Source organism: Thamnophis elegans, chromosome 5 (genome assembly GCF_009769535.1).
Source record: "Thamnophis elegans isolate rThaEle1 chromosome 5, rThaEle1.pri, whole genome shotgun sequence".
Taxonomy (NCBI): Eukaryota; Metazoa; Chordata; class Lepidosauria; order Squamata; family Colubridae; genus Thamnophis; species Thamnophis elegans.
The window spans coordinates 71116108-71260286 of NC_045545.1; positions in this window are offsets into that span (position 1 = coordinate 71116108).

The window sequence follows — 144179 nt, forward strand, 5'->3', positions numbered from 1 at the left end:
CCTTTGCCTAAAGAAGAATTTATTTTTTCCTGTCAGGATTCCAAACAGATTTGCATCCCATCTGTTAGCTTGGTTTTGGGTGCCCAGAGTATATGAATTCAGTTCTCCAGCAAAGTTGTCTAGAACAGAACATGTAATGCAAACCCACCCTTGTATTCTAATAGATGAGTATCAGAAACACATAGAAAAGGTTTTCAAAGTTATATAGCATATTGCTAAGGAATGTGCTTTCATTGCCATTATCTGAAGGCATATGCTGAGGTGTAATAGCCTTTTTGTGCATTTCACTCTGAATATGTGCCAGAAGATACAATTTTCAGATTTGTAAATTGCAAACTTTTGTTTAGTTGTTGAAGAAGACTCAGTAAAAATTCATTCTAGCTTTACTTATGAAATATATACAAATGTACTTCTGTTACTTATTTCAGATATTGTCAAGAAAAAGCAAGAGCTGTTATGGGATAAAGTGAGCTTACTACAATAACGTTGAGATTATCTGTTATTAAATAAATTATTTATTCAAAGTTAGTGTCACTTTGCTAAACTACTGGGATAATACTTCAAAGTGGTTACATTATGTATGTTTACTTGTTCAAAAACAAATTGTGCTGTGGAACACTATTCAAATAAAAGCACTGAGGTGTTTTTTTTTAACTTTTTCTAAAAGCTTTCTTTTTCCATAATCCTTAATTACCAGACAGGTTTATTCTCAAGCCTTTTCTTCTTTGCCTCCTGAGGATAGGCAGATTGCAACAGGTGAAATTACTTTCATTGTAGAGGCACCTGATTTATATAAATCTGCTTCTAGAGTAGTATGCTTAGTCCAAATCTTTATATCTCAAAATACTCTTATTTTCCAAAGCAAGTGGTCTCTCTTCAGTTACAACTGATTCTTTGAGGCTGGGTTATAATGATTGGGTTATCACTTATTTTTTAAAAAAAAACATGTTCAAAGTCACTGGATTCAAAACTAAAAATGAAGTTTTCTGCAAGGAATGTGAGTAGGTGCTAAAAACTATATAGTTTTCCATAAACCATTATATTTGCATTTCTTGTTTTCTTTCTTTGTTTCTTTGATGTTATACTGCATCAATCAGAATGACTTATGTAGTTTATAGTCAACAACAGACATGGTAACAGATAGTACAGTAACAATTAAACAATATGTTACAACGACTTCAACCAACAACAGCATTCATGATACTAAATCTCACACATACATATCTAACATCAAAATTACCCCAATTTTTAAAAGCTTCTGAACATTATGAGGGAAGGAGCCAAGTTATTCCCTCAGAATATGACAGGGAATGCCTGTTGTGCACTCTCTCGTGCTAAACATCCAAATTTTCAAAAGGATAAGCATCTTCAATTTAGAGTTTTGTTGTTAAGTCACACAGTGGTCCTCGACTTATTGCCATCATTATAGTTGTAAAACATGACATCATGTGGCTGCACTGGTTAGTGATGAAAAATCTCAGCAGTTCTAGCTGCTACCCAAGAGCTGAAGAAGCTTCTTGGATGGGAAGCAAAACATCTTCAAATAAAAACCAGGAAGTCAGTTGCCTCTTTAAAAAGCACCTTGGGAATACCATTACCTGGATGACTGAGAATCTCCATAGACCCAAAAAACACACAAGTTGTTTAAGTGGGACGCAATGGTAGGTTGCAGGTGGTATGCCCCAGTAAGGGCATATGGTATGGCCTGCCCAAAGCACTGGGTACCATTTCCGGTATGGTGCTCCGGAGGGCCACCTGCCCGCCCATGCTCCTTAACTGTCTTTAAACTCTCCGGCACTTATGCGCATAGTGCATACAGTGCCTGTGTGACGCTCCAGCAAACAGCTGGAGCCTCATGGAGGCTTGCAGAGGCGTTGCTGGAGTGTAAGATGCATGCACACGGTACATATTTGTGCACATGCACTGCGTGTGTTCATTTGGAGGACGCCGGGCCCCATTGCAACCGTACCAGTTGCAATGGGATCCAGAACCCACCACTGGTGGGAAGCATCTGGGATCCTAAGTAAGGAGCACAGAGTAGACCCTGGATGGGTTGGCAAGGCCACATGCAATATGTGGAGACGGAGAGTTGAAGAAAGGAGTGTTGCAACATAGGGCAAATACCGGAAAGCCAGGAGATAGCTGGTATGGAAGGGCACATGGACAAGAGGGCAAGGGGAGTTAACAGAACAAGCTTCCCTGTCAGCTTACCCTCTGAGTTTGCTTTTGGGAAGGCAACAGGAAAGGTCAGAAATAACAATTATGTAAGTATGAGATGCTGCAACTGTTATAAATTCAAACTGATCGCCAAGCACCGGAATTTCAAGTAGTAGTCATAGGCATTATTTGTTTAACACCACCACAACTTCAAACATTCACTGAGTGGTCCAATAGAATTATAGATGAATGGATCTGTGTTGAAGGAACACGTTTGCAATGATAATAAAAGGTTTATAGCAGTGTTTCTCAACCTTGGCAACTTGAAGATGACTGGACTTCAATTCCCAGAATTCCCCAGCCAGCGATGACTGGACTTCAACTCCCAGAAACCCCCAGCCAGTGAATGCTGACTGGGGAATTCTGGGAGTTGAAGTCCAGACATCTTCAAGTTACCAAGGTTGAGAAACACTGGTTTATAGGTTCTCATTTCCTGCTCAGTTGCTTATTTCTTTCTTCTTTTCAAGTTGCAAGAGAAAATCAAAGGGAATTCTGTGATAGAATATCAGGATGAGCATAACCACGAACAGATAAAGTGGACAGGGGCTAGTCTCACCTGCCTTTTTAATTTTTGCTTTCTCTCCCTCTCTCTCTTTCAAATACATAAATATTGTGTGATGACAGAAAGGAAATGAATTTTTTATTCTCCTCATTTTATTTTTAAACTTGTATGCATACAAATTTTCTCATATGCACAATACAAGAAAGTTAAAGGTTTCTAAGCAGCAATATACATTGAATGAAATAAATTAAATGCGACTTGGGAGAAAACATCTAAGAGAATAAAAGCATTTGGGAAAATAAAAATATCTTTACATGGCACTGAAAAGGCAATAAATTTAGAAGCAGACAAATCTCATCAGAAACAGCTTGTTAGAAGCAGGAATTGCCATTTAAAAAACCCTATTCTTTCCATTTTGCTAACCGTTAACTAACTCCTGAAGCAAAAAATAATCTTACAAAACGAGTAGCAACATAATAGGAAGGAGTATTCCTTGGATAAGATGGTCCCAAATAGTTTTGTAAACTAATGCAAGCACCCTGAGCTGGGAATCTTGAAATGATCTAAGAATCAGTGAAGATGAAAATACTTTCACTGTACCTACGGCTTATGCGAAAAAGTCCTGCACGCTTTCCAGTTTTAAAGCTGTATTTACATGTTTAATCACTTTTTCACTCATAGAAGCCACACAAAATTAGTACTTTGATGAAAATTTCTGTAGTCCGATTGACGATGCATAATTTTTATTAATATAGCCAAAGTCTTTAAAGGTTTTGAGTGAATTTATGTGCTAAAACAAAAACAACTTGAATTTTCGAGAATGTTAGGATTGAAAACTAGCCAATCAGCAGCAAGCTTTGGCTGACCAATCAAAACGCACAGAGGCTAAATCTATGAGCCAATCAATGTTGTCATACTCTCTGACTATAAATAAGCATGAAAAACATTGAGAAATCTAATTTAGCTCTGGCTGCGGGCAAGGATGAAGGCCTTTGCTTTCACCAGTACTGAGCAGCAGCATCACATCATTATGCCTTCATGGAGAGGGTTACAAATAGCCAAGAGAGTGAAATGCCATCGCACCACAGTGGCCAGAGTGGTTGAAAAATACCAAATAACTGGTTCAGTTGATGACAGGCTCCGCTCTGGAAGACAAAGAAAGTTGACAAAATGGCAAGATCAGGCTCTGCAACACATTTTGATGGCTGACAGGAAGCTCACCTCACCTCAGATTAAAAGAATTTGGAGTGAAACATGTGTGTAAAAGTGTGCACAACCACAGTGCATCGCAGACTGCTTGCCAGGGGGCTCAAAGTAAACCTTTGTTCACAGACGCTCTTACCACTCTCATCGATGTATTTGGGCCAAATCTGTCCAGCAGTGGATGAAGAAGCATGGTGTTTGACTCCTGGATTGATCAGCTCAGAGCCCGGATTTGAACCCAATTGAGAACTTGTGGTCCAAGATTGGTTACAAAATAAACAAGAAGCATCCCAAAGACCAAATAGGAGCTGATTGAATCCATTATTGCAGCCTGGGCACCACATTGTCACCAAAGATCACGTTCAAAGGCTTATAAAGCCTATGCCGAAGTGATGCTGACTGTTGATAATCAATAAGGACTGGCCAATTTCATATTAGTAACCATGTTTGGTTACCTAAACAGTCTTTTTTCAGGGCCACAAACAATAAAAATGTTAACAAAACACTAGCATCGGCCTTAGTAATTGCAACACATATACCACTGGGTATGCATCAGTTAATCTGTCTTCACAGTCATGTAAGCATGCATTGTAAGCATGCAAGAAAATTCACAATCCCCATCCAAATAGCACCAAATTGCAAAATGTGTATGCTTTTCACTTAAAAATCACCAGTATTTATTTAAATATAACAATATTTGCATAGCAGTTAGCATAAAATATCATAAAATAAATGGCCTATCCAAAAAAATGTCCTAAACCATAAACCGTAAAGCGTGCAGGACTTTTTCACACATCTGTAGCTGTGATCATTACTTTTCTATAATATTTTGCAATATTTTAAGTTCCAGTGGTGTATTTATGCCAATCACAAATATAAGAAACACTCTCAACAAGCATATGGACTGCCACAGATATGGAATGCCCAGAGAAGCATGTTTTTGCAGTCTCTATATAATTTTGAGCTTGATCTTAGGAAAGATTAGAAAACCTTGCCATCCATTCCCATGAGATGGCTGACTGGGAAAGTTAATTTAATTCTATGTATGACCAATTGAATTTAGGACTAATCTAACCCCAATCCCCTCCACTTATCAGGTGTATGTGTCAATGAATGGCACCAGAGTGAGAACAACTTGATCTGTTAATCACTCTGTCATACACCATTTCCTTAACTCTTCACCATGCAGTCCTTACAATATGGAGAGCTGAAGGAAAACATAATTAAGTCAGCCAACTATGGTTAGCTTCAAAGAATCTCACTTCACCAAAGACATGTCATAAATCTGTTCAAATCAATCTGATTCCCTTTATGATTTTTGATAATCTAAGCTCATCATTATTTTTTCCTATATAAATCCAGAAGGAAAGAAGAGGCTACAACACACAATTGAAAACTGCAGATATGAAAACAACATAAGAAAAGACTTGTTTAATTTTATTATTCATGGATTGATTTTTTTCTATATTACCTATCTCCCGTATAAGGTGAATCTGGGTGGTTTACAGATTATGAAAAGACAAATAGAAAGATAATTAAAATATTAAATTAAAATTGTAAACTATACAAAAAGCAAGATTAACAGATGGGCAGCATGTCTTCTTACCCTGCCAATGGCTTCCAATGGTTAGCCCTGCCCCCCCCCTCCCAAGTAGATCTCATCTCCAATGATAAAGTATTCCACAGGTATGGAGCCACAGCAGAAAGGCTATTGCCACTAGAAATTCTTTAGCAGTCAGGATCTGTGGCACGATTCCAAGGAAAACCAAAAAAGCCTATAAAGATGATGCAATTTACAGTCCTTAAAATAAAATAATCTAGGCACAAGCTTCTACAATACACATAGAAGTCAATGCTTTCGATTCGAAAGTCAAAAGCTTCGAACTGAATAATATATATAAGGTAAAGGTTCCCCTAGCACATATATGCTAGTTCTTCCCAACTCTAAGGGAGGGTGCTCATCTCTGTTTCAAAGCTGAAGAGCCAGCGCTGTCTGAAGACATCTCTGTGGTCATGTGGCCAGCATGACTAAATGCCGAAGGTGCACGGAACACTGTTACCCTTCCCACCAAAGGTGGCACCAATTTTCTACTTGCATTTTTACATGCTTTCGAACTGCTAGATTGGCAGAAGCTGGGACAAGTATGGAAGCTCATTCCATTACATGGCACTAGGCATTCGAACCACCGAACTGCCAACCTTTCTGCTCAACAAGCTTAGCATCCTAGCCACTGAGCCACCATGTCCCAGGTATGTATGTATATATGCATGTATGTATGTATGCAATGTATGTATTGTTTTTCGTAGATTTCGTGGATGTATGTATGTAGATACACACACACTACACACACACACACACACCCTGGGCACAAATAATTATGCAAGAACAGTCAAGCCTAAGCTTAGAGACACACAATGAAATCCAATCAAATTCAATCCTTTATTTGCTTACACCTAATAAACAGTATCTTGCCAACACAGCTATGATTTTCTAACCATCTAAATATATTCTCTTCCCCTTCCCTATTCAGTTTGGTATTGTGCAGTATCTTAATCCAAGTCTCTCGCTGGTAAAATTAGTATTGCCTAAATTTCCCCACTGCTCTTCCTGGTGAGCATTTTGTCGCATCAATACACATATCCTTAATTGCAAAGGCTGACTATAAATGTGCATTGCCATGCAGATATAGAAAATAACATTTCCATGTCCTGCTGTGCTGCCTCATCATGTTGGTGGGAGATCATATGAGGGATGATCAAAGAGCATTGGGAATGTATGTCAAAAACATATATTCCCAAAGGGTTGCCTAGCTTGCCAATTAAAGGGAAGCAAGCACCTACACTTTAGTGGCAAGGGCAAAGGCATCAAATTGATACTGTGTGGAAAAAACAATGGTAAACCATTCCTGTATTTGTACTAAGAAAACCACATAGATAGAAAATATAAAATGACTACTGATACAGAATTGGATGATGTCCCTCAAATTTGATAGATGATGAAGAGCTGAGGATCTTTCAGATGGTGTTTATGATGAAGCTAAATTAAAGCATTTTGGATATCTAGTTGCTGATAGTGCAACTAGATAATGGGGGGGGGGGAGAAATATCCAACATTGAAAATATAAGATTACTGTAAGACAGGAGTCCCCAAGCCCCAAGCCTGTGACCCAGTGCCAGTCTACAGCCCATTTGGAACTGGGCCGTTGAAGTGGTGGGTGAACACATGTGAAGGTGCATTTGTAAAAGTGGCATATGAAAGACCATCCCCTCCCCCCCCGCCACCTCTGCTGGTCCACCCAGTTGGAAAGAATGGAGACCACTGCTGTAAGAATTAAATGAAACTAATACTAATTTACATCTCAGGCATCAATGAATTGAGATGGATTGGAATTGGACACTTTCAGATAGAAGATCACAATGTTTATTACTCAGGACATGGGAAACAATGAAGAAATAGCACTGCTTTTATATGATTACAATGCAATGAATGATCAAATAATATCAATTAGACTTTATGGACCATCCTTTAATGTGATAGACATTCAGGTTTATGCTCCAATCACTGATGCAGAAGAAGATCAGATTGATTATTTTTATGATCAAATTTAATTTGCAATCAACAGAACATGCAAGCAATATGTGCTACCTATGAGTGGAGACTGGAATGCCAATGTTAAAAACATAAAAGAGGAAAATGTAGTTGGATCGTATGATTTAAAAAGCCAACATGAATTAGGAGAGTGACTTACCACTTTCTATCACATCAATACATTCTTCATAGTTAACATTATTTTCAAATAACCAAGGCAAAGTCTTTAAGCATGGATACCACCAGATGGAGAACATAGAAATCAAATTTACCACATTATTGTTAAAAGGGTTAGAGGAGCTATCAAATACATAGCCAGGTGTTGTCTCTGAAACAGATCATGAACTGTTCAAGTGCAAATTCCCAATTAAGATAAAGCATAAAAAGAAGCCAGTCAGTTTCTGCAATATTCAAGATCTTGAATATTTACCCACAGTTTTCAGAAGAATATCAGGAATTGTTTTGAAACCTCATTGATTAAAGAACCCAGATGAATTAGGGAATGAGCTTAAAGAAGCCATTAGTAAAAGGGTTAAGGCACACAGTGAAAACACAGGACTAAAATTAAATCTAAAGAAGACCAAACAAATGTCAACAGATAGAAGAAGTCTTAAAATTTTGAAGATATCAGAGTGATAGGTATCTTCTCTCTTTTAGGATTAACCATCAACAATAAAAGAATTAGCATGCATGAAATACGCTGTAGGCTACTACTTGGTAGGCTTAAACAATTCTAATCTTTATAGGTATTGTTTTCAAAGCTACAAATGCTGTGATGTGTCTATGCCTACACAGATCAGTGTTGTGCAAGTCATGGTATTGCCTGGTAAGAATATATGGAAGCAGAAGTTGGACTTTAAAAAAACAGGTTAAGAAAGATATTGATGACTAAGAAAACTGAGTATATCATCATCATCATCATCATCATCATCATCATCATCATCATCATATCATCATAATCATCATACTTTTATTCATTAAACCTGAAACTCAGTCAACTGAACATTTAAAGATGTGTCACAACTACCACTGACTGGCGCTAATGGTTGTTACGGGTTGCTGCCAGTGTCCTAGGTATCAATCAGGTATCTTCTTAAAATATACAATGTTCTGAGTAGCGAAGTTTTTTGTAGTTCCACTGATGTTATTGCAGGAAGCTGCAATTTCTTGATGTGTTTTGCAAAATTCTTGTACTGGTACTAAGTGCCCTGATGACAATGGGTATCACTGTTACATGTTTTCATCCATAGCCATGTAGTTTCCATGGCCAGGTCATGATATTTCATGATTGTCTTTCCAGTTTGACTGTGAGCAGCCAATAAAAACAAACAAAATGGAACTTTGAACAAACTCAACTCAGATTTCTCACTTGAAGACAAATAGTAGATTCAAATTACCCTACTTTGGACATATTATATGACAACATAGCTCTGTGGGAAGGGTCAAAGGGAAAGATGAAAGGGAAGAGGAGAAGAGGACAGCCAATGCCTGGTGGATGGACTCAGGTACAATGACAATTAGTTTACTGTTGGAATACTAGAAAGACTTGGTTAGGGACAGATCATCAGGAAAAAATCTATTTATGTGATCACTAAGAGTAGAAAACAACTTAATGGAACATAATCAATAAAACCAAATATAAACAAAAGTTCATAAAAGAGCAAATGAAGACTAGCATTTCAAAAAGTCAGGATTGTTTGCAGGATAATGGAATGGAAAGGTATAATGTTAGCATTTTACATCAAGGAAGCATTGTTGGACACAAAAATATTTTATCACTACAGAAATACCAACATACAAACAGATATATATGACTATTGTTCCTTTTCTTTTGGTAGACTTGTTATATTTCCTGCCAAGAAGAATACTTTATTGTTGATGAAATATGTGAGAAATTTGAGGGAATTCAAGAGGTGGTTTTTTTGAACACCACAAGCATTTTTTTTCTTTGTAGATTGGTATAAAGAGCTAAGTGCTACTAATAATAAAATAACGCATTACCTTATAAGAGATAATAGAATCCAAGCATCCTTAGAACTGAAGGCAGCTCATTCTCTAAACAGGTTGCCATTAGGGGACAAAAGAAGCCACACTGCACTGCCAGATTCCTGCCATTCCTTATTTAAAATCATTTGTGTGACTTTGTTCTTGAGATCCTATTTTTAAGAAAAGAGAACCTTGACAATCTGACATCTGAATGGCAACAGAATTGCACCAGCTGCAGAGGCAGGATAGCTTAAACTCCCCAAGGGGCTATATTTGAGAAGAAACTGCTGTTAGAGGAAGCACCCGAGCACCATCAAACACAAGCTTATCCAGCTTGGCAGTGGCACTAAATAGGTATTAATGTACATGCTCACTCATGGGGAATTTTATTTCGGAGACACAATAGGAAGACAGCCCCTTTTCCAAATTGGAGAAAGTAAAACTGTTTGGTATATTATGTGAGGAGGATGTCCTCCAAAAGCTTGAAAAGCCCATGCACAACCAAAGGCAACAGCTGTGAAATGATAAGCTTGGTGGCATTAGCAAATGAAATGACAAGCATGCACTGAATGACTGGGAGGGAAAAGGAGACGGGAAATGCATTACTGTCATAAACCACTGTCATGGTAAAGATCACAACACCACTACAATATACCTAATTCCAATTATACAGCGGTGGAAAAGTCCTCTCTGTTCTAAATTAGATTCATTTTCCCTGCTTGCTCTTCATTTTAAAACCCAAGCTATCAAAACGGGGGGAAAGGGATTAAAGCGGGGGGAGAGGGGGAACTATAGGTCTTCTAGCTATTGCAAATTTGATGCCACCCAACAGACTCTCGGAAGCTCATAGAATAAAGAACAACATATGCAATAAGTAAATAGGAAATATAATAAAGAACAACTTCAACAAAAAATAATTATTATTACAAGATATCCATGTAACAATTGCAAGTTACTATAATTACAATTTAGGTTAAGCGGCATCTAGAGAACCACACAAATTTCATCCCAAGGTTAGAACAACACATATAATTTAATTGTGCAGTTCCTTTATTTCTATGATGTACAAAAACACAATTTTTCCTTTCAAGAAAATTCTTAAACTGAAAACAAAATAGGACATTTTGAAGGAATTCTCCAATATGTTTTTAAGTATTTATTTTAGTAATTAAATTTTTATGGTATGTCTTTCATTTCTGAATATAATGAAGTTCATATAAGGAAACAGGACTACCTTGAAGCAGTGCTTAGAAAAGAACCACATCCTAGATTTATATACAGTAGATGGAAAGCAGCATTGCATGTGCAAAAAATTGAAAATTCCATCAATTCAGTTGTTCATCATCTTAAAATACCTCTGCTCTGGATAGAAAGAATATTCTGCGTTTTCAAACCAACTCCTTTGAAAAATATATTTTGTGCATTAAAATAAATACACAAGTATGTTATCCTGGGCATCTTTGGAGGTCTGCAACCACCTAGTCATGTGGAGCCTCACAGAGCAGTGCTATTGTTGGAGGCATGGCATGCTACCAGACTGTCAGAAAGGTACGGGGGCTAAAAGCAGTTCAATTGTTCTGGTGGCCATACCTGATGGTTGGAATTTGGTGGAATGATTGGGCATGGTCTCTTACTACTGGTGAGGCTGGAAGACTATTCACAATGGACTCCTTGAGCTTGTTCCATCTAACACTGTCTCCCCACCATTTGAGAGGAGACCAGTTGGCTATAGTGCTTTTACCCAGTGAAGAAACATGTTGAGAGCTGTCCTGAAAAAGACATAGAATTTAGACTGGAGATGGCATGTTTACCATCAGAATTTGGTGTCATCCTCACAGAATCTTGTAGAGTCCATCCTCCAAGCTGTTTCTGGATATCATCTCATTGACTCACTTTTTTTAAAATTCAGGATCAAGCTCCTTGGCTCTCATACCAGTTTTATCCCATTTTTGTTGTACTGAATGCCAGATCAGCCTATAATAAAATTGTCCTCATCCTCAATATGATAGTGAAGAAGCAAATGAACTGGCTTTAAGATCTGAATGGACCAAACGGAGGGAGTATCCCACTTAGAGATGGGACCTGGGATCTGGGTCTAACACCAGTCACCACTCTGAGAAAGGGGAGGTGGGACAGCTTTATTCCCATAATTGGGGCATACCAGGGTTGTGACACTAAATGCCCTAGTGTGTATACACACACACACACACACACACATGTACATATACATATACACACACACACATACACACACAGACATTATTTTTAACTACATTTTACTTAATTTTTTTATTATAAGCTTTCATACATAACAGAATTTCTAAACTTCCTTTCATATATATTGGTTTGATAAAAGGAAATTGGATATATATTGGAAACACTGATTAAGAAAGGAGGTCTAGAAACTTTGTTATTAAATATAATCATTTTTATTTAGAACATGTCATAAAGATGTCATGTTACCGGATGATAATGGAAACAGTTAACGGAATGCCATTATGTGGTGTTTTTTTTTAAAAAAAAAAATGGAATATTTGATATAAAGGGACATAAAAACAATTATAGGCAAATGAAGGTTGAAGTATGATGATAGTAATAGATATATAAATATATTTTATTTCAAATATATAAGTTGATATGAATTGTAGGTGATAACTATGGAAGGGATGCACAAAAGTTTTTTGTAACTAATTGATACACTTTCTACAATTTGTAATGGAAGATGGTTTTGTGGTGTTTTTTGTGTTTGGTTTGTCTGTGTTTATTCAAAAATAAAAAATTCTTTAAAAAATATTGGAAACTACTGTTGGTGCAGACTGGTGTGGTGTTTACTGTTCTGGGAGTTATTAGGGTTTGCTTTGGGGTCCAAGTCAAGGTGTTGCTTACTACCAATGTGGCATGGGTCCAAGATATATGAGAAGCCATCTCACCCCAACACTTGGTTTTGCCCATTGACTTGGGATATCAAAGGGGACTTGCCCCTGGTTGATGGGATAAGATGTCATCCCCATGCAGCCCAACTCTTGGTCCTGTTTTACTGTATAGTTTTACATTTTTAATTTGCATAGTTTTAATATTTAAATTAATTTTCTATTTATGTTTTTATCACCTGTAAGCTGCCCAGTGGTGATGAGGATGCTATCCATTCAGTTGTGTCTGACTCTTGGTGATTCTATGGGCCAGGTCTCTCCACATCTTCCAATCTTGCACCAGCCAGAGTGTAATTTTTCTACCTTATGGCTTGTGTCAGCATTAATGGTGTCCAGCCATCATGGATTTTTTTATTGGCCTGGTTTCCTATTATCACTAAATCTTACAAATATAATTGATTTCTCCAGTGAATTCCATGCATGGCATGGCCAAAGTAAGTGCAGTTTTGTGATTTTTACCTTTCAGAGATATGTCTGATGTTATACGCTCCAGTATGAGCTCTCCAGAATTACCTTATAGGGGAAATGGATTTGGTTATAAGCCACCTAGAGTTATTTTGGTATTGGACATCCTATAGATTAAATTTGCAAGTCTATGATTCTATGCAACAGTTCCGACTACATCTCTGATACAAAAAAAAAAAAATGTCTTATCTACAGTCCAAAAGGTGCTTTTTTCAAAAAGCAACTGGACTCTGTTTTTCCTTGAAGATACTTCTCTTCTCTTTCAAGAATCTTATCTACAGAAATAAACATATTAGAAAATGTGGACTGTACTGATATAGCCTCTGTTGGGTTTCTCAACATACAGTGACTAAAACCTCATATATAATTAGCAACCCAGAAACATGACTCTCAGTTGTTCACATTCTTGATTCCCCGCACATAATTATGAATGGCACTGTTATAGTCAAACAGATGATTTGACCTTGTGAATTAAGATCCTCCAAGTCAAAATGCTAAAATATTCAGTGATAGGATGTCACAAGGGTAATTTCCTTTTTGTCAAGGAACTAAGAACACTTTCTCAAGCTCAAGTTCTCAAGCAACAAATAGAATTTCAATTATGGTGTCATATTAAATATTTTTACTTTGTCAGCTTTTATACTCTTCTACAGCTTATTGAAGTGCAACAGGGGAAAGGGTGGGAAGGAAGTCAGAAAAATGAAAAGTGAATACTTATTTAATCCAAAGCCCAGTTTTTGAGAAAAACATTCCAGCTTCAGTATCCAAAGGAGGCTTGAGGGAACAGAAACATATATAATTATTCCTTATGTTAATTGGGACCAGAATTGCTGTTGCTAAACAAGGTACTTGTTAAGTGAGTCGTGTTCAATTTTATGACCATTTTGCCATGGATGTTAAACAAATCACTGCACTTATTAAACAAATCACACAGTCATTAATCTAATTCCTCCATTGACATTGCTTGTTGGAAGATAGCTGGGAAGATTATAAATGGTGATCAAATGAATACACAATATTGCAACTGTCATAAATACATACTGGTTGTCAAGTGCCCACATTTGATCATGAGGATTATAAATGCAAAGACAGGTCATAGGCTACTTATTTCAGTCCCACTATAGCTTCAAACAGCCACTAAACTAATATAATTCAAGGAGTCCCTGTAGCAGACGTGGTATTCAGATGGTTCTCTCCATTTTGGGCAAGGTTGCGGTGGTTGTGGAAGGTTCTGCCCACCCACCCCAGTGTAATGTACAAGCACTGCACATGCACAGAAGATGGTGCGCATGCACAGATGAGGCACATGCAGGTGACATGAGTGTGCACATGCACACACTCACATTTGTGAACCAGTAGGGAAGTAAGTGAATCTGACCTCTGCCCTGTAGCATCTATCTACATTTAAAAGCAACTGAGCAATCCCATGAAAAGATCCAATTGCTTCTATTAATGATACAAATAAATGTATATTAACAAACAGAAACTTAAATTTAAACACTGATCAATATAAATATAACATCAATAGTAATGTAAATAGATGTCAAAATACAGATTTCCACTTGTTAAGACAGATTTTACAAACAGTTCTCAATTTTGAAATGAAACAACTAAGAACTCTTCTGAAACACGTACCTTTTGCAGCACCTTAAGAACTAACAAATTGTTTAGCAAATGCCACGAAAAGGAAATTTAAAATCTTCAGAAATATTAATTCTGTAGGTTTTGTTGTATTAAAATACGGCCATTGGGTTTCTAAAAAAGAAAGAACAATAGATACTATGTATGTATGTATGTATGTATGTATGTATGTATGTATGTATGTATGTATGTAGAATTTATTATCTGCCCAATGAGCTCTGAAATCAAGAAATATGGACACTGCTTGCTTAATAAAAATGGATATATTGCTAGAGCATACTGAAGGAGACCATTTAGAAAAGGGATGTCAAACTGGCGGCCCAAGGGCCATATGCATCACACACAGGCCAAGCCCACCCATTCCATAATGGGAAAAAGTCACAAAACATCACGTGACAGCAATGTGACACCACGAGTTTGACACTGTGATTTAGCACATTATCCATCAGCTAAAAAAAAAACTATTAAAAACAAAAGCAACTAAATACCAATATATTTATTCCAGAAGTGTTCATGGGATGGAGACAATGGGACCATGACTGAAACAGTGTGATGTTGTCATGATGCAAGCTCTTCCTTTGCGTGTTTTGATTTCGGCACATATGTCCATAGAGGCAGATCTTGTGGACAATAGTGTGATATTGCTTTTTTCCTTGTTTCTGAAAACACACCCACAATTCATCCAGACAGTGTCATCTGAAAGGATGCTTCTTAGAATTTACTTGCATTTGATTTTTTTTCCTCTTGAATTCTTGCTACAGGAACCAATATTTAAACATAGCTTTAATATGGTCTGATTAAAAAGTACAAAGAAAGTACTAAAGGGCAATCATAAACGTTCTCCTAATAACTATTTAGGCATTGATGTATCACAAGAAAATAACTTAGATGTTTTACTTCAGAAGGTAAGTTCACTCTGAAATTTGGTGGGAATGAATTCAGACAGCAGAGTAAAACCAAGAAATAAGAAAGAGAATAGGAAAGCTCTATTTATTCTTAACCATCCAAATTGTCCCAGGAGAATTTAAGATATTCTATGTAGGAGTATCTCTAAAGCTTTGGAACATTTTTTTTCCATACAGCTATCATTATCATCTTTCTCATCTTTTCATCTTTCCTACTATTTCCTCCTATTGGTATCTTACGATTCATTGCTTGTATTTATCTTATGATTTATGATCTACGATTTATCACTTTGTGGTTTGTATATACATTGAGAGCTATGCACCAGAGACAAATTCCAATCATATTTAGCCAATAATGAATATTTCAATTCCAATTTGATTTAATCTATGTCAAGCTACATAGAACAATCTGATATTTCCACTTCTCTTGTTTACAGTTAGGGTTGAATACAATTATATTTTTAACTCTTTCATTAAATGCTTTCAATAGTTTACTACATTTTATTTGGATATCACTTCATTATTTGACAAATGCTAATTTTAAATCTGTATAATAGATTCTTCTGAAACTGCCAGCATTACATCCATACACTCGTATAAATTGATGGGTAAATAATGTTCTAGGTATAAATGCACTCTTGTACCAAACAGAATCAAATCGTATATGTACATACAGTTCCTTCAAGCAGCTATTGTAATTGTTTATGGTACTGCTTATATTGCTCTTATAACTTCTTGTTTCACCTCGCATACTGTTGAGGGGAATGAAAGTCACACAGTATCCTTGATTGGAGAGGCAATGGAGAGATTGAAAAGTGTAATAAATACTTAACAACTTATCTCCCCCATTTAGCTAGGTATTTAACAATATGTATATTCTTCTATATTGATTTGAGTACCTTTCCTTTCATTAAGGCAAGCTCTTGACTCTAAAGGACTGTCTCGCGATTCATACCCTATTTATTCCTTCTTTCCTAATATAGATTGAATGTATAAGCCAAAAGAAAAATAATGTCTTATCTTTGATAGATTCACTTGATAACATGGAAAACTCTTGAAACGTAAACGCCCAGGGAGTTGAGAAAAGCTAATGCAAGCCTCTCTAGATATAATCCTTATCTTTCAAGATATAAGATTAACTGTCTCCATAGATAAAATGATGATAAATCCCAGTCTAATTTCAAGACTGTGATAAATTCTATGGCATCTTTCTTACTTACAAGTGAATTTGGCTTATTAAAAAAGTAATGAGCTATTAATTAACTGCACTCATACAAAGCTGTTTAATTCCCAACCCAATTAACAGCAATCTGCTGAAAGAGTCTAATGATTATTTTAAATTTGCTAAGAGAAACATATCTGTGTCTTTTTTAATAAGCTATTTATATAATGGCTAATGATTCAACATGCCTGAATTTAATTTGGCCACATACATATTGCAAAAACACTTATGCTCTTCTGGCATCATCTCAATCAGATAAACATTCTGATTTACAGTTGTGCATACAGTATTGCTTGCTAGCAAACCATTTCCTTTTTTAGTTTGATCTCTGTGTGATGCCATCATTTAGAAAATACTTCCCATTTAACAGAAGTATATTCTTGAAGGGTCAGTCACTTTTTCTCAGTGAAGCTCACCACACAGGCTTGCTGTTGTGAAGGAAATAGGCGAAGGGAACATGGTGTTGTACTAAATAAAAGCAGGATTGCAAATCAAATAAATAAGTTACAGAAGTTTGCCATTGCAACCAAGGTAAAGGTAAAGGTTATATGTGCTATATGTCCCTATCGCTAGGGGGTGGTGCTCATCTCCGTTTCAAAGCCGAAAAGCCAGCACTGTCTGAAGATGGATCTGTGGTCATGTGGCTGGCATGACTAAATGTCAAAGGCACATGGAACGCTATTACCTTCCCACCAAAGGTGGTCCCTATTTTTCTACTTGCTAGGTTGGCAGAAGTTGGGACAAGTAACAGGAGCTCACTCTGTTATGTAGCACTAGGGATTCGAACCACCAAACTGCCAACCTTTCTGATCGACCAGCTCAGCACCTTAGCCACTGAGCTACCCTGTCCCACTGCAAGTAGCATTACTTCATTTTGAGAGTAGATGAAGGAATGTGGTTTGCTGTTATATCAATAATCTAAAGCCTTGCACAGCTGTTCAGATTTTAAGAGGTCCATTTTCATAGGCTCACACTCCAATAGATAAAAAACATAAGAAAAATGAGCAATTTGGCACATTTGACCACTTTCCTAAGAACTAATTATTGACAGTTAGTGAACTAAATCCAAGAACCTTTCAGGGTATTTGTGCTGCCATCAACTCCTATTTACCAGAACCTTCTAGTTAGACTGAGTCAAACTTTATGTTTTGCCCTCTTAAAAACAAGTTAGCAAGATGTACTGTATGTGAAGGTGTGCAGGCATTATGGTGGAGGTATGTAAAATAATAATAGGGTCATACAAATATGTAATTAGGGTGCATTTATTAATGGGTAAAGGAGCAAGTCTCCAACAGCATATTGAACAAGTTTGGGTACCAAGCATTGTCCTTGAAATCCAATTATTTTAAATTATATTTATGCTTTGCTTAGAACTAAGGGTGATGACATTATAAAATATAATATTTCGGAATTGAGAACCTTTCTTCTTAAGAAGAGAAAGGGAAACAGGTTACTTCAGGTGCCACACAATTATGCAACCAGAAAGGAAATAGCTATTATTACTAGCCAGGGGACAATTTTGATATGAGTTCCTTTCCTATAACATTTGATTACTATAATTTCTCCCTATAAGACTGTCTTTAAATACCATACTATACAACTGGTACAAAATCAACACTTAACAGTGGCAAGACCGTTGAATTATATTTTTTCTGTACCAGGAACACTAGCAAACATTCATTTCCAGGTTCGATTTAAACTGCTGTTATTAACCTTTAAGGCCTTCAACAAGATTAGTTCTGCACAAGTTTTAATATCAGAATTTGTAGCCTTACTTTTGATCATCCAGCAGAAACTGTGAAACTGACACACCAGGCCCAGTATTTTGAAGATTTATTTTGGTCTAGTCTACCTTCACTTAGTTTTATAACCATGTAATTTAAATCAATGGTTTATATGCTGCTATTAATTATATATCTCTGTTACTTCAATTATTTATGCACTAAATATTAGGTTAAGGGTTGGATTCTATGTTTTGCATTTTTAATTTGATTGTGATGCTATTCTAACCTGAAAAGAAGGCTATTAATCTATTTTATATGCAAACAAATATTATCATATAAAAAGAAATAGAGAGAGTTGGGAATCCCCCCTCTAATTAGGAGAGGCAGTTTAATCTTCCCTATCCACAACTGTTTTGATTAACATTTAATGTGCATGCAGTAGTTAACGTAGCACCAATTAATATAGCTAAAAACCAGTGGGACTAATATAGCCATGTGAAACAGTGATAAAATTTCAACAGGACATGGACAGATTAAATCTTTCCTCCATATACTGCGGATATAAAATCAAACTTGGACCAGAGGTGGGTTGCTCCCGGTTCGGCATGATTCGCCGAACCGGTAGTGATGGCAGTGGGAGGCTCCGCCCACCTTCTCGGATGCTTCTATGCCAAAAGCATTGCACATTTGTGCGTGCACAAGCACGAATGAATCGGTAGTAAACCAGTTAGTATCCTACCACTGACTTGGACCATCAGTGTTAAAGGAAAAGATACAGTTTCAGCCTTTAAAGTAGCACACTGTTAGATATTATTACACCTCCAATCTGTGCCTACATAAAGTAACACTTCTAAATTCTTTTGCTTCTTAATTCTAACAAATAGTCATTTGTTTATAATGTGACTTACTAAAAAGGAAACATCACTATAATATACAACACAATGGCTTGTCTGTGCTAAGTTGTACTATTCACTGAAAAACAGCAATAATGGGTGACATTCTACCAAAATGTCAGACCTGATGTATGAACTTTGATGTCTACATTTCTATTCTTCTTTGAAATCCCACAATAAATACATTCTCAACTAGATAATATGCATCACCAACTTCAAATAGATGGTTCACAAAATTCATATTTCAGTAATCAAATCAAATGGTTTTTTCACAGATACCATTATTAAATTTGAGCAGGGATAATGATTCTAATGTTTGCTTTGAAATAGACAACAATCAGATGTTCTGACACAGATGAAGAAATTGTTTAATGACCAATGATGTTTCCTATATTAGGAAGTAAAAGAAACTCATCCCTGAATTGAAATTGTAGATACTTTCTCAACAAAAGGGATGAGAAACAATTTACTAGCTACATTTTCTTTCAAGGGCTCTTGTGAAAAAAGTTCCTTTTATGTCTCTGAAACTTGCACTGAATATATTCCCACTGTGTTACATCTATATCAAAACAAGAATACATACCAGGCTGCATTGAGAGAGAGGTCACCTCTAAGATAGATTTTCTAGTTTGTCACAGTAGACTTGCAAAACCGCTTAATGTTTAGAGAGCCTAGTTAACAGCAGAGTCTGAATGTGACATCCAACCTGGAAAGAAGGAAATGCTATTCATCCTATTATTTCAAGCTCTTACCAAAATATAGTCAAAAAGATAATCATATTTGGACTGATGAGCATTCTGAGTTTAAACAGCTTCTTTGTCGTCTGTGCATTTTGTCCAGGTCCAATTCCAATTTTTATGCTTTAGAATTTCCTTTCCTCAGAGCATGCATAAATTTTCTTTTTTCCCTGACTGAATGTTTCTCTGAGAACATGTAGGACTTATCGCATTATTTTATTATCTGGAACATGTATACTGAATATTATTTTTGCTGCTATACTGGTTATGCAGTTGCTTGGATTATAGATGAAATTTACCATTACTAAACTGCTCATATTGTTGTTCTACATAGTCTCTGATTCATCAAACTTTCTTTTGTAAACAGTGCTTGGATAATTATATTAATTCTCTATGCTTGGCCATTTCTGCTTTAAGGGATGCAACCTCTATGTTCTGGAGAGGAAATTGGCTTTAATATAGTTTCTACCCTACAGACCGTTTCTGCAAAAACTACATGCAAAATTGTATTTTCAGTTACTATAATAAATTCATTTAAGTGATAATTAATAAAATCTACTCAAGGGTGATGAGTTTATTGTATGACTTGTTAATTTAATCAATCAATCAATCAATCAATCAGAATATAGCTGGGAGGATATTGAAGGTCTTCTAGTCCAACACCCTGGTCAAGAAGGAAATCCAGTACAATTTCAGACAAGTGTTTGATCAGTCTCTTCTTAAAAACCTTCAGTGATGAAGCATCTACGACTTCTGAAGGCAAACTATTCCGCTACTTAATTACCCTCACTGTTAGGAAGTTTTTTCTTAATTCCAGGTTGCTCCTCTTTGATTAATTTCCAGCCATTGTTTCTTGTCTTGCCTTCCAGTGCTTTGGAAAATAAGTTGACTCCTTCATCTTTGTGGCAGCCTCTCAAATACTGGAATATTGCTTTCATGTCACCCCTAGTCCTTCATTTCTTTAGACTAGACACTCAAATCTTGCAACCCTTCTTCATATGCTTTAGTCTCCCAAGTCCTTAATTGTCTTAGTTGCTCTTCTCTACACTTCTTCCAAAGGCTCAACATCTTTTTTGTGACCAAAATTGGATGCAGTATTCCAAGTGTTGTCTTACTAAAATTTATATAATTGCCATTGCTGAAATATATGTCACATAAACATAGTTATACTTTACAACTAGCATATACTTTATACTTTTCTTAACAAGAACTGTAAGCATGCCAGTTTTATACAAATACACTCATTTCAGTCTAACCTAATTCATTTTGGAACTAAATGAACTGATACATCATGGAATAGGAGTACGCAAAAATTTAACTATTTATCTAATCTGAAAACTAACTATCTCTATGCAGTCCTCCTAGGTATTTTAGGCCAGGCTATCTCTAATACAAAAAACTTTAGAGAAATAGAAGACAATCTGAAAGATGGCTAACAAAAGACCAGATAACTAGAATTGACAACAGAAACACAAGAATAGAAGAACTCAAAGTAGTTAGCAAAAAGATGTTCAAGTCACAAGGATTTCAAAACAAGTAAGTGACTCAATAACAAGCAACAATAAAATGAAAAAGAAAAGAAACTTCCTTTGTACTGATCTGGACTATAGACTATACAAAGTATTTTACCTCTGTGAATAAGCAATACATGCAATGTTTCAAGAAGAGACAAAAGAATGATTCATGCACAAATGAGGAAATGAGGAAATGGGAATAACTAATGAGAGGTCCAAGTTTCTAGCAGGCCTTTCGGGAAAACCAGATCAAGAAACAAATACCACAAAGAAGAGTAGTATTAAATTAATATGCTGTAGTTTGTAATAACTAAGGCCTGAGAAAGCTTCTCCTGTTTCCTAATATCCAAGAGGAGACCAATTCTGAACCATACTTTTGACATTTCAGATATATTTCAGGTATAAACAAATATAAGCAAACACATTCCTCAGTCGAAAGTGTAATAATTCACAAACATGCCAAAAGACTATTCCTGTACAGAGTGTACTATTCTTCAAACCTTCAAACAATCAGGGACGAGGTTTTCTCTCTCTGCATGTCTTTTTTTTAAAAAAAAAAAAAAAACTTCCAATCTGTTCAATACCTAATGTTTCTCTTAATCTTCATTGTTTTCTTGTCTTCCCTTATCTCCATTCATTAAGTGTCAATAGTAGTACTATACTTTTTATTTTGTCGTACAAAATAAATACAACGAAATTGGTTTATATAGAAACCAATAGAAAAACAAAATTGAATAAAAGTGCTAGGTTGTGTGTGTGTGTGTGTGTGTGTGTGTGTTTTATTTGTGCTGATAAATAAATAAAGGGAGACTAGTATAGATCTATTTCAAGCTATTTAGCTCTCATCAGCTAGCCATACCCTTACTGGGATTCGAACCTGTGCTATATTGCATCTTAGGCAAACATCTTAGCCATTATGCCACAGGTCTCCTCCTTATCAGCTGAAGCCAGGGAAGAAGGTATATATTTAGTGTCACAACCCCTGGTAAGCCCCAATTATGGGAGGAAGCTAACTGCTTCCATCATCTGTCAATCGGCTCGTCACAAGAGTCAATCGGCTCTCTTGTATATATTCTTATTCTTACATATTCTTATGTTATATATATATAACATAAGAATCTTATTTGTAGGTCTTGTTTTAAAAATCACAACTTAAAATAATGAGTTGTGTATGTATTCTTATGTTCATACAATATTTAGATAAATTTGTTGGGTTTCATCAGAAGATCACTGAATTCCTAATCATTCTAGACTAACCAATTTAATAAGTAAAGTTATATGAGTCTAATGAAAAGCTATACATGGTTAAAATTGTTTGATCCATTCTAATTTTTATATTCATGGAACATCAAAAAGATAATGAAATCTTAGATGATTTTCTATCCAATGAATCCATTTTTAAAGCCACTGCCTCCTTGTATTGATTTGAATGCTTGGGGAAATTTTTTTTGGCTCATTTCACCAAGTTACCTTGAGAGGAGAGGGACCAGAATTAATATGATAGTATTTATTAATAGCAAGGCAATTTAACTGTAAGAATAAGGTGTAAGTGGAAGACACTTAGGAAGCTGAACCCCAATGTATGGTCTAGCAAAATGGATTATTATAGCTGCTTTGAGGATTTTCAGTTATGAAACTTTCAATGTCATCAAAATGAAAATGCAAAAAACTGAGCCAAAACAAAAAGAGGGACATCAAATGATATTCAGACAAAATACATACTACAATATGTTCAGGGACAATTTATGCCATTTGACTTTTCTGAACAGAACCTGTATATCATTCCTATATTTAGCACTTATTTTATATTACCTTCCTCATGGCTGAGGTAAAGTGCTAGCCAAAAGAAAACAAAAGAAAACTAAGCATAAATATACTGTATGTTATCAACAGGGGAAGTTAAGGACAAAGATTGAGAAATTCTCCCTATTTTGCTTCCATTAAGCATTACTAGGTAGCAGGAATCATTCTCATTAATGCAGGATTGATCTGGAAGGGAGGTGAGCTTGCGCAGCTAACTAAAGTTATGAGCTGGTCATCTATCAAAACCTGGGTTTTATGGATGTGTTTTCCATGCATTTCTTAGCTAAAAATCAGGCTTCTCTGGGATATGGGTTTAGTGCTATTCAAGAAGAACACTAAAGCTGTGTTCAAATGGTCCCAACAAGAGCTGGCAAGTACAAGGAGATTGGTATAATGAACTAACAGAACAAGAGCTGGTTATCTCTTACCTCACTGTAAAGCCATCCCACAGACACCTCACTGCCCTGATACCAACTGCTTCAGATTACCTAACTGCTACCAATAAAATCTTCAATGTAGCACATCAAAAAATATCCATGGCATGTCCATGTGGATGAGGATGGAAAATATTACTTTAACACAGGTGCAATAAGATATTAAGACTACATCAGATATGAGCTGAAGAACCTTTAAGACTTAATAGGAAAATAAACGGATGCGAGAACAGAATAATAGAATGTTGGGATTCTATACATAGGTTTTTCATGTGTAATTAGTCCGCTTCTGAAAATGCAAATTTGTTCCTGGTCATAAAGTATTCCTCATACTACTGTACAAATACTTTTGTACAAGTATTTCTTACATATCTCATTACATAACTTTTTTTTTGGGGGGGGGGGGGTAATCTTTTTGTTAGGTCCATTTGAAAACTGTTATTATTCTATCAGCCTACCACTTACTTTTCTTTATCAGCAATTAGATGCAAGCAAGCAAAGGTCCTATCTCTGTGTAATCTACAGGCTACGTGTTTACACTTGCTTCAGAACATAAAATCAATTTTAAGCTTTGGAGTACAACATTCAACCATCATTTATAGATCAAACCACCTATTGAAGAATATTAAACTTACCCATAGCATGTGCTAGTTGGAACAAAGTTATGATATTAATGTTCAGAACATGAAAACTTGCATTCCAAATATAAAATAATATCACAATGCCTGCCAAGTGCACAAAGATGATTAGATGACTGAGGCTAAAACATATAAAGAATGGTTGCTGGAACTGGGTATATCTAGTCTAATGAAAAGAAGCACATGGGAAGACATGATAGCAGTGTTCCAATATCTCAGGTGTTGCCACAAAGAAGAGGGAGTCAAGCTATTCTCCAAAGCACTTGAGGGTAGAACAAGAAGCAATTTTTGGAAACTAATCAAGGAGAGAAGCAACTTAGAACTGAGTAGAAATTTCCTGACAGTTAGAACAATTTATCAGTGGAACAGAAGTTGCCTCCAGAAGTTGTGAATGCCCCAACACTGGAAGATTTTAAGAAAATCTTAAGAAAATCTTAAGAAAAGATTGGCTAACCATTTGTCTGAAGCAGGGGGTTGGATTAGAAGACCTCCAAGGCCCTTTCTAACTCTGTTATTCTATTCTAAGTGCTGATATTAATACAAATTGTAAAATACAAAATAGAAATATTAACCAAAGAGCAATTACAGGACCAGATCTATGATGAAAGCTTACTTTTCCGACCAAATGCTATTAAGAACTTGGGTAATTGGAAACAGTATGGAGCATATAGTATTGAAAAAGAAAAGTGGCTGGTGGCATGTATCTATTTATATTATTACCATGGCAGATTCATCATCCCCCCTAAACCAAAATAAACAATTATATTTGAAAATGAGAGGAAAACAAATTATATACTCCATGAACAGAGATGGTATTCCATTTTCTTCACTATCGGTTTGGTAGCAGAAGATGTGTTCTTAGCATGTCTGAACATGCACAGAAGGTCCTTTATGACATCAGGGTGGGTGGGCGGAGCCTCACGTAACCGCCACTACCTGTTCGCCCGAACTGGTGCGAACCGGCAGCATACCACCTCTGCCCATGAGTGTTTACAAGTTGAAGGTTTAGGCCTAGGTCCACTTTGTCACATGCAAGATGATATAAATCTGACAGAATAGCTGATTTTAAAGTGGTGTGGGGCAGAAAATAATAACATTATTAGAAATTGTGAGAAGAGGTTTCTAGGAATCTAGGCTTCAATAGTATTACCTGCCAAGGTGACAAGATAATTTCCAAACACTGTCAGGAAACCATTTGGCTCCATTAGCATTATTCCTGACATTAGACACTGCATCGACTTGACTAGAATGAGAAAAGCCACATGCAGGTTACCTACATCTCACTTCAAACAGCCAAAACAATTCAACAAACAAGTGTGGTCTACTAAATGAGCATGGTCAAATAGAAATTGGGAGGCATCTATGACTACCATGCAGATGGTAAAGTCCTCAGATATTCCTGTTCTGATATGTTAATTTCAGCATGTTTGGTGAAGTCATTCCAGGTTCCACAATCAAACTGAATTCCAGCATCACCCAAGAATTTTCTACTGATGTGCTTCATAAGTAGAATGCATATCCTACTCAATAATGAATCCTGAACTCAAGAGAATCCTTGGGTTGTGTCTCAAACACTATTCTTTCTTCTAAATTAGAAACTGACCACATTCTTGTTTTTTATTATTAATAAAATCTTGATATGTGTGACCAGTTATCCACATGGCATCCTGACACCAATGACTATAATCCGACAATATCATTAAGTTTATTACCTCTCATTAACTTTAAATAGCTGGTATGTCAAATTGAAATCTCTTTGCTCTGTTTCTTTGACACATCTTAATTCAGTTTTAATAATGAAAAATACAGTGAAAGATCTAGTCACTGAAAGATCTAGTCACTGAATTTAGTTAAATGAAAGGCTTTAAAGGCTTAACAAAAATGAACTTGGAATTTTTTAAAGAACATTTTAAAAGTTAACTGGTTCCTTTGTCCAATCTACATTAAGGAACTACAAATGTATATGTAGTTATTTACACATTTTATACAAGCTATTTTGCATATAGAGTTTGCTTTGGTTTCACTTATTTACAGTGCATGAATGAATCAATCAATCTGTGTTCAGGGTTTTTTTAAATTGTGTTCATAGCAAATAGTTTTTTCCCTCCCCCTTCTCACTTGATTTGTTTAAAATCCACTTGTAGATTAATAATTTATGAGATAATAGAAAATATTTATTAAAAAATCTGGAAGGAATACACTTTACAGGAACATCTGTGTGCACAGATGATGACATATTAATGACTATAATGACTATTTATGGGGCTGGGGGGACATGATACAACAGGCATAGAAAAATTGTTATTGTTGTTGTTAGTTGCAAAGTCGTGTCCAACCCATTGCGATCCCATGGACGATGTTCCTCCAGGCCTTCCTGTGCTCTACCATCCCCTGGAATCCATTTAATCTCACACAACTGCTTCAGTGACTCCATCCAGCCACCTCATTCTCTGCCATCCCCTTCTTCCTTTGCCCTTGATTGTTCCTGGCATCAGGCTCTTCTCCAGTGAGTCTTTCCTTCTCATTAGGTGGTCAAAGTATTTGACTTTCATCTTCAGGATCTGGCCTTCAAAAGAGCAGTCAGGGTTAACCTCCTCTAGGACTGACCTTTATGATCACCTTACAGCCCAAGGGACTCACAGGAATCTTCTCCAGCACCATAGTTCAAAGGCCTCAATTGTTTGGCATGTATAAAAAAATACATCATAAAATACCATAATCTTGGGACTAATTTTATTCATATGTGTTAACTACTACACTTTGCAGTTGCTAAGGAAGGAAGGAAGGAAGGAAGGAAGGAAGGAAGGAAGGAAGGAAGGAAGGAAATATTTTTTTAAATTTGAAAGGGAATATTGGCAGGCTATACATTCTGAACCATACCATATTCCAATCCATCCATTAATTGTGAAGCTTGAAATCAGGAAAATAAAATGACGATACCTGGTATATCTAGGTTAACCATGCTGGGTATTTTCCAGAGACATTTGGATTAACTAAATAATATTCAGGCTATCCATCTTCAAAAGGATTCCATCTCCTATCACAGAATTAATGGACACATTGCTCCAGGTGGGAACTGATAAATATAGGAAAGCAAGTAGAGGATTTAAACTCTAACGGCATCCACAAATTTGCTGCTTCCATTTCAACAAGATCTATGCTTAAGCAATTCTGTGAGGAATATAACAGTTGATCTTGAAGGGCAAGGTGAAACCCCACTGCCACCTTAAAGAGAGAAGGCTGATAAGAGTGCAGACTCTCAAAGACAAGGTCTGTTTATAACAGAAGCTGTTCAGGTTCATTGTAGTCATACACTGTTGCTGTTATGAGCTACAGTAGGATTATTTTCAAAGACTTGACTTTCCCAATACATGGGGCTCAGATTACCAATATGATGACCCTGTTTTTCATCCTCAGGTTTTTGTCATGACTCCCACCCTGATCTCAAACTATCCTAGATGTGGGATCTTGCTATTTTTTTTCTTCAGGTTTATGAATCTCCAACTTTGAAAATGGCTCTTTTATTTGTTAAAATCCTAAATTTAATACAATAAAACCTCTTGTGTTTTATTGCCAGCTTTGAGGAATAAAGCAGGACATGAAAGTTCAACCATCTGCAGAGACATAGTAGGAGAAGAACAATGTACAGCTGTGTATTGATGAAACTTCTCTCATATCCAGCACTTTGACTACAATTAGACAACTTGATAGATCAAGTTTATTTTCATAATTTGATAAACAAATGTGTACATTTTCTTAACATGCACAAGATCAGAATAAAATATCTATTAAGAGAAGTTTGATTTTACTGAATCTAACCTTGCTGTGTCCAATTTTGTTAAATTAGTATCCCCATCGGATATGAAAAAAAAAATCATTCATCCATATAATAAGAGGTTATGTTGATTTTTTTTCACACACTACATTTGGGATTGCCAATGATTTACCAGATACCATTCTTCATACAGTAGGCTAGGTCATAATTCAAATCAAGTATAGCCAAGATAATTTCAATTTCAATAAATTTTAAATTTTATTAATTAAATTAAATTAATATTTTTACAGCTTCCCCCATATAGTGATGTTCAATATCACAGCAGCTAGTAGTAATTTACATAGAATCTGTGGGATAGCAGATTGTGTGCTTCAAAGGTAATTCCTTTAATTTCTCTACAGGCTTCCATTTGTACATGAAATATAAAACACATTAGGCATAATAAATAATGAAGATGGAAAATTCAGTTGAACAAACCAGAAATTATATATAAAACACAACTAACAAAGGAGACCACCACCCTAACCCAAGGTTTACAGAAAAGCTAGGTCTTTAAGGCATTCTGGAACAACATTGAGATAAAAGTCATATGGATCTCAAGGAAGACTTCATTCTAAAGGGACCTGGAGTATATAAATTCTGTTGGTTTTCACCAACAGCAGAAAACATGGAAGGTAGGCAGTCCCTCAAATAATCTAATCCTAGGCTTTATAACTAATAACCAATACTTTGAATTGCACTTATGTAGAAGCACAATGTCAACCAATGCAGTTCAGAAATCAGGTATGTAAAGTGGGCATACTGAGGTAAGTCCACTACTGTACACACCACTTCAATCTTCTGCAATTGAAGCATCCAAGTCATCTTCAAGTGCAGCTGCATTTAGAGTATATTATAATAGAACTGTGAGATGAGAAGGATGTGAATGGAAGATCTATGACAACTCGCCATGGCCAACTCCCCATGGTCAATTCACTATGACTAACTCACCACAGCCAACTTGCCATGGCCAACTCACTGCAGGACAACTCGCTGCAGGACAAGAGTTACACTAATATCAACAAAATGATGGAATAGAATAATTAAAGAAAGGATGCAAAAGGGAGGGATAAAATGAAATGTGACTTGCAAAGATTAAAATATTTTTATTTACTTTAAATAATTAAATAGAATTGTTAAATAGTCCCACAGCAAGTTGGCCATGATGACTTGTCCTGTGGCAAGTTGACTGTGGTGAGTTGGCTATGGCGAGTTGCCCATGGCATGTTGGCCACAGCAAGTTGGCTATGGTGAGTTATTCCATTCCCATGAGTGACTGTCTGAAGGAGTGGTGTAGTCCAAGAAAGGGTGCCACTGGTATATCAGAACCAAGCTACACAAAATCTCTTTTGGTCAGAGCTCTAAAGGAAGTGAACAGTGAGATGGATAGCAAATAAATTCATTAATTACTACTACCATAACTGGCTACTCATTTATTTCCTCTTGATGTGTTATGTCTAAGCTTTCAGGAAGGATTTGGCTAGCCACTCGTCTCTTCAGCATATATATTTACTATATGTAACTATAATTACATCAAAACTACTTGCTTGATACAATCATTAGAAGGAATGTTTAATAAAGGTATAAATTAATAATTTAGTTGCCCAATAATCTTAACCAGCCCTCATGCAGTATGCCTGTTTTTCCACTTTATTTTATGCATCTTAATACTTGTCTGCACCTGTAATTTGCAACATCAATGATGAAATGTTTTGTAAACTGTGCGGCTGAGGTAAGAAGCAGACTCGGAATTAATGCAACAGATTTATTAACACAACTAAGCGAACAAGAACAGAGCTTTGCCACATGACAGCTCTTTTACACCCCCGGCTGTCAGAATGGTAGCCAATGAGAAACCTCCAACATTCCCACCTGAATGCTGCCATGTCTGGTCCAATCACCTCGTGCCTCACTTGAGTGACAGACTTGGCCGGAAGCAGAGGGACGTGGCAAAATGTTTAGAATTTCCAGATTTATAAATGCATTTGATGAGTCATTTATCAGCCTGGAAAACATCCATCCTTTTACCCACATAAGGCTTGCAAACAGGAAATAGAACCAGGATGAGCTTTCAGGATTCATTTAGACGAAAGTAAGAAACTAGGAATTGAATTTCTTTCCTTCACAATCAAAGGGGTTTTTTATGCCTAAAAGTCCTGCTTAAAGCAATAAATCTCTTTAGAAGAAGCTTTGAAATCTCTTATGTAGTACATCAAGAATTGGTTCCAGGCTTTAGTAACAAATTTATGGACACATTGGGGAAAAAACCCCAACATAAAGTCTAATTTATATTCAACACTTCCATAAATGTGGACTTTAAAGTAGCATCAAGAATCCAAAGCAGGCTTGCCCAGCTAAACCTTGTCCAAATTCTGGAAAGCAAAGTTCAGGAGTTTTAAGTTTTTAAACTTAGAACTCATCGACTATATGTCAGCTCTTACAGATGAATCAGACAGGAAGCACAACTAGATGTCCTAATTCTAATTTATTGTAAGGCTACAGGATCTTGTGAATCTGAAAGCAAAAAAACTTCCCATCTTAATTTTAAACTGTTATTAAAGCAGGTCCTTTCTAATATTCTTTCTTTGCCAGTAAATCAATGGAGGCTCCTGCCTCTCTTGCCTCTCTGTTTCCTAGGTAGCATCTCTTCCAATATTGCCCCAAAGTCATTCATACATTCCATTCCATCACCTTCTTCTTCTACCTTCATCCTCCTTCCTGAGTTCTGAGATAAAATAGGTTGTGTAGGAAGATGTTGGATAGCTATTTGTCTGAAACAGCATATGGTTTCCTGTCTAGGCAGGGGGTTGGACTAGAAGACCTCCAAGGTCCCTTCTAACTCTGCTATTGTATTGTGTGTATGAGAACAAAGTTTCCTGGTAACTCCCCACAAACTGCTCCAGTTACGGTGGCATCTCATTGTCTGTCATCCCCTTCTTATTTTGCCCCCAATCTTTCCCAGCATTAGGCTCTTCTCTAGTGAGTCCTTCCTTCTCATTAGGTAGCCAAAGTATATGAGTTTCATCTTCAGGATCTGGAATTCTAAAAAGCAGTCAGGGTTGATCTCCTCTAAGACTGACCGGTTTGATCACCTTGCAGTCCAAGGGACTCACAGGAGTCTTCTCCAGCACCATAGTTTAGAGGCCTCAATTCTTTGGTGCTCAGCCTTTCTTATGATCCAACTTTCACAGCCATACATTGCAACTGGGAAAACCATAGCCTTGACTATACACACTTTTGTTGGCAGGGTTTCCTAGGGTTTTGTTTCCTAGGCAACCTCTTTTCCTTTCATTCCCCAGGGTCATCCACACATCTGTCTTTACTTTTCCCATTGCTTTGAGAAGGGGAAGTGTATTTAAAATGCTCGAAGAAAAAAAAGCAAAGTTTGCTGCAAATTTAAAGATGATCACGTATGCCCATATCTTAAAAAAATGAGAGAGAGAGAGCATTCCAGCAAGTGGAATTATTCAAAGTACAGAAGCTGTGGTCACATTTGATTCATATGAGGCCTTTTACCTCCATCTATTTCTTTCAGCAAAGCCTTTAGCCTTCCTCTTGCTGATTATTTTTAAGACATGAAATTTATCTTTGCATTATTCTTCTAGGAACCATGGAAGAAATTATTGTGAATCTGGCAACAGGAAACAGTAAAAAGAAACAAATAAAGAAAACATAATGCATCTGGTCAACATACCGTATATACTCGAGTATAAGCCGAGTTTTTCAGCCCACTTTTTGGGCTGAAAAAAGCCGCCTCGGCTTATACTCGAGTCTACAACTGGATCCGGCAGTGCTGTTGCCTGTTGGAGGAGGAGGAGGCGAACCAGCCGGCCACTGCCAGCCCCGCCGCTCTTCCCGCCCCCTTCCAAGCCCCACAGTCCAGCGGACGCAGCAGAAGCAGCCCCGGGGCTCCGCTGCATTTTCTGGACGGGGTCTCGCAGGAAGGAATCCCCTCTCCAAGGGATCCCCGTCCAGAAAATGCGGGGAGCGGCAGCGGAGCCCTGGGGCTGCTTCTGCTCCATCCGCTCCTCTCTGCTCTCCTGTCGCCAGCTGGTGGGGCTGACCCTGATCCATAAACACTGCCGAATTCAGCCTCGGATCTTTGTCGGGACCTCTTTCTGGTCCGCCTCTGAAGTCCATATTCTCCATAGTCTCTCGAACTGCTCCCCCCCACCTCCAGTTCTTCCTAGTTTGATCCCATGTGCCGCTGACCTAGGAACCGCATACCTCCCAGCAGTTTTTTCAGGCTGCTCCCAGATGGGAAGGGAGGGGGATTGTAAACCCCTTCCACACCCTGGCTCCTCCTCTTCCAGAGTTCGGGCTCTCTTTCTTTCTTTCTTTGAAAGAGAAGCCCAAATTAGCCAAAGGGGGGAAAGCGAGCGAGCGAGCGAAGCAGTGGGAGGGGGAAAGGTCCCTGTGAAGCCCTGCGGCCAAGGAGCGCTGCCTGCTTTTTAAGAAAACCTGGAAGGGGAAGAGGGCGGGTTTTTCCCCCCTCCCTTTTTCTTTTCGTTCCCGTGGCTCAACCTCTCCTTTCCTTGGGGCCGCTGACCTAGGAACCGCATACCTCCCAGCAGTTTTTTCAGGCTGCTCCCAGATGGGAAGGGAGGGGGATTGTAAACCCCTTCCACACCCTGGCTCCTTTTCTTCCAGAGTTCAGGTTCTCTTTCTTTCTTTCTTTGAAAGAGAAGCCCAAATTAGCCAAAGGGGGGGAAGCGAGCGAGCGAGCGAAGCAGTGGGAGGGGGAAAGGTCCCTGTGAAGCCCTGCGGCCAAGGAGCGCTGCCTGCTTTTTAAGAAAACCTGGAAGGGGAAGAGGGCGGGTTTTTTCCCCCTCCCTTTTTCTTTTCGTTCCCGTGGCTCAGCCTCTCCTTTCCTTGGGGCTGTCACGTTTACTGTTTGCAGTTCCTATAAAAACCCCTCTGGCTCCAACGGGACCTCTTCCAAGAATACCGGGCGCAAAACTGCGCTCAGTTTCTGAAAGGTGGCCACGATCCCCAGTGGAAAGGCGTTATTCCCCTCAGTTGTGAGGGCAATGCTGCTCGCGACTTTCCCCTAAATGTTGGAGAAAACTTTTCGCCGCTGTCCTCCTCGGCTCATTTGGGAAGGACGATTGTAACAGGTTGAGATTTCCTTTCAAAACAAAACAAAACCAACCCCTCCCCCAGTCCCAATGTTTCAAACAACCCCCTTTCCTGCTGGGAAGAGCCCAGCCAACCCCCCGTCCCTTCCCATTCGAAAGGGAAGCTCGTATCACCTTCTAGAGAAAGTGGCAAATGCCCTCCGTGACTTCCTTGGTTTCTCTCCGGGCTCTGCTCTTCGGCATTGCCCTTGGGGAAAACTGCCGCGGTTTGTTTCCATGAATATATTAACAGGCGCGCGGAAAGCAACTAAGCCAAGGAGCATACGTAGTCCAGCCAAGCGAGTCTAGTTTCCTGGGGTCCCTTGCTCGCTTGCTTTCCCCCCTTTGGCTAATTTGGGCTTCTCTTTCAAAGAAAGAAAAAAAGAAAGAAAGAAAGAGAGCCTGAACTCTGGAAGAGGAGGAGCCAGGGTGTAGAAGGGGTTTACAATCCCCCTCCCTTCCCATCTGGGAGCAGCCTGAAAAACTGCTGCCGCGCCACGCCTGCGCCCCAAACAGAGCTGGGTCCAATCAGCCTTTTTTCCCCTTTTTATGCCCTGTCTCAGACGTGCGGGCGCGCATGCTGTGAACTTGCCCACTTAGATGCACTCTTGTATTTTCCCCTTCCTCTTACATGCCCCCCTTGGTGCAGCGGGCTAACGCTGGTGAAAGGAGTGGGGTGGACACAACTGGTAAATTATAAACCACAGATTTTAATCCTATTTAATTTTTAATGGTATCAAATTTAGCTATAAAGAAGAGAGAAAGAAAGAGGGAGTGTGTGCACAGGAGTGTGGATTTTCTAAAAATCCCATTGAATCCAGAGGAGGGAAGAAAGAAAGAAAGAAGTGTGTGCACAGGAGTGGGGATTTTCTAAAAACCCCATTGAATCCAGAGGAGGGAAGAAAGAAAGAAAGAAGAAGTGTGTGCACAGGAGTGGGGATTTTCTAAAAATCCCATTGAATCCAGAGGAGGGAAGAGTGAAAGAAAGAAGGAGTGTGTGCACAGGAGTGGGGATTTTCTAAAAATCCCATTGAATCCAGAGGAGGGAAGAGAGAAAGAAAGAAGGAGTGTATGAGGGTGGGAGATTTCCTAAACCCATTGAATCCAGAGGAGGGAAGAAAGAAAGAAAGAAAGAGGAAGTGTGTGCACAGGAGTGTAGATTTTCTAAAAATCCCATTGAATCCAGAGGAGGGAAGAGAGAAAGAAAGAGGGAGTGTGTGCACAGGAGTGTGTATGAGCTCTACAGCTCTGATGGTGATGACTGCGAACTCAGTGATGATGACAATGTCTATGCTGATAACCTCACACTAGCTAATGCTGAAGCTCTGTTTGGACATACAGATGATGAGGAGGAATCCAGTTTTGAAGGATTTTAACTCTTATGTTTTAGCTTGGTTGCTGAATGAGCTAAGGTTTTTGTACATTTAAAGTTATTGTTGATACCATATTGTTTTTATTGACCCTCTTTTCCACTTACAGAGCTAGTTATTTATTTATAAATAAATAATATTTATTTATTCAAAAACATTATTGGTATCTATTTTTATTTTTGAAATTTACCAGTAGCTGCTGCATTTCCCACCCTAGGCTTATACTCGAGTCAATAACTTTTCCAGCTTTTTTGGGGTGAAATTAGGTGCCTCGGCTTATATTCGGGTCGGCTTATACTCGAGTATATACGGTACTCCTTCAATCAGAAAACCAGCAATAAGGGTCTACAAAAAAACTACTCCAAGATTTGAGAAAACTACCAAGTTCTTAAAGACTTCCAGAATGTTATCAGGGAAAAGGATTACGGAGAACTGTGGGAGAGTTATAATTCCAGAGAGCAGGTGTCATGACCTCAGTCATCTACAGGACAAAGAAGGCATGTTTCATGGGTCACAACAAATGCCATTGTTTGATCTTCCAACAAAATGAATATCCATACAAATTTTTCAGGAAGTGCACATCAGTACAACTTGTTACAGCACAACCAGAATAACAGAGAACCCCTCCCATACATCAAAAACGTATCAGACATAACCAACCAATGTGTACAAACCAGTGGTGGGTTTCAAAAATTTTTAGAACCTCTTCTGTAGGTGTCGCCTGCTTTGTGGGAGTGGCTTGCCAGCCATGTGACCAGGTGGGAGTGGCTTGCCAGCCATGTGACCAGGTGGGAGTGGCTTGCCAGCCATGTGACCGAATGGGAGTGGCTTGGCAGTCATGTGACTGGGTGGTTGTGGCCAAATTGTAAAATGTGGTGAAACTCACTTAACAACGCTCTTGCTTAGCAACCAAAATGTTGGCTCAGAATCTCTGGCATTTGAAGCATGCAAGTCTTAAAGCTGTCAAGTTACAAGACTCTTGCACCCCTAACCCTTCAGAAAAAAACCTCCAGGGGTGTTCAAACTTGACAGCTTTAAGATTTTAAGGTTTAGATAGGACTCTTAGAGGTGGGTGGGTCGATTGGTAAGCCAGCCAATCAGTGAGTGGTGGGTGGGGCAAGCATGGTCTCGGACGGGCGGGGGAAGGGAGCTGGAACCAGTTCTAAATGGCACAGTAGATTTGTGGAACTTCTTCTATAGAAGAGGTTAGAACTGGCAGGAACCCACCCCTGGTACAAACAGCATCACTGTTAAGCAACTTAAGCCTTCTTAAGCAATCTGTATATAAGTAGGTATCAAAGCCAACATTCATTTGTACTGTACTAAGGATGAACCTAGTTGTATAATAAAATATTTGCAAGGAAACAATCAAGCTCAGACAGCATCAAGGATGCCACATTGACATATCACTTGGGCATCCTAAGGTCACTATGTACAATTAGGTATATCATCCACATTGATGGATTACCCCTCTTGGTGGTTTAATGCAAATATTAAACCAGAGGCAATCTTGTGCTCTGAAATATCATACAAATATGGTGCAAAAGGGTCCCATGTCCCACTGCCAACAACAGCAATGAACCACCAAGGAAGGAGTACTTTCATGGCAAGATGCCCCCGTCTCCCAAGCCTTGCAGCTGGTTCAAAAAATATCACAATCAACAGTAACAAAAACAGGGAGATTTTTTAAAAAAACAACACAAGGATAGACACATTATCTCCATACACCCCAGCTCCATCAAATGTCATTAGCAAGTGCCAGCAATACTACTTCTGTATGGTGTCAAGCAGAAACTGAAACCTCTTTGCTGCCATCTAGGGGTTATTCAGATTTGCAACTCAGAATGGGAGCTCTAAATTTCTTCAACTTGTAGGAATGCATATTAATAAAATTGCCTTTTGGTCTGCTACCAAATTGTAAAAGGAAAAAGAAACTCAACTAGAATAGAATACATAAAATCACTACAACCCAATGGATTTGCTTTAAAAATAATAATAAGGAGCCTCTCTTTATTTCTACCAAGGTAAACCAGAGTCAAGACAAGAATATTCTTTCAATTTATCAAAGACAAAATTGCTATGTCCTTGCTATACTTACCTACCTACCTACTTACATTTCACTACACTAAGACCCCATAATTTCTTATTTAGCTGATTTCTAATTTTTGTTCTCTGGTTAATAACACAGAAATTTACAGAAAAATATCATAAGAAAAAGGAGAGCAAAATATGGAAGTCAACACAGCTGATCCAAATATTATACAGGGGAAAAAAGGAATTCTAAGCTTTGTGTTCAGCTGCTTGCTGCAAGAATACTGCTGCAAGAATACTGAGTACACAAGTTATTTCCTGCTGTCAGTTTTACAGCAAGAAGCTATGTCTTTAGGGACAAAACTGCATGGTTTCTAAAGAAATGTCTCAACTGCCTCTTATCCCACTGTAGCAGTAACTAGATTGTCCAGGAGAAAAACCTTCCTTTAGGCTAAATTGGATAGAAACCAACAACTTGGTAAATTGGAAGAAGAAAATTTTCCTTCTATTTTTAGAGCAAACATAGATACATTCGGTTGTAAAACTGTGAAGTAAAATGGCTATGCAGGATCCAATCTGGATTGGTCACCAGAACCAGAGGTTTAATCTTCCAAGTTTTTGGAGTCATGCTGAAGCCCATCTTCAAGGAACTAAAATGGCTATGCACTCACATACATATATAGACACAGGAAGCCGATTCTGAAACAATTGTGCAAGGATAGGAAAAGACACAGCTGCTTTAAAGCTTTGAAAATAAATCATCTCGATGCACACACACCCTGTCAAGCCTGCTTCACTTAATAACCAAGAAAGAAACCACTCAACTCCATTTTGCAGAATTAAGAGTACTTTTACTGATTATAAGTAAATAGAAGCTAAGCAAAACTGGATCTGAGCAAAAGCGCGTGAAGCATTTGATATCAATACATGACCCATTTCCCTCTCCTTGCTAACCCCAGTCCATAGTCCAATCCAATATCTCCACAGCTGTCAGGTGAGAGACACCTTCAAAAATTATCATCAGGTGGTATGCCGGACAGTTGGCCTTGGCGGGAAACTACCCTCCTTGCCACATGCGCAATAGATGGTGAGAACAACTCCCAAATAACAGTCCTCCTGTACAGATTATTTCCCACTCCCAAATACCATGCCCTCCCTCCCTGTTTCAATGGCAGCCGAAAAGCAAGCAGCAAAACAGAGGCTGACACATCCATTCAATCCGAAGCATCTTTTTCAAAGGATTTGCATCTATCTATACACTACTAAAGCACTCATTGTGTTTATTTCTCCACACTCGTTAGTGCAAAAGTTCTTTGTAACAAAACAATTTTTGAATCAAGATACCTAAAATCCTCTAATTTAAAAAACCCCAGGACCCACTATTCCTGTGGAATTGAATTTTTTTTGCTGTTGAGACTAATTTATTCTGAAAATTGTAGCTGTTGCAGTGTTTCTGCATTCACATGATCATGTTTCTAATACTCCTAGTCAACTTCCCACAAGTCAAATAAGTGGGGAATAAGGTTCTGAATTGTAGGAACATCACTTACTAGCAATATCTGACCAATACTTTCTTCTTCACTCCTCTCATTTCTCTATCCCCAAAAATAGTGTTCTAAAAGATGAAAATTTTGAGATGCTATTCAGAAGGGTAACTGGCCCAAATTGTCAGTGAAGTAGAACTCAAATAATGGTTTCTGATGTGTAATCCAATTCATGACTGCCTTCCATTTTGAACATCCAAATGGATTTAACAAATACATTCCTAAAATCAATTCAGGAAAAAAATATACATATGACAAAATTATCCTGACTGTCCATGTCAATTCAAGGCAACAAGCTCAATTTGATTCCTTATATGCACCATGATGAGTTAGGTCCTTGCTGGTTTTTGTTAGCTAGCAAGATAGCTCTGCAAGGGGAATTATTGTTGAATACTGGCTCTAAGCTAGTGTAACTGCTCTGGAACAAAGGAGAGATAATTCAGGTTATTACATCATTCTGGATAGCCTCATCGAAACTATTATTTTTATGGTCATTTTATGAATAACCAATCTAACCAGTATAAGTTACAATGGACCTCCCCAAAGGTACTTAATTCCACACACACAAAGGGACGGGGGGAGAGGGAGAGAGAAAGATTACATGATTTCATTTGGGGTACTTGTAAACCAGCTTATACTTAGCTGTTTGTAGTGTATTACAATCTTATTTATTTATTTAAGAAATTTATATGGCCACCTGCTCACTCAAAGCAATAAAAACACAATATAGAAAAATGACAATTTTCAGCTTTTTTGCCAGTTTCCAGTGTTTTCTTTCAGTTTTCAATAAAAAATGTCCATTGAAGAAATGGATTTGCTTAATGACCATGTTATTTGCTTGATGACTGCAGCATTTGCTTACCACCCACTATGCTGTTTAATGACCATGGCAAAAAAGCTCATAAAATCATGCATGATCATATTGTAACCCACTTAACAACCATCATAACTTACAGCTATAACTCCAGGTTCAGTTCTAGTAGGAAACCAATGACTCCATAAATATCTCAATATCTTAATGCCTTATATCTTAAGTGCTGTTTTTGCTTCTTTTCTTTATTAATTTACATATTGACAAGATTAAAACCCTTTAAATTGGCAAGTTTCTACTGCATTCATTGGGTGAATTTTCTTCTCCGTAAAAAATAAGTTTAAATTTGATTTTGGAGGTTCCAAAATATATATGATTTTTAGACTATCAGCTTAGTATAAGGATTTTGGAAAGTTAATAATGGATTAAGGTGCCAGAGGGATTTGGAATTATAGCTTTGAATTATTTAAATGAAACTTTCTCACGGGAAATTGAGATTCTTTTGGTTGTTTTTTTTATAAGACCTTGAAGGCTGTACTTTAGAGCCAGGGATAAATAAAATGGAGTAGAAATTCTTAGCACAAAGTTAAAATACCTTTCAGATAAACTTTTGGACAAAATGAATCAGATATTTGATAAAATTGACAGAATATGTTCTTATGAAGTTGCAAAACAAGAAAGAGTTACAATTGATGTTTAATAAATTAATTTGCAAGAAGATTTAAATGTAATATAAATTGATCTGATACATGAGCTATTGCCTGCAGGAAATGAGTTGAAATTAAATCAGGAAATTGATTTGGATATTTTTCTTCATTCTGGATAACCAAAAGAGCTCTACTTACAATTAGAAGGATCTTTTTTTAGAAGTAGAAAACAAAAGAATACATTTTATTTATGGATACAAGATAAATATTTTAAAGTTCTAAAGGATTTTCACTTTGAAGCAAAGATTAGCAACAAATTACTCCTGGGAGTGTGTTTGTGGTAGTCAAAGAATATATTTAAAAATCAGGGAAGATTTATATGATTGGTTTGTTTGACCAGGGTTTAAAGAAGAAAATTGTTATATCTGGTTGCCCTTATTGAACTTTTGCTAATGAAAATGGATTGGCTTAGCATTTTGATTTTGTTTTCTTCACTAACTATAGAAAGAAAAGAGATTATATCTTATTTAGATAAATTATTTTTAAAGTTATTTTGACCAGCTGGGATGAAGGGCAAAGTTACTTCTTTTTTCTTTCACTTTCCCATTTTTCTTTCTTCTCCTTTTTTAAACCTCCCATATTTTTGTTGTATTTTTTGTTTGTTTGTATTTTTGTGGTTTGCATTGACTTATTCTTTATTTATATATAATCCTAATAAAACTATTTGGGGAGAAAAGGCAATAAGTTCAATTTGACTTGATAGAGAAGTTTCATCAAAAGGCCTTCATTTAAAATCTATAAACTGAATGTTCATCTACTTCTAATTTAAATGACACCACTTAATTTTTGCAGTCAGAATTCATTCTTGCCAACTAACACTTCTAACAAATAGAAATCAAAAGTATATTACTGGCAGTAAAGCAATAAAGGTAAACATACAATATAAATCTGACAGATGCCCCTGATAGTATAAATCCATTCTATACACAATAATTTCTCTATCTAAAACAATACCATCTGTTCTATTTGCTAGAAGCACAAGCATCTGCCTTTTGCATCATCTTTACTATCAGAAATCCTTTTATTTGTATAGCAAGACATTAAATCTAGAAACCTCTGCATCCATTCTTGGATCATTAGAAATCAATATTCTTTTTTTTCCCTTTGATCTTAACAAATCATTCACCAATTTACTTCTGCAGTTATATAAATATTAATATTTCTTACATGTTTCTTGAAATGTGGTATGATATGTTTAGAACAGTGTTTCTCAACCTTGGCAACTTGAAGATGTCCGGACTTCAACTCCCAGAATTGAAGCTGGGAGTTGAAGTCCGGACATCTTCAAGTTGCCAAGGTTGAGAAACACTGGTTTAGAAGAAGAAGAAAAAACAGCATGGACCAATGGATGATTGGCAATATAATCTGAAGAAACTGTAGGGATCATCCACCTGAAATCCCAAGCAGACTGCTCTCTCATGCCAAATCTCACAACTCAAAAGTGTGCTATTCTTTACATCATTAGGACATGCTTGTATTGTTTCTAGGTCACAAATAAATGAAAGGCTAAGTTTTAAAAAAGGAAACTCCAGCAGTCTTCAGAAAGCTTCTTTTCCCACGTATATATAGCAAATTACTTTCACTGTTAGCAGAACCCTAACAATAAAAGAGAGCTTTAAGAAGAAATCAAATTGGAACCATTTAAAATCAAATGCATTTACCAATTTAAAATAATAATACATCCACTTATACCACATTCGTTTATAGTTATGATATATTACCTTCAACTACTTCCTTCTAATAAAGAGGTAAGATTTTTTTTAAAAAAGAAGCAAAACTAGAAGCCAGTATGGTTCCCTTCACCTCACTTAAAACTGACCTGAGTGGGAAGGACATCCCATTTTTGTAACAGGTTAAGCACTAGAAATTGTCAGAAACGTTTTTTTAAAAATAATCCGCTGACTAATTGGAGAAAATGTCATAACTTATAGGTTATAAGGTTTTTACTTATAACACTCCTCCAGTTTGTGGGTTTGATAGCTTATTAGCTTATTAATAAATAATTAAAGGCTTTTATAAACTATAAATTAATTTTAGTCAGAGTTATCAGATAACACTAACAGTTCACTATGCAGGTGGAGAATTTGTTTTCCTATAGCACTTCTTTCGCACTTCAAGACTTTATTAAATCTGGGCTGAAATTTGCCTTCCAAATTCTTTATTTTTTTTCCCCCTCATAGAAAAGATTTTTTTGCTTCTCTAGCTTATTTTTAGGATGCTTTAGAGACTGCAGAATTAAAAATGACATTACCTTCACCCGCCTTGTAATACCAAGAAGTCTGCATTCCATCTTCAGGAATCTTGCTGGTCCAAGCAAGGAATGGAAACTTATCAGGGAGAAAACAAATCTAGAACTAAGGAGACATTTCCTGACAGTGAGAATAATTAATCAGTGGAATGACTTGCCTCCAGAAGTTGTGAATGGTCCAACACTGGAAGTTTTCAAGAAGAGACTGGACAAAAATTTGCCTGAAATGGTATAGGGAAGTGATGGTGAACCTTTTTGGCTTTGAGTGCCCAAACTGGAGCATATGTGTATGCCAGAAACCCAAAGACCATCTGGCCAGCATGTGCATGCCTGGGTTTTGGCAGTTTTGGCCATTTTCAGGGCCATTTTCAGAATGTTTTCTGGCCAAAACCAGTCTGAAAAACAGCCCAAAAAGAACCCAAAAGCCAACCTGAAAACGGCCTGAAAAATGGATTGAAAAATAGCCTGGAAAATGGCCTGGTTTTTGGCTGTTTTGGGGGTGTTTTCAGGCAGTTTTCCTAAGACCAGCTGGCTGTTGCACATGTGTGTGCCGGAAACCAGAAGAGCAGCTGGTGAAGGTGTACCTGCCCACAGAGACGGCTCTCCGTGCCACCTCTGGCACCCATGCCATAAGTTCACCATCCCTGGTATAGGGTCTCCTGCTTGAGAAGGCAGTTGGACTAGAAGATCTCCAAGTTTCTTTCTAACTTTGTCATTCTGTTATTCTTTTCCTTGGGGAGGGAAGGTAAGTGAGATAACCAGTTCAGTTTCCTTTCCAACAAATTGCCTGACGATGATTGTAAAACAGGCAAGGAAAAAAATCAACATAGAACTGATATTTAATAGCCTAGCCCCAAAATGTCAAAGCAAGAAGACTATTTTCAAGCAACTTAACAGGACGATCAAGCAACCATTTAAAAAAAAGACCCAACTAAAAAGAGAAGTACATGAAAAGGAAAGTACTGGATAAAGCAAACTTAAATAAAAAATCTATAAACAAGTACTCACCCTCGTGCAAGTTATAGGGTTATTATCACTAGAAAGAAAATGGATCAGTAAAATTAGTTAAAAAAAAAATAGAAATCCATTCTAGAGCCGAGGTGGCGCAGTGGGTAGAGTGCAGTACTGCAGGCCACTTCAGCTGACTGCTATCTGCAGTTCAGCGGTTCTAATCTCACCGGCTCAAGGTTGACTCAGCCTTCCATCCTTCCGAGGTGGGTGAAATGAGGACCCAGACTGTGGGGGCGATATGCTGACTCTGTAAACCGTTTAGAGAGGGCCCTATGAAGCGGTATATAAATCTAACTGCTATTGCTATTCTTTCATGATTGCATTCACCTACAGATTGTAACACAAACAATCAAGTATTTCAATACTAGTAAAAATAAAGACACCCAAATAGCTAACCTCAACTTACATGTGTACAATCTAATTTAGAAACATTAGATTAATTACTACAGTAGTAGATTTGGTACCATTTAGATGCCCATTCAAGCAACTTAAATAAAAGTAAGGAAAAAAAGCTTCTTTTCTATAACAATAACAATACACCAGTGTGAACCATTGTCTGCTCTCAGTCCATAATAAGGGCAGGAGAAAGATGTATGATTTATACTTCAGGAATTCTATATACAAGATTTGGCAGTTTATAGTTATGAAATTGTCTACCATAATCTTTCTTATTGTGCCTGTGTATTCTTTCCGCCTATAGGTTTTCTGATTCAAGAATTGGACTTGGAGAAGCCTACCCGATGCATTCAAAAAATTGATAAAACAGATTTAAAACTCATAAAGCTCTCAAAAAATCTTGCATTTGATTTATTCTATAGACAAGGGAAGCTTCTCTGAATAAAGTCAAATATGTAATAAATGCTCAAGTACATAAACTTAGGATGAAGAACAATCCCATCTACTAAGTGCTTCCATCATTCTGAAAAACTACATTAGCCTTTCCCTAACATTTGAGAATAAAAATAAATGTTTATGAAAAAATGGATATCAGACATGAAACATTCTTTATAAAGCACTCTCAAAACACTACACTATTTACTACCAGTGGCATTCAACATTTGCAGTAACAGAGTCTTAAAAGGGCATTCTGTTGACTTGTCTAAACCAACTTGTATCAGTACTCTTTAGCATCACTAAATTGCCTTCCTCAGAAGGCAATAGACCAAGCAAATAAAGACAAATGACAGAGAGTTGAGTTGAAAAGGCATCACTGGGAGTTCTTTTCAAACTAAGAAAGGGAGTTTTGCTTTTAACAAAATAAAAAGATTCTTCTTCATTCTTATTTTCATATCAATCTTGGAATGAAGGTTAGGCTTAGTATGAATAATTGCATTAAAATTGCACAGCAAAGACCCAAGCAAGTGTATATTTAATTACATCAGCCCAATCTTCCCTAATTGCTACCTCTTATATGCATTGGGACTCTAGATTTCAGACTTTCTAGCCAATGTATCTGAAGAGACTAACGTTGTGGACAAAGGAGAAACATTCTAAATACAAATATCACTTAGATGTACAACTCGGGATTATTTCATGATATGATGCTGTGCACATTTATCTAAGAATGAGTCAATTTGAATTTGACAGAATATTTTTCCTGAATGAAAACATCTGGTGGAATATTTTATAAGTTCTCCTATTTTCTTTCTTCCATCCCACACTGAGGCAATCCTACCTAAAGAATAGCAGATATGTGGTCATTCAGATAAATGAAAGCTTCTGGTTTTTATTTATACTTCTATAACTTTTATACCTTGTCCTACTTTTCCTTAAAAGCCTGTGGCTACGTACATAAAAATATCTCGTCATTACAGGTCTTAATTATTATATGTGATTTAAGATTATCATCCATTCGCACTTACATACATCATTATGAAATGTTTTGAAAGGCTGATAAAGAACATTATTGTATCCAGCCTCCCTCCAAATTTGTCTCACTTGAGTTTGCTTACCATCCAAATCAGTTCACCGAGGATGCTATTTCTATGTTCTCCATCTGAGCTTGATGCACTTAGATGAACGAAATAGTCATGTGAGAATGTTGTTTGTCAACTTCAGTTAATATGATCGTTACTCAGCATTTGGTAGATAAACTGGGCCTTTTAGGCTTCAATACTCCTTTGGCCAACTGGGTTCTTGGTTTTCTCACTGATAAGCCCCAGTATGTTCAAGTTGGGAATAATATTTCTAACATCATGTTCTTGAGCACTGGTTCTCCTCAGGGCTATATCCTAAATCTACTACTGTTCACCTTTCTGACCCATGACTGTTGTGCAAGGTTGCTACCAATCATATTGTGAAGTATGCAAATGATACAACAGTGATAGACCTTATTCAGGGTGACAATGAAGGTGATTACTAGGAGGAGGTAGAAGGTTTGATGAACTGGTGTAATAAAAACAACCTGGTTTTAAATGTGGGGAAAACAAAAGAGATCACAGTTATTTCAGAAAGGGAAAGCACAGCCCTACATCTCTGTGTATTAACAATTCAACTGTGGAGGTGGTTAGTAGTATCAGGTTTTTGGGTGTGCATCTGATGAGCAGGTTAGCTTGATCACTCAGCAGTGAGATATTGGTAATGTGGGCACAGTAGCATCTGTCATATGAGGAGAGCACATCTTCCTTCTTCTATCTTTACCACTTTCTATAGAGAGACAATTGAAAGCATCCTGTCATATTGTATTACTCTATGGTTTGGAAGTATTACTGTTTGGGGCAAGAAGGCTATGCAGTGAGTGGTGAGGACAGCAGAAAAGATTATTGGAAGCTCATTTCTTTCTCCCCAGTACATATCATAAAAGTGATGCTTGACCAAGATCCACAGTATTGTCAAGAACACTACACATCATCTCCATGACTGGTTTTCTTTGTTACCTTCTGGGAGGAGGCTTCACAGTATCTGAAGTGTGTGTGTGTGTGTGTGTGTGTGCATATGCATATGCATATGCATATGCATATGTATATATAAAGTGACAATAAAGGTTATCTTATCTTATCTTATCTTATCACTTTTGCTGTGAATTCTTGTCTCAGTGCCTGGAGGTTGTGAGAGGTGAATGGGGAAAAACAGATTTCAGCTGAGTCCCAACACAACTGACTGGTTTGGGGTTTTGCAGCCCATTGGTTCCAGGACTAGGCCAGCTTTACTTGATAGGTTGGGGTTGCATTTAGACCTAATGAATCTGGCAGTCCTCCTAAATTCACGACTCCTGCTCAACGAGCAGGTGACCAGTTGGCTAGAAGAACCTTTGCAAAGCTTTTTTTTTTTTTTTTTTTGAGCAACAATTGCACCAATTCCTGGACTGGCAGCTCATGCTTACAGTTTTTCTTGTTCTAGTTACCTCAAATTGTACTACTGCAAAGCACTCTACATGGAACTACCTTTGAAAAATATTAAGAAACTTCATATGGCATAGAATGTAGTGGCATGGACAATTATGTGTGCCCTTAGAACAGTGCATGTTACACCTCTGCTTTGTGAGCTGCACTGGTTGCCAGTTTGAATACTTTGCAGCAAATGTTAGAGTATATAATGTGACAAGGATCATGGATCTAAAAAGTAATCTTATCAAAGACAAAGGTGTTTATGTCTGATTAAGAAAACAGAATAACAGAATAACAGAATTGCAAACCCTACACAAAGACAGCAAACTAGAGCAAGTACATGAATCTATGTCACTTAACAGAAAAATTATAAAAGATTAGACCTATTTTAAGGCATGCAAATAAGAGTATAAAGGCAATGGGTGGTACTACTACGTGCTCAACACAAAGAATTATCCTTGCATTGTGCTAGGAGTAGTAGTGCCAACATGTCTGAAGGGTGCCAAATTGGGAAAACCTGACTTGTAGAGTCATGCGAACAGCTGGCTTGCAGAAATGTTCATTAGCCCAGCAGTTAATCAGTTTTGTTTAGCTTTATATTTAGTGTCAGAAATGACATTTATATACTGTATATTCTTAAAAATTAACATTTATAAGATCGCCATAACCTGTAAACATACAATAGCAAATTTCTAATTCCAGGATAATTTCTTGGTAAAGAGATGACATATGGCATATTGCATTGCCCACATTTCTCACAAAAGAGGCAGGTATTTATCATTAGTCAATGGAAAACTATAAAAATCTAAATCACATATAAAAAGTGATATTCTAGAAGTTATTTCCTTCGAATTGCAGACATCAAGGTGCAGTGGCTATCACTATTTACAATTAGCAAGATTGAAACATTGTGATTAAGAAATTGGTTCCACCACAAAACCGCGGTCGACTAAAGCGCGTGTCACTAAAGTGCGGTGACAAAACCATGCCGTCAAAACCGCGCGACAACAGCGCGCCGACAACAGTGCGCCGACAGAAGCGCGCTGTAACATAACCCTAAAAATAACCCTAAACCTAACCCTAAACCTAACTAAACCTAACCCTAAACCTAACCCTAAACCTAACCCTAAACCTAACCCTAAACCTAACCCTAAACCTAACCCTAAACCTAACCCTAAACCTTACCTTAAGTTAAATCGCGGTTCTGTCGGCGCGCTGTTGTCGGCACGCTGTTGTCGCGCGCTTTTGACATCGCGGTTTTAGCACCGCGGTGTTGTCGGCGCGCTTTTGACTTTCGCGGTTATGTCATGCCACGAAGAAATTAACCTCTGTTTCCTTTTCATTCCCAGAGCCAGTAAGTATTTTTATAGTTCCTGAGAAAGAAGAGCTGGACTTGCTGATAATTGCAATGGAAAAGGAAGCAAAATAACAGAAAAACTGTGTGATTCATTGTAAACCTGAAGAGTGGCTACTTTCCATAGTATTTCTTTTATATGAGGATGGACTTGGACCAGGCAACTTAAGCCTCCATAACATGACTACTCTTCAATGGAGATCTGTTCAGAGAGTCAGTTTTATCTGAGCCGTGGTGAAGCAGTGGTTAGAGTGCAGTACTGCAGACTACTTCTGCTGACTGCTGATTGCCAGCAGTTCGGCAGTTCAAGTCCCACCAGCTCAAGGTTGAATCAGCCTTCTGTCCTTCTAAGGTGGGTAAAATGATGACCCGGATTGTTGGGGGCAATATGCTGATTCTGTAAAACCGCTTAGAGAGGGCTGTAAAAGCATGTAAAGCAGTATATAGGTCTAGTGCTATTGATATTGCTATCCTTACTGAAGATGGAGCAGAAACCTGATGTCAGTAAGTTCTAGTCAGCTTGTTATTATATCCCATCTCTGTGCATATTTCTGGGTACTTTGCCAAAAATAAAACAAAGGTAGATATCATTTATCATTTCCTCACAAGATACAAATGACACACTATTCTTAAAAGATTGTATGTTTTACGAGCGTTCTCTCACCAGAAGAAAGAACACAAAAAACCTTAAACAATGGAGAGTTCATACCTCCTTCCTAATCATGGAATGAATATTCTCCATCATCTTCTGGGAAATTGTTACTCTCTCACAGATCATCTCAATGTTTTAAAATTTCCTCTTCATATTTATACTTTACAAAAGAAATTAAAACGGAAGGTTTTCCTACTTATAGCCAATGAATTTTATAAACAGCTGTTATTTCTCTCCTTTCATAAAAATATTCCACATTTTTATTAGGAAAATGAAATATTGTGCAAGTCATAATATTTTAAAGTCACCATGTACTCTAATTAAATGATTTAAAAAAATCTGGATCTCCAAATGGATTGTCATATTCATCTATTCCTTAATAATGTTGTGGCATGCCAACTTAAAAGCTAAGAGATACATTATGACATGAGCTTTTAAAAAAAACTAATTCCTGCCCATGAAAGCTTCTGTCAAGTATATGTTTCATCTTTATGAAGATGAGAAGAGCCAAGGTGGCGCAGTGGTTAAATGCAGCACTGCAGGCTACTGCTAGATCAGCAGGTCAGCGGTTCAAATCTCACTGGCTCAGGGTTGACTCAGCCTTCCATCCTTCCGAGGTGGGTAAAATGAGGACCCAGATTGTTGGGGGCAATATGCTGACTCTCTGTAAACCGCTTAGAGAGGCCTGAAAGGCCTATGAAGCGGTATATAAGTCTACTGCTATTGCTATTGCTATTGCTATTTATGGCTTTTAAATCAAAGGATTCTTTGTTCTTAAGACTGAATGGATCAACACATGAGAAGACATTTATTAGGAGTAAAATGCAGCTGCAGTTTAACATGATTAAGGGCTAAATGTTATGCAATAAATGCACCTTGGCCTTGGCATTACCATACCACGTATCACTAGAATATCAGCATATTGCATTTAGCAGCCATAATATATCCCAAATTGGATTACCTTTCATTAGACCGAAAGCCATTCCTGGATGAATGAAACCAGTGTCCCTGCAAAGAATTTTGAAGAGCTTCAACCATAATCTTAGAGAGTCACTCAGTGATCATTGTATTTGTACATAGGAATTATCCCTTCTCCAATGGAGATAACCATTCATGTTCCATTTCCAAACCAGCTTTATTTCAACCAACCTCTGGTAAAATATTATTTTTATAACTTTGCTTATATAGTAAAAAGCAACATCTCTGTGCATTCTTCATGTATATTTTATTTTATAGATAAGCTCACTGCATTCTGAAAAGCCACAGGACTGCATATATTCTACCAGCCAGGCATGCAGTGCTTGTATTTATGACTCCCTTTTTATTTCTCTTCCTCATTTTACAGTATTTTTTTCCAACTGGCCCTGCTGGGTATTTATCAGATTGTGATAGTGGCATCTGGAAATGTAAGCCCTTATTCCTGTTACAGGCACCAGAAGAGGTCAAGACAGCAGCATCCCTAATGAGGTGCCTTAAAGAGTCAGATGGGAGAAATTTCCATTTCATTTGGCTTTTAACTGATTTGGTAGCTGGTCTGTTTTATTCTTTTTAAGCATTCTGCTCTTTTGACTTTTTCACATGGCACTGATACAGGTTCTCTGATTCCCTGAAAGGTTGGAAAAGATGTACATAGCTTAGACCAGGGATGTCAAAATTGTGGCCCACAGTCCTGATTTGTCACATCCTCCCCCCCCCCCCCGTTTTAGCAAAGGGGAAAAAATTAGTGATATGTCACATGGCAACAACATAATGATGCCAGTTTGACACCCCTGGCTTAGATACTTGTTATATATAGTTTTGAATTAGAGAGCAGATCCCCTCAAAGATACAAGTTATAGAAATAGTCCTTAACTGGCCAGTTAGTAATTGTTCAAAGTTATAACAGGGATTCAATTTTTTTTACTACCGCTTCTGTGGGTGTGGCTTGGTGGGTGTGGCAGGGGAAGGATACTGCAAAATCCCCATTTCCTCCCAATCAACTGGGACTCGGGAGGCAGGGAATAGATGGGGTGGGACCAGTCAGAGGTGGTATTTACCAGTAGTCGAAACTACTCAAATTTTCCACTACCGGTTCTCCAGAACTGGTCAGAACCTGCTGAATACCAGTTCTGTAACAGACACCCCCAAAAGCTACATATAATCCAATTTCAAAGTAATGATGGCCACACTTCACCCATCCCTATGATAACATGATTACATTTTGGGTGCTTGGCAACCTGTTCAATTTTACAAACATTTCCAGCATCCAAGAATTATACAGCTATGTTTTTTTTTACATTTTTACCAGTTTATGGAAAAATACCCATTGTGTAAAACTGATTCACTTAACTACTGTAGCGTTTGCTTAACAAACAGCATTAAAATGGTTATAAAACTGGTCACATGATGGTTGGCTTAAGAACTGCAACACCTTAAAGCTATAATTCTAGGCTTAATTATGGTCATCTGCCAAACATGACTTATAAACAAACATTTGCCATATTCTTCAACTCACATAGAGCTATTGCATCAATCCAGAGGTAGTATTCACCAGGTTCTGACCAGTTCTGGATAACCGGTAGTGGAAATTTTGGGTAATTCATAGAACTGGTAAATACCACCTCTGTCTGGCTCCACCCCGTCTATTCTCTGTCTCCTGCTGATCAGGAAGAAATGGGAATTTTGCAATAATCTTCCCCTGGAGTGGGAAGGGAATGGAGATTTTACAATATCTTTCCCCTGCTACACCCACCAAGCCACGCCCACAGAGCCAGTAGTAAAAGTTTTTGCATCAATCCCTCTTTTTAGCAAGCCCTATGCTTTTTGCCAGCCTTGAAGACCAACAGATATCTGATCCACCTGCAATGTAGAAATACCCATATCCACATCTGCCATTAACAAGCATTCTGCCCGACAAAACTAAGTAGGCCCAACGTAATCGGAGCATTTTTCAAAATTGTTTTATGGTTGTCACTGTGAAGCTGGGAGGGTGGGGGAGAGTGTCTATAAAAATCTTAATAAAGAAGAGCCTTACCAGCCATTAGTTGATTATATGGTTATGACCTGAATAGCATCTCCTAAAATAAATGGCTGAGATAACAGCAGCTGGTTATTACCTGACCTAATAGAAGAGTTTAAAAAAAAACTCTTCCAAGCTTACTGGCCTTATGAGGGATCTTGTGAACATTATTATCACTGAAGTAACTCCAAGATCGGATGTCTGCAATCTCTAAGTAGACTTTTAATCAACATAAAAAAGCTGGCATGGCAAATCAAGAAAAACCTGGTAGTCCTCTGAGAATGATGCATGCTAGGATTTTTAAAGTATTTTCTAATAATGAAAATGCCTCACTTAATAGCCAACCTGAATGGACTCAGAAACCAAGCAAAGTAGAGCCTCATTAGTTTATAGTTTTATTTTGGCAAAGTTCTGTCCATTAAGTGTAAGCAGATAAAGATTTGAACTTGACTGGATTTTGCTGTGTTGACTCTGGGCTTGGTCTGACAATAAAACACAAATTCATCACGTACGAGGAACGCAAGACCAACCCAATTCATTGTTGTGTTTCCTAAAAGTTTCTCTTAAGCAAGATAGCTCAAGACTCAACATTTTAAAATATCCTTAAATACCTGAATTTTCTGGACACCTTGCCCCACAATGGCACCCAGGTGGAAATGGTCTGAGGGTCAAAAAAGTCAAGATGACTCTCAGGCAGAATTGAAACCCTGCCCTTTTTGTTTGCATGTCATATACATAGAAAAGAATGGGGCTTTGCTCATACTACTTTGGTCCCCATTCTGAACTTTTTGATTACCACCCAACCTCTCAACTGACATCATGATTGCTCCAGGTGTTGAGCATTTCACATCAGGTAGGCATCATCTGCAGCCACAAGTGATGCTCAAACTAATCCCATGAAAGAAAAACAGACATATGAAACTTGAGAATTTTATATTTGCACAACAATGAAAGACAGCCATGAAGAACTACTTGCCTAGAAGCTACTTTCCTAAATAGATAGGTTATATTTTAAGATATGTACTCAAAAAAGATTTCATATTGAAAGAAAAATGAGCTCAGTTTTACTTCTTTGGTGACAATATTAAACTGCTTTGCTAAAGAAACATGATGATTCTTTGAGCAATTAAAAAAAACCTTGTCAATTTTCTTGAGATTATTTAATGGTAAATATTATGCAATGCTGCTAAGAAAAGCAAAGGGCCATATTTTCCATCCATATATTTATTTTAGTATGTATTTCCTTTTAAATGTCTTCTTATTTAAAACTTATAATTATTTATACATTTACAGATAAAACATGTGCACTGAATCATAATTTCAGTACCTCATTGTTATGCAAACATCATCCACAATTTTGAAAATCAGATGATTTCAAAGGATCTGCAAAGTATATTGCCACATTTGAGAAAACATTTTTTTCATAATGCAATGTACAAATCTTAATTCTGATTTACTGTGTTTGTAGAAATTGTAAGCATCTAATTTTTAACTACTGAAACATACTGCCATTTTCACCATCTAAAATTTGTTTGCAATTGTCCCAGGGAGATTACAGTTGAAGACAAACAAAAACACATTGGACTAGCTAGATTTTAGGACCCAAAAATACTTTTTCAAAAGGTACCTAGGCATTTTGCTTCTCATTCAGGAACTGAAGAAGCTTCTTCTATGAGAAGCAAAATGTCTTTAACAAAAAATAAAGAAAGTACATTTGTCTTTTGAAAATGCACCTTTGAGAGAATCATAATCTGATGACTGAGAATCTCCATAGACATTTAAATTTTAGGACCTTCATCAAAGAAATTCTAACTTCGTTAGAAAATATTATGATGCTTATCTAACAGTTTCTTATACTAATTAATTGGAATAAATACCACTGAATTCAATGCCTCTAAATTCCAGATTTTGAGAGAGAGTGGTCAGGTTGTGTGTGTGTGTGTGTGTGTGTGTGTGTGTGTGTGTGTGTTTTATTTGTGCTGATAAATAAATAAAGGGAGACTAGTATAGATCTATTTCAAGCTATTTAGCTTGCCATACCCTTACTGGGATTCGAACCTGGGCTGTATTACATATCAGCTAGCCATACCCTTACTGGGATTCGAACCTGGGCTGTATTACATATCAGGCAGATGTGTTAACCACTAAGCCACAGGCTCTCCTCCATTATCAGCTGAGCCAGGGAGAAAGGTATATATTTAAAGTCTCTTGTGACGAGCCAATGGACAGAGAATGGAAGCAGTGAACTTCCTCCCATATTTGGGCATACCCAAATATGTATGTATGTATGTATGTATGTATGTATGTATGTATGTATGTATGTATGTATGTAGATAGATAGATAGATAGATAGATAGATAGATAGATAGATAGATAGATAGATAGATAGATAGATAGATAGATAGATAGAGTCACAACCCCTGGTATGCCCCAATTATGGGAGGAAGCTAACTTATCAGCCAAAATACAACACACACACACACACACACACGTACGTACGTACGTACGTACGTACGTATGTATATGTATATGTATATGTATATACAGCTTAGAACTTTAAAACACCGATTTCAGATAATTACTTTTACTTAATTTCCATTGAAATCACTGGGATTTCACTTAGTCAAATAATTATTTCCACTGATTTCAATAAAACTTTGCTTTTGATCCAACTCAGTATTTGCACTCTGCTTCTCAATAACAATGTTTCTCAAAGCAGTTTATAAGTATAAATAATGCTAATAGACAACAGAAAAAAAAATAGAACATTAAGTATTTTCAAGAGAATAATATTTTGGAAAAATATGGCTACACAAACCAAAAAGTAGCAACAGTCTCCTATGTCATAAGAAATTTTTGTACTGAGTAATCATTCTGAATTCCATCCTCCAGGTTGCCTAAATATTTGGAAATACTTAATGCTCCAAATAGCTGGGTTTTCTTTCCCCATGATTATACGATTGCCATTCAGAGCTGCAGACACAATCCTGGGGAAATATGCATTTTATTTATGGAGTTGCTGACAGGTGCTATATGAGCACCTGTACACATTCCAAAGAAGCTTTTTTCCATTCAAATCTACCGTATCAGCTGTGGAAGCTTTTACTTTTGCATGAGAAACCCACAGAATATAGCTATGGACAGAAGGCAAACATTTAACACAAATAACAAAATAACAGAGCTGAAGGCCTTCTTAGTCCAATCCCCTACTCAAGCAGGAAACCTTATACCATTTCAGACAGATGGTTGCCCAATCTGTACATAAAAATCTCCAGTGCTGGAACCCCCACAACCTCTTCAGACAAGTCATTCACTAATTAATTGCTTTAAATATCAGGAAAATTTTCCTTAGTTCTTGGTCCATGATGGTGAATTTATGGCACCGTGCCCAAAGTGATATGCGAATTCATGTTGGCTGGCATGCATGGTGTTGCCCGTTTTTCTTCTGGGTTTCTGGCAGGCATGGGCATGTGACAATCAGCTGGTTTTTGTGCATTTGGCAGTGCCAGAAACTGGAAGAACTGGTCTTCTGGTTTCCGTTGTGAGCATGCGCTCCAGCCAGCTGATCGTCTCACTTGATTGCATGCCAGTAACCGGAAGACAAGCTGGCCAGTGTGCATGCACATGCTGGAAACCGGAAGTTCATTTTGTGGCATGCAATTGCCCATTAGGCAGCTTCTGTTCTGGGGCGCATTCCTGATGCAGGCATGCACTCCCTTTTCAGCACTCAATGCCGAAAGGTTCACCATCACTCTTCTAGGTTAATTAGTTTTCATCCATTGCTTCTTGTCCTGCCTTCAGGTGCTTTCAAGAATAGTTGACCCTCCCATTTTTTATGACAGCCCCTTAGATACTGGAACATTGTCTTCATGTCACTCCCTAGTCCTTCTTTGCTTTAAAGTAGACATACTCCATTCTTGCAACCATTCTTCATATGTTCTAAATGTAAACTTAAACCATGCTGATCTCATTGGAGCAGCACCTTTGTCCACTGTCCAACTGAACACAGAGGAGTAGTGTTTACCATAGTGAAAACCTTCATGAGAAATGCTTCCCTTTGGCAAACTATATCGTTATAGTGATGAAATTGGGTGGTGTTGAATGGATGGTGCTCATTTGGCTGCAAATACCAAGCTTAAACAATAAAGGAAAGTTGTGTGTTTCTATTTACATTTTATTTGAAACATTTATCTTCTAGTATTCATATAACACTCTGTTCTTTAAAAATATGTACTTCATTGCTATGCTGAAATAAAGGGGGAAAACCAACCATACATATGTTTCTTTTGTAGAAACATTCTTACATGGAGATTTATTTTCTTAGCAAGTTCATATAAGGACAACTAATTATTCAGAAGCTGTTTGCTGACTTCTAATTTCTCCAAGTCTGGTAACTGGCAGCCTGTGGGGTTAATTCTATGCCAAAAAAGGAAAAAACTCATTTCTGAGCTTGTCACCTCTTTTTGGGTAGTATCTGCCCTGTTCCAATTTCTTCTAATGTTCACTCGTGTTCCCATTTTATTTTGGCATAAAATATAAATAGAAAACATGCCCTTGCAAACAGTTCAAAAATCTAGCATTTAGATAAAATCCCAAGAAGCTCAGTAAAAACAATGCTAGAAATATTCTAACATAATATATATTGACAGAAACTTAATAACATCTAGTAAATTGGGAGAAATAAGCAAGGTTTTCCTCTGGTATTAGAATAGTTATGGAATAAGCCATTCCAAAGAGCATGTACAAAGTAATTAAAGATTCTGGGTTAAAAATACAGTATTTGATTATCTGTGCACAAGGCTCAATATGCACAAGGGCATGTATAAACTGTACATTCAATTCAAAAACCACTGCCGCATGGGGTGGGTCTTACTAATTTTAATGCAGCAAGGCAGCTAGACTTCTATTTAAAAAGAGAAGATCATCTTAGATTCATTGTGAATATGCCAATAGAGGAAGCTTAAGTTTTTATACTAATCTTCTTTGGTAAAAGCTCCACAGATTTCATTAAGTTTTTGAACAATCCTGTACTATACAAATTCATTTTCAATAGCGCATTAGAACATAATTTACAATGCATGTTACCTCAGAACAATGAGATTTTTTTTAAAAAAAAAAGATGGGTGCATATGAAATTTAACAGGGATCAGCATTTCTGCAAGCTTCCCTAGGCTTGGAAGTTAAGCAGGATGGAATGGAATTAGTATTTAGCTGGGGGTAGAGAGAAGATGATCAAGAAAACGGGGACAGATGCATCTATGAATATTGACTTAATTCAAAAGAAACTTGATTTTATATACCTTAAAAAGCCTTAAGCATCTCAGAAAAGGGTTTTATTTCACTCATTAAGAATCACCCCCTCCGCCAAAGAAACATTAGATGCTGCCAACTTCCAAGTAGTGGTAACCCAGCCCGACAAAAACAAATCTTCGTAGCCATTGTCTCCATCTTCTGGGATGTTTTTCCTTCCTATACAGAAAAGCAGAGCTGTGAAGCCTTCTCACTTTCCTTACCACTTTTCTTTCTATGGAACCTTCCGTTGATTCTATCAGTATTTAACATAATAGATATTTTGGGCAATTGTTTTACTAAAACAATTATTGCTTTATAGCCATTTGTGTCTTGTACAATACTGAAATATTACTTTAATAAAAAGCAGCTGACATCTAATTAAAGTAAATACATCAAAGATTATTAAAATACGAAGCCAGTGCTGAAACTCAACGCCAACTATATAACCAGCATAAGTCTCAAATAGATGGCAGATCCCCAGAACAGGACTGCTTCTGAAGTATTATGCATTAACATAAGCCTGTATTATTAGAATTTCAGTAATTCTAGTTATGTGGAAATCATTTAATCTGTCAGTGTGTTCTATTTACAAAACTTGAAAAAAAATTAAAAGTGGACTTGCATATCAATTTCTGGATTAAGTAACAGCAGAAATTCTGCCAACAGGATTAGTGTCTTTCTTTTTATTATTCTTGAGGGACATTGTTTATACTTTCTGTTTTTTAAGAATTCACAGAACAGTTCATGCACGTCTCTTATTTGCTGCCTATTTAAGCCCCACAGATTTTATCCTCTTAGAGAGAATAGAATCTAAATTTTTAAAGGCTATTTTCCAAGTGTTTGAAACTGCTGTGAATTATTCTACTTGCAACTACTGTTTTTTTTTTTAATTCTGTAAGGCCTAGATCCCTTGATCCTGGCTGATAAATTAATATTGTCGCAGTCAATTCGAAGTTATCAGCAAGTGGACAGTTATCATTTTTCACAGGAGGTACTACTGATGTTAGTCTATTAGCAAGCAGTCTATCAAGTCTTAAACAATGTGTTATAAATGTAGAAAGGCAATTGGGTTTCCTGGCCCCTCTTAGAGATATTTTTATTAGCCAGTTTCCTTTTGCAGAAAAGCAAAATATTTAAACCAAATATTCATCCCATATTCAAGCACTAATCATAGTACAGAATCATGTTGAATACACCTTGAATGGTTGTCTTCAGCAAAGTTTAGGAAAATCCCTTGCCCTTTAAGAGCCTGTCTTTGTGACATAGGGTGGCTGAAAATACATTTCATGTATTATTACACTGCCCATTTTATAAAAATGCACATCTACATTTTATTTATTCCCCCTTAGTAACTAAATTTCCAGGACATTCAGCTTTATTTTATGTATAATTGTTATAGGGTTAGGGTTAGGGTTAGGGTTAGGGTTAGGGTTAGGGTTAGGGTTAGGGTTAGGGTTAGGGTACTAGTGTGATTCAGTCTCTTTGAATGTGGACTGATTGTATTTTACTGATCTTATAAAGAGCCATATTTAATAATTTAGTTACAGTTGTTTGTTTATTTTTATCTCACTTTATTTTGTCCTACAGGATTGGGCGGCATATAAATTTATTAAAAGTTAAAGTTAAAGTTGTAGGTTTTAATTTCTACCTTCATTTAAATAAACTTGTCATTGACCATAATAAAGGATCCACTAACTGAATAAAATCCCCAGCAAAAATTTATATAATACTAATACTACTGTTCAGGACCCCAACAATTTTTCAAAATATTGACTTACTAATGGTAGTTGGTATCTTTTACTTAACACTCCCGGAAAACAGACACTGCCTGCTATTTGTGCATATCCTGTCAGCAATATTCGTAGTCTTTGCATTTGCCAGGAATCAATTATGGAAAAATAAATTTCTCAGTTATGTATATAGAACCATGCATCTGTATAGCTTTATTTGACAAACTCTATTGTAATTTTCCCCAAGCGTGGGTGCCCTCCAAATATGTTGCTTCAACTCCTAAAATTGTCAAAATTGGCCATGCAAGCTAAAGAATTCAAGGAATCATCCAGATTGCATGTAGGCAGTGGAAGACTGGTCTGTGTTTTCTAGATGAACATCTGAGTGGTGAAGAATAGGAATGATTCATATGACCAGGGATAAAATATGCAGAACTCCAATTCTGCTTCTTTCTATAGTATCTCCTTTTTCAAAAGAAATTATATTCTATATAACTAATTTCCCAATATTTTTAGTATTCCAAATATATGCAAAGCTAATAAATGCAAAATGTCCTGCTTCTGCAGTGGCAAGATAACTTAGAGCCATGCAGATTAGCATAGCAAATGTATCAGGATTAGCTAAACCCACAGTGTGAAAAACTAAAAACTACCTTCTGTAACAGAGGTCCTCTGAGTCTTCATACTGTAGACCAGATTTAGGTATCATCTTCCTATTTTCTGGATCGTGCCTCACCCAACATCGTCCCTAATTCCAGTATGTAAGAGAGAGACGCTATCATACTCTTTACTGATTTTCTGATGTTTAAAGATTAAAAATAGTAGTGGGGACTTTAAAAAAAAGAACAATTTACTGTAACGCAAAAAAAATGCCTTTGAAGTTTAGAGTACCTGTTTCAGCCAGTCCTTGGGAGACAGCAATTTCACAAGAGCTAAACAAAATCAAGCTTTGTTATAAGAAGAGGAGGATGAGGACAGGCAGGAAGAGTAGATGGCAATAAAAATATATGAAATCTATTTTTCGTCAAAAGTAATTTGCAAAAGTGCATGCAATATTTCCAGCTAATCACAGCCTGGTACCAATATTTTTTTTCTTCCATTGAGACCAAACATGGTCCAAGATGATATTACCAACTGCCCAAAACTCATATTTTTTCCCACCCAAACTGAAGGATGGAAAGCAATACTGAGGTAGATACTCAATTTCTCAATTTTACAAAGAAATAAAGACATTATTATTGACTTAGTTTACATTTAAAGATCAAGGAAAAAAATAGCACAATTTACAAGGTAGACTTTCACTTATTTATTTAGAGTAGAGTATGATTTCCAAAATAAGAGTTCCTCTGGTTCATAAAACTAGACATCCTTCTCCTTTTTGGAGTGACTCCAAGACCATCCCCACCCACACAAATAAGAAAGTCATCAGAATATTAACTGACAGCAAACAGCACTCCTTTAGCACTGATGATGTTAACTAGCTAAGGTAATGAAACGTCTGGAAAAGAACAAGCAAGATCAGAGAGCACCCTAATTTCAACCCTGAACTACAAATATTCTCCTTTATTGACTCCATTCCATCAGATGATGATAGAGATGAATTATAACATTGCAGCAGCCTCTCTCCTAGCTTCTCCTCAGTTTAATTATGCTTTTTTTAAAATAAAAAAAGCCATTTTATTCCTAGCAGAAGGAGAGATTGAAATATTTCCAAAGCATGATAAAAAGCATCTCTCACTCTCATAGATTATTAGGGAATTTCAGTAAATATATGAATCAATCCATGGTAAGAAGGGAACATTCACAACACAGGGTAAAATAGGCTTCAAAGTCAAGAATCCAGATCCAAATAATAGGTGAAACCTCCAGATTGAAAGTCACACGCTAAGATTCCAGGGTGTAAAGTTAGAGCATTCAGAGTATCTGACATGAAAAAGGGACAACTGCTGTTCCAACACTAAACTGAAATAAGATGAAGTTTTTTGGTTTCATTAGGCACAGTTGCTAATCTATAATAGTCATTTAGAAATGTTGCACAAAGTCTTACTTTTGACAAACCAGTGAGTGTACCACTTGAGTATGTAATCAGAACAAATGTCATCAATTAGCAGCAATCTGAATGGCAAATCAGAACAAGTAGTGTTACAGTGTTGGACTAGGAAGAGCAAATTCCTACTTCATTATGAAGTTTACTTGATGACTATGAGCCAATCTCTCTCCATCCAATAGATTTCACAGAGTATTTACTTGAATATTGTCATGTATGTCATCTTAGGCAAAATAAAGGTGTGATATTAAGGTAATAAATCAATAATGTAGAAATTGTCTCCATTTACTCTGGCATGATAAGGTAGTTTTAAAGAAAGCATTTGGAGCATATTTCTCAACTGGACTACAATCTATGGTCTTCTGTAAGATCTACATTTTTGTAATGTTGAACTGGTTCAGTGGCTAAGAGGCTGAGCTTGTTGATCAGAAAGGTTGGCAGTTCGGCAGTTCAAATCCCTAGTGCCACATAATGGAGTGAGCTCCCGTTACTTTCCCAGCTTCTGGCAACCTAGCAGTTCGAAAGGATGTAAAAATGCAAGTAGAAAAATAGCAACCACCTTTGGTGGGAAAGTAACAGTGTTCTGTGCATGTTCAGCATTTAGTCATGCCAGACATGACCATGGAGATACAGTATCTTTGGACAGCGCTGGCTCTCCAGCTTTGAAATGGAGATGAGCATGTCCCGCTAGAATCTGGAACAACTAGCACATATGTGTGAGGGAAACCTTTACCTTTACCTTTACTGGAAATATATTTGAAGTGAGAAATAGAAAGTAGTCTTCTGAGTGGTACAAGTAGTAAAGGGGTAGAAGCAGGGGTGAGTTCCTGTCAGTTCTCACCTCTTTTATAGAAGAGGTTCCACAAATCTGCAGTGCCGTTTAGAACTGGTTCTAGCTCCTTCCACCCTCCTGTCTGCACATCATCAAGATGAAGAGCGAGAGGAGGAATTCTGGGAGTTAAAGTCCGCAAGTCCTAAAGCTGTTGAGTTTGAACACCCCTAGTTTTTTTTTTAAAGGGTTAGGGGTGCAAGGGTCTTGTAACTTGACAGCTTTAAGACTTGCATGCTTCAAATGCCAGAATTTCTGAGCCAACATTTTGGTTGCTAAGCAAGAGCGTTGTTAAGTGAGTTTCACCACATTTTACAAGTTGGCCATGCCCACCCAGTCACATGGCTGGCAAGCCACTCCCACAAAGCAGGCCACACCTACAGAAAAGGTTCTAAAAAATTTGAAACCCACCACTGAGGTAAAGGTTTGTTTTATAGCGTGTCCCTGTTTTAAACTTTTAAATTTAAGCAATTAGGCGTATGTGAATCCTAGAATCTGGAAGAAACCAGCCTGCCTCAATGTATGGAATCATTTACATTAAAAATATGAGTCAGAATGAGACAATTTCCTATACTGCATCCTGCTTAGTACTTGTATTGGCTTGTTTAATAAAGCAAGTAATTCTTTGTATTCCATACTGCATATGCTTGGACAACAGGGGTGGTAGTCACTTACTTTCCCTACTGGTTCGCAAATGTGAGCTTGCAGGCTCTCTCTTGTTTCGCTCACATGCACCCCATCCACTCATGTGCTCAGCCTTCCATGCATGTGCTTTGGCTTAAAAATGTGCCTAAATAGGACAGCATAGAGCTTGGGTGGGTGAGAGAACCTGTCTGAACCGGCTGAATACCATCTCTGTTGGGCAAGTATATTAACTCAAAATTACCAGTTATTACCCCCTATATATATATTTGGTTTTGCTTATTTATTACATAAACCTATTTTTCAGAAAATGCAAAAAAAAAAAAAAAAGCAAATATCTGCCTCCCCATATAAAAAGTTTTCTGCAGAAAACTAAAATCTAACTCCACACTTTCCCAATGTAGCAATACGTAATAAATAAGTAATTGCATACTTTATAGCAAAAGGCTACATTATGTAACAATTAAATCATCACAATCTCTCATCTGGTATTATTTAATGTACTAGGATCTGGTTCTCAGCTTTTTTGGCATTTCAGAATTACTGCATAATAAGATTATATGCACTTATCTGCTATTAGAAATGAAAAAAAGAAAACAGAAGCAGTGATTAAAAGGTACATGTGATGTGCTTAGTTCAGATTAGATATAACAATTTTCTTTTTCCCATCAAGGAAATATGATCTTCTGTGCCCCCCCCCCCCCATATTAGTAGCAGCAGGAGCTTCTGCAGCAACGGGGCCAGACTACTGAGCTCTGACTCATGAAAAAGTAATTGTTTAGATGGAGAGTGTTACTCATTTATATGAGTGCCACTGTGCTTAATGGTGATGACCTTCCTACAATGGGAAAACAGAGTCCATATGCAAGAAGACAATTTTCTAAGAAAAAAAGGGAGAGCCATTATTGAAATAGGCAGTGAAGTAGGAAGCAATGTGGCACTCCAAATGATGCCCCATGATGAGAAGCAGACGCTGTTTTGAGAACATTCCTAAAAACATAGAGAGAGATGCATGGAAGATCACACAGTGCAGAAAGCAATGGCAATTGGCCTACATTAATATCCAATTATCAGAGTAACATTGAAGCCTTTTTATGAAGTTGAATATAGCATAGTGACATAATACTCTATGCCTAATTCAGTTGAACTAAATACTAGAAAACCACATATTTTTCCTTCAGTGTTGGCATATCGGTACATTCCAAATGTGGCACTCTAAAGTAAATAAATCTACCTGTGTCTTTAAATGTAACATCAGACTAAAGATAAGGCATGGTTTCCCTCAAAATTCACTCTTCAATAAGTATCTCTACCTATTTTTTTCCACTTTCCTGAAATAGTAGGACTATTTAGTAAGTAGTAGTAAAATATACTAGTGACCTAATACTAGTATTAGGATGCACTAATAGTAGGACCCACTAATGGCCCAAAATGCTGGATGACAGCATTGAAAGGGAAATGGCAGGGATAGCAATTTCAATCCTCTTCATTTACCCTAGTCTTCTCTGCCAAATCTTCCCAGCCTGGAAAACATTGTACACTCAAATTATTTAGTTTGAAGAATTATCAATATGTGTATCTTTCAATCTTCAATCTTTCAACTGGCACCTGTGTAAGAGTATGAGATAGAAAAGTACTAACTTTAGCTGCCATACTGCTAAAACATTTGGCAGGGAAGCTGGAAAATAATTATCCTAAACAGTGGATATTCCACCTATCTATATAGAATGTGGGTTATGTATTTTTTTCATCTAAAACAAGATGAATGATTTGTAGCTGCCTGTGATCTTTAAGGAGTTCTGGGTGGTTCCCAAAGCCTTTCACAACCTTTGGTTTAAGAATCAGCTTTTAAGAAGAGACTGGACAGCCATTGGGTCTCCTGCTATAGCAGGGGATTGGACTAGAAGATCTCCAGGGTCCCTTTCAACTCTGATAATGATCTATGTTGTATCATGCTGCAAATTGGTGGCAGGAGACTTCAGCTATTTCACAAAACAAAACTAAGTGGCAAATAAAACTTTAACAAAGTGGGGTGAGTGTCACTCCCTCCCCCCCCCCCATACATCATCACACTATATTGTAAACTGCTAAGAGTTACCTTGCGGTAAGATGGGCGGTCAATATGTTTAATCACTAAGTAAATATTGCTTTGCTTTGTTTTTTAAAGCAATCTGAAAACCAACCTTCAGTAATTGAAATGCTGCCCAGCTTTGATGTCTGAAGTATTGTAACTTTATATGGAGACTGTAATGCAAAACATCTACTTGATATATAGAGTGGTTACCCAATCTACCTCTTCTTGCACTTTGAGAGTCTAAGTTTTTGCCTATACAAATTAATAGGCCTTGGTTCCTCTGAATAGTTCTATCATTGAGCAATGTCTATTTCCATATTGCTGAGGGCCTGTTCATAAACTAAAAGAAGGAAATTCTGGAATAGGTTCTTAGCAAATACATATAATAACCTATCAACAATCCACAAGCATTCAGTCTTACTTAGAAGTAAGACTTATACATTGGTGTATTAGTCTTATAACTTGAACCACTGCTAAATAGAAGTATGATATAACCATAAACGCATCTGGTATTATATCTAAGAATTAGGATATGATTCATCCTTTATTATTCCATTAAGTATTTCCTTTGGTAGGATTTAGAGAAGTTTCTGTTCAGCATTTCAATTGTGTTTGAAGACACCAAGGCAAATTTTCAAATGGAAGCGCAGTTGGAGAGAGAAAAATCCTGACTCAAATTACAGTTTTATCCAAATATCTACAAGAAAAGTACTTCAATTTTCAGTCTGGAAGTAAAATGTACATCAGAGGTAATCTTTTATCCATCCAAACCTATACCCATCACCTTGTTATCTTCATTAGCTACTTGGACCACTCAGAAACAAAAGTGTAGATGAGAAGGGTGTTGCATCCTTTTACACTACTCAGAAGCCATTTTTTTACGGGTGTAAATTATTTACTTCAGTGCAACTTTGCTAGGAAAAGTTGTCTCAGGCAACAAAGAGATTCTAAAAGTAAAAAAAAAACACTTCCTGCTCTATCCATGTGTTCAGAAAGAGCTACAAGCTGTAATAAGCAAAATCAATTTATCTTATTTAGTCCATTAACAGGAAAATGTCTAAATAACATCACAAATAGCAGTAGTTGGAAAAAAATAACCTTTGCCCCAATTCTTGTTCCATGAGTGCCACAAAACTCTTATAGTACCTACCTTTTTAGCAGCACAGTAGTTTCCATGGTTACCAAAAGAGATCTCTTATTTTAAAGGAAGGCTACTTCGGAATTCTGTAATGGCGTAATACAGTGGTTCTTAACTGTACACAAAACACAGGTGGGACTCTATAGCCTTTTATGTGGAGCATGGGGTAAATCATTGAAACATTTTGTAAAAAAATCCTATAAATAATTCACATACTAAGAGAATGTAAGATCATAAACACCATCATTCTCTTGGAAAAAGTGGGCCATGAGTTGCCATCTGGTGGGACCTAGATTCTTTAACAATATGTTTGGTGTGATTTAAGATTGAGAACTGTGGGAAATAGTTTTGAGAACCTGGGTAAACTCAGAACAAAAAGTGTAATATATATGGGAAATATAAAAATATTTTTTCTCTCTCAAAAATTCTGGTGAGAGAAAAGTTCCCTGAGGATGAGTTCCAACACAAGTCCAACAGTTCAGAAGACTACATCTCTGGTCTCGGTGACCAACCCAGATTAGCTTCTGCAACTTCTTCCTGGGACACATATATTTGCCTTCATTCATGAAAAATAATTTCCCTCATTCATTCCCTATAGGAAAAGGATGGTTTTTCCAAGCACATTTATAGCATATATTTCATAAAAGAAGAAAAGTTAAGTTAGCTTAGAAGGAAAATATACATTGAAATGTACAGCAAACAGTTTCCCTGAGGAATGAAAAAGTAATTATAGAGTTAACTCGTCATACTATGACAGCTGCTGTGGATTGCCTTTTACAAAGGGCCCATAGATATTTATTTTCTATACTATCAGTATACTGAAACTAGTTACCAAGCAAAAGGAATTAAATTTATTCTAGATTTCTCCCCATCTCCTTCAACTTTCAGGTTTTTTTCCCCTGAGGTAATGCTTAATATCCTCATAAATGATTTGCCATCTTACTCTAAAGTGTTTGACGTAAAAGAATACTATTCATTAAAATTCTTTTCATTTCCTGAAATGTAAGAATCAGAAAAAGAGGGAAAGCTAAATGAATCTTAAAACACAAAAGTTTCTCCCTATATAAATGTCCATGATAACTGAAGGCATTGAATTAATAGTTGGCATTAACCACTTTGGGCTATTTTTATTTATTTATCAAACTTGCCATATACATTTCATTACACATAGAACAATCTCAAATATTAATGTACCCTGTAGACACAACATTAGTATAAATCATCATTTACAGTTTAATGCAACAATATGGAATTTGATTGGCTGGTATGTCACATTCTAAAATCAGGCAGAGCAAGCCCTATTTTACTTCCTACAAAACAACAGAGACATTTGCACACTTGCACCCATGACATAGCTGAACCCAGCCACTTTGGTTTATTTAAATCAAGACAAAAGGAAATGATGATTTAGCATAGCATATAAATTCAGCCACTGAATTACCTAACCCTATTGATTCGATTCCACAGTATTTCAAAATATAGCCTCATTGAATGACCAGCAGATGACTTGATGGTGAACGACAAAACCATTCTGCCTGAATTTGGCTGTTACCATTAGTGTTTCATTTAACAATGAAAATTACATGTGATAATGAAGATAGCAGTGTTATTGCAAAAAAAAAAAGGTAACTTGCCATTTCACAGCATCACTAAGTGGGCCTTAATGCTGTTGTTTGTATACACAGAAAGAAATACACAGAGAAACGATAGGGTAGGGTAGGGCAGGGCAGGGCAGGGTAGGGTAGAATAGAATAGAATAGAATAGAATAGAATAGAATTTTATTATTTGTATGCCGCCCTTCTCCGGGAGGACTCAGGGTGGCGAACAATTCAAGGGGGAAAAGGGGGAACATAAAAACAAAATACAAATAATAAAAGTAAACAACAGTCGCACAACCATACATGTCGACAGGGGAGGGAACTCATCACCCCCAGGCCTGCCGGCAAAGCCAGGTTTTGATGGCTTTTCAGAAGGCCTGGAGAGAGGTGAGGGTCCGAATCCCTGCGGGGAGTTCATTCCAGAGGGCCGGAGCTGCCACAGAGAAGGCCCTGCCCCGGGTAATAGCCAGGTGGCATTGGCTGGTAGATGGCACCTGGAGGAGGCCAACCCTGTGAGATCTAATGGGTCTGTGGGAGGTAATTGGCAGCAGGCGGTCTCTCAAGTACCCAGATCCAATACCATGAAGGGCTTTATAAGTTACGACTAGCACCTTGAAGCGTATCCGGAGACTGATCGGTAACCAGTGCAGCTCGCGGAGGATAGGTGTAACGTGGCTGTACTGAGGTGCACCCACAATCGCTCGCACGGCTGCGTTCTGGATGAGTTGAAGTCTCCGAATACTCTTCAAGGGCTGCCCCATGTAGAGGGTAGGGTAGGGTAGGGTAGGGTAGGGTAGGGTAGGGTAGGGTAGGATAGGATAGGATAGGATAGGATAGGATAGGATAGGATAGGATAGGATAGGATAGGACAGGACAGGACAGGACAGGACAGGACAGGACAGGACAGGACAGAATAGAATAGAATAGAATTCTTTATTGGCCAAGTGTGATTGGACATACAAGGAATTTCTCTGTGGTGCATGTGCTCACAGTGTACATAAAGAAAAATAAAATACATTCATCAAGAAGCATAAGAAACAATACTTAGTGATAGTCATAGGTTACTAATAAGCAATCAAATCATACTAGGAAACAAACAGAACAATATAAATCATAGAAATACAAGCAACATGGTTATAGCAATAAGTGGGAAAAGATAGATAATAGGAAGGATGAGAAGAATAATGGTAACACAGTCTTAGTAAATAGTTTGACAATGTTGTGGGAATTAATTGTTTAGCAGAGTGATGGCATTTAGGGGAAAAAACTGTCCTTGTGTGTAGTTGTTCTGGTGTGCAGTGCCCTATAGTGTCATTTTGAGGGTAGTAGTTGAAGCAATTTATGCCCAGGATGTAAGGGGTCTGTAGATATTTTCACAGCCCTCTTTTTGACCCTTACAATATACAGGTCCTCAATGGAAGGCAGGTTGGTAGCAATTGTTTTTTCTGCAGTTCTAATTATCCATTGAAGTCTGTGTCTATCTTGTTTGATTGCAGAGCCAAACCAGACAGTTATAAAAGTACAGATAACAGACTCAATAATTCAATAATAATAACTGCATTTGGCAATTCATTTTGCCAGGAACAACATCTCTTCAGTAATTGCTCCCTTGGAGGAAGAAAAAAAAGGAGAAGAAGGTACCAATCCTTGTCCTCGGTATTACTGTTCCAAGGACCTCCCCAGATATTAAAATAGATCTTTGTGTGTGTATGGTAGAAATTCTTTCATGGGAAAGCATGACTAAAGTTCAACTTCCATGCATCCCAGCAACAAAAATGAGCCAAGGTGGCGCAGTGGTTAAATGCAGCACTGCAGGCTACTGCTAGATCAGCAGGTCAGCGGTTCAAATCTCACCGGCTCAGGGTTGACTCAGCCTTCCATCCTTCCGAGGTGGGTAAAATGAGGACCCAGATTGTTGGGGGCAATATGCTGACTCTCTGTAAACCGCTTAGAGAGGCCTGAAAGGCCTATGAAGCGGTATATAAGTCTACTGCTATTGCTAAAAAATGTTTTGCTGAATCAAAATCCTGCAAGTATACAGAAAAGCACCCCCATCTTTAGGTGCCAAAGGCTGATTCTATCTCAGAAAATTCAGTTCAAACATTTTTGCTCAGGACTTTCCACTGAATAGGCTGCATCAGTGTAAGCAGCAGATGAATTACTTTGTTCCTTTTACTGCAATCAAAGCTCATACATAAAGCCTCAGGATCCTTGCTCATAAACAAATAATAACACAGAAAACGCAAACAATTCAGAAATATATCAAGTAAACCATAAGAATCAATTAAAAATACATGTCTGCTTATTATGCAAGTATATGCTAATTGTTGAATAAGCAGCTATTTTCACCCTTTATATAAACAGTGAAGTAAAAAAAATCAAACTATATTTCAGGGAATTGTTAGTGTCACTTAGAACTAAGGATTATAATTGGCATTGTATATAAATTTAGGAGAAACAAAAATATTTTTTTAAAAAACTAAGTACCATTAGTAACTAGTATAATGATGCCTGGCTTATGAGGTTTTAAAAAGCAAATGTAAAATAGATATCATTGCAAATAGTCACTGAAAAAAACAAATTGAAATTCTTTGTGCAGAAGTGTGTGTGTGTCTGTGTGTGTGCATGTTTCTTTGTGTGCATGTGTGTGTGTGCACGTGCGCACACGTTTGTGTGTGCACGCATGCATGTGTGTGAGAGAGACAGAGAGAGAGAGAGAGAGAGAGAGAGAATGCATGTTTATGGGTATGTATTATACACCCATAACTAGTAACTCTAAGCTTTGGAGGAGCACACAGTTACATCCTATGTGTATGCTATGGGAAGTCAGACACAATGGTTTGTAAAACATTTTACAGCTTAGGATACTGAATGAACCCAGACAATTTTTATTTATTCAGGATACTGTATTACCTAGTTTGTGGAATGAATCAGTATGGAAAAAAGAATACTGGGTTAGATGGGTCTGGTCTGGTCTGGTACAGAGCATAAGATCTTATGCAAGTTTTCTCAATGTCAGAAGACCAGTTATAGTGCAGAAGACAATTTGCTTAACACTACTTTACTAATCTTTCTCATAAAACATGTGGTTCAAAAAACTTTATCCTTCTATCACATGAAACTGATGCCACACAATGATCAGTGCTACAGATAAGTCTTTTAGAAGCCAAACTAGTTTGGACAAAGTTGTTAGCCAAAAGAATATTTGAAATCTGTGAAATCTGTGAAACAACATATGCTTCACTAATTCACACCTGCTTCATGGAAAGTCATAGTTATTTTAACCATTATTTTAACCATTACATGAAAACCACGCTACAAGACTCCACGCTACAGTAATGTCACTATCACATTCTTTGATGATGGATGATGGAAACTGTGATGCATTCTGCTTTCTTCTCCTATGAAGGCACCACAGTGCAAAATTTATTTATTCATTATATCCTGCCTTTATCATTTTTACCAATAACTCAAGGCAGCAAACATAACTAAACCAGCTTCTTCCTCCAATCTCCCCACAACAACAACCCTTTAGGATGAGTTGTAGGATGAGGAAGGGAGGGAGGGAGGGAGGAAACTGATTAACCAGCTAGCTTTCATGGCTAAGATTTGACTAGTACTCATAGGCTCCTGGTTTCTAGCAAAGTGCCTTTACCACTAGACCAAACTGATGTACAAATTGCAGTGACTGAGCACACATGTTGAACTAAATCCAAACCAAATAACTTTATGTACAGTCTACCCATTGTTTGTATATGTAGGTTGTAATTTTGTCAAAAGAAAAAATCTAGGTGCAATGAGAACAGTTCTCCTGTGTGTTTGTGTTACTTCTTCTCTGGATCCCTATTTTTTTTTTCTTTCTCCCAAGTGGATACACAAAATTTATGGAAACTGACTGTATACATAACGCCTTGAAAGCACAGATGAACGGCAAAGACCAGGTTATAATGACATAATAACAGCTATGAAGGGAGCACCATCTGATGGACAATAGTTGAAGTGCACAGGTTACAAAAGAAGCGTTTGTGTATTTTTAATATTAAAATCCATCAGAGATACAGAGCTTCCCCCCTTTTTTTCTTTAATTATCTGAGCATTAGCCATGCAAGTGGGTTGCAAGGCGTTAAATCTTCAGCAGTTAAGTGTAATCTTCAAGGTGAAAGAAGCAACATTCTCTGTAGCCTCATTTACAAAACTAGGCACAAAGTCCTGTTTTATTTCTATATTCTTTATCTCTTCAGCAGCAAAGTGAATACCAAAAGGGTGGCAGTTAACATTCTGAATCACATGGTGATTAACAAACAGAGACAGTGAAAAGTTCCTAACCTGCTTTCTAATTGTTTCTGTCCAATTCTACTTTTAGTTTATAATTAAAAAATGCAATACTGTGTGTCTTCTCCTGTGTGTCCATATATTGTCTGGAAATTTATTTTGAGCATCAAATCACAATGCTATTGTTTACAAATAAAACCTGCATAGCATTTTTCCAGCCTGAAAGCTTTGCTTTTTTTCTTTCTTTTGTGTAATTCATTCAAAGTAGATCATTGTCACTTGCACTTTCTGCAGAACATCTACTGCAGACTCATGGTGGCAATGCATAAGTATTGAAGAAGTTACTTTACTGTTGATTCTACTGCAACAGTAAGAAGTAAAGATCTGCTATGTTCGGGATCATATAAAACCTCTATCAAGAATTTAAATTGAGAATCAGAGACTGCAAAATCCACCATGGTCCATGTTTTCACGCATGTTTAGGTGTCATACAACCATCCTAAATGTGTACTTTGAGTTCTCACATATTACACTAAGCCACATTTTTTTTAGTTCGGGATTGCTATGTTCTGTAAATCCAGCAACTGGTGATTGGTAAACCACTGCTTATGACTTTTCTGGTTGTATGAACCAGCCACTTTTGATTTATTCAACAAACCATGGTTAAATAACCTGCTGCTTGGCATGCTGAACAAACCTCACATTAATGAGGAACTTTTAAACTTGCAAATTAATATGGAACTCAATTTGCTTCAAATTCACACATTCATAAAATCCTCTAGTGCTGAATAGCTATTTGCTAAAAATGAAGAAGATATTTAATCTGTAGTCTCAAACATCTATAGACTACCTGGGATTGTCATACTTAGCAGACCAGTATGACCCTAGAAATGACCTTCCCCTTCATAGGAAATTACCAACTGATTTTTCCCCTTCCCCCCTTTTAAAATGAAATCTAAGACTCTATTCCCTGTCAATCTAAATTATGGCATTACCTAGTGGCAATTGCATTAAGGCAATTGCATTAAAGGAAATATTATCCATATCATTTTGTTTTATACTATATGTACACACAATAAATATGTATATTTTCCCACGTTTTTATTGAAAAAGCTTCTATTAAAACACAAAGTGTTGTTTCAGGCATTTGAATTCTGAACTCTTTTATTTAGCTGGAAATGTTGAGAGCAACCTGTTCTTTAACTGTTCAAAGTTGAAAGTTCCAACACATTGCACATTGGAAATGTGCAATAGGCAAACATCTATACCTGCATAAATAAATTTCAAACACAGAGGCATATAAACATAAATATAGATTTCCTGAGTTACAAGTGTGGCAATGCCACCAAATAAAAATGACAATAATTAAAATGCACAAAGTGACACATTCCTTGGTAGGATAAAGTACAGTAGGAGCCACATATAGTTGGCCTACATGGGGTGTTCATTAGAGCAAAAAGTATCAGAGGATCCAATTGAACAAAGGAAAACAGACTCAAAAAGATTTTCAGACTCTTTTTCCCCCTTATCTTCATGCCTTCAGAAACACAAACTCCTTCTAAAGTAGCAGCTTTTGGCAACTGAAACCTGAAACTGCAAGTTTTTCCAAGTCTCTAGATCCTAAGGGGTGAGATGATTCCTGGAGAGGATTGCATTGTAGAGGCAAATCACCCAATAAAGTGTAACTCTGTTGGGCAAGTTTTGAGTTAAAGTCTCCTGTTGTACATTTTTAAAATGCTTGATGGAGCATTCCTTTGATGGAGACCAACTGTTTGCTATAAAAAGAACTTGAGTGTCTTGACTCCAAAGAGAAGATGCCTTCAGTATCATATAAGAAGCAACATTTAAGCTTCTCTTGGTTAAAAATAAGGGCACATCTATAAGGTTCCTAAGAAAGAAAGACCAAGCCACATGGAAAGAGAGCACCCTTATTTGGAGATACCAATTCTAATTTGGAACAAAAGATTCAGTTACCTTTGTTTCCAGGTGGGCTCCATGGAAATTATCCCTAACGCAGGTAAACGGAACATAGGATCGCACTGAGCTGATGCATTTGCTGTGTTTAAGATACGGGGGGGGGGGGGATATTTCAGCAAACTGCCCCTGGTAAGATTTTGTCTTGATCTTAGCAATTAAACTTTCTGACACCTTAGCCACCACAATCAGGGAACACAATCCAAGGACCTCCAGAAACTTAACCACGGAGGGAATGGCGACCTGATCCGGTAGAGAGAGAGAGAGAAAGAAAGAGAGAGAGAGAGAAGGAAGGCAGAAGGTCCAGGAAACCTCGCAAGGCAATCCCCGGTCGCCTTAGAAGCGATGGTTTACTTCAATGCAAAAGCAGTGCTCTCGCGCACCAAAAGAAGAAAGAAAAAGAAAGCTCTAGCCACGCTCCCGTCAAAAGCCAGGAACCGCTTACCTGCAAAGACTTGTCCCCGACTTCTTTGCAACAGCTGCAAGAGAATGGCAAACGTAGCAATCCTAGTCATTCTTTGAGGGAGTTCATATGCCCTTCCCGCGGCAATCGCAGCAGAAGAGCGGGTTCTCCGTGCGTCCGGCAAACATCCCTTGCATTGATAAACCCGAAGAGTTGGGACTGGAGCGGATTCTCTCGAACGCGGCTGAAGCCTCCGCTATCCCTGCTCTGAGGAATAGGACAAGCTGATTGAAGAAGCGAAAAAAGGGGGAGATATCCCCCGAGTCCTAACGCTCGTCTTTTCTCCCTCTCCCACTCACTCATACGGAGGGAAGGAGCGAGCGGAGGCGAGCGGAGGGCAATAAACAAGAGAAAGCCCCACGCATCAATCGCCCCTCGCTGCCTGCTTCACTATCGGGGAAAAAGCCCCATCCTGCATTCCTTTTTGTTTTGGCACTAGGCGACTGGAGGGCGGGGAAATGCGAGTCATTAACAAGACGTTTCTATCCCGGACACCCAGCCCGCGGAGAAAGGGAATTGGAAGCTTCTCAAAGCAAAATCAATTGAAAGACTGTTTTGTTTTCTGCCCGCGCCCGCCCCCGCGCGCGCGCGTGCCGCGATGGGTACTCCGCCGCCTGAGGATAGGTATTCGCTGCTCTCCGCTCCAGCTAGGAGCCCAGGAAAGAGACAACACAAAAACTGGCAAACCGTTTCTCGTGTGATAAGGCGCAGTTGGTTACGTGTGATCGGGAGGCAGGGCAGGATAGATTTAACACACAGCGAGAGACACAGAGAGAGAGAGAGAGAGAGAGTTGTGTGGTGTGTGTGTGTGTGTGTGTGTGTGTGTGTGTGTGTGTGTGTGTGTGAGAGAGAGAGAGAGAGAGAGAGAGAGAGAGAGAGAGAGAGAGAGAGAGAGAGAGAGAGAGAGAGAGAGAGAGAGAGAACAATTTTCACTTTTCCTCAACCGGATTAGGATTGCAGTTAAACTGCGCAACGGAGAGCAATGAAAACCCCCTGCTATGAGCATGAAAATCACAAAAATGCGAGGTTTCCAGGGGGGCCATTATTAGATCAGATATTCTAAAAGCGCTAACAGACATTTCCAGTTGAAAATAGTAATTTCCGTCATTATTCACTTAACTTCGGATCGAGCTGGCTGCTTAAATACCTACGCTCAGCAGGCGCAACTCAAGAGGTCGAGACATCTAACACGCTCCCAGATTTGAAAAGAAGGGACAGAGAAGGGTGCTCGAGCGGAGGCAAGCAAGCTTATAAAAGCGTCCGGATGGACCCCCCCCCCCTCCACAAGCGGCTCAACAAGCTGGATAGTCCCACTTTATTGGCGAAAGTCAAAAGCGATTCAAAGGGGGAATTGGAAGTTTATTAACTGGCGCGCGCACATCCGCCGCCACCCACTTCTCGGGCGCTCGCTGCACCTCGATTGCCGGGAATTGTTCCCAAGCCTTGAGTTTATAAATCCCAATGAATGCTATAAACCACCCATCCGGCTGAGGTGGGAGCTGTACTTCCAATGGTCTCTGGTGATGGTCAGTCATCCATGTCATAGTTGTCCCAAAGGTGCTTTTTCAAGAGGCAACTGGACTTTCTTGTTTTCGCTTAAGCGAAATGTCACTTAAGCGAAACGTCTTCAGGGAAAAACTAAAAAGTCCAGTTGCTTCTTGAAAAAGCACCTTTGGGACTTCTAATGGCCTCTTGTAACTTTGGGGACGCTTTTCTGACGTTCTCCCAAAAAAACCTTTGTCTACTCAAGAATGAAAAGCATGCGCAGTTCACAAATCGCTATTTTAACTATTTTACCTTGAAGTTGCTTGGATTGCTGCTGCTCTTTCGTATTTCCAGACTCTACTCCCGAGCCGACAAACCTCTTGTCACACGGACCTTAGTAGAGAGAGGAGCAACGCTATTCCCTACATAACCGGTAGGGACCACTGTTGCATTAAGAGTAATTCATTACCATAACATCCCCCTTGTTTGATAAAGGTTCGGTGAAACAAAGCTTTTTCGCAGGTTAGTTTTTGAGAGGAAGCGAAAAAGAATAGACAAGGCATGAACATGGAGAGAAAATGTGGATAACAGAAGAGAAACACATCAACCGTGTGAATGATAATAAATGCTAGAAAGTAATTATTGAAAAGCTAAACCAGTGCCACTTTTAGAAGATAAGTTAGTGTTTTGCCATTACACAGAAGTAGAAGAGTCACACACATAGATTAGAAAAGATTGTTGTTGTTATTATTATTATATGTGAAGTCGTGTTCCACTCATTGCAACACCATGGACTCTTCCAGGCCTTCCTGTCCTCTACCATCCTCTGGACTCCATTTAAACTCATGCTTATTGCTTCAGTGACTGGATCCAGCCACCTCATTCTGTGGTCCCCTTCTTCTTTTGCCCTCAATCTTTTCCAGCATTAGGCTGTTCTCCAGTGAGTCCTTCCTTTTCATTAGGTGGCCAAAGTACTTGAGTTTCATCTTCAGGCTCTGGCCTTCTAAAGAGCAGTCAGGGTTGATCTCCTCTAGGATCGCCTTGCAGCCCAAGGGACTCGCAGGATTCTTCTCCAGCACCATAGTTCATTGGCCTCAATTCTTTGGTGCTCACCCTTTATTATGATCCAACTTTCACAGCCATACATTGCAACTAGGAAAACCAGTTAGAAAAGATAAGGTACGCCAATTGGAACAGAGAGAGATCAGGCTATTTCTTTTTAGGAAGGTAAAAATTGCGAAGTCTAAAGCTAGACATGTGCAGATTTAGTTTTTTATCAATTTTAAAAGACTATAAAAGACTGTGGAGTTCTTGGTGATCTTTGAGCTTGGTTGTTTGCTTGCAGATGTTTCATTACCTAATTTGGCAACATTAGTCCTAGTGAGTGTGGGGTTTGCTTCTTGTTTATATACAGTAGCTTGGCCCATTAGTGTTGGTATGGGTGTTTTCTCCTTGGTAGACTCCTTCCAACATTGATAGGGCAAGTTATTGCACAAAACAGAGAGAAAAACCTGCTTTCTTCTAGTACTGAAGCTACTGTCTAATCAAGTAATGAAACGTCTGCAACAGGGGTGGGTTTGGTTGGAACGGGGCCGACGTGCACGCGCGCAGTTCACGCATGCGTCTTAGCGCCTGCGCAATGCTCCAGCTGCTCATGGAGACTCGCGCAGGTGCTGTATGTGCCATCCAGCTGCTCGCAGAGAATCGCTCAGGCACTGTATGTGCCATGCGCCTGCGTGGAAGCACAGAAGCCTTCAAAGACCGGTAAGGAGCATGGGCGGGCGGGTGGTCCCTTCGCCGTTCCTGGAAATTACTTACTTCCGGGTTTGCTGACCAACCGGTTCGCGGGGACCGCCGCGAACCGGTTGAAACCCACCCCTGGTCTGCAAACAAACAACCAAGCTCAGAGAGTACTAAGGACTAATTGTTTATACTTGATTATAAAACACTGTTGCATTTGGTTACATGCCATCCACATTCAATGCTAAATCCTTTTGCTTTGTGTGCTAGGTAAAACTTTTGAACTTGGAATTATGATACCTAAGCAAGTAATGAACTTTAGGAAAAGACTTCTGCCAGCAATATCTGTCTGTCTATCCATGTCACAGAAGAACCTCAAGCTGCTGAAGCAGAAATAATTAGATAATTCGAAACTGAAAGGAACTACACCCATTTAGGGTATTGAATTATTATTATTTTAAATGACTTTAACCATCAGGAGGCAAGAAACAAAAAGCAAGGGCAACAATAACCCACATTTTGTTTTCTTTCACATAAATGGACAGCCATGAACATAGGAGAATGAAAATTCAGTGGGGTCTATTGCTAAATTTACATGCTTAAGCATCTTAGATTAATCATTGTTAAAATCCAAATGGAAATGGATTCAGGTTGCTCTGAATGAATCTAAGTGTTATATACCCAATGATTACTTCTCAGATATTAGCAATAGATAATAGCTAATTAGACTTATGGTATGTACTTTAGAGCACTCTCTATAAACAGTTTATAATGTCAGTATATTGCCCCCAACAATCTGGGTTGTCATTTTCCAATCTTGGAAGGATGGAAGGTTGAGTCAACCTTGAGCCAGTCAGGATAGAACTCCTGGCTCTGGGCAGAGTCAGCCTGCAATACTGCATTCTAATCACTAGGCCACCAAAAGAACTGGCAGTGTTCTCACAGAACCATTGACTGAAATCTTTAAGAAACTCCAGAATAGTCAATCTCAGTAAAAGTAGTTCTAGACATCCTGATGGTCCAGTCTGCTTTGGAGGGCTGACAATTAAACAGTGGAAAGGCCATTGAAGCATGCACATTCCATCATTGGAAATATTCAAGAAAATTGGGCAGACATTTTTCCAGGCCGTGAAAATTCTGGTACAGTTCAGGCTCTTGGTTTAGAACAGATGTCCTCAAATTTGGCAGCTTTAGACTTGTGGACTTCAACCTCCAGAATTCTGGGAGTTGAAGTCCATGAGTCTTAAAGTTGCCAAGTTTGGGAATCTCTGGTTTAGAAGAATTCTCTTGCAACTCTATGAAAACATGAAGGCAATCCATATGATATGAGACTTTCATACTTGCAAGAAGTGATAAACTAGGGGTGGGGGACACTCTAAATACTTTCTTTATTTCTTTCTAATTTTGACAGTCCTTATTTTGGTCTTCACTGTAGCTATGTAATGTCATGTTGTTTATATCCTTTGGGTTTTCCCTTGCCTGAAATGTGACTTTCATGCTTTTTGGCACTGTTTCTGATCCACTATAATATCAGCAGCCTGTTTCCTTGTACAAGCTAAAGGTCATACAAAAAATGAACTACAGTAATGGCAGAAGATGTTTTCTCCATTAACGGTGGAATAAAAGTTTCCTGCTCACAGCTCGCATTAATTATAAATAGCCACATTAGGTTATTATGTAATTAAATAATTGTTGTTAAATACTTGCTCTGCTTTACCTTGAATCTCAGCTTGTCACCTTAATTCCAGTTTAAAATGAAATTGACACTGCTGTTTTTCAAACACTGCTGTCACAGAACTACTGCTTATTATTTCAATCACAGCTATGTAGAATTGTAGTTTTAATGTTCAGATTATCAGAGTCAAAATAGTGGGAGAAGTACCATTCCAAGAGGTTCAGGCACTGGTAGAGTTAATGAATTGAATGGTCAATCCAAGTATTGAGCAAAGACATTCATAGTCTGGGGAAATCATAAGTAAAATGAGCCAGTCTGGAAGGGCAGTTTTCTCCCTTGATGAAGTTTTTAAAATCAGGAAGGGGAGAGCTCCATTTTGCTTTTGCCTATTGTCCATCCTATTGGAGCTCTTTAATATCCAGGTAAGCAAAGAAGCCAGAACTCACATATGTCCATGCTGAAGTTCAGGAATTATACAGGAAACTGTAGAATAGTAAAGCTACTTGTGGATTAGAATTTTGATTTTATTTTATGGGCTGTGATTTGAATGTGGAAATTATAGGGTAAACTCAGGATAAAGGAACAGTGGGCCAAAACCAAATTTTCCAGAGGTCATTATTTGTGTGTGTGTGGGGGGGGGTGTCTTTTTTCTTTTTGTACTTTTTACTTTTGATTGTTTAACCTTGTTGGGTGTAATAAATACTTGAATTCATAATGAATTGGCCATACTTCTGCTTGGGAAAGTGTTTGGGTAGGCTGTGTCAGATCAACTAGTGAAAAGGGCAAGATTGCTAGTAGCTTTCTCAATAAGCCAGGACAGAAATAGATTTATCTGGAGAAAAGCAGTGGCAGCATTTTTATCTTCCAAGGAGCTGTAGGGAAGGTGCAGGAGGATGAAATACTTACCCCTTAGTGAAGACAGCACTGTATACCATGTATACTCATGAATCATATTAGCCATTTTATTGAGGTAAAAATCTATCCCAAATAACTAAACATTAGAGTTTGAAAAAAACTGCAATGGTTTTCTCAGCTGTTGGTATCGTTGCTTCCCTGGCATGTTTTTTTCATGTTCCTGCACAATCACATGTTGTTATTATTTTTATATTCAGTGACAGAATGATATCATGACCTCTTGTAGCCAGTGGAATCTGACTTTTCCTTTTGTCTTGACTTCGAACTACAGCACTGCAGTTTGTTCCAATCAGGCCAGTAGAAACTGATAGTGAGGATATGTGAAAGCAAACTGTTGCTTTGTTTACTGTAAAGAAATGTTTACAGCAAAAGCCAAAGCAAAAAGAAAATGCATGTTACCTAAAGAAATATTTCTGCGATTAGGACTCAGTTCAGTTCAGTTATAATTTGCAATATATTCTGTCTTTTCCCTTCTCTTAGGTTTGGTATGAATGTGCACTAAAACAGTCACCAGAGGATCATACATCTAGATTCCTGTGTAGTGTAACAGGGCAATATTTCCAAATGAACATTTGTTATGGCGCAGTAAAAGTGAGTGCATTGGATTCCAAATTGGAAACTTCAGTATGCCAGCATGAATTCCAATCCAGAAAGGTTTGGAGAAAGAGAAATATACTTTACTCTTTTTTTTTTTTCATTTTGAACTGTTTAATTCATTTTCATTTTCATTTTATACAATCACTTATATACTGTGCATTTAAAAAAAAAGGAAAATCAATGAACACAACTCATCTTCCACCATAGAAAACCAACATAGCACTTCAATCCCCCATACACCCTTTCTTCTCCCCCTCCAACTTTCATTTCTCCCCTCCAACATTCCCCTCTTCTACTTCCCTTCCCCCTCAAACATTCCTTTCTCCCCTTCCCTCCATCTCACCCTCCTTACATTCCCCTCTCACTCCCTCTTTACTTCTCCCTCTTCTTTCCCTCTACTCCTCACTTTGGTGTATCTCTACAATTCATTAATCTATTCAGTTTATATTTTACTAAAAATGAAAAGAAAAAAGAGAAAATAAAAGAAAAAAAAGAAAAAAAAGAAAAGAGAGCAACAGTATACAAGTGCATTCTTATTGTTCTGAAAATTGGGACTGTATTTCCACCCTCCACCCTCCCCCCCTAGACCCCCCTCCCTAACCCCCTTTCGGCTTCCCAGGTCCCATACCCGGCATAACTTTTTATCAAGCACAGTCTGGAGTATATTAAAATCAAATAACTTTAGAATTAAAAGATAAAAGATAAATGAAAAACAAAAAAAAAGAAATAATAAAAAAAGAAAAAAACCACACACACACACACACAAAAAAAAGGAAAAACGGGAAAAATCAACAAATTCTCTACATTAAACTCAGCTTCCCATCATTTTTAAATCTTAAACAATGTACCTCATTCCTAATTTCAGTTATTTTATTACTTGCAGGATTTCAAACTATATTGAAACCAAGTAAGTTAATTAAATGGAATTCCAGCGAGGCCTTATCTCTTTATCTAAATATCCAAACCTTTGATTTATCTCTTTTACCTCCTTCTCTATTAAACCATTTAAACATTCAAATACTTCTCTCGGTTTCCTTTTCCAACTCCTCCCATCCTGCCTTTACCCGTGTCCATATATATATTTTATTTTCATCCGTACTCCTCTTATATTTGCTTCACCTTCCTGCAGACTCTATAGGTATATCTTTCCAAACATTATATTCAAATAACAATTTATACAAAGATCAGCTTACTTTCTGTCTCAAAATAAACTCTACTTAAACCTTCACTACCCTCCCATCTACCCCACACTTCCCAGCTCCATTCAACCCGAACCACAATCCAAGAAGATCACGATCTCCGCTCTCCTCACCCTAAAAAATAAATCATGAACAATTAAGTAGAAATTCAAAGTTATCCATCGAGTCCTGTTTAAATCCCATACAATATATATTCCAAAATCATCGCCACTTCTTTCAGTCTCTTTCAGTCTCAATGTCTCTTCGTCAGTATGCAGCTATACCGTTTTACCCAAGACAGAAATCACAAAGTATTATTCAGATTAAAAATTAAGCAAATGTTTTAGAAGCATAACTAAGTCTTTATTCTCTACTCTTCTGCCCTTCCGGAGGGGGAAAGCAATGCCTCTCGCCTTGTAGCCACGTGTTCCGCTGTTTCTCTTCTCCTTCTCCTTGTCTTTCTCCATGTCCGGGTAATTCAGGAAGTCCCGCCTTCAGAATATTGTAATAGAAATCTCGGGCTTCCCAAACAGAGTTGAGGCAATGTTTTTGGTTATCAAATGTAACAGTAATACCAAACGGCACTTCCCATCTGTATTGTATCTGAGAGTTTCTGAGTTCCTTAGTTAAGAAGGCATAGTCTCTTCTGGCTCTTAATATTTGAGGTGGTATTTCTTTGAAAACAATCAAGTCCTGTCCATCAATTCGCAGCCTATTATTGTAGAACTCCTGTATTATCGCGTTTCTGGATTCTCTTGTGGCAAAATATATAATTATGTCCCTCGGAAGTTGTCGCTGTTTTGCTACGTACGAATTATGGCGATAGATTTTTTGAATCTGCCAATCAAAGTTAAGTCCCGGACTTCCCACCGAGCGACTAAAAGCCTCAAAAAAGGTCTGTTTCAAATTCTCCTGCTCATTTTCACGCAATCCCCTAACTCTTATTGCAGACTCAGTCTTCTTATAATTTATCATGACAAGTTGTTTTTGCGCAATTTGGATTTCCTGTTGTAATATTTCAATTTTAGATGTCAGGTTGGAATTAGCTTCTTCCAAAAGTTCCAATTTATCCTCCATTCCAGCAATATAATCTGTCATAACATTCATAACCTCGATCATATCCTCCTTTGTTTGAGCAACCTTGGCATCAAGTCTGTCATAAAAGTCTGAAATAAATTTTTGCATTTCCTCTCTGAACTCTTTAAGGATTTCAAAAAGAAATTCTTTCGTTAGCAAATCTCCAGTAGAGGGCGTAGAAGGCAAGGACAGCGGCTTTGTAACAAATGCCTGAGATGAGCGTCTGGGTTTCGATTTCAGTGCCATGATAAAAAGGGAAGCAAACAGAGTCTCTGCTCACGTTAATTTGAGATAAGGTAGTTTCAACAAACCCTTGGCAATCAATAAAAAGAAATCTTCGAGGGAACAGGGCTAATTAGTTTGTAATCCCTTAAGTCTGTCCAGGAAGTTGAAGATATATCGTTATAGCAAATGCGGAAGTTACAAAATCGCCATTTTTTTTTAAGAAAAAAAAAAGAAAAAAAAAGGGTTAAACAAAAGGAGTCTTTTATAAAATTGAAGCTGGTATTTTAAATAGAGAAAAAGGAAAAATTCACAGGTATGTTCACTGCCCGGATTAATCTTAAATGGGTTAATTACAAAGGCTTGTTCTGGGGGGGGGGGAGGTAACTCGCCTAGAGCTGAAAAAAAAACAGCTGAGAAGATCTGGCCGGAGTAAATGACTCAGCTTTCGTTGATTCATTCTCTTTCGTTCGCAGCCAAAAAGAAAAAAAGGCTACGAACTTCAAAGAGGATTCTAACTGGCTGAGGGACCCTCCCTACTTTTTCCTTAATGGAAAAAGAGTTATCTAAGATCTTAAATAGATATACGAACCAGAACTCTGAGGGCAGCTTCATTAAGCTGCCGACGGTGGCAAGAACCTCCCCCGGACAAATATACTTTACTCTTGACTAGAAAGCAATGCTCAGAAAATAAGTTGGCAACGAAGGAACAAAGAAGTGACTGAAACCATAGACAGAAAATAGTGCATGTGGATGAAAAAAGAAGCTGTGGATACAAAAATTAAGTTACTTTTGTATCTGCTGTTGGGAGGAAGGCCAGAGTAGGTAGGGGAAGAAAATACTAGGCATTTGGGTACATAATAGGCTACATCTTAATAGTGAACAGAGGCTGTGTTCACATGATATGCTGAACCATAAACTAGCCATACTTTACTTTAGCCTGGTGTCCATATAGTCACTTTGTGCTTCAGTGGTTTCATGAAAACACAGAAAATAAGACTGAGTAAAATATGGGTAAACGTGTTGTTTGAACAATGCCAATTTCTCACTTGTTGCTCAAGTGATAATCTTGTTTCTGGCATGCTGTCAGAATTCCTGGCCCAGTTCTGATTGTTGGCTAAAGCTGGGGAAACTATTAAAAACATTGTCATCAGCTTGTAAGATTTACACAGCTGCTAATATAATCTTTCCCCACCGATTATGGAATAAATAGATTACTCCCCTGTTTGGGGGAATATGGACTCCAATGCATGCAGACTTGAAAGGCAGACAGCATATTTGTATTTCATTTCTTTTATTCAATTTATATAGGCCCACCTTTCAAACCAGGTACTCTGGCCAGCAAGCAATTAAAACTTAATTATTTGTAGCATATGCATCAGCTGCTCCTTCCCCTTATTTATTGCCCTATATCCTTTATTTCAATCTGGTGGCAGTGGCTACAACCATTATTATTATTACCAAATCTTCCCATTCAAGAACCTGAAAGGGGGGGGAATGGAATTACAAATGGCCATTGAACCGATTCTATACACCTTTGAGACCGCCTACTGCCACATACCTCCCAGCGGCCAGTAAGATCCCACAGATTGGGCCTCCTTCAGATGCCGTCAGCCAGACAGTATCGGCTGGCAGGCCCCCAGAGCAGAGCCTTCTCTGTGGCTGCTCCAACTCTTTGGAATCAGCTACCCCCAGAGATCCGGACCATACCCACTCTCATGGCCTTCAGGAAAGCTGTAAAAACCTGGCTGTTCTGGCAGGCCTAGGGCTGTTGACCTCACTGTTGAGGTCCAGCCCCGATTAGAATGAATGTATGTGGTGTTGCGATTTTAAATAAATAATAATAATAATAATAATAATAATAATAATAATAATAATAATAATACAGCCTTTGGAAGAATGCAACTGATGAAACTATTGAAGTGACTAGGAATTGTTCCATTGTCCTTACTGGACCAATACATGTATTTAATTGGTGCAATTGTATGCTGCTTATACTTCTAGGAATCCATTCTTCTAGGAGGAACATCTTATAGGAGAATCTACTCTGTGACTCTACATGTAGTTCATCCAATCTTTATACGTTTAAGATCTGGTAGGAGCAAAATAGGTGCTGCAAAGGTGGATTTCTTCCATATCTTTCAATCAAACAAAAATGGCATGTATGGCAATTAACAATTCAGAATATAGCAAATTGGAAAATAATTAAAACAGATATTAAGAAGGTGCTCTGAAACTTAAATGCAACCTAAACAGGGTCCTTCCTGCATTGTTACAACAAATGGACCTTTTTGCGTAGCACATAAAATTATCTGCTACAATGTCCTACCTGTAAATGAATACTTCAGCTTCAACCACAACCATACACAAGCACACAACAGATACAAACTTATGGTAAACTGCTCCAAATTTGATTTCAGAAAATATGACTTCAGTAACTGAGTTGTCAATGCCTGGAATGCACTACCTGACCCTGTGGTTTCTTCCCCAAACCCGCAAAACTTTAACCTTAGACTGTCTACTGTCAACCTCACCCCATACTAAGAGGTCTGTAAGAGGCATGCATTAGCGCACCAGTGTGCCTACCGTCCTTATTATAATATTCCCTTGTATTCATATTCATTTCATGTGTACATAATATGTTTATATTTATATCTGTTATCTAATTCATGCTTGATGAAATAAATAAACAATAAAGTCTAGTTATTCAGAAATGTCTGAACAGTATTTGACATAACTTGAGTCACAGCCGTTCAAGCTTTAGTGGGGGAAAAAACTTCTAATCCCAAGAAATTCAGACATGAAAGAGATAAAACTGAACCTGATCTGACAATCAACTAACTTGTCAGTCTAACTAGTCAGAAGAGTGATTCATACCCTAGGGGGGGAGGGGGATTAAATGTTGACCAACCAATGAAGAACAAGAACATTTACCTTTCAGGAAAGCTGACTAATTCAGTACCAGAAAATTTTTATCTCAGGAATAGACTTCCACTATCACAATAATGGAATAATAGCCTGAATCTGGACTTTTCACTTTCCTATTTGACTTTTAGGATAGATTTTATATATTCTTCATTTTTTGACATGCAAGTGTCATCTGCATATCTCAAATAGTTAATGTTTCTGCCTCTAATTTATATTTGATTTTTGGCTTTGATCCAAGTTATGATTCATCAAAACTGCCCCTGTATATAAACTCAATAGACATTGTGATACAGTACGACCTTACCACACACTTTTTCTAATGTTAAACCAGGCTGTGTCTCTGTAAATGCCTTCTTAATTGTTATAGAGTGATTTTATTAAATGAGTTAAGTGTTGCCCATTTCTTCCAGGTACATCCACAATTTTTCATGCTCAGCACAAAGGCTTTGATATAGCTAATGAAGCATAAATCCACATCCTTTGACATTCATATGTTTGTTCCACAACCAACAAACATTTGCAATGTGGTCTCAAGGACCTTGTTCTCTTTCTTGATCTGTATCTCAGGAAAGTCTTTTTCCCTGTAGGATTTTCAACGAAGTTTTGCTAACATGCGATACCACCGATACTGTGCAGTGTATGGAGGAATCTTGTGTGTCACCTTTCATAAGGGGAAAAGTGGACAAAGGAACATGGATCCTTTATAGATTTTCAGATACTGATTGGAGTCCCCCTTTTTTTACATAAAGTTGTAATTGTTACTTTTGGTTTGGATTTAACCATTTCTGATGATGTGCCATGGGTTCCAGGAATTTTCTTTTCAGCAGCTGTTTTTACACCCACGTTATCTTATCTTATAATACACCTAGCTCTGCTTCAGATTCCTGTTTGTTTCATGGTTGAAGTATATACTAGTTGCATTGAATTCCTTAGTGTATTTTTCCCCATCTATTTTTGATTTTCTCCTTTATCACACAATACTTTTCGGTCTTTACCCCTTATTGTTCCTTTGCCTGCAATGAATGATGTTTGAATTTTCTTTATTAGAACAAAATAACTCAAATGTGTCCTTTTCAGTTCCCTCCTCCACTTCTTTGCAATACTCATTTTAGTAATTTTCCTTATATTTCCTAGTTTTATGTTTAAATTCCTTATTTAGCCACCTGTCTTATCTGTATTACCGATAGCTTAAGCCTTCCTTCTCTCTTCAACAATTTGAGTGTTTTCTTTTGAAAAATATTTTTATTCCTTCTTTCCTTTCTGAAACACATTTCTGGGTGAATGAAAGCAAACATATGTGTCCCAGGTTAATGTTGCAGGATCTAATTTGCGTCTGTCACAAGGACCAGAGGTTCAGGATCCGAGCTTTCATGTTGAAGCCCATCCTCAGGGAACATCTCTCTACCAAAATAGCTCCAGCACAACTCTGAAAGCTCAGAAGACTAAATCTCTAGTCCCAGTGACCAATCCAGATTGGATCCTGCAACCTTTCTGTGTGCTCTCTGACACCAAAAATGCCTATTTCAATTCTTGTGAGTTTTGCGGGGTGGGGATTGTTATACAGTTTCTCACGGTTCATCCTTCATATGTTCCATGAGCAAATCTTGTTCTTTTTCTATCAGCATAGATTTGGGGGGGGGGTGTCATAAGCTTCATCAACATTCAAGTTGCCTTGCCCAATCGTTTCCCCATTTCTAGATTGTTCATAGCACATTGTGAGTTTTCCCCTGCAGCATTCTTAGAAACTTCTGGACTAAGACATATCACTTTTCAGAACCATTTTGGAACTATTCTTTGAGAAGCTTTCATAAACTTTTTGTGATAGTACTGGAGTAGGTCACCAACTTTTCTCCAGCCCTCCCAATCTATCTCCTATGATGAGTATATAGATATGAACACTAGGTAAAAATTCCACGTAGTAACAAAGCCAAACTATTTTTTTAAAAAAAAAACTTCAGGAAGAAGATAAGTGGTTTATATTATGTGGATTTTCTATAAAGGGACTTATTTTGCTTGTACCCATCATTTGAGGTGGGGCACCCAATTGCCTATTGCAGCTAATGTATTTTCTCCTTAATATTCTTAGTAATCTGAAAGTAAAGATTGTTTCTTCAATAAATGAACAGGCAGGAGAAAACTTCCTCTACAGTGGGGATGAAAGTTTTATTTTAAAGGACTTTATTTTTTTTTTAAATATCTGTGATTGTCTAACAACACTATTTTATGCTTGGCCATTGATAATAACAACTGCATCTGTATATACTTTCTTCATTCCATCTACCTTTGAGTTTATGGCCATAAATCTACTGTCAAATGTAGGATATTATTACATTATCCCACAATTAGCATCAAGAGTGCTCATAGCATTCATCTCTTTCACCTGCTCATAGCTTTGGGAGGATTTCTCAACCCTAGCAACTTTAAGATGTGTGGACTTCAAGTCCCAGAATTCTCTTCTCCACACATCTTAAAGTTGCCAGATTGAGTAACACTGCTCTAGAGAATAAATGTGTGCTTGAGAGAGAGATAGGAGAGATAGGAGAGAGGAAATTATTGGGGAAATTGGAAATCCATTTATATTGTGTTGAACGTACCCTGTGATGATTATATTTGGACATGTGAGAAGGTGAAAAGTGTTTCTTCATTAGTTATTTATGATCTCAAAGAAACCTAACATCCCCTGTTTGCCCACCTTCTCCATATCCCTGAGACTGGTCTTCTCTCAAGCCATGATTTGCTCATTTTATTCTATTTTCTATGTGATCAAATCTCATCCAGTTGCAAAACAGAGGACAACTAAGAGAGTCAAGTCAGTTCATCATTATAACTGCAATTCTTTCTATTACTATAGAATATAGTTCTATTAAGATTTGTTATTGTAGAAGAGTTACAAAGACCACATTTGTTTATTAGCAATCTTCACACTCCTTCAACTGCAGATTTGTTAGGATGTTTCTGTTATATTTTTACAGTTCCACTTCATTGTTATGCAATTTTCTGCTATATACATTTGGAATATTTTATTTTATTAAATTTATAAGAGTCATGCATCCCCAATTTTCTGGATCCCATCAACAGTGAAGGCTAAGTCACATTCCTTGCACCAAATTGATGTTCTTCTGATGACCAGCACAGAAGAAACCAGAAGAAGATTGAAAAGCTCAACTGTTGATGATAGTAATTAAGGAGAATTATGCCCATCAAATAATACAATTTTAGATGAATCCTGGCTTCTCTGTAAAGTAGTTCTTAATAGCAGACCAACATATGCACACATACATACACACAAATCCCTCAATATGAAATCCAACTCCCATGTTGCCTAGAATAGAGATTCTGCCCATTTTTATATTGTATCAAGTTACTGTAATGTTCCATGACCTGATACTTTTCAGATTTTTTCAGTGTCAATGTCCAGACTCTCTAACTAGTATTATCATTAGCCACAGATAAATAGTTTAGAAATATGTGGTAGCCTAAATAGCATCCAGTTGCCAATAAAGTAGCAAAATGACCATCTGTTTTTCCCCACCACTCTTCCACGTGATGGTATGTCTCCCTTCAGTCTTTTCTCTTTGATTTGTCAGCAAATTTGGAGCTAACAATCAGAAAAAATATAGATATCAGCTGCTTTTTAAAATTGAGCTGCAATATAAAATTGCTAATAGATGATGACATTTTGGCATTGGTCTTCTACATAAGATTTTTCTTAATTTCCTTCCCCAGGGAGAAATTAAGATCCTATGCATGCGTAATTCAAGAATGACAATTTTAGATTCATCTTTATAACAACAAATGAATTTTAGATTCATCTTTATAACAACAAATGAATTTTAGATTCATCTTTACCACAACAAATGAATTTTAGATTCATCTTTACCACAACAAAGGATGGATTGCTTTATGTGAAAGTCAGAACATTCAGAGCTAAGTCAATCCTTTTGGACAGAGTTGAAGAACAAGAATTAACAGAATGAGATGGTTAAGAAGACACGGATTGTCAGTGATCTTTACTTTAAGATATCTAAGGGACGACGTTTTATTATAATACCTTTGCTGATTGATGGAACCTGTTGAGCCTCATTTTGTGGAAGCTTATGAGCTTTCATGTGAACCTTATTGGTATGCCAAGCCAGTAAGTAGTCTATTTAATAATAATAATAAAATATATAGATTAGTAATTACCATTCACTCAAAATCTTCATACTCTATTAGTATTTGAGTCAGGAACTGATTATTTAACTGTGATGAAACTTCATGTTAGGAGGATTTAATCTGTTTTTATTTTGTTGGTTTGAACTGCAATTACTTGGGAACATATGGATCAGTAAAAATTCTGCTGGTTTACTGTCAGCATTAGTGAGTGATATTCTAACCTATCATGATTTTTAATGAACTTTTAAAAACTGCACATCTGTCGTGTACAGCTTTCCATGCCACGTAAGGTTCTTGTGCACAACTTTCCCATAAGTGGTATTTTAAATATAAACTCTCTTGTAATGTCTTTATTTTATGAACTTCCCTTACTTCACCTCATTTTTTGTGTTTTTTCTCATACATATTTTTATTACATAAATTCACAAGTGCAACTTAATTAAGGCACAAGCAACCAGGCTCAAATTATCCTACTTTGGATACATTAGGCAAAGATTCGGCTCTCTGGAGAAGCTCTAATGTTGGGAAAGGTGGAAGGAAAGAGAAGAAGAGGAGAATCAGCAGCCAGATGATGGACTCAGATACAGTTGCAATGAATGCACCTTTGGAAGATTTAAAAAAAAATTAGCAACAGCTCATCATAGAGAAAAACTATGTAATTGGTAAGAGTCCACATGATTTGATAGCAGACAATGATTTTTTTTTAATCATAAAAGGGCATGTGCTGCTCCACTTACTCACACACAAACTTAACTGTGGTTTAGTGAATTTATTAATATCCCCCAGCAATTCCCCTCACCAAAAAAAGCCAGAACTATCCCAATTAAGTCCAGCCATGAGCAGACCATTGTTAGTCCACAGAGCAATGTCCAAAGAGTCCACAAAGCCCTTGAAAGTTTCTCAAACAACATAAATCACCAGGCAAACTTAAGCCACAATACAAGATAACTCATGTGTCAAGAAAAGTCCAGAGTTTCCAAGGCATGATTCAAGTGAAGGCATCGGGTCAATCCAAATCAGAATGACCAGAAAGTACACAGGTAGGAAATACCTGTGTTGTTCCCCAAAACACCTCCGTCTGTCTGCTGTGCTAAGTAGCCAGATTCCGATGCAGCCCATGAAGAAGGGTAAGTTTCTCTCCTCTCAAGTAGTCTGGCTGACCTTCTCTGCTCCTGCCTTTTCTCTGGCCCATGTGTTCTTGGATAAGTGCAGAAGGCAGGTCCTCCTCCTCCTCTTCCTCCTCCTCCTCCTCCTCCTCCTCCCTGACTGTCTGTAACCGCATACTTTCCCCAGTGGTGGGATTCAAATAATTTAACAGCCGGTTCTCTGTCCTAATGATTTTTTCCAACAACCAGTTCACCAAACTGTTCAGAAAGCTAACAACCAGTTCTCCTGAAGTGGTTCGAACTGGCTGAATCCCACCACTGGCTTTCCCCAGCAGGAGCTTCAGCCAAATCACTTCCAGATGGCTGCTCAGAGCCATCAATTAACTTTGCTCCTGACATGCCGAGAACTGGTTCATCCTCTTCCAAGCTGACATTTAAAGAGGTATTCATGGAATCATCTAGGGTCTCATCACAGCAATTTAAAATACATTTCCGGAATGCATGATATTTTTTTTTTTTTAGGTAACTATCTTTAAAAAAAAATTAAAATGCAACTTAACAAAGAATTTTTCATGTTCATCCATTTTTCACTGAAGCTAGAAGTATTATTTGCCGCTATCTTTGCTTTAAGTATTAAGTATACTTGGCTGCGTTTCCAGTATATTTTTATAAATATATTGACCAATGTTGATGTTATTGTTATTCCCATTATTATTGTTTTAATTCTTATATGCAAATACATTGACCATGAGAGATGAAGTTAGAGGAGAGCTTGTTTAGTGCAGTAATTAAGGCACCAGAGTAGAAATCCGGAGACCATGAGTTCTAGTCTTGCTTTAGCCATGAAATACAGCTGGAGTGTCCACTGTCTCTCAGCCCAGCTTGTCTCATAAGTTTGTTGTGGGGAAAATAAAGGGTCAAGGGAGTATTACAAATGAATCTGAACAAGCTTCTATATTGGACAATACCTTGGACCAGTTTGTTAGATGTAGTGTTGTGCTTTTTTATTTGAAATAAAATATTTTTTTTATTTTAACTCAATGTTGCTATTATTTTCTTGTAATGTTCAATTGGAATTCAACTGTCAATACTTTGAACTACAAAAGCTTTCATTCAGTAATGACCTTGGTAATTAGATAGGATGTTACATGTTGTATTCAATTAGATTTTCCCTGATTATATCAGCTAATATATTTTTATATCAATGGAGAACATGAAACTATAGAATAAAAAATAAACCGTTGAAAACAAGGGTGCATTGCCCTTGATAAATTCCTTTATGTATTAGATATAAATATATTTATAGTCATATATTCTTATTTTTTTCTTTCTTTCCAGTGTTTGTATAGCACCATAATTACACAACATTAGACAGTCCACAAATCAAATAATTAAAAATTATAAATATGATATCTCTTATAAAACATGAGCAAAATTAAAAAATGTTCATTGCTTTTTGGCAGATACTCACAAAAAATGAATCTCTTTTCTTACTTGTTCCTAAAAATCAAAACATCTTTCCTGCAAAGTCAGTTCTTGATAAAAGTATTGAATCTGAAATTCCATTTGGTTATAACCCCTGCTTTATAAGCCACATGATTGGAGTTGATATACCAGTTATCTTCCTATTACAGTATCATACAATGCTTTTAATTGTATATATCTGAACTGATGTTGGATTTGAACTTCTTCAATTGTTTTGGAGGCTTTAGGGTTTGATGGTCCAGAGCCAGTTGTCTGTGAAATGGGCAAGCCTATATATATGACTAATAAATAAAATGCAATACAGAACAATAATATGTCAACAATATCATAAAACACTACAACATCTTCCTTTAGCAAAGATTTCTAAGGTATTTTGTATTTTAAATATGGAGAATTTCAGGTCTCTTTAAAAAGAACTGGAGGATTTGCATGATTGTCACCAATATAGGATTATTATTATTTTAATCTGATTCAGTGAAATACTCATTTCTAGCATTCAGTAATGCTTCAGAGGGAATAAGCAAGATAGTTCTATACTATTAATATACAATGCTCTAAGTGAAGAGAAAATAGTTTTTTTCCTGATCCCCTGAAGCAATCAGTTTATGCCCTGAAGCATGAGTTTTGATTACCCTTATTATCTTAGTGAGTGTAGCTATAATGGTTACTAGCATGATAAGAAATATCCATCATTGTTAAGACTCATCTTGCTGTGGAGACTTCATGAAAGGCAGGGAGGAAACATAATTGCAAAAGCTTTATTTTTTCATACCAATCAGGTTGGCTTCAAATGCTTGTATCAGTTGTTGGGCTGTTCCATCTTGTGACAGCTTTGGCAGTTAAAACCTCGCTGCTTGATTCACTTTTGATGAGCTTTTCTCTTCTGTTTCTCATTGTTTCTTCCTCCCTGGGCTCCCAGAATTCTCTCTCTTTCCTTTTTAAATAACTTTTATTAAGAATTATAAATGAGAGAATAAAAGCCAACACAAATTACAAAAATGCAAACAGAAAACTACAAACGAAAAAAGTGTAAAAGAGAAAAAGAGAAAAAGGAAAGGAAAAAATGTCATTTTCCCTTTCATTGCATCATGTAAAGAAAATTTTAAAAGTTTATTACCACAAAACATAATCATTCTTCTTCCCTTAAAAAGTTAAAGTTCCCCTCACACATATGTGCTAGTTGTTTCCAACTCTAGGGGGCATTGCTGATCTCCATTTTAAAGCCGAAGAGCCAGCGTTATCCGAAGACATCTCCGTGGTCATGTGGCTGGCATGACTAAATGCCGAAGATGCATGGAACACTGTTATCTTCCCACTAAAGTGGTCCCTATTTTTCTACTTGCATTTTTTATGTGCTTTCAAACCGGTAGGTTGGCAGAAACTGGGACAAGTAACGGAAGCTCACTCTGTTATGCAGCACTAGGGATTCTAACTGCTGAAATGCCGACCTTTCTGATCAACAAGCTCTGCGTCTTAGCCACTGAGCCACCACATCCTTATTCTTCTCCCCATAGCTTACCTCTTAAATAAAACCAAAAAATGCTCTAGGTGTCCAGGATTCAGTGAATTCTAAAATAAACCAAGCAGGATGTTCACTATGTCTAAATTCTGAATGTACCTCCTGTGTACTTGAAGGCCTTCCAAAAGGTTTAAGCAGTTCCTTATGACAGGGCTAGTGCTATCACCTCCTAATACTGATTTTTCTACTTTAATGCTATGAGTCACATGATCCATTGCCGCATTCACCTGAGAACTAGCTGCTGTTTTGAATACCCGCTTTTGAAACCCTTCTTTTTTCTTCTTCATTCTGATTCTTTTCCACATGTTGCATAACTCTACAGAAACAAGCTTTCTTACCTCTGTGGCAGTGGTGGGTTTATGACTGGTATGCCCCGGTACAGGCATACCAGTGCCTGCCGAGAGCACTGGGTACCATTCTGGTATGGTGCTCCGGAGGGCCCACCTGCTTGCCCAAGCTTCTTACTGGTATTTGAGCTCTTTAGCACTTCTGTGCATGTGCACAGAGAGTACAGCGCCTGTGTGATGCTCCGCCAAGCAGCTGGAGCATCACAGAGGCATCGTAGAGCATTGCAGGAGGTAAGGACGCATACACATGCTGCACGCATGTGTGTGCATGCGCAAGTTCATGTGGTGGGCGCTGGCCCCCATTGCACCATATTGGTTGCAATGGGATCTGGAACCCACCACTGCTCTGTGGATACTTTGAGTGAAACTTACACATCCAGTATTTAATACATTCTCATTCACAGAAATACCCAAAATGAAATTAGATAGCCTCAATAATATGATAATATTATGAACATAGCAACTAGAGATGGTATTCAGCAGGTTCTGACCAGTTCTGGAGAACCAGTAGAGGAAATTTTGAGTAGTTTGGAGAATCGGTAAATACCATCTCTGACTGGCCTCACCCCATCTATTCTCTGCCTCCTGAGTCCCAGCTGATGAGGATGAAATGAGGATTTTGCTGTAACCTTCCACTGGAGTGGGGAGGCAATGGAGAGTTTAAAGTGAACCAAGGTGGCGCAGTGGTTAAATGCAGCACTGCAGACTACTTCAGCTGACTGCAGTTCTGCAGGTCGGCTGTTCAAATCTCACCGGCTCAGGGTTGACGACTCAGCCTTCCATCCTTCCGAGGTGGGTAAAATGAGGACCCGGATTGTTGTTGGGGGCAATATGCTGACTCTGTAAACCGCTTAGAGAGGGCTGAAAGCCCTATGAAGCGGTATATAAGTCTAACTGCTATTGCTATTGCTAAAGTGTCCTTTCCCTGCCACATCCACCAAGCCATGCCTTGCCCACCAAGCCACACCCACAGAATAGATAGTAATAGGTAGTAATAGCGACACCAATAATATTACAGTAACAGCTACTGTATTCATGCACATCCCTTCAAAGCTAGGATACATATTTCAAACTCTATTTTTAAGAATCTGCAAAGTCCTAATAGTTATATTCTTCAGCTCCCTTGATTCCAGAGTCCCACTTTAATATTCAATTAGTTTAAGTCTGAAAAATTATTTATTAAATTTATTGGCTGCCCATCTTACCACAGATGTGAGATGATTATCAGAAAAATATAGTAAAAGATAGTAGAAGACAGCAACATTGCCATCTTTTATTTTCAGGATAGCAGTGCTTATAAGTATCTGGAGAAGGTAGTAAGGAGGAAGGCAACCGCTAAAATAACAGACACAGATTTGGGGATAGGATATTAGTCTTTTTTTTCATCTCTGTAGTTGTTTTTTCTTTTACCTACAGTTGTGTATTAATTCAGTCCTATCAAGTTTATGAATTTTCACACTTGCAAAGGCTATTTGAAATCAGAAATGCTCTGAAATTTATATGAACAGGATTTTGCAACTTTCTGAGAAGTTTTGTTCCTTGACTTCTGCTGCCCCAAGTGTTAAAAGACAACCCAGTAATGCCGTGAGCATGAATAGCTCCAATGATTAGCTGGGAGCAAACCTGTTTATCCTGATGATCAGTTTGGCCCGCCCGCCGACCCGCGCTATTTTCCTACCTTTATCTTCTCAGCTGATTCGCGTGGCAAAGCAGATTGCCACACGAATCAGCTGTGTTACTCCTCGAAAGAAACCTGGAAGTGAACATTTCCTCAAACTGTGCATGCTTGCACAGGGCGCATCAAGCATGTGCATACATGAAGCGCACGAGAGTGCACAAATCATGTGATCACAGAACCTATGGTTAAATTGGGAGGATCCCACCACTGGGCACATGAGACTGTACTGGAAGTTATAATAATGTTTAAAGTTATCTTTTTAAAAAGTTTTTTCTTTGATTTGTTAACAAAATAGTTTAAACTTTATTTCACATTTTCCTTGTTATCTGTATCAGTAAATTATTAAGAAGACTAGTCTGGTTTGGTTTTAAAAGCTGCTGTCTTTTGAAGCTTACTGATATATTTACCATGAATATTGAATTGTCTCAAGGTTTCAAAGGACTCATCATTAAATCCTATTTATTACATTGAGCAAAATACTTGAATAGTTATCAGCAGGAATATATGATAATTTCTAGATTCCTTTTTCACAATGCTTATTGTTATTTTGTTTTCTTTTAATGACAATTATAAGTATCACGTAAGTAGCAGGATTTAAAGGCAGGATTCATTTGAAATATCTATGCACATCTTCTCCTCTTTGTTGTTTCCATTTCTCTTGCTGTGTTGGGATAAATTAAAAATGTATTCCTTATTCTGAAGGAAAATCTTCAGCTCTCACATCAATAGCTAAATGACATAAAGGGGAAATTTATGTGAGATATCTTCAGGCAAAAATAGTCTGATCTGCTTTCTTAAGCTTTCAGCCAACAGAGACCTGATCTCTACATGCAATTCTTCTCAGGGCAGACTCCAGACTCATTTTTCTTAGAGAGTTCTAAAATCATTTACAGCAATTAGGATTAATACATTTTTAAGAGGTAAGTAGTCAAGAAAATCAATGAGAACAATCAAGTGTACACCATCTTCCATATGGGCACAGCTGTTTCATTCACTCAGCTTGACTGTGCACTAAGTCATTAAGCCAGAAACCATATACCGCAAGGATCTGTGAAGTAGAGATTCTCAAGGAGAATATTTTTGTGTAAGATAATGCAACACATGATGCCATTCCAAAGAAGATTGGTGAACATTGGTATTGCTTCTCCTCTTTCCTTGCACCTGCTACGATGACGTGTCCAGAAAACTTTTTAAGTTGCAAGTTTATGCAGAGGTATATTCAAAATGAGTTCCCATGCAAACAGATGGTGTATCAAATAATTATATATCTAACTAGTCCATCAAACATTTTCAGCTGTATGTTTTTTTTCTCAAAACCCACAAGAACTAGAATGGAGATAGCTAGTTTTTTAAGGTATATTTTTAGAATACTGTGAAATACTGAATTTCAAAATACAGTATTTCAAAAATCTGGTCTAGGGAAAGGTCTGTTCATACCCTGGGTGCGAGGATGACGTGACTATTCAATAACTCGCTTCTCTGCAAAAAGTAACAAAAGCAAATAAAAAGACAAAGTAAGTGAAATGCTTTTACAACCATTCTAGCCCTCAGATATACTATGTACCACCTCCATTTAATGTTTGCTATATTTATTTTCTGACAAGGCTTATGGAAGTTCTGTAAGTCCCACTAGGACTTCCTACAAATAAATATAATGTTAAATACTTGTATCCACAACTTGCTAGCTTTCCCTTTTCTAAGAATTAAAAGAAAATTCTTTATAAAAATTAAAATTTGGTGGGCAGAAAGACTAGCAGATAGTACCCTGATAAGAAGCCTAGTACTATTTAACTCAAGACATAGACTCCCCATTTCTTACAATATAACCAACAAGACTTAAAATCCTTAAAGAAGCTGTTCAAAATGGTCATTATTTGTATTATTGCCAGATATCCTTATAATAAATATTAACATTGTTACATTTAGCTGGAGTACATAAGCATATTGCTTGTCATCTAGAAGATCATGAATGAATCTTAATTTTAAAATGAGTATATTTTATGCGACATTATTATACTACGCCAGGTAGTGAATTGAAGCATGGACAGATTTCCCAAGATTATTTCAGGGTTGCTATTTCAGAACTACATTGTGTGATAGTTTACTGTGAAATCATGCTTATACCATATAAATCTTTTGGTGACAGTTCTCAAGTGTACAGATCTGTGATGGAGAACCTATGACATGTGTGCCAGAGGTGGCATGCGGAGTCATTTCATAGGACATGTGAGGCATTGCCCTGTCAGCTCCATTGTGCATATATGTGCTGGCCAGCTGACTTTGGCCTTTGACTCTGGAAGGCGAAAAACCGGCCTTACAGGCAAACCGGAAGTTTGGGAACGGACTTCCAGTTTGCTTGTAGGGCAATTTTTTGCTCTCCAGAGCCTTCAGGAGGCTTCCCTGAAGGCTCTAGAGGGTGAAAATTAGTCCTACAAGGAAACTGGAAATCCGTTCCCGAACTTCTGGTTTGCCCATAGTACTGGTTTTCACGTTTCGGAGGCTCACAGTCTTTTTTTGCCCTCCCCAGGCTCCAGAGGCTTGCTAGGGGCCTGGGGAAGACAAAAACAGCCTCCCCGCCCCCTTGAAGGCTCCAGAGGGCAAAAAATGGCCCAATGAGCAAACTGTAAATCCGTTCCCGAACTTCCAGTTTGCCCATAGGGTTGGTTTTTGCATTCTGGAAGCTTTAGGAAAACTCCTGAGTCTCTGCAAATCCTTCTGGACTACAAAATAATTTATACAATAGCCCCAGTAAGAGTCCCAGATTTTAGTCATCTTTTTTCATTATTTGAAACTACTACTACAGCACTCATTATTTCTTTTTTGTTTTTTCTTTCTGATGAAAGCCATTGCTCCCATGATCTCTCCAATTATTTAAAGTTATAAGATTCTGCAAAAATTAAATTTCATATTCTAATAGAATAAAGCAGCATAATTTATTCATGGAAACTGTCATTTCCTTTTATTATATTTTCAGGTAATTTCTTTGCTTGGGTGTTACAAAATTTCACATTCCATAAAACTAAAACTGGCAAGAATATATGAATGCTGGATGATCAAAATGTATGGGTGCTATTTCATTTGTATTTGAATGAGAGTTTTTAGAATGGGCATGACCATTTAATAACATTTCTGTCCTTATTTGGTGAAACTAATTGTTAATATAAAAGTACATTGCAGAACATAATTTGCAAGGACTATTGTCTGATGATCATGGCCTTAGAAAACCATGTCTCTTTTTAAAGCTTGTCATAATATTAATTAGAGCCTATCATGTTGAACAAAATCAAAGACAAATGCCTCTTACCTGGTTACTTTTCAAATTCTAGGGTGATAAAATTCAAATAATAAGCATGTTGTAGTCTAAGACAGATCCTGCTATATAGGTCCTTGAAGATAGTCTTCAGCAATGTTCCCTCTAAGCTGCATGGCTGCGTGGCTGCGCACGTGACAAGAAAACAGCGTGCAGCAGTTTCCAACTGCCACGCAGTGATTTTTAATGTCACAGCGTGCTAGGATCGCATGTGTGGCACCGCCCCACTTGGGCTCTTCCTTCCTTCCTTCAGGATGGGAGCGGCTTTCCGAGCTTCGCCCCCTCCCCTCTCCCCCCGATCACTGCTCACCGCCCCTTGGCAAAAGCCTCACCTTTGCTCAGTGGGGCGAAGGATTAGGGGAAACTTTCAATTTGTAACTTTCACGCCTTTTGGCTCAGGTCTCAGTAAAAGTACCTCTTCTCTAATTCAATGGAGTTTGGGGCGGGCTTTCTTTCTTGGGATTTCAACAGAGGCAAAATGGATAATTAAAAATATTTTCAGGGGATATTTTTGTATATAAAGTCATCTTCAATTTTTGCTGAAGAGCAAAAATAGAATACCAAATATGTGACTCCCCCCCCCCTTCAGTTAGCATATCTGATGAGAATCCAGAAAACAGGCCAGAAACATTTCCACAATGAAGCTAATAATACCTGATAGAAATAGGTTGCTACAATTCTTTGGCTATAAATGGACTTAAATGTGGACACATAAGAAGTTTGTCCAAAACATAATCAAATCTCCATGAATAATGGATACATTCATAAAACTGAAAAGCCTTTTCAGAGGCAACTCATAAACACAAAAGGGATGAAAATTTACTGGTAAAATATTCTAGGTGCATAATTTATCTGGCTAATATTATGTAAAGTGTTTTAAATCTTAGCTTACCCGGCCTTTATAGCTAAATATATGAGGAATAAATTATATGTAAATCAGTAAAAATCACTCAACTATATACACAATATTTCCATGTGGGCTGTTTGTATAATAATATTTTACTGTTTTTGGCACCTTTCATCAAAGCAGCACTGCAAACAGTGACTAATTAATTTCTCACCGGATTATGTCAGTGGTGTCCATGCACATTGCTACATTCCCTAATGCCTTGCTCTGTTCAAAGCAGGACTGAAAACAATCAGCATCATAACAGGAAGCAATTTGGGGTAGGTAACATTATGTTCCTGAGGGGATTCTGCTTTTCTTGATCAAGTTTTTCCTTCAGTTGTAAGATTCACCCAAAGAACCAGATATCATTGATCTTGACCTTGTGAATAAACCAAATGCAAGTTAGTAGATTATTTCCTCTCTGTTATCACTGTGAATTATTGAAAATTCATGACTACCTGCTAAGTACACATGAATACAGAAAATATGAACATATGGTCCATGTGACTCATATGATTTATAGCAAATGTTACTCAGGGGTGATGAATAACAGAATCAGAAGTGATATGTTGATAACATAAGAAGTACTCTTACTGATGCTACCAATTTCTAGAAGAGGAGTCAGAAATATTAACCTTTTCTATTTCTTAAAATAATTTGTTTTCCATTTAAATTGTAACATAATACTGTTGGGCTTCACCTATTCTGATTTTCATCATTGTGTTTCACATACTTTGACCCCCAAGACCAAACTCTACTACAGTGTTTCTCAATTTAACAACTTTAAGATCACTGTCTGGGGGATTCTGGAAGTTGAGGTCCAAGCATCTTAGAAACAGTGACATAATATAATCATTGAAGCAAAGTCAAATGGGCCATGAATAGGAACTCCACAATTTCCAAATGGCTCTTGGAGGAATCATGGTTTTATCCATGCATCAAGATTGATTCTGCATTAGCCAATAAAGAGGCCAAGCAGAAGAAAGAACATTCATTTAAAGAATTAGACATGAGTATAAAAACTTAGCACATAGTACCTCTTTGCCCCATAAAATGCTTAACACCAGAGTTCTCCAAGTGTGGGTAGAGAATTGAAGTCCACTTATCTGGATGTGGCCAGGTTGTAGAAGTCGGTCCTGTATAAAATTGATTGTGCATTTATTTCACTAAACTTATTTATTTATTCATTCTACTAAAATTTATCATAGCCGCTCACTCCAAGGATTCTGGGTGGCTTACAAAATATAATGCTAAATTAAAACAATTAAAAATGTAAATAAAACAAAGCAAGGTAGCCTAGACTAAGAACAGCTATTAAATTACAAAAACGCTGCCCGTCCAAAAAATAATTAACATTGGGGCTGGGACTAAAACCATTTTTGCTATTTTAAGGACAATCTATGCCAATGGCTTCATAAGCCCTTAAACAGATTTAATAAGTTTTTAAAGAGAGAAAAAACCTACTCTAAACCTTACTTTGCCTGCCAATATTCCTGATGTTGCCTGGTTACTGTAGATTACCACACTATCCACAAATGTCAGCTAGCCAAAACTCTGAATCTATTCTACATTGCTTATGTGATGATGCTGTATTCTGCTATTTTCTATTGTCTGTGAAAGCACATACTACTTTACTATAATCCAAAATAGTTATAGTCATGCACAATCCTTGTTAAATTATCTTCGTGTGAACTTGCTCTTGCCAATTAAACTCAGAAAACAGAGCTTCTGAAACCAAGTAAAGAACATGTGGCTAAGAGAAAGCTCAGTAGCTGTTTCTGAAAGAAATATACCCTTAGGTAGGAATAAATGGTCTGAAAGATGTTTCTTATCTCATGGCAATTTCACATGTTCAGCTATGCCTGCAAAGCTATAGGAATAGTATCACTGTCCCTCTAAAATTAAAGCTAGTTAAACAAAGAAAAAAAAGCACAAAAGGTGGTTTATTTGGGCAATGTCCAAGAGTTGACTAAGTACTGCATAAAGGGATGCTTGAAGGAAAGAGATACAGCTAAAAACCAGGATTGGCATTTTTTCAAACAGACAAAAAGATTGCCTATGAGATCCACATTAAATCCTGGTAAAGCTTTTGCAGCTGAGAAAGTAAATTTATTTTAATTAATTTCTCCAGACAAATAGGATACCGCATTGGAATTACTTAAACTCTGTGCATTCACAGAGTTAAAATGACTGCTAATACAAATCACAAAAGCCAAGCAGGCATGGATCAGAAGGTTTTGTCATAATGTTTTATACATATATAATATTTGAATCACCCCCATAAAGGCATGGCAATAATCAGTATTAATCAATGCCAACCTTTATACATAGATAAGGGTGGCTTATATATATTGTTTAATATGGTATATTAATAAGTTTTCCAAACTTATATAACATACTGAACTTCAACTTAACCAACCACATTTATGCTACTATGTTGTAGTACTACCCAGCTAATACAAAACAGAAATAAATTCATATACAGTGGGACCTCGGGTGCCAACCGTAATCTGTTCCATAACTTTTGTTGGCACTTGAGAGACCGCCTGCTGCCAATTACCTCCAATAGACCGATTAGATCCCACAGATTAGGCCTCCTCCGAATTCCATCCGCCGGCCAATGCCGACTGGCGACTACCCGAAGGAGAGCCTTCTCTGTGGCTGCTCCGACCCTCTGGAACGAGCTCCCCGTGGAGATTCGAACCCTCACCACCCTCCAGGCCTTCCGCAAAGCCCTTAAAACCTGGCTGTTCTGACAGGCCTGGGGCTAAAGAGCTGTTGCCCCCCACCTCGAATGGTATGACTGCTGTGTGTTTTTTTAAATTATGTATTGTTATGTTCCGTCTTTTTTATTTCTTGTCTGTACCCCCCTCCCCTGATTTGAATTGTGAGCCGCCCTGAGTCCCCTTGGGGAAAAGGGCAGCATATAAATGTAATAAAATCAAATCAATCACCCGATTTGGTCATGACCAGAAACTAGACAAACTGCATAGGCACACATACACAAAAAATAGCATGGCAGGGGAAATCGCTGCAGTAGGGGAAATCGCCGTGGCTGTGTTTATTTGGCACTCGAGGATGTTTTCGTGATGTGAGTAAAACATTTAGTGGATTTTTTGGTTGGCACCCAAATTGTTCATAGTCTGAGCCATTCGAGACCCAAGGTCCCATTGTACATCCTTTGAAGTTAGGAAGGATGAGCAATCTATTGCTACATAAAGAGTGGAATTTATGTGACTGAGCATGCATTTTTCACACAGAGATGCCAGCTTCAATGAGCAAGATTCCCCATCCCATTCCATTATGCCATTTGTATAAATGAAAGTCATTTCGTTAAAATTATATTTGTTTCATCCTTCATTGAAATACAGTTTCCAAACTATCCAATAAACTTATGTTCAAATGACCTCGCCTAATGCCCGTGCCCTGTGAATCTCATTCAACATTCAAGAATTCCATGGTAGATGCATAGTGTTTATTATGGAAATGAACTGAAGCTGGAACTTTCCCGCAGATGGGATGACTAAAAAGCAGAATAGCAAAAGAGAAAGGACTGTAACTGAGTCATGAAACACAGCTTTTGCATTATTCCTGAGAAGGATTATTCTCCCTGGAGTGTTGCTATGAGTTAGACTGAGCTATATGACTGGATGGCATTAGCTTCCTATATTGTATCAACCCTGAAAATTCCACTGCAAGACAAAAAAATAAATAAACCCGTCAGTCATTTGAATATTTTACAAGCTACTTTTCTGAAGACGTATCCAAAAAAAAATCCCTTGTTATAAATAGAAACAATATGCCAGCATAAGTCAAAGAAATGTGCATTAATTCAATGTGGACAAACAAATTAAAATGTTAGAAACATTCATCATTTACAAAAACAAGTCATTAAGGAGTCAACCAAGAACAGAGTCAGTAAATCAGCAAAAAAACACAGCATGTCAGTCATTTAAACATTCTGGCAAATATTAGGCCTATCCAGGCAGTCATACTGTACTTTGGGGCATTGTGCTCTAGTTCCAAAACAAATGGGATTCTGTGCATGCACTTTAACATTTGGATCAAAACGTTGCAGTATTTCCAAAGCTCTTTGAAAGACGTACTGCACATTCCAAAGAGCTATTCCAAAGGGGTTGGTAAATTTATCAAAGGCTGAAGAGATTAATGATTTTACTAGACCTGTTTACCTTTATTTTTAAACAGCAGTAATTAAAGTACCGCTCATATTTCTCTTTGCAGATGATTTTCTTAAAATAAAATCCGTCGGTGAGTACAGAATCCTTTGGGTATGTAGCTAGGTACCTCAGCTCTCAAAAGCACACAGAAAGATGCTTTAGGAAATATGCTTATGGGTTTTTCCCCTTATGCAAATATGCCGAGAGAATGTATTAATTTGACTAGTCACCAAAACTAAGTCGGGTCAGAGCTGGTTAGCATTTGGATGAGACAAGATGATGCACAACACAATTTTGGCATGCACTGCAATCCAACTGGCTTTATTAGAATGGAGGAATAATTAAAGGATTAAAGTTGGACGCAAGTTAGTAGGCGGATAGGTGAAAAAATAAATCCTGGTTGCAAAATTTGTACGCAGCTGCTGTTTAAAGGAACGGAGATCATAAAATCCTCACAGGTGTAAAGGGTGATACATATTAAAGGAGGTGATAAAGTGTCTGCTGTTAGACATGGCAGAACCAGTGAAATAAAAGCCTCAAATGCATGAGAAGTCCTTTCCCCAAGGAAGAAATAAAGCTCAGGATTTAAGAACGATGTAAACGTGATCTATGGCACTAGATGTAAGAGAAAGATTAGGTGGGTTTTAGGGGAAGAGGGATGATGACAGAAGAACAGAAACTTAGCTTGATATCCTGGCTAGACAATGAAAGAAAAGGATAATCTAAAAAAGATAAATAACCCAAACCTACCCAAGAGTCAGTGCTGGGTATTTTTTTCTTCATCTCACACAAGAGAAAAAGAAACACCACTCATAAGTATGCACAAAATAAAGGATGGAAACTTTCCCCTCTGCAGTACCCAACCAAGCGGGATTCCACTCTTTGCAGCCAGCAGGGAAGAAAAAGCAGTTTGGTTATTCATGGGATTAGCAAGAACTGGTTTCTAATGCTCAGCAATGGAAAGAGAGAAACAGAAGGTTTTAAACAGCAGGCAAACAAAATCACCCAGTAAATCAACTGAGAAGAATTAAAGCTTGGATGAGTCCAGAGAGAGACAGTGAGGAAAACAGAGGTGGACTAGATCAGACTGAAGGGATTCAACCCAGAAGCAGAATGAGAAAATGCGGTAACCTTTGGACATGTAGTAAGAGAAGGGAATGTTGGCTTGTTTAAATGGTGATCAGTCAATTGAATATGACAGAGAAAGGAAAGGATAGATTGTTAGCTTTCAGCAAACCTCTCTACTGGGACAAAATGTAGTTTAATACCATTGAATTCAGTAGCTAAGTGTGGTTTAAAAATATTTGTGTAATTGTATATGCTGTCTGCATTTATGTACAGTTGCTATAAGTAATAAAACTGGAGGTGTGATTTCTTGTTGCAAGAATGGGAGACCCATTAGTTGGGGGCTTGCCATTAGGCCTATTTAAATAATCCACAAAGGGTTGGAAAGATCTATACTAGGTATCTCAAGGAATCTTGATACTCAAATATAAACAATTAAGTCATCCTGTTTTATTGTGAAATGCTACTTCAAAACATTTCACAACAAATGATAAAAATATAATGCTAAAATGTCCTGTTATGGTTAGCTGATTACAATCAGTAAATTATATGACTGTTAGATGAGCAAGCATTACACATTAGAGAGTAGAGTAGAATAGAACAGAACACAACATAATCAAATAGAATAGAATAGAATAGAATAGAATCTTTATTGTCATTTTAAATGTAGAAGAATCAGCATACATTAAAATAAAATTCCATTGGATTCAGCTCTCAAAAGATAACCATTATGCATACACCCACATATACATATATGACACAGAGGAACATCACAGTCTAGTTAGAATATATATATATATATATATATATATATATATATATATATATATATGTATGTATGTATGTATGTATGTATGTATGTATGTCTGTCTGTCTGTCTGTCTGTCTGTCTGTCTGTCTGTCTGTCTGTCTGTCTGTCTGTCTGTCTGTCTGTGTCTGTGTGTGTGTGTCTATGTGTGTGTGTATGTATGTATGTATGTATGTGTATGTATGTGTGTGTGTGTGTGTGTGTGTGTGTTTGTGTATATTTAAAGTCACAACCCCTGGTATGCCCAAATATGGGAGGAAGGTCACACTTCCATTCTCTGTCCTTCGGCTCGTCACAAGAGACCATCCAGACAGAAACCCAATATTTTTTACTATTGCCTTTTTGTTACATTTGTTATATTTATGCTGATAAATAAATAAAGGGAGACTAGTATAGATCTATTTCAAGCTATTTCAAGCTATTTAGCTCTCATCAGCTAGCCATACCCTTGCTGGGAAGTCTCCCTTTATATATATATAAAGTCACAACCCCTGGTATGCCCCAATTATAATAAATTGGGGCACAAATAAAACGCACACACACACACACACACACACACATACATACATACATGCATACATACATACATACATACATACTGAAAAAAAGAATCTTGCAAGTTTACAAGATGGATGGCGTAAGGAAAAAAGCTGTTACAGAATCTAGTAGTTCTGCTTTAGATACTTCGAAACCTCCTCCCAGAGGGGAGCACCAGAAACAGACCGTGAGGTGGGTGTGTGAGGTCTCCAACAATATTTCGAGCTCTAAGCACATCGCACTTGTACGGTTCATGACTTGGGCATCCTTCTAAAGTCAAGGCTCAGGTGTTAGAACAGGTGGAAATGATGGCCAATGGGACCTATGTATTTTGACTGGTGCTGTAACTCTAAACATGTGCAATTTGGATAAGCATTTGTTCTAGTTCTACACTCAAGAGGCAGCCACATCAAAATCTTAGCGATACCAGTCTTCACATCCTTTATGGCTACTTCAGTGCTCTGAACACTGAAGTGTTACTAACAATAAACTACCCCTATTAAGTGCCCACCTAAATAGTTGGCATAGCAATACACACACACACACACACACACACACACACTCCCTTTATATTGTACTGGGATTATTTTGTTTCATCAATAGCATTAATGCACAGAGAACATCTCAGGGAAAAGACACATTTTCAGCAGTATATCACAAGCAAAAACATAATGATGGGCTAAATAATCAGATGAAAAATATATGCATGTGTGTCCTCAAAATATAGCTTCACAATAAGAATATAAAGTATAATAAAATAGATCTTATTTTTAGTTTCAAATATTATATAGACATTTATAAATGCCTATTGGAGCAGATGACATTTCTAAAAGAAAAAAAACACCTGTTTTCTTTCATTTGTTCTTTGCCTCAAGCACAGCAGAAAGAAGAGTTGATGATAAAATTTATTTTCATCTAACTGTAGTAGATGAATAAGAAACAGCCATATTTCAAATGTTCTGAATGGCTCCTTTATTTATAGATAACACTATCTTAGCCTTTTTTGAACTGATGCATTAAAACACCCTTACAAACCAATTCACTTATGAGTTTTCAGATGATCCTGGCCCATTTCTGCTAGTTCATCTTGCAGAAGGCAACAAGAATAGTATACCCAACTCTCAAAATATCAATTTACAATTTACAGGAACTGTGATATTTCTTTTAATGACTAATGGGCCTTTCTAGTTTCTACCGGCACAATAGATGTTATTGAGATATATCTATCTTCTTCAGGGGCTTCCAGTAGTTTTAATCCTTTAACATTAAGAGTTTCTATTGAACTATCATTTATCTTTTCCATTATTATCAGCAAACTTAGAGCTTTTGCTCACATCTTTGGGCTGCTGATAAAGTTTATATAATTCTGAAAAATTATTCATGCTGCCCTAATCATTGTTTCACTTTACACAATGACAAGAAGTCAATCATTGATGTATTAATATTTCAGTGCCTTAATAACTGTTATATTCAAGTTACAATATAATTTCTCGATTTATTTTTTTCTACATTGTACTCTAAATTTAAATACCATTTACAAATCCTTTGCATTCTTTTTCTCCAAGAGAAATTCTGATGGACTTGCCTAGACCTGTCTAGTAATAGTATACTTGACAAAATCAACAATAAATTACATGTAAATTCATAAAAAATAATGAAAATTTAAAAGTCAGCTGCATTGATATTCTCAAATGCAGGGAAAGCTTTTGACAAATTGAATTAGTTTTTTCTTCTTTGGAATTCTGAAACATGAATCTTGGAGATAATTTTATTAAATAGGTAAGATCAATGTATACCTCACAGAAAGCACAAATAATTGTTAATGGACAACTAACAAAACCTTATGAGATTCAAAAACTGACAGGACAAGGATGCCCACTGTTTATACTCTTGTTCGTTTTAGTTCTTGAGCTATTGAATAGAGACATAAGACTAGACGAGAAAATTATGGGAGTTAAGATTTTAAAATAAACTTATAAGTTAGATCATTTGCAGATGAACTAATGTTGTTTTGGAGAATCTGCTAGAGGGAGTTGAAACATTCACGGAAAAAAATAAAGGACTTTGATGTGCTACCAGGTTTACTTGAAAAAAAGGATTAAGATTATAGGTCATATAAAGAGCAAACAAATTTAAAGTGCAGCAATTGATCTTAAAAGTGACAAGGAGTGCCGTATTTTTTGGAATATAAGGCGCACCTTTTCCCCTCTAAAAGGGGGTGAAAATTTGGATGCATCTTATACACTGAATGTAGCCCCACCCACACACTGGCCTGCACCCTTCGGCCTCTGCCTCCCAGCAATTTTCCTCCATGCAGCAAACAGAGAAAATGGGACTTGCGGAAGCTATGGCAGTGATGGCAAACCTTTTCGGTACTGAGTGTCCAAACTGGAACAAACATGCTTGTGCGTGCGGGCAAGCATGCCGGAGTGCCAGAAATCTAAAAACCAGCTGGCTTTGGGTTTCCTGCATGTGCTTGTGCATCGGCCAGCTGGTCTTCACGAGCGCTGGAGCACCGGCAATCCAAAGACCAGCTGACCAGTGTGCACATGCCTGTTTTTTGACCATTTTCAGGCTGTTTTCCAGCGCTCTGGTGCTAGCCAGAAATCAAAAGAGCAGCTGGCGATGGCACACATGCCCACAGAGAGGGCTCTGAGTGCCACCTCTGGCACATGTGCCATAGGTTCACCATCACAGGGCTATGGCAATCCAGGCAGCCTGAAACAGCTGATCATCAGGAGGCCCATGCTTAAACTGAAATTGAAAGTGAAACTTACTGTATAGTCTGAAATGTAACATCACATTGTATATCTTCTGTACTGTTTGTTGTTTGCTGCAAGGAGGCAAATTGCTGGGAGGCAGAGGCAGAGGCAGATTTCCCCCCCCCTTGTTTTCCTTCCCAAAGGTTAGATGCATCTTATACTTCAGAGCATCCTATACTCCAAAAAATACGGTATATTGAAGTGATGGTTAGCTTCTACTCTTTAAGATTACCTATCAACAGTAATGGAGAAGCAGTGAAGACTAGTACTTAGCAGAGTAGCTATGAAATTCAGGGGAAAATATTTAAATACCATGATGTGTCTTTACCAACAATGGTTTTCTTCAGGCATGGTTTTCTCTGTGACTCTTTCTAGAACTGAACCACTGAGTTTTGAAGAAGCAAGATACAAGGATAATATAAAACACTTCGTATTGAAGAAGACTCCTGAGATAGCCAAGAAAAAAACAAATGGATCATTGAAACAAATCCAGTTTTCATCTGAGGTACAATTGGCAAGATTCAAATCACCACATTTGGGATACTTTATGCAAAGATCCGGTTCCCTTGAGAAATTTTTAATTCTGAAAGTAGAAGGAAAGAAAAAAAGGTGGAGAATTAGAAGCAGGGTTTAATTGTAGTAGTAATTGAGGCATTATTACAAGATTTGAAGAAACAAGTTGAGGACCATTCTAATGATCTATCTATCCACTAGGAGTTGACATTAAGACAGCAGTCTAGATTTGAACAAAGCTCAGTCCTGGTACTCAGAAATGCTCTAAAAAAATTGAATCATTATATTCCATGGCATGTAACCCCAAGGTGCTTTTTCCAGAGGCAACTGTAGAAGCTAAAGAAGCTTCTTGGATGAGAAGCGAAACATCTTCAAAAAACCCTAAAAAGTCCAGTTGCCTCTTGAAAAAGCACCTTTGGGACAACCACGACCTGGATGACTAAGAATTTCCATAGACTTGGCATGTAATATTCTTTTCAGGAGCTGTATTCTCAAAATATTTGCATGATATATCATCCAGCTCTATATATGGAGTTATGAGAATTTGCAAAAAGAAATATATTTGGCTTTGTATGTGAGTAGCAGAGCAAGAAGCATTTTGTTGTTGTCCTATTCTATTTGTGCATGAAGAATAAAAAGCAAAGAACAGCTATTTTCTTTTTTCTTATTCTTCATGACCAAATGGATATTATTCCAGAACTATTAGCATCTGCTTCTCTGAATTCTTGTAAGCTTACACTTATGCAACTAAAGTCAGTGCCTAGCTACCATGTCATATTTTGACATCTTTTTAATTACCTTCAATTTTCCAAAGCAACAGAGTTTTCACAATTAGTCTCACATTTGTATAATATCTATAGATATCTTAAAAATATCAAAGCATTAGCTTCATTATAAGTGCTTTCAGTAAACAATCTGATTTTATTGTAACTGATACTGAATGAATTTTCTTTCGATCTACACTAATCTAAATCTGTTTTGAATGACCCACTCCATTTCATGATTCAGATTTCATTCCAAATTGATGATGATGATGATGCTTTTGAATCAGTTTATGATTCCTGGTGATTGCCTAGATTAATTCTTGTAGTTTTCTTGACAAGGTTTTTTGGAAATGATTTGTCATTTCCTTCTTCCTAGAGTAGAGAAAGTGTGATTTGCCCAAATCACTCATCCGGCTTCATATAAGGCAGGACTCACACTTTTCAAAGTTTATATCCTAATACCTTAACCACTTCACCAGACTGGCTCTTGACCTTTCTCATCTTTTGGCTACATATATTATGTAGCAATTTGTCATATCTGTCCATGTAAGGATATGTATTTTGTACTCATTCTGGAGATAATACCTTGAATACTATAGTGTTCTAAAAACAATTTCTCAGAGTCCAATTAGATAGCTCTCTTCTAACTCCCACAAGGCCACCTGTTCAGGAACATCAAGTGTAACTTGATAACCAAGTCATTTTTGCACTGAATTCCAAGACTCAGATTCCAAGGATCATTTAAATATATCCACATACCCATATCGCTGACAGAGTGACAAATTTTTAAAGTATGAAAGTTATATAAATTCTATGTCTAATTCTAGTTTGGGATAAGATTTAATTGGAATTTATCGATTGGTTTCATCTTGAGAATTAAAGCGGAACTTCTGCCAGATGTTTTTCCCCAGTATTGCCCACCACAAAATATGATCTGTCATTTAGAATGAAGCTACAAAGGCTCCATTCTCAAATCTACAAATGGAATATATTTGATATATATCTATATGTGTTTCAGCAGCTACCTATTTGCTAGATTTTAACATCTCATACATATAATTTCTGATTATAATTTGACATCCCCTTCCATTTGTATCTCATCTTATGTTTTGGTGAAACTGGGCTTCAACAGTGCAGCAATGCACATCTAGTGTTACTTCCAAGAACACTTAACTTCCATTCATTAGGTATGGAGGCTTGAAAAGGATACCCTGCTGTATGAATTTCCATATGCATTCTAAAATATCAAAGAATAGTGGTTCTAAAATATATGCAAATGATGAGAAGAAATATATGGAAATTCTGATAAGGAGGCCATTATAATGAAGTAGAGAAGCAGCTACTGTGGTTCCTAACTCTCTTCCTTTCATCCTCCTTATCATTTCTTTGATCAGAATAAGAACAGGTTTAGTTTACTTCTCCAGAACAGGAGAAGTAAAAACTAGTTTACATAATAGTGTTACATATCATTTTCCATCACCACTTCATCATTCCTCCAAAGGCCCTAGCCATATTGCTATAACATGGATTATAGATAATCCCACACTTTAGTTACAGAAATTGATGGACATAGGAAATCAGCAATGTTAATTTTGGTGTATCATGGATGAGAGGATCAGTTAAGGCTTGTAAACATTTATTTTTCTGTTACAAGAGATAAAGAACATTGATCTATCTGATAAGACTTAAACAGAAGTAAAGCAATTTTATCTCTTGCATTGTTTAACGAGGAAAACATCACAAAAACTATTTTCTTCTTTCTTGTGAAATCACATAAACCAATTGGGGCTCAATCTGCTATAGCAGTACTGATGTTCACTTATACTTCCTGCAATAATTCCCAGCCATTTTCAACAATGTCTTAAAGAAAAAGTATAGTATAGGCACTGAGGACACTGACACTTACTGGTTTGGTCTGCTAACAGGACAGAGTGGAATGAATGTATTTAAAAAGAAAATCTTCATTTGATTACACCTGTCCATCCCCAAACATGTATACAATACTGTCATATGAACAATATTGTATTGGATAGATAGATAGATAGATAGATAGATAGATAGATGGATGGATGGATGGATGGATGGATGGATGGATGGATGGATGGATGGATGGATGGATGGATGGATAGGTAGGTAGATAGATAGATAGATGATAGGTGAATGGATGGATAGGTATGTAGAAGTAGAATAGAGGTAGAAATAGAGATAGAGATGATAGAGATTGAGAGTGTGTGTGTGTGTGTATGTGTCATTAAGTATGAACTAATGTGAGAATTGTGAGCAAGTCATAGAGGGAGGCTATACTTTTTGAAGTCAATAAAATACATCTCACCACATTGACAGAGAAAATAAGATGCAATCAATATTCCAAAATAGTTGCTGGGATTTCTCTATCCAAATTTATCAATGTTTCCTACTCAGATTTATTAAGGATTAATTTAGATTTAAAATTTCTGTAGAATGCTGTAATAAAAGCGTTAACAGCTTTTCAGGGACATCAAATGTATTAAATTCCTATTGTAAAAAAAGAAAACCAATTAAAGCAGGCAAAACAATTACCTTTCAGCAATAAACATAATAAAAGTAAGCAAGATAATAGCATGTGTGCATTTAGTGCAGAGAAGGAATAGGAATGCATTTTCAAAAACTTTTCTTAAGCTGCTTAACCAAACCATTATTATAAGCAAAAATGTTTGCCTGCTCAGAATATGTGTAACAAGCATTGTCATCAGTCTGAATTGGCTTTGAGACATAGAAATACTTCACTGCATCATCACCCTGATTATTTCTCACCAGGCTAAGTGTGCAATGATACAATGAGTCTGAACTTACCATTTTTGACTGTGACTAGTACAAAATGCATAATAATATATCATCTCAATGAGTAATTTTCATATTCTGTATTAGAAAATAGGGGGGGAAATCATCGGGATCAGATTATATACTTATCTAGGCCATTGTTCTGTTTCTTACACCAGCCTTCCAAATGTATCCAGGAAGTTTACATAGCAGAACTTGAAAGGAGCAGAACTCCCTATTATCCCATTCCCTATCTTGATATTCAGTGACATACTTGATCTAGAAGTTCTAAATGAACATCATAACTAATAGTATACAATCTGATTGACTGATGTTATTCTATTCTATATACCAGGAGTGTCAAACTCAAGGCCCGTGGGCCAAATCCAGCCCACGAGGTGCTTAGATCTGGCCTGTGGGGTTACCCTGGAAACAGCGAAGGACTTGCCCGCTGTGCCTCTGCCAGCAAAAATGGAGCTGCAAGCGGCCCTTGCAAGCTATGTTTTTTCTGGCAGAGGGTTGTAGGAGGCCATCCCAGGAGAAAATTGAGCTTGGAAGCCTGTTTTCACTGGCAAAGTGCTCAGGCCACCACAGGTGCCCCCAACATAAATGACAACAACAGTGGTGGGATTCAAATATTTACTATTGGTTCTATGAGCATGCCTTGGTGGGTGTGGCATGGCTTATTGGGCATGGCTTGTTGGGTGTGGCAGGGAAAAGATACTGTAAACTAATCCTTCCGACTATAGGGGAAGGATACTGCAAAATTTCTATTTCCTCCTGATCAGTTGGGACTCAGGAGACAGAGAATAGATGTGGTGGGCCAGTCAAAGGTGGTATTTATCGGTTCTCTGAACTACTCAAAATTTCTGCTACTGGTTCTACAGAACTGGTCAGAACCTGCTGAATACCACCTCTGAATGACAAGCTGGCCATCTCACTTCCTCCACACATACTCACACCCTGAAGTTAAACACAACCCTGATACGGCCCTCAATTAAATCAAGTTTGACACCCCTGCTATATACAATCTTTGGCAAGGTTAACATGAAGACATTTTGAGTATCATATCCAAAGCAGATCCATTTTACTGTTTTGTCCTATATTTCAAGCAACACGACAATTCCTCAGAAATAATTGTCTGGCATCATAAGGTACCCCTTGTTTAATGTTGATGTAAACATTTTTTTGTTATCTTTGAAATTGTAACTTATTTAAAGCTTCAGATTTTTAACAATTTCTTATTTATATTATATCTACAATACATCTACAGATACTGTATCTAGCTAGTATGTGTTTATTTACTTTATTTCATAAAGTAAATCTTTGTATCATACTGTATTTATTATTTATTATATATTTACTATCAATATTATAAAATGATTATGTGTAATGGAAGAGAGTACTTCCTGTATGTATCTAATGTAAACAGAAGTTAGCTAAGCTGTAATTCACTCAGAAAAGAGATGTCCATTTTTAATAGCCCCTTTCTGGTAGTTTCAATAAGAGTTTTCATTTTAGATTCATGGAAAATGTGGAATGAAATCTTGCAAAGCACAGTTCTGAGTTCTCATAGCTCATATGCATTTCAATGCAGCAACACTTTTCTTTCCTTAATCCACTGAGCCTATTTCCTTGTATGTTGATTTATCCATTTTTATGCTTTTATTTCTGTACCATGTAAGATATATTGTATAAACTAGTATTTATAAAATGTATTGTGAAGGATAAATTTACACCCGCCTAATCTTAAATGGCTACACTTTTGTAGACTAAGCTTCCTTCTTTCCGAATTTGAAAAAAGATATAATAATATGTTTATTTGTTCACACTGTCAGGATTTCTAATAAAAATATTAATTTTACTTATAATTGTACCCAAGCATGGTCATACAACAAGTCCATGGTATTCTGTTCTCTGTGCATTTAATGAATGCATAGTGCACAGTGACACTTTTCCATTACAACTGATAAGAAGTAAGTTCAATCAGCTAAATTGTCCCAGGGATTTCACTGCAATTATACTGTCACTATCTGTCACTAGAACAAGCATTAGGGCCAGCAATTTTATATAAAATGCAGGAAAATAAATTATGACTAATGGGGGATGGTATTGTCAACAAACAATGAAGTTTTACATTTTTTTTATTTATATAGCTTCTGGTGTTATTAAATTGAAATATAATTGAAAATCATAGAAATAAGGGGCTTATTTAGACAGATAGGTTGGCCAAAATATTAAATGGATTTTAATTAATATGACCATACACTTTTAGAATAGTCGCTTGACATTTTAATGTCAAACCAAACCAAAGGGGATAAATATAATGCAGTAAGAGATGATCAGTAAAAGGTTACCAGAGATGAATTTTTCAATCTGAACCAAACCAAATACTATTTTACTTTATTTGACTGCTTTCAGCATGTCGGATCGATATTGCAGAATAGAAGCATCAATCAATGCAGGCCACTTTTTCATTTGTGCTGAACAGAGAGGAGAGTGAGATAAAGAACAACATTCCCATTTGAACATTAGAAGCCAAGGAATGCACTACATTTTTTTAAAAAAATCCTTAAACCTACACCCACAACTGAACAAAAAGTTCATCTTAAGGTAGACCAACAAAATAAAGGATGTCCAAGGCCAGTATTGTCTATCTTTATGTTCAACGTTTATTCCTTGGGTTTCAAAATCTACTTCTCATCCTCTCAATAAAATAAGATTCTTATTGTGCAGAGTAAATATCATCTGGGCCATTTGTGGTGCCCTAGAGACTTTTTGACAGGTCCTGAGCACCTTGCTGATCATGAATAGGCAGAAAGATCAAAGAAATATAAGAGACAAATAGCAAAGAAAAAGAAGAAGTGGCACGCAGAGCCATCTCTCCAGCCACATGAGCTGTCACCTGTTGCTCTTCCGGGTTCCGATGCACCAGCCAGCTGGTGTTTGGGAGCACCGGAAACTGAAAGAACAGCTGCCTGGTGCATATATGCGGATAGGCCAACTGCTCTTTCGGTTCCCAGCACACAAACACATACACACTTCGGCACTCAATGTCAAAAAGGTTCATCAACACTGTCCTAGGACATGCCAAAGCAGAATCTGAAACAAACTATAAAATAATGTGATAGTAATAGTGGTAGAATTGCTCCCAAATTGATGAATTCAACATGAATGAATACTAATTATTATAACTTTATATTACAAGACTCAACTTTCTACTTCAGGGCTGTCACGCACTGGCCATGCCCACATCCAGTTTAGCAAAGTGGGAAAAAACTGTGATACACCACATGACGATGCAAGTTTGGCACCCCTGTTCTACTCCAATAAACATAACATTTGATAACAAATAACCAGAAAACAGCATAAAATGTTGCACATCATGGTAATGTCACTGCATGATGCTGCAACTTGTTGCAAATGTGCCAGTTGCCAAATGCCAAAAATGTGATCAAGTAAATAGTGAGTGACAATTATAATTTTGAGAATGGGTCATAAGCAACTTTGGGGAAGGCATTTGTCATAAACTTTCAACTGCTGTTAGGTGTCCGGTTATTAAACAAGCACTACCTATGGATTCTTCCAACATATGTTTGACTAACATATGTACTGAAATACTTTGCTATATAAAACCAACTTTTATGAATATATATTGTTAGCCAAAAATGACATTGAGAAATTAACTCGTAAAAATAGTCTTCCTATGCCATCCTATAGATATGTCTGTGGTGTAGATGTTTTTGTTTGATATTTCAGTCTTGGGGAAGCTAGTTCAAGATGTGATTATTCATCTGGGAGAAAATACATTCCTCTCTTTGGCTTTTTATATTTGCTGATAATTATTCTTCATCTTTAATATTTCACAGTTAGGAGCCACATAGTAAATAAAATGTCACCCCCAAATTCCTTAATTAAATGCAAATATTTATTAAAGCAAGAGAATTTACATCCTCTTTCCTTATTTTAGAACAGATGGTCTGCAAAACAATACATTCTACATTCTGGAAAATTATGAGACATCAGTCTGAAGAAGCACTTCATTGGGAAATAAGTGTCAAGAAATGCATGAGAAGAACTTGCTTTAATTGCTACTAGAAATGAATATTACAAAAATAATTTGACAAATGAAGATTTCATAGGAGACACATTTTAATTTTTTTTTAAATGGCAATAACATTGGCATCTACACAAAAAGCCAACTTTTTCTATAGGTTTCTAATAAAGGAGCATCTCTTAAACTTGTTACAGCTTTTTTTATTTTTTGTGTGTAGAGAAAATAATCTTCAAAAATGACTGCTCTTTAAATGCCATCATTAATATGATTGTTCACTCGCTTCCTTTCTTTCCGCATTTCCAGCCCTCTATTGCTTTCTAAAGCTATATTTAAGTATTACTTAAATCGACATTAATTTTGAAAAACCATAATTATAAGTAGAGGTGGCAGAGGGGAAACTGTTGTAAATCTTGCCTCTCCAAGCTCCATGGACAAATAGGAGGAGTTGTAGTGGCATAAAGGCTGGTGTTTGTCCCAAACTGCTCCTCTGGATACTAGACACTATTGGTGGTTCTATGGTAAGGTGCTAGATTTAACCGAGCCATACTTTTGCCTAGTTGTTAGTTCAAAAAAAGTTGTATCCCACTCCTTCTATTGAAAGATGGCTGTTCAATGTTGACATCTTTGACCCCCTCGTTCAGACCAGAGGTCCTTTCTGTCCAAAATGTGGACAGCCCTCTCTCAACAGATATCATCTATCTCCAGTGTACAACACTGTCCTTTCAGCAGTTCCAAGAAAGCTCCACATTCATTTGCACTATTCGGGTGACCCTAAGGACACAGATAAACCCCCAAGTGTCCTCAATGACTCTCTAAAGAATGTAAATGGCCAACTGTCTGCAAGGAATATAAATCCTTCCATTCCTTACCATCCAGTCAGAGCTGAAGGAGCTTGTTGGATGAGAAGCAAAATGTCTTCAAAGAAAAACAAGAAAGTTCAGTTGCCTCTTGAAAAAAGCACCTTTGGGACAACCTTGACGCAAGAATCACCATAGAGACCTAACTGTTAGCCTCGTATACATGGAACATGGTTCTTGCCTGATGATGCCATTCCTTTAACTAGTCATAGAATTGGCTTGCTGAACTGCTTTTTTTTGGGGGGGGGTTGTTTACATAATTGGTCTTTGGAAGAATCTTGCCCTGGTTCAGTATTATTGGATTGAATCAGGAGTACACTGGTTTCTAAATCCACTGGGATTGTGACTAGCAAGGGATAGAAAAAAAATTTGTGGAGTGAAAATATGATATGTTTGGACACCCTTCACATCAACCTGGCTCCCTCAAATCTATTGATGGTGCTAGAGCATAAATAGGGTAGGGATATGAACAAATGGTGGCAGAAGGCAATTGGCTGGTTGGCTGAATATGGGGTTTAGATGGTTCCCAGCACACTCCAGAAAATAGACACAAGATCTATATTATTCTCTCAACATACTTCAACAATGGACCCTGTCTAACATAATGAAATTCAATGTAGAGAAAAGTAGGCTTTACACTTAGGCAAGAAAAATCAAATGTACAGGGGAAATTAGGGGAAACCTAGTTGAATAGCAGTACCATAACTGTGGAAGGGAGTCCTAGTGGGCAATTGTTTAAATATGAGCCAACTATGTCGCAGCAGCCAAAAAAGCCAATACAGTCCTAGCTTGTGTGAACAGAAGAATAGAATAAAGATCACATGAAGTATTAGTACCACTTTATATAACATTAGTAAGACCACACTTAGAATATTGCATCCAGTTTTGGTCACCTTATTATAAAGAAGACTATAAAAAGAGTGCAGAAAAGAGCAACAGTGATGCATAGGGATTTTAACTTGCCCTCATGCAACCTGGAGGCTGTTGCAGCTATAAAAAAAATTGTGATCACTATGGCAACCAAGTATTAAGGATCCGAACACACTGGAGGTCACAGATTTTATCTGGCTTTTTATTTTGACATTTGTGATATGATAGTAATACCACCACTAGTCCTTCATCATGCCTTTCAGGGGAGACCAGACAGAAACCAGTCATAAATATTAATAGGTGACGTGTGGTTGGATTTATGCAGTAGTAAATTCATTCTCTCAAGAGATTGTTCCAGTTTGTGATGCACCCCCTCCTCAAGAAGCTGTTGGACCTAATGATTTTGAACAATTTTTATCCAGTTTACAACATTCTCTTTAGGGAGGGACTTGGAATGAAACACAATACCACAAAGCCATTGTGTTCATATCTTGCCGATGTGTATATAGAAACATCTCCCCAGCCATTACTGTTGAAAAGAATTGTGTTTTGTAATACAATACTGATGCTCTTAATTCCACAAATATTCTATGAATTGGAAGAGAAGTGAGATTATATGAATGTGCGTCTCAAGAATAAAAGCAATAAGGAAGAAAATATCAGGAAATAGCTATCATACGGAAGTTAATCCCATGAGTTCTGAAGAAATAGAATTCACAGGACTGTGGGTTATTCAACTAGACATGATAAAGGAATATAATGGCTCCCAAACTCATATTTTGTTCTTTATCTTATTGTGTGATTTAACACAGTGATGGCTAATCTTTTTGTCATTGTGTGCCAAAAGCACATGCATGTGCAACACATCCACCCACATGTCTGGTCCCCACGCATGCGTGTGTATGCCCCACCCCATACATTTGACCCCCTGTGTATGTGCACACGAACCCCATATTCTCCTTCATGTGTGCGCACTGCTGCCCCTTTGCCCATTTTTTGCTTCCATGCTAGTGCAGGAGAGCAAAACAGGGCATAGGGAGCCTTGTGTGGTGCCCCTGTGACCCTTTTTAGGCCTGGAAAGCCTTCTGCACCAACCTGGAAGCCAAAACAGGGTGCAGAGCTGCCACGCAAGACCCCAAAATGCAATGTGTGTTTCCCCCACATGTACCCTGGCCCCTGTGCATGCCCAGCAGACACCCAAAGACCAGCTGGCTGGTGGGAGACACACACATGTGTGGTGGGACTAGGCTGGGGCAATGGCTTGCATGCCCACATAGAGGGTTCTGTGTGCCACCTGTGGCACATCTGCCATAGGTTCGCCATCACGGATCTAACACCTGCATAGAGAAGAGACTCAACATATGATAAGAATTTTTAATTTTTCTGATTGTCTCCAGATAATGCTTAACACTTTTTAATCATTTGAAAACAACCATAATGTCAAGAAGGATTTGTAATGGTAAATAATAGTTAGAGCCTGAGTCATCTGTCTGTGCTATCATTCTGCCCGAGGCTAGCTATTGAATCAAGACTCAGTCATATTTAGACCGGACAACTGAAATCAATGGGACTTAAATTATCATGAAGTAACTGCCTCATCCTTTCTAATGGTTGAGCCAATTACGTAAGTCTCATTGATTTTGATAGATTATCTGTCAGATAATCCAATCCTATCAGTTTGGGCAAATTTAAGCTAAATCAGGAAGAGTTTACATTTATTTTTCTTTGCTCACTGCATTATTTAGATTTATTTTCTGATATATTTCATTTTGCCAAGATATTTTCAGTTACATAGCTACTTAACAGGAACAAGGTCACCTAAATTTATGCATCAATGGTGCTCAAATTAAAGGATGTGTTTTATCCACTAGGAAAAACAATTCTTGCTATGCTTTAAATTATAATCAAATGCAATTTGAAGAGATTCTTCAAATAAAGGAGAACAGCAGTCTTTCATTCTAATTTTGGTTTTTCCTCTTTACTTCACATGAAATTGAAAGAACAGTCCCATATTTATTCATTCTTACTATGAATATTGACAGTTTTTGTACATTAAAAAAGTTGTGTATCATTTTTGCTGAAATATGGTTACCATTTCTTTTCACAGATTGTACACCATTCAGTCTTTGTTTTCTCTCCCATATCATGATAATTCTTAAGCATAGCTGTTTTCATTAAATATACTCTTGTAACACATAAAAACTTCAACTTGAATTGTAGTTTTACAGATTTGGAGAAAGGGGACTTAATTCATAGCAGTTGTTTACACCATTTTTTGACATAAGCTCATTACAGAAAGAAAACATTAATATGTGCTATAGATTCTTCTGCCAAGCACTTTTTAAAACTTGTTGGCACTATTTCCATTTGTTTGGATCTGGGTTTTTTTCCACTTTGCTGTAAAACTTCTCACTCACAGGCAGCTGCAGGAAGAGGGTAAGTGTGAACAAGAAGTAGAAGATGTGTTGTGATGTCATGATGAGAGCTCTTTGGATAAGTGTGTATGTGATATTACAATATGACAAAACTATGGAGTTTGTCTCATCATATATGAGACAATATACATTTCAATATTTTTGCATTACCATGGTTAATAACAGATATCTAGAAACTGAAATCCTATTATTTTACAAGAACGGCTGCCACATACTTGATCTATTTAGCTAACAAATGGCTTAAATATCCCTCACTTCTATAAGGAGGATTTCTTTAATAACACACACACACACACAAAAACAATAATAAGTGTAGAGGAAGAAATATAGGACCATAATGGCATCTATGACAAGCAAGGGTTGTCATAGCCACAGGATAACCAATTGTAGCACTCTAAATTACATTTACTATGTTCCTTTGTACCTCAATACTGCAATGTTTTAGGACTGGTTTTCAGCTACAATCATCAAATAAAAGTTGTTTCAATAGGAATGGGCAAGCAAGTCAGTCCAATTATTGCTAATCATCCATGGGCTTTGACCACTTAACCAGCATACTGTATGATTATATTAAGCTGATAAAAAGAGCTTTAACATTTATTACTGAAATACATTGACAACTAGATGAAAATTATGTTCATATTTTCTATCAAGAAATCTTTTTATAGTGACTTTACTGCTGAAATAAATAACCATTGCCCTATTCTTCCTTAGATAATTCTGGTATTATTCTGCATTAAATTTACAGACCTGTTGGGTTGCATTAAATATTCATCAATTTCTACAACACCTCTGAGTCTGAGGCCACTAAGTAATATTTGGAAGGAATAACACTCCTGAGCTCTATTATACAAAATATTGGACTGCACACATTTATGGATGGCAATCTGAAAAAAATAGAACAAGGATTTCCTAAAAATCTAATTCTATAATCTCAAGGGCGATAGCTCAGCAATTATGTGATGGAATGAATTCCCATTCTCACCCAAGATCCTGCCAATTTAGCAGTTCAAAAGTATTCAAATGAGAGTAGATAAATAGGTACCACTTCAGTGGGAAAGTAACAGCTCTCTGATGTCATGCCAGCCATGTGATCATGGAAATCTCTTCTGAAGCATTGGTTCAATGGCCTTGGAAAAGAGATGAGCACTGCCCTATAGTCACAAATTACTTAGCAATAGCAGTTAGACTTATATACCGCTTCATAGGGCTTTCAGCCCTCTCTAAGTGGTTTACAGAGTCAGCATATTGCCCCCAACAACAATCCAGGTCCTCATTTTACCCACCTCGGAAGGATGGAAGGCTGAGTCAACCCTGAGCTGGTGAGATTTGAACAGCCGAACTACAGAACTGCAGTCAGCTGAAGTAGCCTGCAGTGCTGCATTTAACTTGCAAAGTAAAATCCGTAGGGACTCCTCTACCTTTTACCTTTGTGTAATCTCAGAACAACCATTGTCAATATATGTAAATACCTTTTCTGCTACTCTCTAATCTTTTCAGTTTCCTATGACCAATTATCTTATGCCACACATAGAAGAAAACACAGTTTGCGATTTGTGAAAATCTATTTTTTCTTAAGAAATGCCACAGTGGTTAGAATGCAGTACTGCAGGCTACTTCTGATGTCTGATGGCTACCTTTAATTTGGCAAATTGAATCTCACCAGGTTCAAGGTTGACTCAGCCTTCCATCCTTCTGAGGTCAGTAAAATGAGGTCCCAGATTGCTGAGGGCAATATCCTGACTCTGTAAACCACTTGGAGAGGACTGTAAAGCACTGTGAAGCGATATATAAGCAATATTACTATTGCTACCTTATTATAAAATTTTATGAGAGACAAATTATAACTAGGTATGTGTTGTGGCCCAGCAGGAGCCGTTGGAGCTGCCACCAGACTCCAACAGTGAGGGGCCCTATGAGTCAGCTCTGGAGGATGTGGAAGACCCTGGACAGGGTTCTGACTCCGAGCAGGGTCAGAGAGACTGGTTGGCCACCAGGTGGCGCCTGAGCCTTGGACCAGTGGGGAGGAGACAAGGGAGAGTGATCCAGAAGCCAGCAGTGAGTTGTTCCTGGATGCACGCCATCGAAGAGCTACTTGGCATCAGGAGCAATTATTCAATTACAGGAGGTAATTGCGCTCAGCTGGTTGTCATTAGGCTCCTCTCCAGACTATAAAAAAACTGCTTGTGACACGCCCCTCTTGCTGAAGTCAACGCATTGACTAAAGAGAACGTAACTAACTTGGCAGACTGGATTGCTGCCACGTTTTGTCTGACTTGCTGCCAAGGTTTGTCTGACTTGCTGCCAAGGTCCTTATATGTTTGTTTGCTTGGCTTTCAGCCCCAAGGTTTTGGCTTCTTACTATTAAAAGTACATTCTAGTTAAGCTTGTCTCGGCTTTCGTTACTGGACAGAGGAGGGGGTCAGAACAGGTATGTATATTAAACCTAATACATAATACAAAAACCATTTTGTCATTGTACACTATCTAATCAGCTAATTATGTTGGGTTGAAAAATGGCATGGAAATGTGTTCCTTAAAATTGCAATTCTCTATTTATTTTAATATTAATGTATATTCTACTCCCTTGATTAATGTACAGATAATTCTCAACTTACAACAATTGAACCCAAAATGTATGTTGCAGAGTGAGAAATTGTTAAGTGAGTTTTACCACATTTGTACGACTTTTCTTGCCACATTTGTTAAGTGAATCACTGCAGTTGTTAAGACAGTAATATGGTTGTAGGGTGAATATGGCTTCCCCATTGACTTTGCTTGTTGGAAGGTTGCAAAGGAGGATTACATGAGCCGGGACACTATGACCGTCATAAATAGGAACCAGTTGTCAAGCATCCGAATGTAACTTACATGACCATTGGTATGCTACAATCAATGGTAGGATCCTACCAGTTTAACAACCGGTTTGGTGATTGTGTGTGCATGCACAGTTTTGAGAAAAAGTACCTTCGGCATTACTGCTGGGGAGGAAAACAGCTAGACGTGGAAATCCGCTCTGCCCCACAACTCAGCTGAGAAGATAAAGGTAAGTTAAGGGTGACCCACTTCATTATTGTAGGGAACCAGTTCACTCCCAGCTGATGGTCAGAACTACTGGTTCACTCGAACCAATAGAATCTCACCCCTGGCTACAATGGTCATAAGTATGAAAAACCATCCTAAATCACTTTTTTCATCCTGTTGTAACTTCAAACAGTCACTAAATGAAGTGTTGTAAGTCAAGATCTACCTGTATTTGGTAGCGATAACTTTAACATTAATTGTGATTAATGTTTATTATTATTTGCAGTTGTTAAATTTCAGATGGATGTATCAGGGTCAAGTTGATGTGTTTGTTCTTTGAAACTTCAAATTAAGACTTTAAAATGCTTTGGATTCAGTTCCAATAAAGCTGCTTCCAAGCCTATGGGAACATGAATGCAACACCTGTCTGCAGCTTTTTAAAGCAGCTGTGTCCTTTTTCCAGAATTATTGGGCAATTGTAAAAAGTAGTTGTGTAATCCTAGTAAAAGAGTGACTGCTCCTTAGTGCTCTTAAGTTTTATTTTCTAAATTATTTCCAAAGCATAGCACCGTCCTTCTGCAAATTCTAGCTTTATTTAGTATTTTGCAATCATATTTCAATGTCCCACATGCATTGTTTAGGTCTGTTCTTTTCTATCCTCCTTCTCAGAAGTTTAACAGCACACCAGAGAGTCATAGCCGTGGGAACATTTTGGAATGCAAAAATGAGACTCAACCACCCATCCCAGAGATTTTTTAATGCAGGCTTGCTATGTTAACTATCCAATTACTTCCTCACTCCCACCTCTCACAGGGAAGGAGTATTTTGGCAAACCATTAGACAATATATAAATACATAAAGGCCATATGTGGATTTGTGGGGGAGTGGGACAACAGCAAGTTACTTAGTTACTTTTTGTGGGTGGAAAGGAAAACTATATTTTTAATTCAGTACCAGTGGGAAGACAGACAGCAGGATATTCAGCTTCTGATCAAATTGGACACACTACGGACTCACACTAGTCAGTTAACCTTCTCTAAAGATGCAACCAGATCCATAATTTTTTTAGAGATCATTTTCTAGTAAATGGTAAATATTTTAGAAATGGAATCTGGAAAGCATTGGAGGAATGTATTACTATAAATAGCCATAAGCAGACTTGCAAATCCCTAGCACCATTGCCTCTGTTCCTGGAACTTCTCACTTAATTGTATTTGTCTTAGGTTCAGCACTTGTCAACTAAAAATAGATTCTTATGGGAACCACACACAGGTTCAAACCTAAGCCTTAACAGTGGACAAACAAGTTTGATTAACTGAAGGTGGCATGTTTCTTATGCTGTCATGTATGGTGTGAAATGCAGTGATTTTTTTGAGGCAACCATTTTCAGATAATTTTAGCAGATTTTAAAGCAGCTTGGCTTTTTTTAAAGCAAATAAGTGAGAATCTAACTAAAGGAAGTCATTTACAAAAAGGTGCGATTCTTCTCCGTTTCAAAAATAGAAAACAAAGGAACAAATCAGGGGAAGCTGTAAAGTCTGAAAAAGATGTATACAACTGAATAATCAACTGAAGTTGCTTCTGAGGCAGGATTTTAGCCAAAAAATGAAAGAAAGCCCTAAAGGCATTTACATAAAATTAAAAATTCAGACAAAAACAGTGAAAGCAATATATTTGCAAGATGCTGTTCTCCACCAAAATGGAATGGCATTTGTTTAAAAATGAACCATAGGATATAATAGACAGACTATTCAAAGATTAGACCTTTTTAAAGTCATGAATTTTATTTCATAATGCTTTAAAGTTAATTGAGTCAACTAAATTAGGGGAATCTATTTTAGCTTTGTAACTTAAAACTAATACTTGGGGAAGGGAGTGATAATAGCGCTTTTGACCTAATTATATACCTCTAGTCAAATTCATTTTTCAGCTATGGTAGTGAAAAAATAAATATAATACAGGTAGTTCTCAACATTCAACCACAACAGAGCCCAAAATTTCTGTTGTTAAGTGAGACATTTCTTAAGTGAGTTTGGCACTTAATTTTACAACCTTTCTTGCCACAGTTGATAAGTGAATCACTGCAGTTGAGAAGTTAGCAACATGGTTGTTAAGTGAAGCTGGTTTGCTTGTCAGAAGGTCACAAAAAATGATCACATGACCTTGGAACACAACAACAGTCATAAATACAAAACAGTTGCAAAGCATCTGAATTTTGATCAGGTGACTATGAGAATGCTGCAAAGGTTGCAACTGTGAAAAACCATCCTAAACAACTTTTTTCAGTGCTGTCGGTCACTAAATGAACTGTTGTAAGTCAAGGACTACCTGTACTATGAAACTTGAGGGGTCCTAGGTGCATTCTGAGCTTGGCTGTTTTCTTGCAGACATTTCATTACCCAAACTAGACACTGATGTTACCTAACTTGGGTAATGAAATGTCTGCAAGAAAGGCACCAATTTCAGAGAGCACCAAGGACCCCTCATTTCAACAAATATTCTCATTTGTCAGTACTATGAAATTTATTTTTAAAATGTTAGCTTTTGCATCAGAGTGTGAACCCAAGAAAATAGTTAGATAAAAAGGCAATTGTTCTATAGCAGTGGTAGTCAACTGGTCCTTACCGCCCACTAGTGGGCGTTCCAGCTTTTATGGTGGGCGGTAGGGTTTGCTGTAACTCTGCTTTATAAATTTTATAAAGTAAAGTTACTTCCCTACTTTATAAATCTCCATCACTGTGGAACCGGTGGGCGGTTAGAAAATTTTACTACTAACAGAGATACAAAAGTGGGCGGTAGGTATAAAAAGGTTGACTAGCCCTGTTCTATATTCTGAATATATATGTTTTGAGTTATATGGTATTCATATACCTGCTCTCTCAGGGAAATATCATAGCAGGGAGAAGCATTATTTAGTACCACAGCACCATCATTAAAGACTTGTCAACAAGTCTAAAAAATTTAGCAAACTAAAAATGCCTTTTATTTTTATAAACTTACTTTCTATAATATGCTTTCCACATGAAATGAGACAGTTGTTGCCTGCAGAGCATCAATCAAGAACAATATAAGAGGGAGGTTGCTATGTTATTCTCAGTGATTATTTAAACACTGATTTCTCCATTTCTTTGAAAGCCTCTGTTGTGGTAATAGTAGCAATTCTATGAGCTCTTGACATGTTGAATGCTGGGTGTTAGGATGGCCTTCCTCTTAGAATAAATATAGCCACTAGCCAACATTGGTGTGTTTATTTAGTTTGCATCTAACTTTGTGTCTTCAGAGTCTTCATCAATTTATATGGTCTGGCTATTTCCTTCAAATACTTTTATACCATATCCTTGCCCACCCTAAGTCATTGATTTCTGGTTTCTTTTTCCTCCAGAGGTCAATATCTGCTTTCCTCCAATTGCTCCTCCATTGCTACAAGTCCACACAGCACAAATTGCCTGATTTGAGGAATAAGTGGGATTTAGGGGTTCGTGAGGTTTGATTGAAATTTGGGATAAGAATATTCAAGTATGTACAGCATCAAGAACAGAATAGAATAGAATAGCAGAGTTGGAAGGGATCTTGCAGGTCTTCTAGTCCAACCCCCTGCTTAGGCAGGAAACTCTACACCACTTCGTCCAATTGCAACTCCTGCTTCTTATCACATCTGCCCTTTATATATTTTCATCAAATGTCTTAACCACTTTGAGAAGCTTCTTGGTATCTATGTGATTCTTTGCATGGAGCTAGAAAATTGATAAAAATTCTAACCGTGAGAACAAAGTGCATTTCCTGTTTCATTTAGGACTGCACATCATCACCCTATTACTGCAATAGCAATAATAGATAATTTTGTCTCAGGCTTCCTTCAGACATTTATAAGGAATAAGAGGACAGGTTTAAAAGGAGCTTGATCCTTTTGCCTCCACAAAGTTCCAGATGGATATCCATCTGACTGTCTGATCAGTTATCTTTAGCCTCTCTTAGAAAGGAGCCCTCTTGTCTCCTAATTATTCATACCAATAATGAGCTTGCAAGTAAACTGATGACCAAGATCTGTACCAGCTGCCATATTTAGATTTTAGGTTTCTAAACCAACATAATTTATTTTATCTATTCAAAAAATATATTTGCAACAAATTACTAGTAGTTTGAAGTAGCATATATTTATCACCTAAATAAGTGTAAAATAGTATATTATTGTCACCTAAATCATTTTAGCATGGGTCGCTGTTTACAAAGAGTTCTCCAGGATGATCAAGGTAGCATATTATTGTGGGTTGGCTGAAAATTCTCTGCATCTGCCCTCCAAATAGCAAAATTGGATCAAGGAACATTCCCAGGGTGTAAATATGAGCTTTCCAACAAAGTATAATCCCATTTAAATGGATTCCTTGGATTAGAACCTTCTGCCTCTAGTAAGTCCATTTTATGAGGATTAAACTTCTTTAAAATACCCTTATGTGGGCCATTAATGAGCTCGAACAATGACCTAACACTTGTCTGATTTGCTGGTAAAAACAGTGCTGTTTGTTATTACCAGCTTCATTTTCTTCTATGTGTTTAACAAATTAAACATCTGTAACAAGGACGTTATTTAATTACAGAAAATGCCTTTTTCAATCAAATGGGGTACTTCTCATTGTGTAAATGTACAAGTGTACCTGGGTTGGACACGAATATCCATCAGATGAGATATTCTTAATTTGTCAGTTTAAAAAAATGTTAAGAACAAATTGATATTTGTAAAAATGAAAGATAGATGGAAGTAAACACACACACACACACACATGAGTGAGTGAGTGAATGAATGAATGAATGAATGAATGAATGAATGAATGAATGAATGAATGAATGAAAATGCTTGGGCAATGTAAATTTTTCAGCAACGCTTTCATTTTTCCCCCCAATAATTTCCTGTTCTCAGTTCTTGGATTTTCTTATAAGTTATCCAAGTGCTTCCAGTCCTGCTTCGAGCTAAAGCTTTACAAAATGATGCTTAATACCTGAAGAAGATTAATGTGATTGATTGGACTAAATTATTAGATGACTGGAATTTAAATCTTCCTTCATCCATCTATTTCAAAAATATTAATCTGGGGCTCTTAAACCAACAACAAAACAAAAAAAATTAAAATTACTCTTGACAGAACTAAATGCAAAAAAAATGTCCATATTCCTTTTTCTAATGGAACTAATTAAGGTACTAGGGAAGATATGAATATTATGTTTATGCCATTAATGATAAACACTCTAGCTTCTCCATTCACATATCAGTGTAGCACAATCCTTTTAATGCTAAGCCAGTGCTGTAAATAATCAAATGTGATTTGTCAGAAGATTAAGGAACATGAGTAGGGCTTCCTTTTGAACATAAATTATTAACAGATGGCATTCTGATGGCACCTAAATTCTATTACAGATGGATGGGTTCCGTATTTTCCACTACAGTTGCAACTTTGTAAGTTTGTACAGATATTTCACAGTTTGCTGGAAGGAAATCAAATGTTGTAGCTTCATCCCTCTCAAACAACAATCTACGGAAATTGCACCATAGGGAAAACTAATATCAATTCAATATGTGTGTAAAAAGTATGCACTCTCTACTTAATCCTCATATATGCAGCTCAGCTCTCCCAACCAATCCTAGTTCCATAGAGACATGGCAGGCCCATTAAGAGAGCTAAAAGCTCTTTTTTCGAACCAGAATTACAAATTATTGCTTAGCTGCTAGGCATCTTGTTTGCCAGTTCACAAAGAGCTAACAATCTATTTTGTAGATTTTTTTCCAGTAGGAACCAGAGACAGTTACAGATATGTGTACAATTATAAAAGTGTTCAACAGGCACTTCTATCAAGATGCAAAGGGGCAAAGGCGCTATGATTCTGACTCCATCCAATCAAATCCCTGATCCCTGAATGGCAAATTGCAAAGAGCAGTTCTATTCAGGTTCATTTGAATATGAGTTCAAATAACTCTCTTCATAGAAGCAGAGGGTTAGGGTTAATCGGAGCTTCTGATTGCAAGATATTTATTTTATCCAGAGTGTGTACAGATGCTATTATTCCCTATGGAGAGAATGGACATATGAGAAGGAAAGGCTAGATGCATCCAAGGACATCCTTGTCTTCTGAGCCATGTATTTGAAGATCCTAACCATTCAGACAAGTGCCTATACAGATATACAACAAATAAACTGAGTAAGATGTTTCTTCTTATGTTAAGGCAGTGGCAACACTGGAGTTATAATGGCTGTTCCAACAGCATAATAGTTATATATTTCTTCCTTGCATTTGTACCTTGAAGTCCCAGGAATTCTCACTATGTTAATGAAAAGGATAAGAATCTATGATATATACTCTTTATTTTACAGAAATTATGTTATATTGTTAATGCATATGGACACTAAAATACAGTGGTACCTTGGTACTCATCGTTAATTGGTTGAAGGAGGCGCAATGAGTACAATTTATTTTCCCTTAAGGAATAATGTAGTGAGTTACAAGGTAGCCAACACCAACAAGTTCTAGTTTGTGCATTGAATACCAAACAAACGATGAGTACTAGACAAAATGTATATGTCCCAATGCCTTGAGTACAAAATTTAATGAATTTCAAAGCACTTGAGTACCAAGGTACCACTGTATACAATATGTTTCTGTGCCTCTATTCATATGCTCTGATCTGGGAGAATTGGAGCAGTGAGAATGCATTTCTTTTGTCTACACTCAATTTCTCTACTAATCAACTGCAAAAGGCTTTCTGTGCATTTCATCTGTAGTTGTGCAAACATCCATCATCTTTTTTCCTGTCTCTGATCCCTTCAGTTATACTTTTCTGATGCACAGAAAATACAAGAAATACATACATTCAAGTACTGATGGGCAACAAAGAGAACTTAATGGAGATCTTGAAATATGAACACTGAAGACGTTACCTAGTTGGGTAAAGAAATGTCCGCCAGCAAGCAAGCAAACTCAGAGAGCACTATGGACACTTCAACCTGAGCTATAGATATTTTCTTTCAAATGAATTCAATAATTGAATTAAGGACTGCTTAGATACAAGATGACTCTTGCTCATACAATCTTCTCTAACTCAGAGAGTTTTCCAAATTGGAATATAAGTGTTTGAACAAGAGGTACATATGAATGTTCCAGCCTAGTCAATAACTCTTGCAATTGTATTAAAGAAGGAATTTGCATTTTTTTTCCTGAAATGCCATTGTAGATAATTTAATCCTGAGGGGGCAGACACAGGAACTATTTCTTTGTAAATCCACTAGGCAGAAGAAGCACTTTGAGAATACAGTAAAAAGAAAGCAGTGATTCTGTATCCTTCTCTTGGGAAAAACATTGTTTTGAGTTAAAATTCTGTTTCCAGACAGTAGAGAGGAAACTAGGATATATCTGAGCAATGGTAGTTCAAACACCATTAATAAAACTATTTTGCAGAACTCATGTGTATGTTTTTTTTTAACCTTAGAGCATTTCTACATTTTATATTTTCCTACAATTGCAAATAAATATTTTGATTAATCTCTACTATATAATATACATCAGGAAAGTTCTATTATGAATGTGAGCTGTATATAATATATGAAATAAATCTCAGAAATTTTACAAAAGAGAAAAAAAATTGTAGCAATATGTGCTAAGAAATAAATGTAAACCTATAACCGCAAACAATTGTTACTCAAATGTGAACATACAGCTTCAGAATTGAGATGTTTGAACGCAAAAATGACAATTCATTTGTACTTCATAAAATATAATTCTAATGGCATGGGTTGTACTATTGATAGAATAATTATCAAATCATAAAAATTATAAGTAAAATGTTTGCAAAGTATATATTGATATTAAAGGGGGGAAATTCTAGAGAATCTTGGAAAGGTTAAAAGTTAGAAATGTGCCAAATTATACCACTTTGTTTCCAGCTGTATAGGATGGTTGAAAAATAGGTTTCACAGTGCCCATTTCCTTTTGTTGGTGCAATTGGCTAGCAGGACCCAAGGGATAAAGCAAGGCTAGGATTCAGTAAGTTGAAGTCCACACATCTTAAAAGTTGCCAGGTTTGGGGAAAAACAACCATGGTTATGTGGTCTGCATTGCAAAACCTCAGAAAAACTAACTCTTTGCTACCTTCTAATGGTCACTCATATTCTTTCAGGATAGATCTTTTAGCTCTAGTTAAAAAGTGCATATCCTTCAGGGATATTTGTTCTTTTAAAGACCAGCTTATTTATAACCAAACACAATTTTTATTGTTTTTAAGCAATGCCCTGCAATCGTGGTACTGCATTGAATTGATTTGGGTTAAACAATAGTATGCCTATAGACAAGCTAGAAGGTTTTCTTTCCCTATCAAGCCAAATTTCTCCCCTTTGCATTCTCAAGAAAGTTTAAGTGCTTCAAAACAAACACACACACACAGAGACAGACACACACACACTGCATCATGCACTTATGGACTGCTCCTTTATATTTCTATTCAGTTTCTCCCCATTTCCAACTCACACATAGAGAAGTAGAGGGGGGGGAGAGACATTTTTGTTAAGGTCAGTTAAGCCAAGGTTTCCAGGGCAACCAGAACAAGAAAGCCTCTCTCACCTGCAATCCAGCTCAACGGGGTCTCATAAAGTCATTTCATGAATCAGAAGTGCGGCTTATGTTGTCCTGCTATTATTGTTCCCTGTAGCCTTGAGCCTTAACCACCCTGGAATGGGGGAAGAGGGCCCTTGATCTGGAAGAAAGAAAATTGCTGCTGTGTTTATTGTTTGAACTGGTCACAAAGATGGCTGATATCGCTTTCCCTGTATTTGAAACTGAATTGCTAGCACCCTCAAGGTCACACCTAATCCCAAATCCTTTGTTTTATTCATATTTCCACCAAACCAGTGAACACTGGCGTTATTTATATATTTTAACAAAACAATGTTTAAACTTTAAAAAGTTAGAAAAAGAAAGAAAGAAGAAAAAATAATTTACTTCAGGGGTCTCAAACCCTGGCAACTTTAAGCCTGAAGGACTTCAACTCCCAGACTTCCCCAGCCAGATGGATGGGGAATTCTGGCAGTTGAAGTCCTCCAGGCTTAAAGTTGTCAGGGTTGGAGACCCCAGATCTATCTTATATCTTATACTTATTATAAAAGTATAGAAGTATACTGAAGAATTCACTTCTACAATATGAATAGTCATTGTTGACTTTCGGCAACTGCCAAGGCAAGTCGGTGCAGTTTTTTTGTCAAGATTACAGAAGTGGTTTGTTATTGCCTCCTTCCCAGGCTAAGAGAGAATGAGTGACCCAAGGGTATCCAAAGGCAGGGCTAGAACTCACAGTCTCCTGGTTTCTAAGCTGTTGCCTTTACCACTACACCAAACTGGCGCTCTTATCACTTTTTCCAACACAGATAGATCACACATTTCAACAAACATTCCTTGACACCTGAAATAATATCACATTTCAAATGTTGATGTCATTGTATGTGTTTCAGCCATCAGTGATTTTCCTGGGAAAATAAACTGGAGTGATTTTCCATTGCTTCTGCAATGTTCCTTTCACCCGAATAATTTATAGGAAAGGAAGATAGAAATAAGACTCTCTGAAAATGTATTGACAGGAAGACAAACGTTGATAGTTTGGGACTGCTCAACTGGAATGAAGAAAAAATCTTGAAGAAATTTTATGTAGAAATTTATTAATAGCAATAGCAACAGGAGTTAGACTTATATACCACTTCATAGGGCTTTCAGCCCTCTCTAAGCAGTTTACGGAGTCAGCATATTGCCCCAACAATCCGGGTTCTCATTTTACCCACCTCGGAAGGATGGAAGGCTGAGTCAACCCTGAGCCGGTGAGATTTGAACAGCCGAACTGCAGAACTGCAGTCAGCTGAAGTAGCCTGCAGTGCTGCATTTAACCACTGCGCCTTTAAAAATAAAGGGCATTGCCTTTCATAAATGAAAGATGGCATTTCTACACAGGCTCTATGTTCACTTCTTAAACATTCAGAATAATTTCTAGAGAACTTGCAATTCTTCTCATATGTGAAACTTTGCATAAGCTGACCTGAAGTCCCTCCATTTGTCTCAACCTTTCTGCTGCATTTTTCACAGGGTTTTAGAGATGGGTGGGAGAACAACCTGATTGATGAGAAAGTAATGGCAAGGCTGCCCTTTGCTCAAATTTATAGGATCAGTGCAAAGACATTGTGGCATTGGTGTGGTTTATTATACATAGGGAGGGAAAGTCAGGAGTTGGGGTATGTCAGAAGATCACACCAATTGGAAATTACCTCTGACAGGTCATTTCTAGCTTTCATGTTGGCAACTGGATTCCCAGCAATTTCATTTGCATCACAACAGAAGCCAAAGTTCCTTGGTTTTTTATGTTAATTGGGTTATCATAAACCAATCTGAGAGTGGTGCAAATGGCACATGTGGAAGGGGTCATGAAATCAAAGCTAAGTGGGTCTTTTGGACTCACTTCTCGTTTGTGACCCTTAGAATATGCTAAGGTTCACTCAAAAATGAACGCATTTTAACCCCTGGCTGAGTTAGAAACAGAGGCAGGTGTTCTGAAATGCCAGTGGTTCGTATAAAAAATATTACTGCTTACTTCCTGATTATATTGGATTAGTTTCTACACTGTTAAAAAATACAGCACCCAAGAAGTTCACAGATGTGGATAATAAAAGAGAAAAATTGAGAGCAAGGACATGCACATGGTAACCTAAAGGAAAGAGAGGAGGAGGAGATAGAAGTCATTAAATCCAAATCAGAGCCAATAAAAAGAGATAGCTTTATCTTTTCTTGAGGGATTTGTGAGGAAAGAAATAAGATGGTAAATGAGTCCTCAGCAGACTTCTCTGTGCTCATAATTGTGTTTTTGGAAAGAGCAATATAATTGGTTCATAAATATATACAGTACCAAGTCCAGCAATTGCTCTTTTAATTTGTATAGCTTTGGCATTGCATGGGGCAAAAGCCATAATTATCTCCTAGGAGTTCTATCTCAGAAAACATATAATGGATTTCATTTACCTTTGTCTAAGGATAATACAAAGTAGCAGACATATGACATTATTATAGAGTTCAAGTGCTGTAGCAGTATATCTGTTTTCAAAGAAGTATAGATATATATACATGCATGTGTATCTATCAAGAATGAATGAACTATGCAGAGTGTGTATATGGAAGGAATTGTAAGTACAAATGGGTCTTAGTGGATAGTTAAATGTACTGAACTGTGCACTCTTTGCAGGCATATCAGAAACAAAGGAAAGCCCCACTCTCTGTTTGGAACCCAGAAATTGTAATTTTTTATCTTTACTTTTCCTAAATTATATTTGTAACTAGACACTGTTCTAAAACAGTAAAATTAAAAGAGCAAGGTTATTTAACATATGATCCATCAGAAGTCCACTGTGTAAGGCTTTTTGCAAGCAGTGTCATTTTCTAAATTTGCAGGTTACATTTTTTTACAATTCCCTCTTAGTTGATTGCCGTAAAGAAGAGAAGGGATTTAACCTTTCTCATTTTCTTACAAGAATGATTTCCAAGTCTGACTTAGAGATGTCTTTTAGAAGTAAATTTAAAGTGTATCCTGAAAAGAATCACTATGCTGATTACATCCCACCACTCAGTGTTCATCAGACCATGGTGAAGACATAAACAATATGATAAGAAGTAGCTTCAGGTCTGTTCTTCAGAGGTTGGTAGGATCCACAGTCTTCCATCTGTAGAAGCAGAGAATTCAGCCAGAACAGGGGCCAGCTGCCATGAATTCCCAGTGCTTTAGGAAGACCCCAAAACTGAGTATACCATTTAGCATTTAAGTTTATATACTGCTCTATTATACTGTTCCAGGGAACATGGTAGTTCAGTGGCTAAAACACTGAGTTTGTCAATCAGAAAGACAGCAATTCAGTGGTTTGAATCCCTTGCACCGTGTGCAGGGTGAGTTCCCATTACTTGTCCCAGCTTCTGCCAACCTAGCAGTTCAAAAGCATGTAGAAAATGCAAGTAGAAAAATAGGGACCACTTTGGTGGGAAGGTAACAGCGCTCCATGCGCCTTTGGCATTGAGTCAAGCTGGCCACATGACCACGGATATGTCTTTGGACAGTGCTGGCTCTTCAGTTTATAAATGAAGATGAACAGCACCCCTAGAGCCAGAAACAACTAGCACATATGTGCGGAGAAATCTTTACCTTTACCTTTACTGCTCCATTGCACTTTATAGCATTCTCTGAGTGGATTGCATATTGCTCCCCACAATCTGGCTCCTCATTTTATTGACCTCAGAAGGCTGGAAGGCTGAGTCAACCTTGAGTCCGTAAAGATGTGGTCAGTTTGCCTGCAATACTGCATTTTAATTATTGTGCCATTAGGGCTCTGTTGTATTCTGAGAATTTGGCCAGTAAAGACTACAGCTGGTCCAGAATGCAGCCATGCGAGCGATAATGGGTGTACCGAGGTACACCCATGTTACACCTATCCTCCGTGAGCTGCACTAGCTTCCTATTGGTCTCCGGACCCGCTTCAAGGTGCTAGTCGTTACTTTTAAAGCCCTACATGGTATTGGACCTGGCTACCTGAGAGACCGCCTCCTGCCATTTACCTCCCAACGACCAATAAGATCACACAGGTTGGGCCTCCTCCAGGTGCCGTTGATCGGACAATGCCAGTTGGCAGCTCCCCGAGGGAGGGCCTTCTCTGTAGCTGCACCGGCCTTGTGGAACGAGCTACCTGCTGAGATCCGGACCCTCACCACTCTCCTGGCCTTCTGTAAAGCAACCAAGACCTGGCTGTTCCGGCAGGCCTGGGGCTGTTGATTATTCCAGCCCCATTTGATGAAATGGATGTTGTGTTGATTTTAATTCTGTAATTTTAAATGTTTTAAATGTTTTTACTTGTTGTGAGGCGCCCAGAGTCCCTAGGGAGTGGGCGGCATACAAATTCCATTAAAGTTGAAAGTTGAAATTTCATTTCTACTAGATTCAGGGCAACTTCAATCCTTACAATACCTTATGGTCAGGATTTATGGTGAATAAGCTTCAGAAAGGTATAGATATTTTGTGTCCTATTAAATTTACTGGTAGAGAGGGGAAAGGGAACAAGAGCATCAGGAAAAAAAAATGGCTAAATATTATCCATTTCCATGAAGTGCCTTGCAGTATTGACTCCATAACACATACGTATCTGATAGATTTATTCTTTAGCTCATCCAATTCAGTTGTAAGCTACTAAAAATCCCACTTCCAAGTTTGAGATTTTTCATTAGATTCTATCTGCATCTCTGGTTTTCCTTATGATATTTTCTTCCTGTCCTCTGATCAAGAAAGTTTAGAGCTGTAATGATGAACCTATGGCACCCATGTTACAGGTGGCACGCAGAGCCCTCTCTGCTGGTCGTGAGCCGTCGCCCCAGCTAAACTCTGCCGTGCATGCGCACATGTCTCCCACTGACCAGCTGGTTTTTGGTCTCTGCCCCACATGGGTGGGGGCTAGGTTGCATGCACAAGGAGATGGATGCACATGGGAGGGTCACGCACACATTACATTATGGGTGTGTGCATGCATGCTTTTGGCACTCGGTACTGAAAAAGTTATCCATCACTGGGTTAGAGTGTTAAGGAGAAGTGAAAGGGACAATGTGTTGACATAGAAAGGCAAATATTCCTTCTGGCTTCCATGGTTTCAATAAGAAAATGGCAAGGGGTGAGCTTTGATCATCACCAGGAATGCATCATGTGTAATTTCAACTTTCTCCAAGCATGAAGGTCCATTTAACTTTATAAACCACCCAGCATTTATGAGTTCTGAACATCTACTGTATCACTGGGAAATTTAAAACAGTTCTCTTTTGCCTCTAATTTAAAGTGTTACCCTTACTGTACGGAAAATTTAGCAGGTTAGTCTTAAAGTTATTTATATCCTTTTTTTTAAAAAAAAAACAGTCCCCTTTTGAACGAGAAGTTAATAGAACTAAAAGCTTTCACACTGTTTCTAGGTTGTCTGTCCTAGTAGCAATTAATTATCATCAAATAATAGTACAAAGTATTCACACCATGTAGGAATAATGTATTTTAATGTCAGCACCTATTTGATGATCCTACACACACACATACACATGCACACACACACACTGCATACAAGTCTAGGTTTCCTGATGTGTTCTAGTGAAAATATGAAATCTGCACTTTAACCTCCCTCAAATAGAAAATGAAAAGGTACTGGAAAAATCAAAAGCAAGTATGTATGCAATAATTATTCAGGAAGCATTCATAACATTATGAAAAGCCCCAAGGGTGAAGTTATGGCATCTTAGTGCAAAATGTGACTTTTTACAAGAAAGCAGTGATACAGAGAAAAGAAAAATACAGCAGTAATAGTAGAAAAAGCTTATTAACCTTGAATTTGAAACATCAGTCTATTTTGCCACAATAAAGCAACCATGCAAATATTTATTTATTTCCCAACCAAAACTTTCATTGTCATGACCTTTAAATGGGTGAAATGGTGCATCATCGGGCAACAATTTTTGAACCAATGTACCTCAAATAGACTACTATAGAGAATGTGTTCAACATGTGTGACCCATAACTGGCAGGAATGAAATTTGGAAAGGTTTGGGGTTGCTTTAGGCTACTGGCTGCTGCGGCTGCTGCACTGCTGGGTATCTGCTATGGTCATGTGATTTTCCTTTTCAATGTTCCATCAGAGTTTGCCATCCCTCATTCCTTCTACCACCCAACAGCAGTCACTTATCTGTTGAAGGGAAGGGAAGGATGGGACGGGACAGGAAAAGGATAGGAAAGGAAAGGAAAAGGAAAGGAAAGGAAAGGGAAAGGGGAAAAAAGGAAAGGAAAATGAAAGGAAAGGAAAGGAAAGGGAAGGGAAAAGAAAAGAAAGGAAAAGAAATGAAAGGAAAAGGAAAAGGAAAAGGAAAAGGAAAGGAAAGGAAAGGAAAAGGAAAGGAAAGGAAAGGAAAAGGAAAGGAAAGGAAAAGAAAGGAAAGGAAAGAGAAAAGGAAAATAATGGAATGGAAAGAAAAAGAAAGGAAAGGGAAAAGGAAAGGAAAAGGAAAGGAAAAGGAAAAGGAAAGGAAAAGGAAAGGAAAAGGAAAGGAAAAGGAAAGGAAAAGGAAAGGAAGAGGAAAGGAAGAGGAAAAATAAAAGAAAGGAGTGGAAAGGAAAGGAAAGGAAAAGGAAAAGAAAGGAAGGGAAAGAAAAGGAAAAGAAAGGGGAAAGAAAGGAAAAGGAAAAGGAAAGGAAAAGGAAAGGAAAAGGAAAGGGAGAAGAAAAGGAAAAGAAAGGAATGGAAAGGAAAGGAAAAGGAAAGGAAAAGAAAATAATGGAATGGAAAGAAAAGGAAAGGAAAGGGAAAAGAAAGGAAAGGAAAAGAAAAAGAAAACAAAGGAAGGGAAAGGAAAAGGAAAAGAAAGGAAAGATTTTTTGATGGCTTCTGCCAGTTTACCACAAAGAAACTCAATTGGGAAGCCAGCAGGAAGTCACTCCTGCTCCCACTGCTTTTTTGTTCAACCATGGTCATTCTGTTTCTCTGTTTAGATAAGGAAATATCTCTCTAACAATGACCCAGTGGAACACAGGCTGTCTAGGTTTTTAAAAATAACTCAAGGCAGTGAATGCGCATAATACTCCTTCCTCTTTTTATTTTCTCCAGAACAACAAATCGGTGAGGTTGGTTGGTTTAGGATAGAGTACCTGACTCAAAATCACCCTGCCAGCTTTCATACCTAAATGAGGACTAGAACTCACAGTCACCTGGTGTCTAGGCCAGCACCTTAATTACTACACCAAACTGGTTTTTAGTGTTATAACATTCCTGAATTCTACCTGTGCCTGATTCAAGACAATCTGAGCACTGCTCTATCAAAATGATTCCCTTATAACAGTTGCCATTTTATTCCACCTATATTGAAAGGAATTTATTTCCTTTTTTCTATATCTGTTTCAAGCAGGAACACTTTGGCATCTTGTTGCTAAGAGATAAAAATTAAATAACAATATTTAGTGAAGTTAACTTCAAGCTGAAGAGCTATTTATTAATAACTATTTTACATGCCAACTTATGACTTTGCCTTTACATCATACCTAGTGTTCAAATCTGTTGAAACTGCATGATTTTACTTTGGGAAAATCCTTCAGTCTGTATTAAACTCAGAGTATAAAAAGAGCAAAAATGATATCTTGCCTGTTTTTTCATGACTTAAAAGAGGAGATTTCAACATCATTACCTCTTGTGCACATGAATGAGCAAGGTGGGATATAATTGATTAGCTATCATTTCGTATGATCAGATTTGGAGATTTCATCAATGCTTTACATTCCTGTTTCTAATGTGGAGCATTAGCTATTCAGTAACTAAACTATTGATTTCCTTGTTTGTATCAATGTGTTGCAAGAATATAAAGTTAAATGGAACATTAAGAAAAGCATCCTCACTGTAAATAGATGTTTTGTAACTAGGCAAATCAATGAACCTTTTAGTCTTTAAAACTCAAGGGCCAATTGCTTGTAAGGGTTTTAACGCACATGAGCATTTAACTAGGAATGTTGGTTACGGAAATCCCTTCATTTGTGATATGTGAGCCTGGCTTGTTTCCAGTCCAGTATCCACTCCACTCTTCCCAGCTCCCTCAGGGGCTTTCCCTTTTTCTGGACATGGGGGTGGGGGAACTCAACATCAGCTGCTTTAGGGGTTGACTTCCACCAATACTCATCTCTTCTTGCTTTGATGTCTGGGAGAGGCTGCACTCCGGCTGCAATCAGGCTCTCTTCGGATAGCCTGTCCTCTGCCAGGGTTGCCATGTTTCTCTCCAGGCACCCCAGATATCAGGGAGCAATTGGAGACTCCGGGATTCAGGAAACCTAGCAATCTTGATAGATTTTAAAAGGAGATCTGACTCTCTGTCAGGCTTCAGAAAGATGCCCTAATTAATTTATGAGCCTCGAGCCAAGTTTTAAAAGGAATCCAGTCATTTATTAGACTCAACATTTTGGCAATTACCCAAGCAGAGTCAGATCTGACCTCATATAAGTTATGGCTGAACTTTGCCCCTGTTTCCCCCCTTCCCTCAGTCTGTGCCACAACTCACATTATCCAATGAGGTGCTCCAGCAAGCTGTAGAACTCCACGCCTCGCGAGCCTGCTATGGTAATCTGAGAACTAACCCTGGCTGAAAGTATGCATGGAATGTGCTCCCCTCCTTCCCTCCATGGCAACTCGATAACAGACTTGGAAGTGCTTTGCAAGTTGACATCAGATATATCATTTGGCTCAGTGATTTCCCCTATACTCTGATCTAGCCATAAGGCCAAACCAGGATTTGTATTAAGCAACTTTGGCAAGTAAGTTTAAATGGCTTGAAAGATACTATAGATTGGCAGAAGTGCAGAGTGCCAGCCAGTTCATCTGGAGCAGTCAGGAATGAATTGCTATTATATATTAAAGGTAATCTTGGCTGACTTTTTAAAAACAGTTAAATGACTCTTAGAAAGCAGAAATTGCTCCTATTCATCTAAGGGCTGGTCTGCTTATCCTAGCAGGCTACTGGTCATGTGCAACATCACTTTTTTCTTGTTTCCAGAAAACCGGGAAGAAAACTTCCCCCAATTTTTCCTGCTGTGCATCAAATAGTGTTTATTTCTTTGTGCCAGCACAAGCAATGCTGACCAATTTACCCGCTGTGCTACATTTCATTGTAAACAAACACCTGTATTCCAATTGACCATTCTGAACTTTAACAGCAGTGTGTCTTTCCTTCAAGTCATTGGCCACTGTCCTTCAAAACTTCATTTTTTTTTTACAGAATCCACCATTGAAAGAATGAAATACTCTACTCTGCTCAGAGATGGAAGTTTAAAATAGCATGTGTGTGTGTGTGTGTGTGTGTGTGTGTGTTTGTGCGTTTTTATTTGTGCTGATAAATAAATAAAGGGAGACTAGTATAGATCTATTTCAAGCTATTTAGCTCTCATCAGCTAGCCATACCCTTACTGGGATTTGAACCTGGGCTATATTACATACTAGGCAGGCTTCTTAGCCATTAGGCCACAGGCTCTTATCCGTTATCAGCGAAGGCTAATGGCTAAGAAGCCTGCCTAGTATGTAATGTAGCCCAGGTTCAAATCCCAGTAAGGGTATGGCTAGCTGATGAGAGCTAAATAGCTTGAAATAGATCTATACTAGTCTCCCTTTATTTATTTATCAACACAAATATAACAAAGGCAACAGTAAAAATATTGGGTTTCTGTCATGATGGACTCTTGTGACGAGCCGATTGACAGATGATGGAAGCAGTTAGCTTCCTCCCATAATTGGGGCTTACCAGGGGTTGTAAAAATCATATGTATGTATGTATGTATGTATGTATGTATGTATGTATGTATGTATGTAACAGGTAAGAAAGCAGGAAAGTAGGTGTCAAACTTGAGGCGTCATGTTGCCATCACGTGACTTTTTGCGATGTTTTTCCCGTTCACAGATCTGGGGTGGGTGTGGCCTGCATCTGGCCCATGGGCTGCCAGTTTGACACCCCTGATCTAGAAAAATAAATTATTTTTTCTGCAGAAAAGCCTCAAAGCAAGCTGTGAAGAACTCATCCCAGTTATGTTTAAAAAGCAAGATAATCAGTTTTGCAGAATTTAAGGGAAATAGGATACTTCCATTTGTTGACTCTGCACCAGACCTTTCTCATGTAGATCAGCTGACTATTCTTGTTAGAATATATCTCGAAGACAATTTTGCCTTCAAATGCTTTCTTTGAATACTCTCCTTGAATTAGAAGAGCCTAGTAGGGAAAATATGACCAATATGATTTATCTATATAAGGAATATAAAATTGACTCCAGTAAGTGCAGTATGGTGATATGATAATGCTACTAGCATACTAAGCTATAAAGGCGTGCAACAAAAAATTGGGGAAAACACACACATTCATTCATTTTTCATGTGTTAGACATTTACTATATCTTCCCGGGCATGCTTTGGTTGATGACTTCCTAGATGCAGTAATTTATTTTGCTGTTATACAACAAATATACACATTTTTATTTGTCTCTACAAAATGCTAAGTAGTATTCAAATATTTTGGGAATCTGTATTGCATAGTACCAAAACATCTCTTTTATACTAAGGAGAACAATGAGCAAAGACCCCTTAAATGATAGCTGAGAAGAATGTGATTATTAAAATTCTTACTCATATTCAGACTACTGGCAGTGAAAAATGTGACACAAGAAGATAAGCTGACATTCTTTAGGACTAAATGCAGGAATTAGAGTTTGTGCTTATGCTAAAGTCATTTGTTAGGTCTATTCTAGGAGACCAGCAAGACTCATTCTCTCATTTCCTAAAAGAAACTCAATAGTGTTTTGATTTCATTCAGTTGAAAGTAAGTCTACCTATGAAGAGTACAAATGTATGAATAAAAGGAAAAGAATAATTCTTTTTTAAAAAAAAATAAAAAAAAGTAAGCCAAGTACGCTCTTGCTGATGGAAGGCTTTCTCCAAGGGACAATTTTTGAATGAAGTCCTTTTTTATTTATGTTCTTTATTTATTTATTTAGTTTGTCAGTCATGTACAAGATAACAGGAATAAGAATAAACATGAATAAGAACACAGGAAATGGGTACAAATAAATGGGGACGTTAGGACAGGGACATTAGGCACACTGGTGTACTTATGCACGCCCCACCTCCTAGGAGGCGGTGAGGTCAACAGTAGACAGTTTAAGATTAA